The sequence below is a fragment of the Phyllobates terribilis genome, unplaced genomic scaffold (genome assembly GCF_046119375.1).
Source record: "Phyllobates terribilis strain yellow unplaced genomic scaffold, ASM4611937v1 Scaffold_11__3_contigs__length_659146591, whole genome shotgun sequence".
NCBI lineage: Eukaryota > Metazoa > Chordata > Amphibia > Anura > Dendrobatidae > Phyllobates > Phyllobates terribilis.
The window spans coordinates 84,968,607-85,112,785 of NW_027362771.1; the positions used below are offsets into that span (position 1 = coordinate 84,968,607).

The window sequence follows — 144,179 nt, forward strand, 5'->3', positions numbered from 1 at the left end:
TACATATCCGTTATAGTTTGCCAGGGCACATGGCTGATTTTCCAAGCGGACAGATAATCACTGTCGAAAAAATTGCAATATGCACTAGTTTGGTCCATTTTAGAAACAAGAGTAATGTCTGCAAGGCAACTCTTAGTTAAAAGAAGACATGGCACTTCTGGTGAGTGGTGCACAAGTAGGATCCAATCCCATCAACAGATATAAGAAAACTTTGCTCTCAATTGTGATCAATAGAGATTAAATTTTTATTTATTGTATAATCTAGACAATAAACGCTTCTTTATTGTCTGGATTGTACCATAGATAAAAATGTCATCTCTATTGATCACATTCGAGTGCTAAGTTTTCTTATATCTGCAAGGCAGCTCTGGCAACCATCCAAAATACGTTCAAGACTGGCCCGTTTTTCCTTCTGGCCGTCTGCATCAGGCCTAAACGTAAGGTTTTTTTTCTTGCCAGAACACTATAGCAAGTCACACAGTCACGCTCAGCCACTCCAACGACACACTAATAGGGATTTAGATTGTGAGCCCCAATGGGGACAGTGCCAATAATGTTTGTAAAGAGCTGTGGAATTAATGTCGCTATAGAAGTGAGTAAACTAAATAAATAAATATGCTTGCAGTTGAATCCATCTGATCTTGGACTAGATCTGCTAGAATGTCCACTCCTATAACACTGGGAATGGTTTTGAAGGGTCTCAACTTATTCTTGATGTAAAATGGTGAATTTCAAATTTTTAGGGAGAGGCCCTTATAATCCTCAACAGATTCATGAGCTCAGTATATTGTGGAAGCAGAAAAGTTCTGGTGTCTAAATGTTGGACTACTCCTTGGAAAAATTACTATATAATAAAATCTGCATTTTTATTTGTTCACATAAGTTGATTTATAAAACTGAAGAGGGACAAATGTCATCGTAGTTATATTTTCTCTCCTCCTTACTGCAGTTGAACAAGAATGATTCCAATGATCATTAGGTACCCCAGGTAAGAAAACGATCAAACATTTACAAACTATCCTGTAGGTTGATGCTTAAAGCGTCACACCATCCAAAAATTAAAAATCTAGACTCTTCTTTACAAAACGTCCAGATTTTCTACAAAACCATGTGCGAATTAGGGCTCATTCAGGTGTCCGTGCCAATTGGTCCAAGCACAGACTACTAAGGCACGGACTGGACGTGGCTCTCCCGACCCGAGCATTTCTATGAAGCTGTCACACTCAGGTCGGAAGAGCCGTGGCTAGTTCGTGCTTGGACCGACTGGCACGGACATTTGAGTGAGTCATTAGGCTAAATTCATGCATCTATGTAAGTTTTTATATCAAATGTAAACGTAACCATTTTACTTCCGTGTGTCATCCATTTAGCCTCCTTTTTTTCTCATCTTAGACCGTTTGAAATTATTTTTATCCATTGATCAGTTAAAAGTGGATAAAACATTGAAGTAAAAATGTCTTGTATTTTTTATTCATTTTTAATATATCCGCACAGACGTTAATGGCTGAGTCTGATTTACATCATGGATGAGACTAGGACATGCTCGGAGTCTCACGGATTGGAAACACGATCCATTTTTAAAACTGATTTGTGTGGATCAGTGAAACTATATGGATGTGTGCGCTGTCCGTTTAATAAAAAAAAAAAAAGAAAACCACTGTCACGGACGTGTACAATGGATGTCAATACAGCCTTAGTCTCCTACGCAAAACATTTACTTCAACTTATTATTGCTAAAGCAGCAGGAGTGTTTCTGAATGTTGAGTCACTGAAAAACATGACTACATTATTTTTGTTCATATAAGTTAGTGAAGGGCACACAGTTTTATATATATATATATATATATATATATATATATATATATATATATATATATTTATTGTTCCTTGTCTTCCACAGGTTAAAGCAAGTGTTTCATTGTTATTTTACCATTTTATTTAGTTGATGCAGCTTACATTTACATGTTTTTCATCTTATACTCGGAAGATTGACTTTTATATCAAAATAAATGAAAGACCGCAAAGGGAGCCATATGTCAAAAGAAACAGTTATTCCTTAAAATGGAATAACTTTATAGATCTATTCTATCATTAAGGAAGTTTGACAGCTTGTGAGGTTCCACATTGAAAATAAAAGAACTAATTACTTTAATGAAGGCATAGACTGTAATTACCCATTAGTATGTTAGCCTTACAAACCACCTTAATAACATTCTTAGCTTTACAATTGATTTTACAAATTTATGAGACAAAAAGCTATCAAAAACCTCTCTCTCTATATGCATGTACTGTATTATATACACTGCTCAAAAATATAAAGGGAACACTTAAACAACACAATGTAACTCCAAGTCAATAACACTTCTGTGAAATCTACCTGTCCAGTTATGAAGCAACACTGATTGTGAATCAATTTCTCCTGCTGTTGTGCAAATGGAACAGACAACTGGTAGAAATGATAGGCAATTAGTAAGATACCCCCTATAAAGGAGTGGTTCTGCAGGTGGTGATCACAGACCATTTCTCTGTTCTCATTCTTTTTGGTTGTTATTTTGGTCACTTTTGAATTTTGTCATTGCTCTCACCCTTAAAGGTACAGTAGCATGAGTCGGTGTCTATAGTACAACCCACAGAAGTTGCTCAGGTAGTGCAGCTCATCCAGGATGGCATATCAATGCGAGCTGTGACAAGAAGGGTAGCTGTGTCTGTCAGCACAGAGTCCAGAGCACAGAGCAGATACGAGGAGAGAGGCCAGTACACCAGGAGACGTGGAGAGGCCATAGGAGAGCAAGAACCCAGCAGGAGGACCGCTACCTCCTCCTTTGTGCAAGGAGGAACAGGAGGATGCTTTGGATTGGCCTTCTCATTCACCAGACCTGAATCTAATCGAGAACATCTAGTACATCATGTCTCGTTCCATCCACCAATGCACCAGACTGTCCAGGAGTTGACTGATGCTTTAATCCAGTTCTGGGAGGAGTTCCCTCAGGAGAACATCAACCACCTCATCAGGAGCATGCCCAGGCGTTGTAGGGAGGTCATAAAGGCACGTGGAGGCCACACACTACTGAGCATAAATTTCCTTGTCTTGAGGCATTTCAACTGAAGTTGGATCAACCTGTAATTTGATTTCCACTTTGGTTTCCAAATCCAGACCTCCATGGGATATTAATTTTGATTTACATTGATCATTTTTATATTTTATTGTTCTCAACACATTCCACTATGCAATGAATAAAGATTTGCAACTGGAATAATTAATTCGGTGATATCTAGGATGTGGTATTTTAATGTTCCCTTTATTTTTTTTGAGTAGTGTATATTATTAATATTTCGCCATTTATTCCATGGCGCTTTACATGTGAAAAAGCAAAAACACTTACAATAATCTTGAACAAAACGAGTCTGCAACTGGTACAGGGGGAGAGTGGACCCTGCCCACGAGGGCTCACAATCTACAAGGGATGGGTGAGGATACAGTAGGTTAGCGTAAAGCTGGTCATGCAGCAGTATGGTGTAGAGAGGGCTACTGCAGGTTGTAGGCTTGGGAGAAGAGGTGGGTCTTCAGGTTCCTTTTGAAGGTTTCCACGGTAGACGAGAGTCTGATATGTTGGGGTAGACAGTTCCAGAGTAGGGGGGATGCACGGGAGAAATATTGTATGCGATTGTGGGAAGAGGAAATAAGAAAGAGACAGAAGGAGATCTTGTGAGGATTGGAGGTTGCATGTAGGTAAGTATCAGGAGACTAGGTCACAGATATATGGATGAGACAGGTTGTGGATGGCTTTGAATGCCAAAGTTAGGGTCTTGAACTTGGGTCTCTGGGTAATGGGGAGCCAGTGAAGGGATTGACAGAGGGGAGAGGCTAGGGAGCAGCAGGGGCGATAGGTGGATTAGGTGGGCAGCAGAGTTTAGGATAGATTGGAGGGGTGCGAGTGTTAGAAGGGAGGCCACAGAGCAGAGGAGGAGGTTGCAGCAGTCGAGGCGGGAGATGATGAGGGCATGTACTAGTGTTTTTGCAGAGTCTTGGCTGAGGAATGTGCTGATCCAGGAGAAATTTTTGAGTTGGAGTCAGCAGGCAGTGGAAAGGGTTTGGATATGTTGTTTGAAGGAGAGATCAGAGTCCAGGGTTACTCGGAGGCTGCAAGCTTATGTTACTGGGGAGAGTGGGCAGCCATTAACTTTGATGGATAGGTGAGATGTAGAGGTTGAGTGAGGTGGGGGAAAGATGATGAATTCAGTTTTATCCATGTTAAGTTTTAGAAATCTAGCAGAGAAGAAGGATGAAATAGCAGACAAACGTTGTGGGATTCTGGTTAGTAAGGAGTTGATATCTGCTCCAAAGTGGTAAATCTGTGTGTCATCAGCATAGAGGTGATACTGAAAGCCGTGAGACTCTATGAGCTGTCCCAGGCTGAAGGTGTAGATGGAGAAGAGCAGGGGCCCCTAGAACTGAACCTTGGGGGACACCGACAGATAGGGGGCGAGATGAGGAGGTGGTGGTGTGAGTGGGAGATGCCATACACACACACACACACACACACACTTCTCACTAAATTAGAATATCATCAAAAAGTTAATTTATTTCAGTTCTTTAATTCTAAAAGTGAAACTCATATTATATAGTCATTACAAATAGGGTGATCTATTACAAGTCTTTATTTCTGCCAATGTTGATGATTATGGCTTACAGCCAATGAAAAACAAAAAAATCATTTTCTGTAAACTGGAATAATTAACAAAAAACACCTGCAAAGGCTTCCTAAACATTTAAAAAGGTCCCTTAGTATGTTTCAGTAGGCTCAACAATTATGGGGAAGACTGCTGAGTTCACAGATGTCCAGAAGGCAGTCATTGACACACTCCACAAGGAGGTTAAGCCAGAAAAGGTAATTGCTAATGAAGCTGGCTGTTCACACAGTGCTGTATCCAAGCATATTAATGGAAAGTTGAGTGGAAGGAAAAAGTGTGGTAGAAAAAGGTGCACAAGCAACTGGGATAACCACAGCCTTGAAAGGATTGTTAAGAAAAGGCCATTCAAAAAAATGGGAGAGATTCACAATGAGTGGACTGCTGCTGGAGTCATTGCTTCAAGAGCCACCCCACACAGACGAATCCAGGACATGGGCTACAAGTGTTGGATTCCTTGTGTCAAGCCACTCATGACCAATAGACAACGCCAGAAGCGTCTTACCTGGGCCAAGGAGAAAAAGACCTGGACTGATGCTCAGTGGTCAAAGGTGTTGTTTTCAGATAAAAGTAAATTTTGCATTTAATTTGGAAATCAAGATTCCAGAGTCTTGAGGAAGAGTGGAGAGGCCACAATCCAAGCTGCTTGAGGTCTAGTGTGAAGTTTCCACAATCAGTGATGGTTTGGGGAGCCATGCCATCTGCTGGTGTAGGTCCACTGTGTTTTATCAAGACCAAAGTCAGCGCAGCCGTCTACCAGGAAATTTTAGAGCACTTCATGCTTCCCTCAGCTGACAAGCTTTTTGGAGATGGAAATTTCATTCTCCAGCAGGACTTGGCACCTGTCCACACAGCCAAAAGTACTAATACCTGGTTTAAAAACAACAGTATCACTGTGCTTGATTGGCCAGTAAACTCGCCTGACCTTAACCCCATAGAGAATCTATTGGGTATTGTCAAGAGGAAGATGAGAGACACCAGACCCAACAATGCAGATGAGCTGAAGGCCGCTATCAAAGCAACCTGGGTTTCCATAACACCTCAGCAGTGCCACAGGCTGATCGCCTCCATGCCACGCCGCATTGATGCAGTAATTGATGCAAAAGGAGCCCCGACCAAGTATTGAGTGCATTTACTGAACATACATTTCAGTAGGCCAACATTTCGGATTTTAAAGCCATTATAAAAGTATTAATTTACTGAGATAATGACGCTTGTGTTTTCATTGGCTGTAAGCCATAATCATCAACATTAACAGAAATAAACACTTAAAATATATCACCCTGTTTGTAATGACTCTATATAATATATGAGTTTCACTTTTTGTACTGAAGAACTGAAATGAATTAACTTTTTGATGATATTCAAATTTAGTGAGAAGCACTGTACACACACACAAAATATATATATATATATATATATATATATATATACACATATACATATACACACACACATACATAAATACAGTACAGACCAAAAGTTTGGACACACCTTCTCATTTAAAGATTTTTCTGTATTTTCAAGACTATGAAAATTGTACATTCACACTGAAGGCATCAAAACTATGAATTAACACATGTGGAATTATATACTTAACAAAAAAGTGTGAAACAACTGAAAATATGTCTTATATTCTAGGTTCTTCAAAGTAGCCACCTTTTGCTTTGATGACTGCTTTGCACACTCTTGGCATTCTCTTGATGAGCTTCAAGAGGTAGTCACCGGAAATGGTCTTCCAACAATCTTGAAGGAGTTCCCAGAGATGCTTAGCACTTGTTGGCCTTTTTGCCTTCACTCTGTGGTCCAAACCATCTCGATTGGGTTCAGGTCTGGTGACTGTGGAGGCCAGGTCATCTGGCGTAGCACCCCATCACTCTCCTTCTTGGTCAAATAGCCCTTACACAGCCTGGAGGTGTGTTTGGGGTCATTGTCCTGTTGAAAAATAAATGATGGTCCAACTGAACGCAAACCGGATGGAATAGCATGCCGCTGCAAGATGCTGTGGTAGCCATGCTGATTCAGTATGCCTTCAATTTTGAATAAATCCCCAACAGTGTCACCAGCAAAGCACCCCCACACCTCCTCCTCCATGCTTCACGGTGGGAACCTGGCACGTAGAGTCCATCCGTTCACCTTTTCTGCGTCGCACATAGACACGGTGGTTGGAACCAAAGATCTCAAATTTGGACTCATCAGACCAAAGCACAGATTTCCACTGGTCTAATGTCCATTCCTTGTGTTTTTTAGCCCAAACAAGTCTCTTCTGCTTGTTGCCTGTCCTTAGCAGTGGTTTCCTAGCAGCTATTTTACCATGAAGGCCTGCTGCACAAAGTCTCCTCTTAACAGTTGTTGAAGAGATGTGCCTGCTGCTAGAACTCTGTGTGGCATTGACCTGGTCTCTAATCTGAGCTGCTGTTAACCTGCGATTTCTGAGGCTGGTAACTCAGATAAACTTATCCTCAGAAGCAGAGGTGACTCTTAGTCTTGCTTTCCTGGGGCGGTCCTCATGTGAGCCAGTTTCTTTCTAGTGCTTGATGGTTTTTGCAACTGCACTTGCAGACACATTCAAAGTTTACCCAATTTTTCGGACTGACTGACCTTCATTTCTTAAACTAATGATGGCCACTCGTTTTTCTTTACTTAGAATTTGTATTATGGCAAGAAAAAAGCAGCTAACAGTCTATTCAGTAGGACTATCAGTTGTGTATCCACCTGACTTCTGCACAACACAACTGATGGTCCCAACCTCATTTATAAGGCAAGAAATCCCACTTATTAAACCTGACAGGGCACACCTGTGAAGTGAAAACCATTTCTGGTGACTACCTCTTGAAGCTCATCAAGAGAATGCCAAGAGTGTGCAAAGCAGTCATCAAAGCAAAAGGTGGCTACTTTGAAGAACCTAGAATATAAGACATATTTTCAGTTGTTTCACACTTTTTGTTAAGTATATAATTCTACATGTGTTAATTCATAGTTTTGATGCCTTCAGTGTGAATGTACAATTTTCAAAGTCATGAAAATACAGAAAAATCTTTAAATGAGAAGATGTGTCCAAACTTTTGGTCCGTACTGTGTTTGTGTGTGTGTGTGTGTGTGTGTGTGTGTGTGTGTGTGTGTGTAAATATATATATATATATATATATATTAGTATTTCTCCTAGAAAATTATTGAAATTACATATGTTTTGTTTTACACATTTACTTCCTTTGCGTGTATTGGAACAACAAAAAAAAGAGAAAAAAATGCAAAATGGGCCTGACAAAATTGTTGGCACCCTCAATTTAATATTTGATTTCACACCCTTTGGAATAAATAACTGCAATCAATTGCTTCCTATAACCATCAACAAGCTTCTTACACCTCTCAGCTAGAATTTTGGACCACTCTTCTTTTGCAAACTGATCCAGGTCTCTCATATTTGGGGTGTGCCTTCTCTCAAAAGTAATTTTAAGATTTCTCCACAGGTGTTCAATGGGATTTAGATCTAGACTCATTGCTGGCCACTTCATAACTCTCCATGAAATAGGATGCAAACTCAGCTTTCTGACACTGGGCACTACCATGCGACCCAAAATCTTTTGGTAATCTTCAGATTTAATGATGCGTTACACACAGTCAAGATATCCCAGTGCCAGAGACAGCAAAACAACCCCAAACCACCTTTGAACCTCAACCATATTTGACTGTAGGTACTGGGTTTTCTTTGTATGCCTCATTCCATTTTCGGTAAACTGTAGAATGATGTGCTTTACCTTACTTCTCCCCTTTTTATCTGGTTTCAGGTGTGATTTTTCATAATTGACCACACCTGTTACTTGCCACAGGTGAGTTTGAACGATCATCACATGCTTGAAACTAAGTTGTTTACCAACAATTTTGGAAAGGTTAGAACAATTTTGTCCAGCCCATTTTGGGGGTTTTGTTTGAAAGTATGTCCAAACTGCCTTTTTTTCCTGTTTTTTTTGTGTTGTTACAATACACAAAAGGAAACAATCATGTGTATACAAAATAATTTTCTGGAAAATGTCAATGGTGTCAACACTTTTTGCCATGGCTGTATATATATATTTTTTACATGTTTCATGTAAGTTCCATTGTTTAAATATTTTACTATGTCATCACTAGAGATGAGCGTTGTTCTACTCGAACTGTTCGCCAATCTCAAATTCGAGCTGTTTTGGGCGGTGTTCGAGCCGGTCGGCAAACACGAACAATTTGAGAAAAATTCGGCTGTTCGAGGTTATGTTCGATAACTGTTCGTGCACCAAAATCATAACTGGATTTTTTCTCAGTAATGATGAAAATTAATGTTAATACGCAGTTTGAGTGTACAGCGGGGCGGGGGGAGGGGCAGGGGATGGATCTCTGCAGGAACAATGAAGATCTCCATTTTTTTTTCTCTTTCCCGCATTTGCAGTGGGGAGGTGCAATCTGTCAGCCTATCAGCAGCGCACACACGGAGCGAAGTGCTTTTTTTCACACAAGCAAGGGCATGTGTGATTGGCAGTGTATGTCACATGTCCTTGCCCTATAAGACCAAGCCATTTTCCCCGTCGCCACCATTTTCTCACTGCTGCAGCTGCGTGTTAGACGGCACCGCTGTTGCTGTGTGCGCTATACCTTGTTAATTTCAAGCCAATTTTCGCACAAATATACAGATAGCTTGGGAGTAGGGAATAGTTGTGATTGCAGTCCTTTTAAGGACTAGGTTACAGCATTTCCTACGACTTTTATCAGGCAGGTCTGTGCTCTTAAATAGATAGATTGTGGGAGTAAAGACTAATTGTAATTGGAGTCCTTTTCAGGACTAGGTTACATCAGTTCCTATCAGTTTTTGCCAGGCAGGTCTGTGCCAGTGCTGTGCAAGTTTTTTTCACAGCATTTGGCTGAATCTAGCAAAGCTAATCCTTTTTGGCCTATTGCAGAGTGTGTTAGTCAGTGGAGTAGCCTATCTGTGTTGCAAGATATACCACCTGTGTATAGAATACCAATTTTTTTACTGCACCTAGTGAAGTAAAATCTTTTGGGCATAGCATCATTCTATTAGTCCATCTATACTGACCTCCATCAGGTTGCAAACTGAATATAATTTTTTTCTTCATTTAGCTCTGAAAAAATATTTGGGCTTCTAGCAGTGTGTGGGACTTGTTGTATTAGTCCTTCTATACTGACCTCCAGCAGGTTGCAAATTGAATATAATTTTTTTCTGCATCTAGCTCTGAAAAAATATTTGGGCTTCTAGCGGTGTGTGGGACTTGGTCTATTAGTCCATCTATACTGACCTCCATCAGGTTGCAAATTAAAAATAATTTTTTTCTGCATCTAGCTCTGAAAAAATATTTGGGCTTCTAGCAGTGTGTGGGACTTGGTATATTAGTCCATCTATACTGACCTCCATCAGGTTGCAAATTAAAAATAATTTTTTTCTTCATTTATCTCTGAAAAAATATTTGGGCTTCTAGCAGCGTGTGGGACTTGTTCTATTAGTCCATCTATACTGACCTCCATCAGGTTGCAAATTAAAAATAATTTTTTTCTGCATCTAGCTCTGAAAAAATATTTGGGCTTCTAGCAGTGTGTGGGACTTGGTCTATTAGTCCATCTATACTGACCTCCATCAGGTTGCAAATTGAATAAAAAAATTTTCTGCATCTAGCTCTGAAAAAATATTTGGGCTTCTAGCGGTGTGTGGGACTTGGTCTATTAGTCCATCTATACTGACCTCCATCAGGTTGCAAATTAAAAATAATTTTTTTCTGCATCTAGCTCTGAAAAAATATTTGGGCTTCTAGCAGTGTGTGGGACTTGGTCTATTAGTCCATCTATACTGACCTCCATCAGGTTGCAAATTAAAAATAATTTTTTTCTGCATCTAGCTCTGAAAAAATATTTGGGCTTCTAGCAGTGTGTGGGACTTGGTCTATTAGTCCATCTATACTGACCTCCATCAGGTTGCAAATTAAAAATAATTTTTTTCTGCATCTAACCCAGCCAATAGTTTTGGCCTAATACCACAGTTTGGCCACTCAGCTCTGCTCGGTTACCATCCATTGTTTTTTTGTGCAAACAACTCCAGAGTTGTGAATTAGTTAACCACCAAAATGAGTGGAAAAAGGCCTGCTGCTGGTGGAAAGGGGAATAGGCGTGTTGGGAAGGGGAAAAAAGGTTGTGTCCGTGGGGTAGGTGCAGAAGAAAGACCATCTTCCAGCCAAACTAAAATGTCTACTTCTTTTAGCGGACAATGTGATAAGATCCCTTTCTTACGGCCACGCCAATCGCTACAAATTCCAGATGAGGCACAAAAACAGCAGGTGCTTCAACGGATATCAAGTGCTCCTTTAAGTGGGCTCTCCTCCACATCAACTTCAACATCACAAATACTCCAGTCCTCAAAGGTGTCACCCAAATCGCACTTGCTTCCTCACAGCTCCCAAATCTCCAGCTGCCCGTCTGAGTATGAGGTAGAACAGATGGTTGAGTCTGCAGAGCTGTTTACTCATACTATAGCCTGGGAATCAGAGGTCGACTCCAGCGCTTCTGTGAATCCAGACGAGGAAATGATCTGCACTGATGCCCAGAATCTTTATGAGTCGGATCCAGGACCAGACGCAGAAGGTTCTGACCATAATGTAGACCCTCATTCCCAAACTGTAACTCCTGTTGGTGGAGACAATGAGGAAGACGATGATAAGACTCAAATACCTGATTGGAGCGACAACTTTAGTTTTTTGTCAGGGCAGGAACAGGTTGGCTCTGAGGACGACGGGTGTGATAACGCACAGGGTGATGATGATGAGGTCGGAGATCCCACTTACTGTCAACCCACAGTCAGCCAAGAGATGAGGTCAGCAGAGGAGGTGGAGGAAGATGCTAGTGACGACGAGGTCAGGTTGCGCCTTCCTGGACAGAGACGTAGTACTGGAAGCACGTCAACAACTGCATCCTCAAACACAACTCTGCCTCTCACCACAAGTCGTGGTGGCTCTTCAGGTCGCATGGGTGCTAAGCCATGCATAGCCTGGGCATTTTTTCAGATCGATAAAGATGACCCAACTCGTGTTATCTGTAACATTTGTCAGCAAAAGCTAAGTAGAGGCCAAAAAATACATAGTTTGAGTACTTCATGCATGAACCGGCACATGGACATGAAGCATAAGTTGCAGTGGGAAGCTCAGTGTGCTACAATGCGGTCTAGCCGGCCGGGCCAACCACCGTCTGCCATATCTTGTGCATCCGCGGCCTCTTCATCCTCTGTGACTGGGGGGACAGCAGTCACACCTGTTTTGGGGCGCAGACCTGCCACCTCTTTACCCGCAACAGCCAGCGTGATTGGCAGGTCATCATTTTCTTTGGAGGTGGTAACACCAGCTGGTCTTGAGCGCTGTCCGACATCGATAGCACCACCTTTGGATCAAGGCAACCTAACATGTCCGCCTGCATCTTCCTCACAGACCGGCAGTTTGCCGGGGACACCCTTATCAACCCCGTCTAAGCACAATAGCCAGCCCTCGGTCCCTCAGATGTGGACAAGTAAAAGACCATTTCCTCCTAGCCATGAGAAAGCTAAGAGGTTGAATTTCACCATCTGCAAGCTCTTGGCTACAGAAATGCTGCCTTTCCGCCTGGTGGACACAGAGGATTTTCGAGACCTTATGTCCGTCGCAGTGCCCCAGTACCAGATGCCCAGTCGGCACTACTTCTCAAAGAAAGGTGTGCCTGCGCTCCACCAGCATGTCGCACACAACATCACCGCTTCTTTGAGAAACTCTGTGTGTGACAGGGTGCATTTCACCACAGACACTTGGACGAGTAGGCATGGACAGGGGCGTTACATGTCGCTGACTGGGCACTGGGTAACTATGGTGACAGCAGGACAAGGGGCTGCTGTCCAAGTCTTGCCGTCCCCACGAGTTGTGCGTCAATCCTCTTTATGTCAAAGTTCCTCCACTGCTTCTGCCTCCTCAACCTCCTCTCGGTCTTCCACCTGCACCCAAAGCCTGTCTGGTCATGCCACAAGCTTTCTAACTGCGCAGAAGGGATCCTGCACACCTCCTTACTATGCTGGCAGTAGGGCTCAACGTCATCAGGCGGTTTTTACATTGAAATGTCTGGGAAATGTGAGTCACACAGCTGAGGAGTTGTGGTCAGCTCTGGAGAACCAATTTCATGAATGGTTGTCTCCACTGGACCTGAAACCAGGGAAGGCCGTGTGCGACAATGCTGCAAACCTGGGTGCGGCCCTTCGCCGGGGCAATGTCACACACGTGCCTTGTATGGCTCACGTGTTGAACCTGGTTGTCCAGCAATTTTTAGCCCACTATCCCAGACTAGATGGCCTTCTGCAGAGGGCACGGTCGCTGTGTGCTCACTTCCGCCGTTCGCATCCCGCAGCTCAGCGACTTACATCTCTACAGAAGTCGTTGGGCCTGCCACTTCACCGGCTAAAATGCGATGTGCCTACCCGGTGGAATTCAACTCTGCACATGTTGCAGCGACTGTGGCAGCACCGACAAGCCCTGGTGCAATACGTTCTGACGTATAGCCTGGGCCAACGAGATTCAGAGATGGGGCAAATCACGCTGGAGGAGTGGTCTCAGATCAGGGACCTATGCACCCTTCTGCACAGTTTTGAAATGGCGACGAAGATGTTTAGTGCTGACGATGCCATTATCAGCATGACTATTCCGGTGATTTACATGCTGGAGCACATGTTAAACAGAATTCGGAGTCAGGTGGTGGCACAAGAGGAGGTGGAGGAAGTAGAGGAGGAGGAGTTGTATGCGGAAGGGCTAAGATCTGCAAGGTCCAGACGGTCGGCAGCACCAAGGCGGCAGGCATGTGAGGGTGGGAGAGATGATTTTACCAGGGCGCATGGTAGCAGCCAAACTAGTGAGGAAGGTGCAGGAGCCCAGGAAGAAGTGGAGGACGAACTGATGGAAGACTCATCAGATGAGGGAGACCTTGATCACATTTCTGTTGTGCGAGGTTGGGGGGAGAGGACAGAGGAAGGAAGCATGATTGTTACCTCGCCACCAACACAACAGGGACTTGGTGCTCCTGGATGCGCAACACACATGAGTGCCTTCTTGCTGCACTACCTGCAACATGACCCTCCAATTGTGAGAATTAGAAATAATCCTGACTACTGGGTTGCCACACTGTTAGATCCCCGGTACAAAAGTAAATTTGCAGAAATTATTCCTGCCATAGAAAGGGATGCACGCATGCAGGAGTATCAGCAGAGACTGTTGCAGAATCTTACATGTGCTTTTCCACAAAATACCAGTGGTGCACGTAGTGAATCTCACAGTTCCAACTTGCCAACCGTGGGACCGTCAAGTGTTCAGCACTCAAACCGTAACAGAACCACAGTATCTGCTGGTAACATCAATTTTGCGGAATCATTTCACCACTTTTTTAGCCCATCCTTTGCAAGGCCACAGGAGACAAGAAGTCTGACACATAGTCAACGCCTAGAGACGATGGTACAGGAGTATCTCCAAGTAAACATTGAAGCCACGACTGTGTCACTGGACCCTTGCTCTTTTTGGGCTTCCAATCTGGATAAATGGCCGGAGCTAGCCACTTACGCCTTGGAGATCTTGTCATGCCCCGCAGCCAGCGTTCTGTCTGAACGTGTGTTCAGCGCTGCTGGTGGTGTGCTGACAGATAAGCGCACGCGGCTCTCCACTGATAATGTAGACAGACTCACGTTCATAAAGATGAACAAATCATGGATCCGAAACGACTTTTCTACCCCTGTGTCATCCTGGGGAGAGTAAAAGCTTGATGATTGGTTAAAATCACCCTACCAACCGTTTTAAGCTTTCAAATTACTAATCATGTTTATCTGTATCTTGACTGGAAAATAATTTGGGCTTTGTAGCAGTGTGCAGCACTGATCCTATTAGGCCATCTATAATAAGCTTCACCAGATTTAAAATTAAAAATAATTTTTAGCTGCATCTAGCCCGGAAAATAATTTTGGGGCTCCGAGATGCGCAAGACACATAAGTGCCTTCTTGCTGCACTACCTGCAGCATGACCCTCATATTGTCAGAATTCGAAGTAATCATGACTACTGGGTTGCCACACTCTTAGATCCCCCAAACTTTTCGATCAACCTTTTCATTTTAATAAAGACCAAAAAAATGGTCATTTTTGAAATTATAAGCATTAGCAGGTTGTTAGAAACTGAAATCAAACAGTTTTCAACTCAAAACTTTATTCTAGGTGATGTTACATTTTCACATAGGACCCCTTGTTCGAAAGGAGCTTCTGAACTCTCTCGTCCATTGAATTTGTCAGGTTTTGGATGGTTTCTGCTTCAATTGTTTTGCATGAGGACAGAATACCCTCCCAGAGCTGTTGCTTAGATGTGAACTGCCTCCCGCCATCATAGACACTCCTTTTAATGATGCTCCAAAGGTTCTGAATGGGGTAGAGGTCAGAGGAGCATGGGGGTCACACCATAAGTTTGTCCCCTTTTATGCCCATATCAGCCAGAGATGCAGATGTTTTATGTGCAGCATGAGATGGTGCATTATCATGCAGAAAAATGATCTTGCTGTGAAATACACGGTTCTTCTTCTTGAACCATGGCAGGAAGTGCTGTTTGAGAAAATCCACATACATTATGGAGTTCATCTTTAGCGCCTTCAGGGATCCTAAAGGGGCCGACAATCTCTCTCCCCATGATTCCAGCCCAAAACATTACTCCACCTCCTCCTTGTTGGCGCTGTAGCCGTGTTTGCGTGGGGTGTCCATCAACCAGCCATCCTCCACTCCATTCATCTGGACCATCGAGCGCTGCACGGCACTCATCCGTGAACAAAACAGTTTTGAAATCAGTCTTCATGTAATGTTTGGCCCACTGGAGCCGTTTCTGCTTGTGTGAAGTGGATAGAGGAGGTCGACAGGATGGCGTATGCACAGCTGCAAACCTCTGAAGGACCCTGCATCTTGTTGTTCGGGGGACGTTGGAGGCACAAGCAGCTTCAAAAACTTGTCTGCTGCTATGACAAGGCTTTTTTGCCGCTGCTCTTTCAACCTGACGTAATTGCCTGTAGGAAAGAGTCCTCAATTTGCCCTTATCAGCACGCACACGTGTGTACTGTGAATCAGCTACATACTTCTTGATTGCCAAGACACTTCATCCTGATCATCGCACAATGTTGATTGTAGTCATGCCTTGACCTAAACACTCCACAATTTGTTGCTTCTCAGCAGCCGACACATCCTTTTTCTTTCCCATTTTGGCAGAAAATGTAGGCTGCTTAATAATGTGAGAGAGCCTTCTTAAGTAGTCTTGCCTTTCATTGGACACACCTGCCAAACTAATTAGCACAGGTGTCTGCAATTGCTTACAGTGATATAAAGAGCCCTGACACACATCACCATCAATGAGTTTAACTGACAAACAAACAAATTCTTCCCTTATCACTCCTAAACACTTTTTGCATAATAATTTGGAACGCGGTGTACATGTGCTTTTCCACAAAACACCAGTGGTTCACGTAGTGAATCTTACAGTTCTAACTTGCCAACCGTGGTCTGTATGGAATTGTTCAATAAAGGGCCCAAAATTAAGATAACATAGATGGGAGAGGTCTCTATGAATAGGAATTCCTAAGTATTTGATACCCTGTGAGGGCCAGGCAAAGGGAAAGTTGGACTGGATGGAATCCTATATGGATTTAGGGAGGGAGACATCGAGGGCCTCAGACTTCGCTGCATTGATTTTAAAATTTTACCATGTAACAAAGTGATCTATTTCAGCCATAACAGCAGGGATGGATATATGTGATTTAGTGATATATACTAGGACATCATCAGCAAATAGAGAGCACTTGTACTCGGTGCCTCCCACCTCAATCCACCTAATATTGGGGTTATGGCGAATTGATGAGAGCAGGTGCTCCGTCACTAGGATGTATAAGAGAGGGGACAGAGGACATCCCTGCCTTGTCCCATTGGTGATTGTGAAAGGTGATGAAAATGTTCTGACGCACCCCCTGGGCCTTGGGACACCCGGAGCCGGACCCTTTTTGGTGGATGCTGGTGGTTGTAGTCTTCGTGGCGGCGATCCGGTTCCGTGGCTCAGGGCGGTCAAACCAGTGGCGGAACTATTTATGTGGTTTTGATGTTTAAATGTCCGACTACGCCACCCGTGGATTGCGGTCAGAGTGAACCGCCGCTACAGGGCAGACCGCTAAGGCTGGTGTTGTGGGTGCAGCAGAGCGTAGCATAACTCCCCACGGGAGGAGTATAGCCTCAGGGCAGTGTATGCGGAGGATGGGGGTGATGGTGCAGGGCAGCAGCAGTAACGACACGGAGTCAGTGATGCAGTTCAGGGCCTTTACTCACAGTTCTTATTATCCAGACCACGTCTGCAGGTAACGGCTGCCCACGTCGTACTGTGCTCACCAGGTGATGGGCTCAGACAACTCCCAGATAACTTTGGAGCGCTTCACAGGACCCCCTTTGTGTGTCCTTTGTCTGGCCTTTCTTACCAACACTTCTGTCCGGCTGCCTCGGGCCTCCTCTTGGTAAACTTGGCGCCAGTTTCCCTGACCCTATGTGGTGCCTTCCTAGCGGGTGGAGCAAGGGGCTGCGCCACATAAAATGTCAGAGCCTCCGGTTTCTAGCTGAGGGTCGTTTCCTGCCTCCACTAGTTCGGGGACCGGTCTCCCCCTTTGGCCTGACCCCTCCACGCAGGTGGATTCGGGCGTGCGGTGGCGACTCGCCCGTCCGCACCCCTGGGATCCCTTCATTCCTCGTTCCTGGAGCCTTCTCCGCTCCTCTTCCTTCCTTCTCCCTCTTGCAGGCCTGGGCCTCTGTTACTAGGCCCGCCTCCGGAGCAGAGCTCATGCAGAGCCCCTGCTCCCTGCCACTTCTGCTCAGACTTCTCTGCACTGAACTAAGATGGTGCCCACCTTTTATACTCCCTTCTCAATGCACCCAGGAACTGCTTCCTCCCTGCTCCTGCACTGCAGGGTTCCCCTTCCTCAGTGTTCCCTCCCCCCACTCCAGCCAGGGACAGGGACTGTCGTGCCCATCTCAGGGGCATATTGGTCGCCCTGCCCCACGGCAATGTGGTGTAATGCATGCAGGTGTCGGGTCCTGATCCACACTCCATCCTTATCTGAGAGTGAGATATCACACCTCTGGGTGAGGTGCAATACGTCTGTAGCAACCGAGCCCTCGGTGCTACAGTTCCATTTATCTTCAGCCTAGGTGACGTATTGTGATACAGGGCCGTGATTTTGGCTATAAAAGGGTCCCCTAGACCCCTACCCCAAGCTTTTTAAGAGAATCATATATGGCGTGCCAGGAGACTCTATGGAATGCTTTCTCAGCATCCAACGAGAGTATCTACTTACAAATTTTTAACTGCATCTAGCCCAGGAAATACTTTGTGCCTAGTAGCAGTGTCTGCTAGTCAGCGGATTATCCCGGCTGTTAAGCAAGCTACACCACCTGTAGTTTGGACACTTAATTTTTTCAAAAGAAATGCTTCGGGACCACGGGATACTTAGTGAAGAGCATCAGGAGGCACCCCAAGGCATAGGGGCTGGGACTGGCACTAGGATGCCTTGCGGTGGACAGCCGAGCTCGATCCTTATAAAAGCTTTTTAACTGCAGCAGCTTTAGTGGACGCTACTGGAGCTGGAATTACGCGGCTGCTGGCATGAGACTTGCCCTCCAATAGATCCTTGTAAATGGATTTAAAGTGTATTCATTCAAATTAGAGGGACAATTTAAATTAAAAAGCTTAGAGCTGCCTCCACCACAGGGGGGCTCTCTCGACCCACCAGCGGACAGGCACCAGTATTGGGAGAGGGGGGCTGGCCGTCAGGGTTCACCGCGGCTCTGGCACAAACCCGGCGACACGGAGGTGGCACGGGCAGGAGCGGACTGGCCGTCTCGGCTTCTCACTTTTTGGATTTTAGAAGGGCATGACATGCCTATATCTGTGTCTCCCCCTCCTTTTACTCCTCCACCTCTTTTCTTTTCGCATGACTATATGTACTTGTCACTTTTCCATGTATTAGTTGTGTCTTCTGAGCAGTTTGTCAGCTTTTGGACACCTTTGAAGGTGTTTTCTATGTGTTTCTATGTGTTTTTGTTTGCCTGCCATTGGTTTTAACGGTGTTCGAACGTGTTCGACGAACAGTTCGGCAAACACACGGGTGTTCGACGAACCGAACCGAACTCGAACACTACGGGGGTGGCTCAACACTAGTCATCACTGACCTCTATAAAAAGGTCATGATCAATATCCTGTTACCATGTAACGGATGAAAGAGCTGGATATGCCCCGAAGCACAGTCTGAATAAAAGTTTTTGCATCTCACCCTTAGTCCTCATCCTCCCAACGGCACTCACCAAGTCCAAGGTAATATTTCTCCTCATTGCCACATCCGAGTCCTGGTTCACTTGCCTCGGGCTTTGCGGGTGTAGCAGTGTTGTTTTTGCTGCACAACACACTCAGGTGAATGTAACAACTCACAGGCCTCCACCTTGCCTCATTTGGTTGATCGCACTGGGAGCGCTTTTTTAAATTTTCTTCTCTTCCAGAATGAAGGATGGCTGTGGCAAGTGTTGAGGAGCAAGTGGTTTAACAGTAAGAGATTGAGGAAGTATTTGCATACAAGGTGAGAGGTTACGTACAGATTCGATAATCTCCAATTAGCTCACAGAAAGTTTCATAACCAGTTCAGGTAAGTCGTCCATATCTAGCGATTACAGTGTTAATGCTGCTAAACAGGTTTGGACATGTTGCCGATGCAGCTGCACAGGGTCTCGCACAACTGATGAAAGTTATAAGTCCATTGTAGAGGCGGTGGCAGCATGAGCACTGAGAGAAGAGGTTCTGCAGTCATTTGCAGATGGAGGGTGGTGGGCGCGCTCTGCAAATGATGCCAGAAAGGGCCTTCTTCTCTCATTGCTGATTAACATAACACTGCAGGGAGCCCATCAGTGTGTGATTCCCTCTGGACGCACAGTCCGAGGGTGGGAGGTGTTTAGTGCCTCAGACACCAGCCTTCACAGGGATGTGGGAGGAACGGTGGTGGTACATGTGCCGTGGACAACAACCTTCACAGAAGGGGTTGCACTCTCCTTCTGTTGATCCATGGGGTTGTGTTTTAAAGGGAAAAAGAGAAGGATACTTAGTGTGTACATTTATATATAGCCCTTATAAAAGGGTCTGTAGAGCCTCCTATAGTTATAAGGTTGTACAGATATACAGAAAAGCAGTGACACTTGTGCCTTATCCCATCAGCAAATCATAAACCCCACGTTATAAGCTCCTCTGTGATTGGCTGATACTTGACGATTAAGAAGGGTCTGAGTTGCCCCGAAGTCACAGCTTGAAGCAGGAAGCTGCAGCAGAAGTAAACTGCAGATAAGTCTGACTGAAGAACGACAATTGCAACATATATTTTGCAGAAAGTTTGTAAGAATCTGGTTACAAAATAAAAATTTAATTTGTTAGTTAAATGGGGTTGTCAGTTCCTTAAGACTTTTATAAATATCTATCTTTAACCCTAACCACTTTTGTAATTTGCTTCTTTATAAAATTCTCCAATAATCTCCCAATTCAGCTAATCCCTATATCTGTCATTTTCTCTTTAGTTCCTGTGATGTTTCATTTGAAGGAAGTCTCAAACAGGGCATCACAGGAGGAAGCCAGTCACTTCTTTGCACTTACCACAGCTTCTGTCACCTGAATACATTCAGAATAATTTGTTGTGATAAGAGGCAGAGAGACGGGATTGTGGCCACACAGCTTCTGTCACTGAAACGAGTTGTCATCTGGGAGCGGTGATAGAAGCAGGGTGAGTGACAGCAGCCACCACCCCTCTAGCCCTAATGAAAATCCATTTTGAGGCAATGACAGAAGCCCTCTATTCCAATCATCATTAGGAGAAGACAGTGACAGAAGCTGTAGTAGGTGACTGCAGCACAGCCCCCTGATGAAGTCTTGTTAATGGGTGAAGGGGGGAGGTAGGGGTCTAAGAAAATGCAGGGAAGTGACTGCAGGGCCATTCTATTGAGGACGTCCCATCTGAGACTCCTCTCAAATTAAATGCAACAGGAAGTAAACAGATAAAAAATACATAAAGGGAAGAGCTGTGTAGGGAAACATTAGGTAATTTCTTAATAAAAGGGAACAGCGAATAAGCCTCCTTACCTTGACGTGCCAGAGCCGGTATGTCACTCTACACAAGGAGAAACGTTACCCCTTAGACCTCAGTCCAGAGCCTCTCATCTAGCCAAATCAGTTCTCATACTTTGCACTGATGAGGGCCATCAGCCTGAAACACAATCTGCAAATTGAGATTCTGATTTTGCTTTTATCCTAAGTCATATTGCATGACTCGTTAAGCGGTTGATTGTGACTTGTAGGATTGCTGCTTCCAATAGGTGGAGCTATAGAGTTCAAGTCCTCTTTCTCTGAAGAGGCAATTTGCATCTTAAAAGCAAAATGACAAAAGTGTTTAGGGCTTAAAAACCATGTATAAAGGGCATTTTATGGATCAGACAACAACATTAATATGTTGGCAGCAATAGAGGTCACCTGGGGAAAGTACCAGTCATGTCCACAAATTTCATACCCGCCAGGCTCTGTGTGCCTACCAAATAAGTATGACAGTATGCACATGCATTAACGTGGTCTGGACTAGACCTCCAAGTTCCATACTTGGAGGGGGAAGCCCAAACACATTACTTGTGAAGGGCCCTGAGCAGTCTGTATTTAGTCCTACTGCTAAACCTTTGGAATCCATGGTTGAGTATTCTGCTATCAGCTCACCTGGTGCGTTGAATCCTCCAAGATGTAAGTAAGTGTGAGCAGCATTGACCATAGGCAGTGATACCGCAGGCAAAGCAGGCTTTGTCCGTCAGCATGTGGCTCAATGAGGACAATGAAAGCAGAATTTCCAGGAGGTCAGAAAGACAAGTGGACCAGTAAACCGTAGATGAAGCAAAACCAGGTGTTCAGATCACACAGGAACAGTAGATGTATAGACAGTACGAGACTTGTAGCAGACAGATGGTTGACCGCATGATAGCAGTAGTGAATAAACTAGTTACTTTCAGAAATGTGATTGGAATGGTAGAGACAAATAAACATGAATGTTCCTTACTAATGTCTTTGCATGATCATCATAAGCATTAGCAGAGAGTCAGTTACCAGGTACCTGTATCTGCAGAGTAGAGTGTGCAATTTTACCAGGATTCACCGAGTCAGCAGAGTTAGGAAGTAGGTGGAGAGAGTTGGGATAGCAGGCAGGCGTTTGCTGAAGAGATGATTAAACAGCTGAGTGAAGTGGATGAAGAGGTAGACTACTGTAATACACATGGTAACTGAACGCAATGCTTCCTGAATATCTAGACAGCACATGGCTGTCTAAACTAGCCTTAAAAGGGACTCTGTCAGCACAAAATGATTGTTCAAACCAAGTACAGGGGCTAGGTGCTTTACGGCGGGGGTCAATCATTTAAATACACCTTCCTACCTGCTTGGGTTCCATCTATCTCCGCCCTTCTCTGGCTCCATGAAGCCAGAGCAGTCAAAGAAGAGGGGGTTGGAGATGGCGGGAAAACAAGCACCGGCGGGAAAACAAGCACCGGCGGGACTTAGTTTTATCATTCTGTGCTGACGAGTCCCTTTAAAAGGCATTGTGAGTATAGCTAATGAACTTCTACTTAGTTTATATATTATATGGTGTTGTGCACTATGGCTCCAATTCATCAAGACCAGCATTGTTCACGGGGGCATGTTTTAGTCAGATGCTCTTAATTCATTAAAAGGTGTATTTATTTAACTCACTTATATAGCGCCATTAATTCCACAGCGCTTTACAGTCATTATAATCACTGTCCCCATGGGGGCTCACAACCTAGATTCCCTACTAGTCTGTCTTTGGAGTGTGGGAGGAAACAAGAATACCAAAAGGAAACCCACACAAACACGGGGAGAACATACAAACTCCTTGCAGATGTTGTCCTTGGTGGGATTTGAACCCAGAACCCCAGCGCTGCAAGGCTGAAGTGCTAACCACTGAGCCACCGTGCTGCCCATATGTCTCTTAATGAATCAGGAGCATCTAAAAAGTGGCATGCGACTTGGCATTAATCTCACCCCAGTCAGAGACTGGAGTAACATTTCTGACGTAAGGGATGAATGAATTAGATGAGCTGTGGTGTTACGCCTCTTCCCATTTTGGGAGAGCTGGGCAAATAAAGCGTGAAAATGCTAAAAGTTGCTACATTTTTGTGCAACCCAGTGTTGTGTCAAAATTTTGAGGCTTTTCAAAGCAACTTACGCCAGAATTGTGACATAATTGCTTTGATGAATCAGAGGCTACATGTCTTATTAGGTCAAATACTACACAGCACAAAGCGGCAGGATGCTGAAAATTTTGAATGGTGGGATCATACCCTTGTGCTAATTTGTTAACAATTGTTGAACCGGGATGAGAGATTTGCAGAACCCGACCTGGCTCACATTGAACGTACTCCTTATTAAATTGAGAAATGATGGTGACTGATTAGCATTACCTTCTGGACATTTAGTACACCCTTATTTTGAAGCGAGACATATTTAAATGATGTTTGTTCTGGAGGAGAGCCAACCTGTATAAAAATTACATTGGGACTAGGTTTCCTGTAATATATAATAACCTTCCCCACATCGCAAGTTCACAGTTTTCACAAAACATGACAAAACATTTGATTGTTTCAAATTTTCATTATTTTGTTTTTTAAAAGTGCAATGCTAAATACTCCACTGACAGTCCAAACCTTTATAGAACAGATAAAAAAGATAGTTTTCCTGATGTTATAAAAAGTCTTTTGTTGCATTATTAAGAAATACGACTGATTCCCCTTTCCCACCCTCCCTTAAAACTCAGAGGAAGGCCCGGCTCTTCCTTCTGTAGTCACATGTCCACTGAACCAGCTACAAAATCCTGGGATGCCAAAGAGGCCTGCAATGGGTTACATTGCTTCGACAACTCAGGACTTATCAGAAGATTAAAAAAAAATAAAGAGAAAAGTTACAGGCTGCGTACAAACATAGCAAGGAGTGATTTAAGTAAAGAGAAGGATGGTGAGCATGGTCTTTGAGATGGTCAATTCTCTACTGGTGTGGGATTTAGAACAGGCTGGCTCACTATTACTTGTACTACATAGTCCTTGGGAATCTTGAGCTCTTCTAGCTTCATTTTGTCTGTGAGCGGCCGGCCAGAAAAAAACCAGCGCTGGCTGGCAGGTTCAACACCCTCTGCAGTATGGAGGCGTCTCTTCATGTGATATACAGTGTCCGTGCTGCGCACTAAGAGCCTAAGGTCCTTGCCCGTTGAGAGGCGCAGGCGTAGCTGGCATTCATGACCAGTATTTGGAGGAGGCTCGGGGATATCTAAAGTTTCTGTGTCACTCTTCTCCTCAATCATATTAATGGGAGGGGCAAGGCAATAAACAGGTAGCTGGTAGCGGTTTCCCAGTTCGTCGTAGCACTCAGTAAGGGCACCTTAAAAGAAAAAAAAAAAAAAAAAGAAAATACATATGTAAAAAAAAATATTTATTCTGAATAATTAATTAAAAAAAACAACATTAGTAAACCAACTACATGATAATACAGGGTCCTATGCACGTGGCAAAGATCAAGCACATAGACCTTAAAAAGTGTTTGAAAAGTAGCCTGAATGCCAAGTCCTTCAATAATGTCAGCCTTAAATCTGGTCAACAAAAATATGCATTATAAAACAGTCATATGCCACAATAAAAAGCTTCACAGAGAATTTCTCATGATACCTACTTTGTCCTGCAGGTGGCGAACAAGCACTAAGCAGCCATCTCATTCGACAGGAGCCGCTCAGCACTTTCAATAGCACTTGGGCTGAAATGCTGCACGTTTCTCAGCTGGTCCTCATTAAAAATGTAGGAGTGTTTCTCAAATTTTTTTTATTTTGTATTGCAGTCAGCTGGCGCAGCTTCTTGCTGCCTGAGCATGACACGGAGGTAGGGTAGGTTATGGGTGTTTTTTTTTGTTACACTGCAATATTTGTGTCTAGTGACCTCATTCTTGACAATAGTAATTGGCTATAATGATTCTAGCAATAGTACAACACTACACTAAAGATATCCAAATACGATAATGGATAATAGAACACCAATTGTCAACATCTTGTGATCACCAGTTCTGCACTACCTGTTGGGTTATCTCTGGAGGATACGTTATCTGCCCATAGCAGAACATTTTATGGTCGGTGTGTACTGAAGAGGTAACTAGTCATTAGCGGTGGTGTGTTTAGCTAGATTGTGGAATTTATCACTAGTCAGACAGATAAAAGAGAAAGCTCTCTACATACAATTAAACTCAATCAATGCAGCAATATTTTCTTTAGTCGTTATTTAAGGTAAGCTAGTATATAAAACAAATTTCCATACCCAAGTATAGCTTCCATATTAATACCTCCTTGGAAAGATATAATAAAGTAAGGGGGTGCATTTATATATTGCAATGGATCCATTCTGTATTATTTACTCCCTTTATGAATTTTGTTAAAGAGTTGGGAAATAGATACCGGTTACAGAGTCCGAACCCATTTAATAATATTAGCTAAAACATTCTTTAAAGTCAATAATAGCTAAAGCAACCTAAATCTTACCACTTCCAATGATTTTAACAAGCTGTATCGCTGCAGAATGAATGCTACATCTTCCAGAGCAATAGCTGGAAGCGCAGCGTGCCATTTATAAGAGCCATGTGAAATCTGTGAGCGCAGAATGGCCCAATTAAGAACAGCTGGCTTCTGATGTACACTTCAGACAAAACCATGGGATGGGACCCATTGGGAAAGAATAGATTCCAGAGCAGCATCGCTGTCATGTTTCGACAGATGTAACCACAGAAATAGCTACTAGCCACAATCTCTTCTGAAGAGGACCTTGGGTAATGACTTTCTCACATAATGTCATGCATTATTCTTAGAGCATCAAAGCTACTATGCTACCAGAGATGGTAATGTCCAAACAATAGCAGGACCGATCACCATACACCCCACTACATGGCAACTGATGGGTCACAGATTTGTTTTTTCTCCTTTGGGATACTTCATAACGCCACAATTACCATGTGTCCATACTTATACTAGAAACCCAGAAGGAATTAAACACTGGATTATACCAGTGAGACATAGAATGACTGACAGTCTACTCTCATGATCTACAATGTCTCACACTGGTAACGCCCCCTTTTAATTTACAATAAGCTCTGGAGGCAGATTTTCAGGGAGATCTATGTCCGGCCCATAGATCTTAACAGCTCACTTACATATTGAGAAAAATTAGGATTTCTCATGGAATAAGACATCAGATCACAAATATAAAAGGTATCATTTTATTCAACTTTCCATGATCAGCATGCCATTATAGGCGGCTTAGGAGGGATGACCCTATTGACAAATTCCCTTTAAAAGGGGTGGTCCGAAGGCAAAGTAATTTTCATTCTAAATCCCTATCTATTTAGTGCCATAATCTACACTATTTTGCAATATACTTGCATTAAAAATTCCCTATTCCTCCTAATTACACTAATTTTCTCTCTCTCCCCCCCCCCCCCCCCTACCCACACTTCCTTTTTGATGATGCTTAGTTGAAAATCCCAGTGCAGGCTGGGATACTCAAACAAAGCGTCATCAGGGTGCAGAGGCTGCCGTCACTGCCGCAGCCCCTGACCCCCTCCCTAAAATGAAGCTTCATCAGTTAGCTGGCCTAGTCCCTGCACACAGGGCACAATGACAGTGCATTCTGTTACCGGCTCAGATCAGCAGTAACAAGCCAGCAACAGAGTGGTGTCAGAATACTCGGCATGCAGAGACCATCTCCGCTCCTGCAAGTGATGTGACTGATCTTTGCACTCTGGGTATTCTGAGACCGCTCTGTCGCTGTCTCTATACTGCTGATTTGATCCAGCAGCAGAGAGCGCACTGTCATTGTGCACATCGCACCGTATACAGCGCACAGGCACTAGCCCAGCACCTGAAACAATTATCACTGATGATGCTTCGTTTTAGGGAGGGGGCAGGGGCTGAAGCAGTGACCGCAGCCTCTGTCCCTGGATGATGCTTCCATTGACTATGCCAGCATGCACTGGAATTCTCAAACGAAGTATCATCAAAAAGGAAGTGGAAAAAATAGAAAAGCAATTAGTGTAGTTAAAGAAGGTGAATTTTTAAATGCAAGCATATTAGAAAATAGTTTAGTTTACATTATTGCACTATATAGACAGGGATTTAGAATGAAAATTACTTTGGCCTTCAGACCACCCCTTTAAGTAAAGGCTCCTGTAACATACTGGTAGGAGTCAGGACCCTTCATGGAACGCTTGCATTAAAAGGAAATCTTGTTAGTAAGAAAATGCCTGAATTTCAGCCAAGGAAAACTTGTGTGCATGTTGCAGATTTTTTTATGTGCTGTGGATATGTGCGAAGATTAGCCCCACTGAATGACTAGAGTGAATCCTCGCCTGGCCAGTATACAGTTTAACTGTATAGGAAAGCACATGCGACTGCATTTTCCTGTACAGAGGAACACTGCAAACAAATGTATATCATTTGGCATAAGTTTCTTTACAATGGGCCCCTTAGTGGACAAATGCCTCTGCATGCATTCTGTGGCCAGCGTTGGGCACATAGATCCGTAGTGTATGCACCTGACAGTGAGCACAAATGCAGCCTGGACCTACCGTAATCCACACATTCTGCTTGTAATACAAAGAAAATAAGATGCACTTGTTTTTTCTATGCTGCTGAAAGTACTTACAGAAAGTTTTTGATGTATCTGAATATGAAACCACATTAAAGCCTTAAGTACCAGGCAACTTTTAGATTTTGCGATTTTAGTTTTTCTTCACTTTTTTTTGCAAGATGATTTGTACTTTTGAGTGACACCATCCATTTTACTATGCAATGTACTGGAAAAATTAAGTGAAGTGAAATAGCAAAAAACTAAAAATAAACACGCAATTCTGTAATTATTTTAAGGTTGTTTTTTATGGAGTTCATAGTGCAGTAAAAATGACTGGGAAAGAGGATTCGCCAGGTCATTATGATTATGGTGATAAGAAACTTAATTAAAAAGTATTGAAAACTTTTTTAGAAATTCATAAAAAACAAACAAAAACTTGTGTCATTTTCCTAGATCCATAAACTTTTAATTTTTCTGTCAATGGAGCCGTGTTGGGGCTTGTTTTTTTGAGCGGCGAGTTGACATTTTTTATTGATACCATTTTAGGGTAGATACAATATTCTGATCGCTTCCAACTGCAATCTTTCGCGGAGTTGCAACACCAAAATACCGCAGTTCTGAGGTTACAATTTTTTTCCTCTTAACCTGAATGGTACAAACTATAAATTAATGTTTTATTTTGAGAGCTGGGACTTTTACAGATGCAGCAATACCAAATATGTTTATTTTTTTTACCATCTGTATTTTCAAACGAAGGCAAAGTGTGTGTGTGAGCGAGAGAGAGAGAAAAAAAAGGGGTGAAAAGTGTTAAAGGATTTAAGAAAAAAAAAATAAAAAATTTCAAAATTTTTTACGTGGCAGCCCATCGGCACCCTGCAATTGATTTACAGGGGTGTGGTATTGATGGGTGCTTAGAACAACATGCCCCTGGGCCACATGCTTTAAATGCCACAGCCAGAGATTGACAACGGTAATTAACAGCAGTGAACGAAACTTGGCTCCACCTGCGGCTTTTAGTGGCAGATGATGGTTGAGTAACACAGCCACCATCTGCTGAGAATGGATCGGGCCCATCTCCTGAGCCCGTTCCATATACTTGCTCCCAATGTTAAAGAATTAACCTGCATGGGATGCAGATTTCAAGAGGTTTTTGCTTTTGGTTATGGCCAGAAAACCGCAGCATATATTATGCACATTTGTTTATGATATTTTGATGCTTTTTTATGTCAAGCTATTTTGGTATCAATGGGGAAAAACTGCAGAAAAAAACGCTAAAAGAATTGACATGCTTAGTTTTTTAAAAACACACCACAGTTGAAGAAACAGGGAAAACACCTTGTGTGAATACTGTAGCATGGGTCACTGCAGGCATTACAATGTGGGTGTATCATATTGTGGGGTCATCAATGTACTGGAAGAGAACACTACATGTCCCTCTCACTGGGTTTAAAACTTGGGAGAAATGCTCTCCTGTGACTACGTATATGTGCCCTGACCCCTCCTTTTTTTGGTGGGGGTGGGCCAATATGAACATTTACTATCAGAAATGCCAACCCACTAGAAATTTATATATGCATATTTGCTTAAAAGGGTTGTCCACTACTGGCGACATTCCCGCAGTGTCGGCACTCGCTCTCCCCGGGGCTCTCGTGCGGTATTGTGACACAAGACGCCGACGACCAATCAGCGCTGGCATCACGGTCCTTGCCTTCGTACAACTTGAACATGAAAGGGAAGTCAGATCAGCTGCAGCCCGGACTTATTCATTTTCAACTCGACAGGAGACGGGGACAGTGACGCCAGTGCTGATTGGGCGCCTGGCTCGTGTAACACCACCACACAAGAACCCCGGGGAGAGCGAGTGCCAACAACGCGGGAACGGCGGGAAGGTGAGCATAAGCCTTTTTATTTTAATCGGGGACAAGCGTTGGGTATGAGAAGGGGTTGTCCTAGTAGTGGACAACCCCTTGAAGGCAGTTTGTTCTCATGCACATCAATTACATTGCTGTTGTATGAAAGCCACTCCAGCAGAACAAATGCTGTTACTCAAGCACAGCTAATCCCTACCTTTGTTGTACAAGGCCTTTTACCAACAATACACTATAATCTTCCACTATGGAAGTATTTAATGTACCAACAGTGATCCATCACTTTGGGGGTATACAGGCTAACCTAAAACAGGACAAAAGAACACTATTGACCTCCTTCCTGATGTACGTGTTAAGCAGAGACCATTACAATGATCAGAACTAGATCTTAGAAACGTTTAATGGACATGCTTAATGCATAAGTAACCTATAGCTAATGCCTCCATTGTCTATAGCAGAAACCTAAATATATAATAACTTTTGTATTTAGAATCTTTTCATGATAGCAATGAATATGGCAGTACTATTTTTGCTCCATGACATCTGACAGGAACGGAATGAAGCATTAGATTTACTTCAGGGAGTCTTCAGCATCTCTTAAATCTGGCACCAGCTTTTTGACACAGATTGAGTGCCAATAATGACTGAATCAAGTCCTCAAGTGTTCTTCCTTTAAGCATCAAGCTGTACTACAGCCAAGTGTATGAGAAAACAACTAGGAGTGGGTCCCTAGACAGTAGTACTTAGTGTATTGACGTGCTCAATAAATGAGCTGATGGCCAGCTGTTTGCATGTTGTGGGGCGATTGATTTTTTTCAGTTTGTCAGTCATTGAGGTTTACTTGTCGTCTAATGTTTAGAAAAGACCTTAATCAACCCAATCTTTGCATCACAGATTTTCACTTAACACAGAAGCCAGCACCATATTATACAAAAGCACAACACGACCATAAATGCAGTAACACCTCACCCAAAGATCAAATGTTTGTCCAGGCCAAAATTTTCTGTGACCATGTTCTTTGAAAAGATCACCTCTCAGAAGGCAATTTTTTGTTTTTTTAAGTTCTTTTCAAAAGATTCCCATATTTAAATAAAAAAATAATCTACAAATCCCCTACATGGACAGTGCTAAAACAACCGTCCACACAGGAGCGTGAAAATGCTACGTAGATTTATACCTGCGATCATTGATCGCCATTTGACCCTTATTTTTTTCAGCTAGTTTCATCTGTGACACCTCTGATAATCATTGGTTCAGGCTGCTGCTCTATCCCTTTTCGGCACCTCTGTGGCAGCCAATTTCAAGAACAAACTACTTTTAAAGTAGAGTCTACATACCATCAGTGAGAAACAGGGTGAATATTTGGGAACTGTCCCACATATACTAATGGAAACCAGAGTTTGTGCAAATTGATTTGTAGGATCCAATGTATCCAACATGTCAGTAATTTGTGGCTGCTGGACGGGAACCCCAAGAACACATTCTTCCCTGACAGCATCTGTGGTTCATTTTTTTTGATTAGCCAGCCTGGGGCCACTTCTTCCTTGTGTTGTGATGCACATATGATGTGACACTAGGCTTGCTAATCAAAAGACCTGTAGATGCAGTCAAGTAAGAAGCAGTTCCCCCATCCAGTGAGCATAGATTAGCAACGTAGCAGATGGACTGGGTCCTGCGAATCTAATGGAAGCCAGCCTTAGTAAAAGAAGGCCTGGGGAGGTTCACTTTAAAATGATAAAATGTTATCCGCTTGCAATATCCAGTAGTGGGAGCTCATGTTTTGGACACAGATCACAGAATTATTAACTTAGGCTGTGTTCACACGATGCGTATTTCATGCGTTTCCGCGGCGTTTTTGCAGTTGCGTAAACGCTGCGGAAACGCATGAAAAACGCATGGTAGAAGGGCAGCAATGTTCCCCAATGGAAATCCGCATGTGCTGTGCCCATGATGCGGATTTTTCCGCAGCGTTAACGCTGCGGTCAAAAATCCGCAGCATGTCAATTAATTTTGCGGAAACGCGGCGATTTCGCCGCCATTGACTTGCATTAGAACGCGCCAATTCCGCAAGACAGCATTTGTACTTGCGTAATTGGTGCGTTCTAATGTGCGGATGGTACCCGGGTGTGGAGGAGAGGAGAGTCTCATCCACACCCAGGTACCATTAAAAAAGCTGTAAAAAGAAGAATAAAATAAAAAATAAATGTATTCTTACCTTCTGTCGGCCCGCGCAGCGCTCCTGCTTGGTTCCCGGCACTTGCAGTGAGTTGTAGGACCTGCGGTGACGTCAGAGTCATGTGACGGGTCACGTGACGCTGACGTCGGCAGGTCTTTCAATTCAAAGTTGCCGGCAGCCGGGAGAACGGAGTGAGCAGGACAGCGCGGGCCATCAGAGGTATATACACTCTCTCGGTTCACACTGTATAAATCCATGCTGTTTGCATGGATTTATATAGTGTGACCTAGTTATCAAGCACTTTCCAGGTGATGCTAAAATCGCCTGGAAAGCGCTTGTCAATCTGCATGCGGAAACGCATGTGAATCTGCATGTGGATCCGCATGTATTCTGCAGGAAAAACGCATGCACAATCTGCATGCGTTTTTTCTGCCAGGGAGATGCAGAAATGATGCAGAAATTTTCTGCTTCATTTCTGCATCGTGTGCACATACCCTAAATCAGACTTAATTTGATCCATCACTAACTTCATGCACAAGTTTGATAATAAAGGCAACTAAGCCTCACAAATGCTAGATGCATTTTGCATAGTATAGATCAGGGGTGCACAACCTTTTTTAAGTGGAGGGTCACATGGTCATATTTTTCTACTTTAAAAATTGTCAATGTCGCTTCAACAAAGTTTGCATAAATCGGTACACATGAATTTAAGAAACTTTGTAATATGAATTATCAGGGAAATCAGCTGCTTTCTCAACTTATGAACCACTTATTCCCCTGCCTCCTGAACTCACCATCCATTCTGAAATTAAAAAAAGTTCAAGTCACTGTTGGTCAAAGCAAGAGGGACTGCTAGCATGGTGAAGTATTAAATTATGGCTTCTATTATACTCTGTAGAGGGGAGGGGAAAGGAGGAGGGAGAAGCACTCAGCACAGTGACGCAGAGACTTGTGCTGTAGCTTCAAACAACTGTTATGCCTCCATACAGCTGGATTCACAGTTACACAGTTCAATACTGCTGCTGCTGCTACTTGTGAACAGGTGATACACAGAAATAAGAGCAGGAATCTCTCATTTCTCTGTGTTTGGTTTTTGGGAGACAACAAATAACCTTGTATCCACCCACTAGACCAGAGGACTGAAAATCACAGCGGCTACAGAGAGGAAAACAGTTGAGAAATGCAGGAAACAATTCACACAAAGGCCAGAAAGAGTTATTTTTTCCCCATGTGCATAAACATGACAGCTTCTTCTGAAAAGTTACCTGAAACTATATGTATGCTTCAAAAGAAAAGAAATGTAAGTTGTTTTGTTTTTACTCTTAAAGGAATTAGTACTCAACTGGTGGTTATATAATATTCTCATATATACGCACTTTTAGAATTGCTCAATATTCCCTATCTATGTTAGTGTACATTAATGCATGATGATCAATCATTATGTGTGTTACGTATATGAGCTCATACAGTGAAGTGGATGATCCTCTAAGCCCAAGATCTAGGTGAGCACAGGGGCGTAAATGCAGCAGCAAGATAACGTGGAACAAGGACACGTAGAACGCAAACTAGAAGTTTATTGAAGTCCTGGAAACCACTGACAGAGTTACTGAAGAACATAGCCAAACAGGAGGCATCATTGAGATGCAGACAGGTAGCTGACAAAACTCCGGAGTGACAAGAAAGTCAAATACCATGGAAGCTGCACACAGTCAGGAAGACGTTCTGACAACCGCAGGCGGGCACATAGAAGAGGTCCTAGAATACTGGGGACAGGTAGCAGACAAAGCTCCAGTGTGATAAGACCCTCTAATACCTTGGAAGCCGCAGACCGCAAAGAAGGCATTCTGGAAACTGAAAACAGCAGAGACGTAGGTAAGGTCCTCCGCAGACAGAAAGAAAGGTTACTGGAAACCACAGACAAGCAGGAGACATCCTGATGAATGTGGACTGGAACAGTGCACAGCAAACTAAGACAGTTACTACAAGTCTTAGAGCAATACTAAGACCCAGGTGTGTTTCTTAGGGAGTCTTTATATAGGCCTTGGAAATACAACACATGGATCACGATGGGCTACTTACAAAGCCCGACGTGGAGCACCAGAAAATCAAAAGTACTGGGGCAGGTGCGTAACAAAGCGAGTGGTAATGTCAGTAGCAGGCTTGCTCACTTGAAGTCTTGTCCTTTTAGGAGAAATGTTCTAAGGCAGGAGCGCAAGCAAATGCAGAAGGGGAATGCTGAAAAAATATCTGTAGGGAATATTTTCACATTTTTTCATAGAAATATATATTTTTATAAATACCAGAAAACCTGACTTACTTTTTAAAGGGATTTTTTCAAAATTACAAGTTATCCCCTATCCACAGAATAGGGAGTAACTTGTTGATTGCTGGGAGTCTGACAGCTAGGACACCCTGCGTGCCATCATGAATGGAGTGGAGGTGCGAATGCAAAATCTTGCAGTGTAAATGAACCCTAAAAGTTTGCTTACACAAACCAACTGGTGTCCTTAAATGAGCGCTCATCAGTAAATATTTACCAATTGGCGGTTGTTTAATAGCCTGTTTACACAAGCAGATGGTGCACACTTCACTGAATAATGGATAACAAATTGTTTGCATAAGTTGCCATTGATGATTTTTTGTGCAGCACAAAAAGATCATTTTGCTTAATGCTCTCTATTGCCAGGTGCTGGTGAACTCAGCATGATTGGCAAGATTAGAACATCAGCCTGGCTGACCCACTCTGTGCTCGCTCAGATGATGCTAGCAGAGGCAGCTTTGCCTATGCAGCACTGGAGGATTACATAGGCTGTGATATCTTACGGAGCAGCACACTAGTGCTCTTCAGCAGAGATGATGTTGATTCTCGGAGGCATGCTTCAGCACTGCACAGGCTACAACTAGCAGTACCACTAGCATGTGGTCAGTGGGCTGTGCACCCCTTGTTTAGATCCATTAACGTGATAGCAAAAACAAAATCCCTACACCAGTCGGACTGCAGCATTGAGAACCAGTGTATTCCAAAAGAATTTATCTTTTGATGACTTTGCTTGTTAAGTCATCATGTATGGAAGAAAGCATAAAGTACCCTTTGTATTGGGTCTACCAATTTATCCTGGTAGATTACACCTCTATCAAAGCATACTCCTATGTCCAAATTGCTGGATGATTTCCAACTAAAATATTTTTTGCCGACTCAAAATTGAGCTTACATTGTTTAAAATCAAATATAGATAAAAAAAAAATACCAGGTACCTTCCTTAGTAGCAAGATTCAATCTCAAGCAAATCAGTTGCGTGTTGCTCCTGATGACCTTCCAGCTTCTCCCTTTTAAAAATAGCTAAAAACAAGTTCTGGTAAATAAGATCTATTTTAGTGCAATAGTAACTGGTCTCGATATAATAGAAAATACTATCATACCACTTATGGCAGTTACAACCTTAGTGCCTTTAAAAAAAAATAAAAATTTCCACAACTGAAAAAATGTAACGTATTAATGTTTTTTTAAAAAATATCACTTGCTTTTAAATAAAGTAAAATCCGAAAAATAATTTAACCCCTTAACGATCGCTGATACACGTTAAAACGGTGGACGTTAAGCAGGGCTGTGGAGTCAGAGTCGGAGTTAGTTTTGGTTGGAGTCGGTAGAAATGTACCGACTCCAGCTTTAAAAAAAATGTATTAATATTTCATAATTGAACTTTCATATGAATTTTATAAATGTTACTCAAATATATATGTTCTATCAAACTATGAACAACAATGATAAGCAGTTCTGCTGGAGATAGAGACATTTCTTACTTCTTGTGTGTCACTGTTCTCCACTGTCCTTATCTAATCTTATACTTGGTTAACCTCATGCTGCCCCAACCCCCCTACTTACAATGTATGAAACTGAAAGTGAAAATGTGTTGCAAATTCTTAGTAGTAAAGCTCCTCCTCTAGACTAGATGTTTACTAGGTGTGCGTCTTCCAAGCATCTCACAGCTGCTACTCAGAAGAGGAAGACTGTAAGAAGTATTATCCTTTCAACAAACTTTGCATCAGTTAACTGTGAGTACATGAGGAATAACACTATTACTAACCACTATATCAGTTGTACAACCAGGCAATAATTTTTTAGGAAAAACAATGGTCATTTGGATTGTGAATGCAGAATTAAAAACCTGAGAATGTCAAAGAAGCATCACATTAAATCAGCTGTATTTGAACATTTCACCATCACTCAAGATAGAAAACATTATGTCTGTCAGTGTATGACAAATGATCCAGACGAAAAATGCTGTGAAGCCAAGATCAGTGCATATTCAGGCAAAGATAAAAACGCTCCTTCCAGAGCTTCTAATCTAAAGAGACATTTACAGCGCTTTAATCCAGAAGTACTGAAAGCAGTGGATGAGAAAGACTGCATCCAAACCAATGAACCAGTGCCCAGCTCTTCCAGCCAAACAAAGGAGCAGAGAACTTTGCAGCCATCAGTTGCAAGATATTTTGTCAGTGACAAAGTTAGTGTGACAATGACAGTAGATACATTTAAAAAACAGATCATAGAGCTTGTTGTAAAGAATAGTGTGCCTATTTCATTATTTTCACGACCAGCTTTTGTGTCTAAATGGGGAAATGGCCCGCAAGCTTGGCGTTTCTCTGGAGAGAGAGAGTATTAGAAAATTAGTAATCGAAGAAGCTTTTAAACAAAAGGAAGAACTTAAAAAACTCTCAAGGGTTTATACAGCATGGATTTATACAGTGTGAACCGTAAAAATAAAATAAAATAAAGCTATACTCACCCCCGATGCCCCGGCGTGGCTGCAGCGCTCGTTCCTGTCTGGTTCCTGGCTGCCGGCATATCGCGAGACAGAGCGGTGAAGGGCCTGCGGTCACATGACTGTGACGTCACCGAAGGTCCTTCAGAAATGCCGGCATGCAGAGAAGCCTTCGGAAAGGAGAGTATAAACTTTATTTATTATTTTATTATTTTTTTTACAGGTACAATGGTACCCAGGTCTGGATGAGAGTCTCCTCTCTTCCAGAACTGGGTACCATCTGCACATTGAAACGCATATAGAATCCGCTTGTCAAATGTACAGACGCGCATTCTATGCGTCTCAATGCAAGTCAATGGCGGCCATTCCGCTGGGCTTCCGCAAAATTAAATGACATGCTGCGGATTTTTGTACGCAGCATAAACGCTGCGGAAAAATCCGCAGCATGTGCATAGAACATGCGGAATCTCCTTGGGGACCATGGGGTGCGGATTACCTAGAGTTTCACAAGCGTTTAAGCTGCGGAAATTCCGAAGCATAAACTCTTGAAAAACGCTACGTGGGCACCCAGCCTAAGGATGAAAGGGCTGCAGAACAGTCAGGAGGAACAAGAAGAATTTGGTCGTCCTGCCACATCTTCACCCTCCTCATCAACTGATGAAGAATTTAATTTCGAAAAATATTTGGATCACAAGGACCGTGCAAAGCGTTCCCGCATAGAAGAAGAGTCATCCCCATCAAAGAACACAGCCAGTACATTTCAGCAGAATTTTTCATGTGCACTAAAAGAAATTGAGAAGTTTGACCGTTCATCAAAAATAACAGTGCAACAAGCGATTCCTCTGTATCCTGACATGGTCAGAGATGTTGCCCGAGTGGTTACTGCTTTGCCACCAACCCAAGTTAGTGTAGAGAGGTTGTTCTCTGCTCTCAAAATAATTAGATCAGATTTGAGGGCATCCATGAGGGAGGATCTGACAGAGGCAATACTTTTTCTGAGGACAAATGTATAGATTTCTTCTTATTAACTGCATAACAGTGTTTATTGCATATTTACTTACAAGAGTTTAGAAAGCCTTAGTTACTTACCGGTAATGGGATTTTTCGGAGCCCATGACAGCACCACGTGAGAGAGAGGATCCGCCCATCAAGGACAGGAAACCTACAGGTTAAAAAGGGCGGCCCTCTCTTCCCGCCTCAGTTTAGTTAACAGAGCATGAGAGTACCGCCAAGGTTAGTTACAACAAAACATAATCACATTAAGTACATTACTTTTCATCAATTTCCCGCAAGGGTGCACAAAAAGAAATCAAGTCTACGGGAGTGCACAACACCAGTGAAGGGAGGGAATATACGGGTGCTGTCATGGGCTCCGAAAAGCCGGATTTTGGTAAGAACTTACCTGTAAAATCCTTTTCAGCGAAGGAAGGAAGGGAGACACAGATTCTCTACTTCGTGGGGTAGGCGGAGCCCCATAGGATAGTCACCTCAGATTGGAAAAAGACGACCGGCCCCTCCAGTATATAGGCTCCTCCTACTCCCATGTTCATCAGTCCGTACACAAGCTAAGGAAGAGCAGACCAACCAGCAGAACAACATATCCCCTTCTGAAATTTCAGAAATGAGAGAAAACAGGTTATGTAATAGAAACACACAGTCTTAGGCATACCCCATGGGACCTGACAACTGTGTAGAGCTGGCGAAACTGGAAGGAGAGCCGTAGAGCGCTAAACCCAGTCCAGAAGATCGACATCAGGAAGGAGACGCGCTGCATCTGGAAACACAAAAAAACACTTCTGCCCTGGGAGGGTGCTGTGTCTCCCTTCCTTCGCTGAAAAGGATTTTACAAGTAAGTTCTTACCAAAATCCGGCTTTCAGCAGCAGAAGGGAAGGAAGGGAGACACAGATTCTCTACTTCGTGGGACGTCCTAAAGCAGTACCTACTTAAGGGTGGGAAATAGAGGCAGAAGCTTCCATACCCCAAAACTTAGGCAAGAGCGCAAACCGCGCTAAAATAACAGAAAACTAAGTAAAGGGATAACTTAAATTACCGCCGCATGCAGGACGCTGCGTCCCAGGGCCGCATCGGCTGAAGCACTTACGTCCACCTTATAAAACTTAGTAAAGGTGTGAACGGAGCGCCAGGTGGCCGCCCGGCAGAGCTGCGCTGCCGAGGCACCCTGACGAAAAGCCCACGATGAGCCAATGGCTCTCGTGGAATGAGCTTTAACTTTAACCGGACAAGGCTCGCCCTTGAGCCGGTACGCTTCCAGGATAGCTGAACGGATCCACCGAGCTATCGTGTCTTTGGAAGCACGTTGACCACACCGACGACCTGCCGGAATTATAAAAAGAGAGTCTGACTTCCGAAAACCTTGGGTGATCGTAAGATAGAACTTCAATGCCCGCACTAAGTCCAACGAGTGCAAGGCCCGCTCCCTTGGATTCTTAGGTCCTGGACAAAGAGAAGGCAACACAATGTCCTGATTAATGTGGAATTGTGACACTACCTTAGGCAAAAAATCTTCCCGAGTACGAAGCACCACGCAATCCGGAAAAAATTCCAGAAAAGGAGGTGAGCAAGAAAGTGCTGCCAATTCCGATACCCTTCTCAAAGAGGTGACTGCCACCAAGAAGGCCACCTTCCAAGCAAGTAGTGAAAGTTTAGCAGAATCCATAGGCTCAAAAGGCCTATGCTGGACTTCCAGGACTAGATTAAGCCGCCATGGAGCCACAACTGCCCTCCGTGGCGGAAACTGACGTCGACTCCGCGAAAAAAAGAGCGCACATCCCTACGAGAGGCAATAGCCTTCCTAAAAAGTGCGGAAAGAGCAGATACCTGTCCCCACACCGTACTAACTGCCAAACCCCTGGCCAGACTAGATTGCAGAAAGGCCAAGAAGTTGGGGATGGAAAAAACCCTCGGGTTTCTTGAGGATCCAGAACACCATGAATAGAAAGACTCCCAAGTTCTGTGATAAATCCTGGACGTAGCTGGACTCCGGGCCGCCCGCAAGGTAGCAATGACCTCGGGCGAAAAACCGCGACGGGTCAAGATCTCGGTCTCAAGAGCCACGCCGTCAAACGAAGGGACCTCAGGTCCGGATGACGAATGGGCCCCTGAGTGAGCAAGTCCGGGCGAAGGGGCAGCGGAAACGGAGGTGCCGCCTGAAGAGACACCAGCGTCGAATACCATGTCCTCCGCGGCCAGTCTGGTGCTATCAGAATTATTGATACCCTTTCGAGTTTGATCCGTCGGATCACCAGAGGTAGTAAGGATATCGGCGGAAACGCATAGATCAGCTTGAACTGACCCCACGGGGCCACTAGAGCATCCACCGCCACCGCCTCCGGGTCCCTGTACCTGGACATGAACGTCGGAACCCTGGCGTTCAGCCTGGATGCCATCAAGTCCACCTGAGGAGTCCCCCAACGGGAACACAGCAGAGAAAACACTTCTGGATGGAGACTCCATTCCCCAGGGTCCACTTGCTCGCGACTGAGGAAGTCCGCCGAGATATTCAACACCCCTGGAATGTGAATTGCAGAGATTGCTGGAACTTTGGACTCGGCCCAGACCAGGATCCGAGAGACCTCCGACATGAGACTGGAACTCCTCGTCCCGCCTTGGTGGTTGATGTACGCAACAGCCATAGCGTTGTCCGACTGGATCCGGACCGGTAGACCGCTCAATAAGACCGCCCAATGTTGGAGGCAGAGAAATATTGCTCTCAACTCCAAAATGTTGATCGGGAGAGACGACTCCTTTGGCGACCAGACTCCCTGAATCCAGAGGTTGTTCCAAACTCCCCCCCCAGCCTGTCCGGCTGGCATCGGTTGTCACCACCGACCATCTCGGAGGAAGGAAGGATTTCCCCACGGATAGAGTCTCCGGACGTAACCACCATCCAAGAGATTCTCGCACCCAGCGGGAGATAATGACCGAGCGATCCAGAGAAGTTAGCGATCGATCCCAATGGGTCAGAATAAGGCTCTGGAGATCCCGGGAATGAAATTGTGCAAATGGTACTGCTTCCATAGTTGCCACCATTTGACCCAGAAGGCGCATGCATTCCCGAAGGGACATGGACAGCGCAGACCTCATAGCCTGGACCAGAAGACGAAGGTTCGTCTGTTTAACAGGAGGCAGGGACACAACTGCCCGAACAGTATCGAACTGCATCCCCAGGAAAAGAATGGACTGTGCTGGCTCCAATGACGATTTCTTCCAATTGATCAGCCACCCGAAGTCCATCAGGTACTGAAGGGAGAGATCGCGAGCCGCTATTGCCTCCTCCGCTGTGGGTGACACTATGAACAGGTCATCCAGGTAGGGGAGGATCGTAACCCCCTGTCTTCGAAGAAGCGCCATGAGAGGAGCCAGAATTTTTGTAAAAACCCTGGGAGCTGAGGCCAACCCAAAAGGCAGGGCCACAAACTGGTAATGGGTTTGACCTATAGCGAAACGCAAGAAACGCTGGTGAGCCCTGCCGATAGGGATATGCAAATAGGCGTCGCGAATGTCTATGGACACCAAGAAATCGTACTGCGACAGGGTCGCTATCACCGATCAGAGAGACTCCATGCGGAACTTCCGTGTCCGGACGTAAATATTCAAATCCCTGAGATCCAGCACCGGACGAAACTTGTCCTCCTTTTTGGGGACCACAAAAAGGTTGGAATAAAAACCCTTTCCCTGGTCTTCCGGAGGAACCTGAACCACCACACCCTGCTGTAGGAGAGAGTCGACCTCCTGAAATAGTGCGGCAGCCAGTCTTGGCACGGACGGAATGCCCGTCAGACGAAACCTGTCTGGAGGCAGCGAATGAAACTATGAAATAGCCTGCCGACATAACCCGTGTCACCGAGGCGTCTGCTATGTGGGATGCCCAGATCGACCCGAATTGTAGCAGACGACCTCCCACCCGAGAGCCCTCGGGGGGGATCCCTGGCGTCAGTCAGCCTTAGCGGACTTTTTATCAACCTCCCGTCTGTCCTGACGGGACCGTTGCTTCCAAGGAGTACAAGATTTCTGGGCGGATCTGCCGGAGGATGAGGGACGACCCAATATCCAAGAAGGCTGACTAAATCGTCCCCTGGCCCGAAAGGACCGAAGACCTCTGCTGGGCCCTGTCCTGCCGGCTGTGGATGCCACTGCCTTTTTCCCAGGCAGAGTAACATCCTTAGCTTTAGCTTTGGCAATTAGTTCCGAAAGATCTGAACCAAAGAGCTGACCGCCCTTATATGCCAGACTAAGCAATCCCTGTTTGGATACTGCATCCCCGGTCCACTGTTTAAGCCACAGAGCTCTTCTAATCGTGACTGCCGAAGCCTGAGCCCTGGACAGAATTGAAGCAGTGTCCAGTACTGCATCTCTGCCATAACACATAGCTTCTTCCATTCGCTGAAAAAGCTTTTCCACTTCTGAACGCGAAGTCCCATCCTGCCACGCCGCACGCAGCTGATCCAACCACCGCAGAGAAGCCTCACCGGCCCACATGGCCCCCAAGGCCACTCGGAAACCATGACCCGCGGCTTCATAGATGGATTTCGCCACTGACTCCGATTTTCTGTCCAAAGGATCCTGAAGATTGGCTCTCCCTTTAACAGGAAGCAGGGAAGACTTGGTCAGCTGAGACAGAGATATATCCACCTCAGGAGAGGGAACCCAATTAGTAACCATCTCCTTGGCACAGGGATATAGGGCATCAAAAAAACGCGTTCCTCGGAAGCGTTTATCCGGACACTGACGCTCCTTCTCCACCGCTTCGTTAAGTTCCTCATGCGCAGGTAATGTAGAACGAACACGGCGCGTCTTCTGATACAGACGGCCCGACCTAGACGGTCTTGTCGGCTCTTCAGACAGCTCTAATACTTCCCGCATGTCCTTAAGCCCATCTACGCGACCAGAAAGAGAAACAGAGCGATCCTGTTGATCCTCCTCTTCGGACTCAGAAATTTCATCAACCGAATCTGTTGGTGAATCCGAAGCCTCTGATGCGCTCTGCGAGGGAGACAACGCCACCATAGTCTTGCGGCGCTTTTTACCTCGTGGCATTGGGTGTGATCTAGCTGACACCCACTGTCCCAGGAGACTAGAGAGACTATCAATGGAGCGAGTGAGCGCCTCCACCTTAACATCACTGAGCGTTGAACTTGATGTAGTAGAAGGCCTGAGTGTATCAGAGGCGTGCGACTGAACCTGAAACGGATCAGGAGACCGATCCGCACTCCCAGGCCCCTGATCCGACATGCCACCCACACCAGATGCCAGGATGTACAACAAGGATGGCAAAAAAGTGTGAAAGCTGCACAGCCTGTTTTCAAAACTCACTTTTTTTTTTCTTTATATTTTTATTTATTTATTTATTTTTTTTATATATGCGACAGGCTCTGAAGGGTTAAAGCTCACCCTTAGAAAAGAGCTACCCCAGAAATGCCGAGCAAAAAATCAATAAGGGGAAACTCCCTTAAACACCATGTGTTTCCCCTAAAGTTCCACTTTTTCAGAAGGGGTTAACATCACAGCAACTATAATACTACACAGCCTAAAAGGTCAGTGAAGTAAATAGCTTTAGGAGAGAAAGCGGCAGTGCTCCTGAGGACTCCTAATAGGTAGCCTGGAGAGACAGCACTGACAAAGAACCCCTGCCAGAGGCAGAGGGGACTCACCGGTACTGCGGCGACCGCTCCTCCTAAGCGTGTGGACGGACGGGGAGCAGAGAGCAGGAGGCGCCGCTGGACGCCGGAGGGAGAAGCAGGGACCGCCAGCGCACGCTCAACCAAGCGCTTCCAGCCTAAGTAATGACGGCAGGAAGCCAGGAGATGATAAGCCATGCCCAGCTAGGCCACGCCCCCCACCTTATTCAAACAAAAAATGAGGGCAGAAAACTTCCTACCTCTATGAAGGCAGGAAGCAAGTCAATAAAAGCAAGAAAACGCGCGCCAATACAGGGAGCTTCCTGCCTCAATGAAGGCAGGAAGCAAAAACGAAAAAGCATGCGCAAATAAAAAATAAAAATTACTGGCCTCAGTCTCTGCTCCCCAGTCAAGGCAGCGTCTGAAATAGACAAGAAACACACAGGCAATACACTTGCCGTAGCCGTCAAAGATACTCTTTAGACCAAAGAGCACTTACCCGGCTGAACGCCACAGGGATCCTCAGGGATGTGTGGCGCCATGGCCCTTTGCTCCCCCCAATGGTGGAGCACGGAGGGACCCTCTCTGATGTGTGGTGTGCGCCTCCGCCAGGGAGCACCCTGTATCCCCCGGGGCTGGCAGGCATAAGTGGGAACCTCCTCAAGGGGTACACAGAGCTGCCAGGGGAGGGTCAGGGGTCTCAGCAGCGCCGAGACCCCCAGAGACCTCTAGACCACGGGGGGTCCAGGACTCGCTGGATATAAAATACAACTCTTCTGAGGAGCTGCCGAAGCAGCGACTATCCTCTGAGACCTCAGATAAAAAGACTGATGAACATGGGAGTAGGAGGAGCCTATATACTGGAGGGGCCGGTCGTCTTTTTCCAATCTGAGGTGACTATCCTATGGGGCTCCGCCTACCCCACGAAGTACAGAATCTGTGTCTCCCTTCCTTCCCTTCTGCTGCTGAAAATCCCGTTACCGTTAAGTAACTAAGGCTTTATTCGGTCTCCCATGACAGCACCACATGAGAGAATTACAGAGACGAAGGAAATTAGGGAGGGACCACAGCTTGAAGCTCCCTTCTCCCGAAAGTGAGATCTGCAGAGCCACCCAGATCCAATCTATAGTGCCTATAGAAAGTAGAGGGAGAAGACCAGGTGGCAGCCTTACAAATTTCCTCAATGGAAAGCCCTGTCTTCTCCGCCCAGGAGGTTGATACCGCTCTGGTAGAATGCGCCCTCAATCCCTCCGGTATCTCTTTATCCCCTGAGGAGTATGCGAGGGAAATGGCCTCCCTGATCCATCTAGCGATTGTAGCCTTTGAGGCCTTACAACCCTTTCTAGCCCCCTGATAGCATATAAATAAGGACTTATCCTTTCTAAAGCCACGTGATACTTCAAAGTACTTTAGTACGCACCTCCTAATGTCTAAAGTGTGAAGCCTCTCCTCCTTTTGATTTTTGGGCGGGAAGCAAAAAGTCGGGAGAACTATCTCCTGGGTTCTATGGAATCGAGTGGCCACTTTAGGAAGAAAAGCTGGATCAGGTTTTAATATAATCCTATCGTCCAGAATTTGCGTAAATGGAGGGCATATTGAAAGGGCCTGTAGGTCACTGACTCTCCTGGCTGAAGTTAGGACTACTAACAGGACTGTCTTTAGGAAAATAATTTTGGGGGAGACTAAATCTAGTGGCTCAAAAGGAGGACTGGTCAAGGCATCTAATACAAAATTCAAATCCCAGGGAGACATCCTTACTTTGGTAATGGGTCTACACCTAAAGGAAGCTTTTATAAAACGGGCTATCCAATAGTTATCTGCAATATTGGAAGAAAATAAAGCTCCCAACGCCGACACCTGTACTTTCAAGGTACTGGTAGTGAGACCCAATTCTAAGCCCCGCTGCAGAAATTCCAGAATTTTCCCAAAAGGGGGCCCCTCCTCCACCTTAACTTCTGCAAAGGACAGAAACTTCCTCCAGGTCCTGGCATAAATAAGGGTGGTAACAGGTTTTCTGCTAGCCAGGAGAGTATTCACTACATTTGCAGGGAATCCTTTGTTGGTCAATAACACCTTCTCAAATTCCACGCCGTCAAATGTAGACTCGGGGTTGGAGGATGGGAAAGTGGCCCCTGAGTGAGGAGGTCTGGAATCTCCGGAAGAACCCAGGGATCTGATATGGACATCTTCCGGAGACAAGGGAACCACGGTCTTTTGGGCCAAAAGGGGCATATGAGTATCACTCTGGCCCGGTCTGCCCTGATCTTTCTTATCACCGCTGGGAGCAGGATCATGGGAGGGAAGGCATATGCCAGAGGAAATCTCCAGGGAACCATGAAGGCGTCCACTGCCAGGGGTTCTTCTCTGGGGTCTAAGGAACAAAAATTTTCCACTTTCCGATTGGCTCTTGTTGCGAATAAGTCCACAGTCGGAAGTCTACGATTCTGGAGAATATTTGCGTATTTAGGGACCACTCTCCCTCTTTTACGGAAGTACGGCTGAGGAAATCCGCTGTGATGTTTTCCTTCCCTTTTAGATGAGTAGCCGAAAGAGAGTGACAATGATCTTCGGCTTTCAGCAGAAGTGCGTTCGCTACCCTCATCAAGTTTCTTGAGCGGGTTCCCCCTTGGTGGTTTATGTAAGCTACCGTGACTTGATTGTCTGAGAATATACGGACATGCTGGCCCTGTAAATATATAAGGAACTCGTTGAACGCATGCTGCACCGCCAGAAGCTCCTTAACATTTGATGACCACTGTCGCTCACTGCTTGACCAGGTTCCCTGCACTAATCTCCCTTCAAAGTGAGCTCCCCAACCTGTAGCACTGGCATCAGTGGACAAGACTGCAGTTGGACTACATTCCCAGGGAACCCCTTTAGCAAGATTGTCTTGTCGCAACCACCAACGAAGGGACCTTATGGCACGAGGACCTGGCGTAAACTCACGGTCTAGATGCCCCTCCCTCTAAAGCTGCGTTATTGTTCAACACATCCCACTGAAAAGCTCTTGAATGTAATTGTGACCAACGAACCGCAGGAAAAGTGGAGGTGAAGGTTCCCAATAGTGACATGGCCTTACGGAGTGACATAGAAGGTTTACGTATACATTGTGCTACCAACCCCCGGATTCTATCAATTTTTTCTTCTGGAAGAAAACATAGCTGTTTCCTGGAATCTAATATGACCCCCAGATATTGTTGTACCTTGAGTGGAGATAGTCTAGACTTTTCTAAATTTAGAAACCAACCCAAGCTCTTTAAGACCGACATGGTCTCCTGCAGGTGGGTCTTGCACTGAACCAACGAGTTCCCCACTATCAGGAGATCATCCAGGTAAGGGATAATTAGAATGTCCCTTTCTCTTACATGGGCCATAACTTCCGCCATTACTTTAGTAAAAACACGCGGGGCTATAGCTAAACCGAAGGGGAGTGCAGTGTATTGAAAGTGTTTAACCACCCCGTCAATTTCAATGGCCAGCCTCAAGTATTTCTGATAGTCACTATGAATTGGGATATGGTAATACGCATCTTTGAGATCGAGCGCTACCATATAGCAGTGGGGAAAAAGTAACTTTATTACGGATTTTAAAGACTCCATTTTAAAGGTGTGTATTTTAAGGAAATTATTCAGGGATTTCAGATTTATGATTGTCCTGAAACTTCCATCCGGTTTCGGAACCAAGAAGAGCGGGGAGTAGAAACCAAGACCCTTTTCAGCCTCCGGAACCTCAATCAGGACGTGCTTTCTTATTAGGGTTTGTACTTCCGAAACGAGGGCAGCCTGGCGTTCTGGGGAAGAACTGGAGGGAACAACCATGAATCGTTTGTGAGACAATGCTTTAAATTGAAATTTAAGACCATACTTAATCAGGCTTAAAATCCAATTACTATGAGAAATCTGTTTCCAAGCTGGGACAAAAAAATGACAATCTCCCTCCCACCTGGGCTGATTGTGTATCCCCTGGCTTCTGCTCAATTTTTGGAGACGGACCAAAGAGTAGACCTCTACCTTTTCGACCCCTTTCGTCAGACTTGTCTTGCTCCCTGAAATATCTCTTCCGGAAAAATTTCCTCTTCCGGAACGATCACTTAAAGGAGGGTAGAGGTACTGATGGAAACCCCCTCTTAGGGTCCCCAGCTTTCTCCAATAAGTCATCCATGATCTGACCAAAGAGGTATTCTCCTTTGCACGGGATTGTGCACAGTCTGGATTTAGTCCGTAAATCCCCTGGCCAGCATTTAATCCACAAGGCTCGCCGAGACGCATTTGACAGTGCTGCTGATTTTGCTGCCAACCTTACTGAGTCCACAGATGCATCCGCAAGAAAAGCTGCCGCCCCCTGAACCAGTGGAAGGGAAGAAATAATGTCTTTCCTAGAAGTCCCATCCTTCAACTGACTGTCTAGCTGTTCAAGCCACACCATCAGGGCTCTGGACGTGCAGGTAGCTGCTACTGTTGGTCGCAGCGCTCCCGTAGCTGTCTCCCATGCCCCTTTCAAGAAAGTATCAGCCCGTCTGTCTAGGGGGGGGGTCTCTCAATGCACCCATATCATCGAACGGGAGGGAAGTTCTTTTCGCTGCTTTGGTAACAGCAACATCCAGCTTGGGTGCTTTTAACCAGGAGGAACACATAGCATCCTCAAATGGATATTTCATTTTAAAGGATGGAGGAACACTACCCTTCTTGTCAGGTTTCCTCCACTCCTTATCAATGAGGTCTTTCACCTTTGAATTTACCAGAAAGACCCTTCTTTTCTTTAGCCCCAGACCACCAAACATAACATCCTCAGCTGACTTCTCTGCCCTCGTGTCCACTATCCCCATTGTAGATCGGACGGCTTTTACTAGGGCATCGACCTCCTTCAGGGGAAAGCACTGTCTATCTGGCTCACTGTCAGAGGAAGAGAAGGCAGAGGAGGAGGCGACCGACAGTTCAGAGTCTGAACCCGGCTGGGTTTCTTGAGGAATATGCCCAGACTCTGAACCCTGCAATGCTTTGCCTATTTCTTCCCTTATTAAAGTTCTTAGGCCTAGGGAAAAATCTGGGGTTTCCTCCGACATCATTTTGCTAATACAAAGCTGGCATAACCTCTTGCTATATGAATCAGGGAGTGGACAGCTGCATAAGGCACATTCTCTGCGCTTGGATTTCGAGGAACATTTCTTGCTCTAAAAGAAAGTTATAGATAGAAAGAAGGAGGAAACATTAGTAGAACTGTCACGAAGATTCCACTCACCCCACAGAGCCTTCGGTACCGTAGAAGCAGAGGAATCCAACATGCATGGTGAGGAATCACGCCGCACCGGACCGTCCTTCCTGCTCTTAGTGACATCTCTTCTAGCCGAACGACCAGACCCTAGCCGGGAATGGCTCTGCGCCACTAGTTGTGAGGGCTCCCCAGAGGGCTGCTCCTGCAGCAGATGTTGTTGCCTAGGTGACAGCTCTTGTGAATCTTCCATAACTTACAGTGTAAGAATGGGCTGGGAAGCACCTCTGTATCTTACCAGACCCTTTATATACTGGCCATACCGGTACCATGTGTGGGTGTGTGTGTTTTTTTTTTTTTACCTAGGAGGGCGTTACCTGCTCCTTGGGTCTTCCTCCCCAGGTGGGTTCCAGGTGGGCTCCTCGCCGCCACTAAATCACCCGGAGTTCAGCTGGTCGCGCGCAAAATTCAAACGAGCTCCGCCCCTTCCGGTGACGTCACAGGGACTTCCTGCCCGGCGCACCGGAAGTCACGTCAGTAGGTCGCGCCTGTCACGTGCCCCGCCGGCGCGACCTGGATCTCCTGCAAATTGTAGCAGGGGGAGGAAGCCCGCTAGCGGCCCCACACCTGGCGGACATCTACCTCCCTGTGAGGCGATGTCGCGCCCGCCGCAACGCTCACGGAGGCGCCCCACTGAGCCCTACCGTGGCGTCTCCAGAGGACCGGGACGGACCGGCTCCAACCACCTGCTGTGGCCCTCTCTGGGACATGAGTCCATCTTTTGCAGGTAAGCCTGCGAGGTCTCCCATCATGGACAGGAAACCTAAAACTGAGGCGGGAAGAGAGGGCCGCCCTTTTTAACCTGTAGGTTTCCTGTCCTTGATGGGCGGATCCTCTCTCTCACGTGGTGCTGTCATGGGAGACCGAATAAAAGTTTATAAAAGTTATTTGCTATATTCTAATTGTATTCTAATAAATATAGTTTTTGTTCTAAGTGGTCTGATTACTTATATGATGGTGAGAAACTGAATAAGCACGATGTTAATATTTTACAACAGTAAGTTTATGGTTACGAATTGGCCATTTATGAAGGAGCCGGAGCAGGAGTCGGAGCCTGATAAAATCCAAGAGTGGGAGTCGCAACTGTCGCTTACAGACTCCACAGCCCTGCCATTAAGGGGCCTTTTCCCCTCATTTCCATTTTAAAAAGGCGATTGGGGAGTGTTACAGCCTTTTTTCCCCCCCGAGTCGGAAATTCTCCGGGGTGTCAGCTAACGGGGGTAGCCGAGACCATAGAGAAGATGATCAGGGCCGTTTTTTCTGGTCCCTGATCACATGATCGCCATTATTCAGTGAATAACGGTGATCATGAAAAAAAAAAAGTGCCCGTTGTTAGAATGATTCCTCAATCCTGACATGATATACATGTCAGAGGAGACAGAAATGATGCCCCCCTCCCCCGCCCACCTGGTACCTCTGCTGTCCCCCGGCTCAGTCATTTTCCTGTAAAAAAGTTAAAAAAAAGTCTGCCAGCCAGTACCCGGCAACAATAGGGAATTTTTACTATTGGTTCCTTTTGATCACTGTGACCCTACCAAAAGCGATCAAAAGCAAAAAAAAAATAGTAAATCAAATCCCCCTTTGTCACCCCCTTAGTTAGATAAATACTGTGAGGTTGGGGTTAGGGTTGCATTAGGGATTTTTTCAAACGTAAAACAGAAAAAAAATGACGATATTAAGACTAGTGTTGAGCGCAAGTCCCTGCCCCACATGTTTTGCAGCTGTTATACAGCCAACTGAAAGCCATTCTGGGATCGCTTGCCATACACGAGCAATACCCGCATATTTTTTTTTTGGGGGGGGGGGGGTTCTAACAGCCGTGAAACATGAGTGGCAGGGACTTCAGCATTTCACCTGAGCATGCGCGATACTTGGTGCATACCTGAATACCCGATGCAAACTCAAGTAGCGAGCACTTGCACTCAACACTAATGCAACATATTCAATATGATGACCTAATGTTATCAAATTCTGTGTGGTACCTCTGGGTTCAAAATGCTCACTATACCCCTTGATTAAATCCTCTAAGGATCTAGTTTCCAAAATGGGGTCACTTGTGGGGGTTTCCACTATTTAGGCACATCAGGGACTCTCCAAAAGCAACATGGCGTCTACTCTCAATTCCAGCCAATTTTGCGTTCAAAAAGTCACACAGTGCTGCTTCCCTTCTGAACTCTGCCGTGCGCCCAAACAGTGCATTTTCCCCACATATGGGGTATTGGCGTACTCAGGAGAAATTGCACAACAAATTTTGTGGTCCATTTTCTCTTATTACCCTTGTGAAAATAAAAAAGTTTGAGTCTGAAATAAAATGTGGCTTTGAGCACCTTGAGGGGTGCAGTTTTTAGAATGTTGTGATGAGTCTTTTCTGTCATAAAGGCCCCTCAAAATCACTTCAAATGTGATGTGGTTTTTTTAAAAAAAATTGCTTTGTTGGAAAAATGAGAAAATCGCTGGTCAAAATTTTAACCCTTATAACTTCCTAACAAAATTTTTTTTAGACAAGTGGGAAACGTTATTTATTAACTATTTTATATGTAACATATCTCTCTGATTTAAGGGCATAAGGCTGTGTGCCCACGATGCGGATTTGGTGCATTTTTTCCATGCCGAAATGCAGCAGAAACGCATTGCACATCTTATCCCATGACTTCCTATGACATTTTGCAAGTTCTGTGCACATGGTCAGGATTTTTTCTGCGCGGCTTTTAGGTGCAGAAAAAAACGCAGCATGTCCATTCTGTGTGCGTTTCTGCCTATACAATGCATTTGAAAAACTTATGGCAAATCCGCAAGTAAAAACGCGTCAAAAACGCGTGTAAAATCTGCATGCGTTTTTTCTGCCAAGGACATGCAAAAATGCTCTGGAAAATTTCAGCTTCATTTCAGCATCGTGGGCACATGGTCTAAAAATTCAAAGTTTGAAAATAGCAAAAATTTAAACATTTTTTGTTTTTTTTCACCAATAAACGCATAGTCATATCGAAGAAATTTTACCACTATCAGGAAAAAACAAGCAATCTCAGAATCACTGGGATTTGTTGAAGCGTTCCAGAGTTATTACCTCAAAGTGACACTGGTCAGAATTGTAAAATTTGGCTTGGTCATTAAGGACATAATTGGCTCCGTCACTAAGGGGTTAAAAAGGTTTGATATTTCCACTTTTAAACACTAGGGGGAGCAGCTGCTTAAATTTGCCATGAAAACCTAGTGTATGACTTGCTCACATTACGACTGCAGTAAATGTGGGCGGGGTCTGGTCACATGTGTGTGACATCACTCCTCCCCTCCCCTTCTGGGTGTTTGTAAAAAGATGAGAAAGGTTCAAGTTGGATAGTTTCATACTCTGGATTCAGTTTGCCTAACTAAAGTGAATGTATCTGTAGGGGCATGTCTAAACAACCCATAATCATTGTGTGATTGCATCATGAGGAGGCTGATAGGCTGCCGCCCTATGTAAAATAACTTAGATGTTCTGGTTATGCCTGTAGAATCTAAAGGAACGAACAGTCAAAATCAGCTTCCTTCTAATTCCTGATGCTCTGTAATACAGCTAGAGCGCATAAATCATGGTGCGGACACAGCTCCTGTAATAGCATTCTGCTGCAATGTGATACAATACTGCAGGGTGGGAAAAATTTAAAAGGGAATGTGTCATTATATTTTAGGGCACTAAACCACCAGCATGATGTGTTACTTTTATCACTTTTTTTCTTCTAAAAAGTAGCCATAACACAGCATGTGTTGCATGTAAATTACATTTACAAATCAATGGCAGCCGGGCAATACACCTCACTTTACTGCACATGTGCTGAATGCAGCTTTTCTCCTCTCCTGTAAGTTACATACAGTGTGCATTGTATTGCTTCCACTTCTTAGAGAAAATTCTAAAACTGACAGTTTTGAGATACAAGGATAACACCATTGTGATATTAGTGGCCTAAAATCTTAGGATCGGTTTCTTTTTTAGGGTACCGTCTCACATAACGACGCACCAGCGATCCCGACAACGATGTGACCTGCCCAGTATCGCTGGTGCGTCGCTAAGTGATCGCTGGTGAGCTGTCAAACAGGCAGGCTCACCAGCGATCAGGGGAGCAGCGACTTCCACGATGTCCTGCTCCTGGTTACGAGCCTGCTGAAGCAGGAGCAGGCTGGTAACTATGGTAAACATCGGGTTACTAGGGGCACACGCGCACCTAGTAACCCGCTGTTTATCATGGTTACCACTCTGCTACAGTGAGCGGGAGGTTACCGCTCACTTTAGCAGGCTCGTAACCATGATAAACAGCGGGTTACTAAGTGCGCGTGCGCCCCTAGTAACCCGCTGTTTATCATGGTTACCAGCCTGATCGCTGCTCCCGCTGGTCACACACAGCGATGTGTGCTGACCAGCGGGCGGGCAACGACCAAAAAAAGGTCCAGGACATTCTGCAGCGATCAGCGACCTCACAGCAGGGGCCTGATCGCAGCAAAGTGTCACACATAGCGACATCGCTGGTGAGGTCGCTTTTGCGTCACCAAAACAGTGACACAGCAGCGATCTCGCTATGTGAGACGGGGGCTTTAGACTCAAATTGTTCCAAGGACAAACACAGCGATGTTTCAGGACAAAAAAAAGGGAACTTTTTTTAATCCATTCAATGTAGTTTTCCACAGTTGCTCACAAAAATTATTTTAAAAGAGCTGCCAATGATAAGTGTTCTTGGAAAAGAAGGTACACAAAGGTTTGATTAATGTTCAGTGCAAGGAATATGTAGACACTAGAGTCTTGGGTGGCAACACTTTCCAATACATTTCTCCTTCAAGATAAATAACACTCAATATCTATGACAGCCCATTGGAAATTTCCATCTTTGAAGATCTGTACTGAAGATGTCACTTTTTGGTCTCATGCAGACAGCTGCACAACATTATTCATATTATGAAGAACTAATATTCGAGCTCTTGTACAACATCTCTGGCTGGCAAACTGTGAACACCCACATAAATCATAACAATGACCTGCTAGGAGTACACTGGCGATATTCATGGTAACCCAAGTATGTGGTATGTGTAAGGAGGCAATCACTTAAAATGGATGGCTGTATTCCTATCCAGTATGGAGATTAAAACTTCTTACACATGTAATACCACTCTTGCTTGGTAATGTATAGTTTAGAATTGAATACTGGTGGGAAAATACATATTTGAATACCATGCACAATGTTCAATGAACATTAGAGATTAACGACTCTTGAAATTCGTATTTCAAATTTTCCTAGGGAATTAAATTTAATGCGAGTCAGAAGTACTTCCAAATATCCTGGAAAACATGTGTGTGGAAGAGCAAGTAGTGTTGTGCTGTTGTACAGTCTGAATTATTTCTTCAGTGTCTTATGGCTTTCTCTCCCTAGCTCTATGGCTAACCTGTGAGCTGTGACGTCCTCTCACTATCCAGACTCTCTACAAAATGGCTGCTGCATTTCCCGCTTCTGCTTTTATAAAGGCTATGAAAGTCACTCCTGATTAGCTGTGCTATATACAATGTAATGTGTTAGCTTCAAGGGATTATGGAGTAGCCCGCCCGAGGTCATGTGATCCTTCTGCAATATGTAATATGGTAGCAGCAGCTTTAGAAGGCTTGCACAAAGTGAAATCACTAATTGTTCAAAGTCACCAGATTCAGTGAATTCCTAAAAATGATATGACATTGATTTGCATAGAATCAATTTACTCACTTGTATTTTTTTTTTTTACATTTACAGCATGGGTTTTCAGAGGTTGACTCACGACTGTTAAAAGCATGAAACTATTTTCTTTTTATTCAAGACCTCAAAATCATGTTCAATACTCCAGCTCAGGAGATGTGGTATGATCAGACCATGTTCCTGTACGGTCAGACACAGCCATTACACAGCAGGGGCACATTTTTGCTTAATTTTAACACATCCAATTCTGGAAGTTATTATGAAGACCTATGGATTAAAATGTACTTTGTTTAAGGGGCAACCCCTTTAACTGATGTTTGCAACATAAATTTAGTAAACGTGCCGAAGATCTATTTAGTAGTGAATGCACTCTATGTGGCTGCCAAATAGTGACAGCATTGTGCACCACACGGTATTCCCAGGTGGTCACCGGTCATGTCTCGACTAGTGTCTTCCAGCTTTTCTCAATTCACTTCTAATAGAGAGAAGTTGAGTGCGGCTGGTTGGCTCTTGACCATAAGTATGTAAATCGCATACATGTGGTCACATGACCAACAGTTAGCACCAGGAATATTTGGGCATCCAGACATTGTACCAATTCAGCAATCTGCAGTCACAAAAAGTGACCGCAGACTTTTGTCTCAAGCCCAGACAACCCCTTTAAATACACTCATGCAGCAAAAGGAGCTTGCATTTCTTTCTGCACATTTTGGGGAACAGTTGCCCAGTACTGCATCCACTGCAGGTTGCTATTGTATGTGCCACCTGTGTTCTTTAAAATAATACTTTTGACCTAAATGAATAGCTATCTAAATCAGTAATATATTGTTTAGTAGCCAATTTATTTGGGTTCTATTTGTCAAAACCAAACAAGCTGCAACTTCTCTACTGAAAGCAAAAAGAAGTACAAAACCTCTGCCAATTTTTGTGAAAAATGAAGTTTACTGGAGATCACATTTATCACACTTCTTACTCTTACAATCGACAGAAATAATTTTCTCTCAAACTATTAACTTTCCACTGGATTCAATGTGTATCAGTGGAAAACAAATTGTTAGCATAAATCATAGCATAAATATTGAATAAATTAAGAGGTTTTGAAAATTTTGTTTCCATTTTAAATCCTTTGCATGTCATTGACATGGCTATTGATCCTCTCATTTCCATAATTCTACGACATTTCCTTTATGGTGTTGGGTTTTCAATGTGGAGCAGTGCACATGAAAGTTTTTTTTTTGTGTAACAAGCTGCAGTTTTTTATTGGTATCATTTTAGAATACAGAGAAGGGTTAATCACTTGTTCATTTTTTGTGAGGATGTAAAACAAACAAAAAAACTGCAATTAAGTCATATTTTCACCTTCTCAAGGCGTTCACATGAAGGATATAACAATACCAAATATATTTTTGTGGGGATTGCTTCCCCACAAAAACTATTTGATCATTATTAAAACTGGGATTCAGGTTCTTTTTTTTACGCCTAACATTTTTATTTTACAATACTTAATATAAAAAGGAGACATTAACATGTGATGCTATTTACAGTTGTGCTCAAAAGTTTACATACCCCGGCAGAATTTTTGCTTTCTTGGCCTTGTTTCAGAGAATATGAATGATAACAAAAAAAACTTTTTCTCCACTCATTGTTATTGGTAGGGTGAAGCCATTTAATGTCAAACTACTGTGTTTTCTCTTTTTAAATCTTAATGACAACCAAAAACATCCCAATGACCCTGATCAAAAGTTCACATACCCCAGTTCTTAATACCGTGTATTGCCCCCTCTAACATCAATGACAGCTTTAAGTCTTTTGTGGTAGTTGTGGATGAGGTTCTTTATTTTCTCAGATGGTAAAGCTGCCCATTCTTCTTGGCAAAAAGCCTCCAGTTCCTGTAAATTCCTGGGCTGTCTAGCATGAACTGAGCGCTTGAGATCTCCCCAGAGTGTCTCAATGACCCCGAGGTCAGGAGACTGAGATGACCACTCCAGAACAGTCTTTGTTCTTCTGTAGCCAATGACAGGTCGACTTGGCCTTGTGTTTTGGATCATTGTCATATTGGAATGTCCAGGTACGTCCCATGCGCAGCTTCCAGACAAATGACTGCAAATTTGCCTCCAGTATTTGCGGATAACATACTGCATTCATCTTTCCTTCAACTTCTACTAAGTTTCCTGTGCCTTTGTAGCTCACACATCCCCAAAACATCAGCGATTCACCTCCGTGATTTACTGTAGGAATGGTGTTCCTTTCATCATAGGCCTTGTTGACCTCTCTCCAAATGTAACGTTTATGGTTGTGGCCAAAAAGTTCAATTTTGTCTCATCACTACAAATTACCTTGTTCCGGAAGTTTTGAGGCTCGTCTCTGTGCTGTTTGGCATATTGCAGGCGAGATACTTTGTGGCATTTGTTCTGGCGACTCGAACATGCAGCCCATTTTTCTTCAAGTGCCTCCTTAGTGTGCATCTTGAAACAGCCACACCGCTAGTTTTCAGAGAGTCCTGAATTTCAGCTGATGTTATTTGTGGGTTTTTCTTTGCATCCTGAACAATTTTCCTGGCAGTTGTGGCCGAAACATTTGTTGGTCTACCTGACCGTGGTTTGGTTTTTACAGAGTCTCTGATTTTTCCATTTGTTAATCACAGTTTGAACTCTGCTGACTGGCATTATCAATTCCTTTGATATTTTTTTTGTAGCCCTTTCCTGTGCTATACAGTTCAACTACCTTTTCCCATAGATCCATTGACAATTCTTTTGCTTTCCCCATGACGCACAATCCAGAAACGTCAGTGGCTGGATGAAAGATGCAAGAGTCTGTCTGGATCCCAGAAACTCACTCAGCTTTTATGCATACACACTGATTACAAGCAAACAGGTCACAGGTGAGGATGTTACCTTCAGTAGCCATTCAAACCCATTTGTGTCAAATTCTGTGCATGTTATCAGGCCAAAACCACCAGGGTATGTGAACTTTTGATCAGGGTCATTTGGATGTTTTTGATTGTCATTAAGATTTAAAAAGAGAAAACACAGTAGTTGGACAATAAATGGCTTCTCCCAACCAATAACCATGAGTGGAGAAAAAGTTTTTTTGCTAACATTCATATTCTCTGAAACAAGGCCAAGAAAGGAAAAATTCTGCAGGGGTATGTAAACTTTTGAGCACAACTGTATGTAGTACAGGCCATTAGCTAGCCTGTCAGTGTTAGGCTACCTGTCAGTCAATTAGATCCCGCCTCTGACTGGATCTGATAGGCTAAGGTATATAGCAAATGTGGAGGCCATTGTTAGTATTCCTTGTTGCTATAGCAACCATTGGCACCCTGCGATCATGTTGTCTGTGTCCTGATCACCATCTGTCAAATTCCTCACAAGCTGCAGTCACTAATGAGAGCAGCATTTGAAGGTTTAAAGGGCAGAGGCTGGAGCTAGCTCAGGTCCCAGCACACGCAGCAGGAGGCTAGCTGTGCATTACAGCCGCCTCCTGCAGCCGATGGCACAGGTTTAACTACTGTACCCTTGCCATCGAAGGAAAATAACTACCCGGAAGCTAGACATAGTTACATTTATTTTTCCCAGGAGATAAATTGTGGGTTTTCAACAGTTTGCTGGAAAAGACAGCAATGTTAAAGTAAAAATCTTCTCCGGGCAATGCTATCACTTCCATAAATATCCTTTGCAAAATGTAACCCTCTAGTAATACACAAACCAAAAGTCTTGGAGTTTCAGAGAATTTATATTCTACTATAATGCACTGAACAAATAACTTGTGATCGCATTTGATCAGATCCACCATGTGGACAAAAGCATCGGGACACACCTCAAACATTTAATTCACTTTTTTCACTGAGCCCCATTGCCATAGCTGTATAAAATTCAGCTCTTAGCTTAGCCATGGTAGTCAGCCTTTACTAACATTAGTGAATGAATGGCTCGTTCTAAAGCACTGACTAAATTCCAGTACGGTACTGTAATGAGATGCAGTTTGCGAAATTTCTTCCCTTCTAAATATTCCATGATTAACTGTGTACAGTATTAAGTGAAAAGTGGAAGTACAATATTTAGAAGCCACAGAGAGGCAGAAAATGTGTAGTGGCCGAGTGCTTAGGTGCATAGTGGATAACAGTCGCCAACGTTGTGCTACATCAATAACCGCAGCGTTTCAAACCTCTTCAGGCATTACCATCAGCACAACTGTGTCCTAGGAGCCTGGTGGCATGGATTTCGATGGCCAACTAGTTGCATGCAAGCCTTACTTCACCAAACACAATTGCAAGTGTCTGATGAAGTGGTATAAAGCACGCTGCAACTGGACTCTGGAGCAGTGGAAAGGTTATGTGGAGTGACGATTCACACTCTTCTATCTGGAAATCTGATGGATGAGCAAGGTTAGCAAATGCCAGAATATTACCTGCCAGACATTTTGGACAATTGTATGAGTCCAGCTGTGTGAGAACAGTTTGGGGTAGGATCTTTCAGTTTCAGAATAAAGGTGCTCCAGTTTATAAAGCAAGAGCCATAAAAGGCATGGCTGGGCGAGTTTGGCATGGAAGAACTTGACTTAGCTGCACAGAACCCTGACCTGAAAGGAAAGGAGGCTGAAGAGAAAGAAAAACCAAAAAATTGTATAGTGTGCGTAGTGTGCCTCTTTCCCCTTATGAACAGAAGCCATGATGCAGTCCTGACTCCGTTAGACAATGGGCACCAAAAGGCACTCCGCAAACATTAATTTATCGGAGGGGTCATTGGTTTCCAACAAGATGTTCATCACATTGGTGGAAAGAACAGAACTGCGTGCTGCAGTATTTTCCTACATGTCTAAATGAACTGCAAACAGAGGTTCCAAACCAAACCTCTGATGGAAGTTTTAGTTTAGCAGGCAAAATACTCTTTGCTTAAAACAACATTTCCAGTAATGACTTGTGTACTTTTTCCTTTTATCCAAGAACAGTGTTATAAAAAGTTTTAACAGAACAAAAATAAAAAAACTGTGTAAAACTTCCCGTAAAAAAAAAGTGTTTTACTGTGTCAGCAAAGTGAATTCGCACACGCTGCTTATTTTTCCTTTGCAGATTTAAATCTGTTTAAAATCTGCAGCATGTCATTCTTTCATCGTTTTTGAAGATTTTTCACCCATTAAAACGTATAAAAAAACATGTCTATTTTATACAGCATTTTACATGTAGAAACTTCAGTGTTTGCGGTAGATTTTTCTGCTGCAAGTACTAAACCTGTGCACATACCTCAATACAGCACAGCTCATGTTATGTATCCAATACGTCAGTCTGTTTAACCCCTTAACAACATCTGACGTACTAATAAGCGTCTGTGCCCTGGGACTTAAGAGCCAGACCCGTATTAGTACGTCATGGCGATGACGCGCGCACACAGGCTGTGCGGGCGCGATTGCCGCCGGGTGTCAGCTGATTGTCACAGCTGACACCCGATACTATGTGCAGGGAGCGGTCCTGCACCGCTCCCAGCATATTAACCCACGCGATGCTGCGATCGAAGTCGATCGCAGCATTGCGGTGGCAAGGGGAGGTGATCGCAGATACTCACCTCCTCTTCCGGCTTCCAGCGCTGTCTGCTGCGGCTTCCAGGATGTTGCCATGACGACTCGATGTCGTCATGACAACATCCGGGTCACCAGACAGCAGGAAGATTTTTTGGACATGCGCAGTGCATCTCCAAACAATCTTCTCCCTGTCCAGCGCTGACAGCCTGCATGACACAGGGATGGTGCTGCATTCCTGTGCCATGCAGGCGATCAGAGAAAAAAAAAGAGAAAGTCCCAGAGTGGGACAAAGTAATAAACTATATAAGCTTCCAGAAAGTGAAAAAAAAAAAAAAAAAAATCCACCAAAAATAAAAATATGATGTACCCATCAATAAATATTATTATAAAAAAAAAAAAAACAATAAAAGTACACATATTTGGTATCGCCGCGTCCGGAACAACCCGACCTATAAAACAGTCCCACTAGTTAACCCCTTCAGTGAACACTGTAAAAAAAAAAAAAAAAAAAAAAAAAAAAAAAACGAAGCAAAAAACAATGCTTTATCACCATACCGCCAAACAAAAAATGGAATAACACGCAATCAAAAAGACAAATATAAATAAAAATGGTACCGCTGAAAACGTCATCTCGTCCCGCAAAAAACAAGCCGCCATACAGCTCCATCATCCGAAAAATAAAAAGTTATAGCTCTCAGAATAAAGCGATGCTAAAAAATATTTTTTTCTATAAAATTGCTTTTATTATGTAAAAGTGCAAAACATAGAAAAACTATATAAATGTGGTACCGCTGTAAACGTACTGACCCGAAGAATAAAGCTACCTTATCAATTTTACCACACGCGGAACAGAATAAAAAAAAAACAAAAAAAACAATTCCTGAATTGGTGTTTTTTGTTTATTCTGCCTCCCAAAAATCGGAACAGAAAGCGATCAAAAAATGTCACGTGCCTGAAAATGGCACCAATAACAACGTCAAGTCATCCCGCAAAAAACGAGCCGTCACATGACTGTCTGCCAAAATCTGGAAAAATTGTAGCTCTCAAAATATGGCGATGCAAAAACTAGATTTTACAAAAAATGCATCTTTTAGTGTGTGACAGCTGTCAGTCATAAAAACCCCATATGATTCTGGTATTGCTGTAATCACACCGACCCGAAGAATAAAGTCGTCTAATCACTTATACCGCACAAGGAACGGCGTCAAAAATAAACTCTTGGGCTAGGGTTAGGGCTGGGTTTGGGGCTAGGGTTGTGCTACGGTTAGGGCTGGGGTTGTGATGGGGTTGGGATTTTTTTCAAAAGTAAGAAAAAAAGATGACGATATGGCGACTAGTGTTGAGCGCAAGTGCTCGCTACTTGAGTTTTCATCGGGTGCTCTGGTATGCATTGAGTATCGTGGGTATTTGAGTGACATGCTCGAGTCTCTGCCCCATATGCTTCGCGGCCAAAAAAACTTTACGGGGATTGCCTGCCATGCACGAGCGATCCCCGCATGTTTTTTTTTGGGTGTCTAATAACCGTGAAACATGCGGAGCAGGGACTCGAGCATGTCACTTGAGCACCCGTAATACATGGTGCATACCTGAGTACCCGATGCAAACTCAAGTAGCGAGCACTTGCGCTCAAGACTAATGACAACTTATTCAATATGATGACCTAATGTAAACAAATTCTGTGTCGTACCTCTGGGTTCAAAATGTTCACTATACACCTTAATAAAATCCTTGGGGGGTATAGTTTCCAAAATGGGGTCACTTGTGGGGGAGCTCCACTGTTTAGGCACATCACGGGCTCTCCAAACGCGACATGGTGTCCGCTAACAAATTGAATGGAAAATCGTCTCAAATTGTTAGCGGACACCATGTTGCATTTGAAGAGTCCCTGTGTGCCCAAACATTGGAGCTCCCCCACAAGTGACCCCATTTTGGAAACTAGACCCCCCAAGGCACCTATCTAGATGCATAGTGAGCACTTGGAACCCCAGGTGCTTCACAAATTGATTCCTAAAAATGAAAAAGTGTTTTTTTTTTTCACTTTTTCATTTTTACGAATCAATTTGTGAAGCACCTGGGGGTTCCAAGTGCTCCCTATGCATCTAGATAGGTGCCTTGGGGGGTCTAGTTTCCAAAATGGGGTCACTTGTGGGGGAGCTCCAATGTTTGGGCACACAGGGGCTCTCCAAACACAACATGGCGTCCGCTAATTATTCAAGCAAATTTTACAATCAAAAAGTCAAATGGCGCTCCTTCCCTTCCGAGTCCTGCCGTGCGCCCAAACAGTGTTTTTTCCCCAAATATTGGGTATCTGCGTGCCATGGGGAAATTGCACAACAAATTTTGGGGTCCATTTTTTCTTGTTACCCCTGTGAAAATAAAAAAAATTGGGTCTAAAGTAACATTTTTGTGAAAAAAGTTAAATGTTCATTTTTTTCTTCCACATTCAAAAAATTCCTGTGAAGCACCTGAAGGATTAATAAAGTTCTTGAATGTGGTTTTGAGCACCTTGAGGGGTGCAGTTTTTAGAATGGTGTCACTTTTGGGTATTTTCGGTCATAAAGACCTCTCAAAGTGACTTCAAATGTGATGTGGTCCCTAAAAAAATGGTTTTGTAAATTTTGTTGGAAAAATGAGAAATCGCTTGTCAACCTTTAACCCTTATAGCTCCCTAACAAAAAAAAATTTGGTTCCAAAATTGTGCTGATGTAAAGTAAACATGTGGGAAATGTTATTTATTAACTCTTTTGTGTGACATATCTCTCTGATTTAAGGGCATAAAAATTAAAATTTTGAAAATTGCAAAATTTTCGCCAAATTTCCGTTTTTATTCACAAATAAACGCAAGTGATATCGAAGAAATTTTACCACAATCATGAAGTACAGTATGTCACGAAAAAACAATATCAGAATCAGGGCGATCCGTTGAAGCGTTCCAGAGTATTTACCTCATAAAGTGACAGTGGTCAGAATTGTAAAAATTGGCCTGGTCATTAACGTGCAAACCAGCCTCGGGGCTTAAGGGGTTAATAACTTTTTACACAGTTGTAGAGTTCAGTTAATTAAACCTACCATGTGGTAAAGTTATACTTGCACCATCAATGATTGCTTGAGCCAGTTCATGATCATTACTCTCAAAAGCGTGTGCTGCTGCTTTCAGAGCATCCCAAATTTCTTTCCGGCCTTCGAAAGCTGGTGCAGTGTCCCAAAATTCGTCCCGTTTGCTACGTAATTGTCCATCTGTCATAGGGTAATCACTTTTCCACTTGGGTTTATCCTTTTTCAAAGGTTGATTACGTCCTAAGGCCACTAAATATGAAAGATGAAAAGAGAAAAAAATATATATACATTTTACCAAAATGCATAACGGTATAAAACAAATTCCAAAAATAAAGAAACAAAATATATCGAATATAGGCTCTGTGTGTACAACATGCTGGACAGTTTTCAGGCTTATATGGGCCCTAAGTCAGTGAAATAGGCCCCAACACTGTTGTCCAAGACTCAACTCTTTATACTTGCTGCCCAATCTAAAGGCAGCATGTATCAGACACTAGTTGCATGATTCCAGCCCTAGGTTTCACTCTGAAACGCTGCAGCATTTCAGAGAAAAACAGTTTAATAGCCGCCATGGAGTGAGGCGCATAGGAGACTAGCCGGACAAGCATGTATGTATAGGGAGAGACCAGTCATTCCAGGGAAGTGGGTGCGGAGAATAATAATCTTTTTATTTATATAGTGCCAACATATTCTGCAGCGCTTTACAATTCAGACAATTCACAGACATTATGGGCACTGTTCCTATTGGGGCTCACAATCTACATTCCCTATCAGTATGTGTTTGGAGTGTGGGAGGAAACTGCAGAACCCGGAGGAAACCCACGCAAACACGGGGAGAACAGAAACTCCTTGCAGATGTTGTCCTTGGTGGGATTTGAACCCAGGACCCCAGTGCTGCAAGGCTGCAGTGCTAACCACTGAGCCACTGTGCTGCCCCAAGAAATTCTGGAGAAGCCAGAATTGCGGTTTTATGGTTGCTGCATTCTTTGAAATGGAACAAAAAGTGGACAACAACATCATATGTACCACAACATTTCAGTGAAAGACCCATGTGAATTACTGTGGGAGCGAAGTACCCCCGTAGTGTTGTGCCCCACAAGCCATTCAGGTAAGCACACACTGTCTCTCACCTGACCCTTTTTACTAATATACTACGCTTAGCGCCACATTCTCCTCTCCTTCTTTCCTAAGGGATTTCTATAATTTTTATATACTTTAAAATGGTAGAAATAAAAAAACAATTCATGAAACCGCTACCTACGACACACTCAACTGATCTCCATCAACGGAAAAATAAAGTTATGGGTCTCAGACAAGGTCTACACAATTTTTTGTTTTAATATTTGCCAGTTCTGTCCATTCTTCCCACACCATAACTATGTAACTATAATTACATTTTATGCTTAGTGATAGTTAATTAATCCAGGGATTTAATCTGACTGCCAGATTGGAGTCGGGAAGTGAATTTTTCCTCAATGATGTAAATTGGCCTATACCGCATGTTTTTTTTTGCCTTCCCCTGGATCAACGCTGCGGAATAGCAGCAGTGCACAAGAAATAGGCTGAACTGGATGGACGCTTGTCTTTTTTCGGCCTTATAAACTATAACTATGTAACCATGAACAAAACCCAGAAAAAAAACTGCAAAATTGAGTATTTTTCTCCTCAATTTCACTGCAATTGGAATATCCACCCCCCCCCCCCATTTTCCAGAAATTGTATACCAAAATCAAATGGACGTCATTTAAAACTACAACTCATCCTACGAAAATTCAGACCGAGTCTAAGATCGCACACAGCGTTTGAAACGGGTTTGTTTTTTTTCTGTCTCCTCTGCACCCCTCATCCCCAATTACACCTATGCCTAGGAGCCTCACAGTGTTGTCTTTATATATACACATTTTTAATTTTTAAATAAAGGAAGAAAAAAAATGTACTTCTATGCATCACTATTTGAAGCTGGATATTTACTTTCTGCAACAAAACACCCTCCCCCCACACCAAAAACAAAAAACAGAAAAACAAGCTGGAGGTTAAAATACATCCATTTAAATATAGCAATAGAGTACTTGGCATTTCACTGGACAACAGATTTATCAACTATAACTTGTTGGTCAATGGGGGTCCGACCCCTGGGACCTGCACTGATCGGCAGAACGGTTACTTTTATCCCCATCGGAATGGAGCATTCGTGCGTATGCTTGACCACCACTCCATTCATTCCCTGGTGGGATGCCGAGCACTGCGCTCAGCATTTTCAACCCTGATAGGGAATAAATGGAGCGGAAGTCAGTTGTCCGACCTGCAGCTCCATTGTGTATTGGGGATAAAAGTTCCCCATTCTGCTGATCAGTGTGGGTCCCAGAGATGAGATACAAATGGATTGTCCAGTGGAAACAAATTCATTGCCAGAAAATTATTTTTCAACTCAAATATTCACATTCAATGACTACTTCTTTCTATTTAATATAATAAAATGTAACAATTTTTAATAAAGTCACACTGAAAATATTCTAGACAGATTCTAAAATAAATAAAACTACTTTTATTAAATGTAAAAAAATAAATAAAAAGTTGATAAAACGCCGGTCATGTCACATAAATAGAGCACGTTAAGAATCAATAAGGACTAACAGTGTAAAGATATTTTATAAATCCTACTGCTAACAGATTGCTATGAATTTATACCAGCAGTAAGGCGTTTGAAGTGTAATTTGAGTTTGCAGGATGCCTGGCTTCACCTAGGAAAGAAGGCGAGAGTTACAGTACGTGTCTAATACCCACAAGAGAAGGTCACACGTACTTTAAATATTTTATTAGCCATAGCTCCCCTGCTGACATGCATAGCCCAGCCTTGACAGTAAATGCAGCAACATGAAAGAATCTAACAGGTGACTATCTCCACAGTTTAGAAATCTAGCAATTTTAACGGGGTTTGATCTTCTGTGGTCGAACTATTTAGGCTCAATTTCTCCCAGTCTGGGGCCAGAGATACTTTTACCATTTTATCCCTGATGCATTAAGACTGGTGTTTTGTAAGCCAGTCTTAATAAAGGGAGAGCTGGACTAAAAATTAAAAAGCACGAACCTCTTTAATCAATTTGGTGCATCTTTCAACAGTTACAGTATGGCCCATGTCCAGAAAGGTGCTGGCATAACATACTGCACTTTTGTTGCTTATACTATGATGAATTTGTTGGACGCGCGTCGCTACGTTGCTTCTGTGCTCTGCCAATGTTTGAACTGAACAAGAATTGCATAAAATTGCTAAAAGTCGCAACATTTTTGCACAACTTTGAGCAGGGAAAAAAATTGACATTTCAAGCAGTGTTACATCAGAATTCTGGAGAAAAGTGCTTAAGAAATCAGCGATTTTGCTTTTTAATTTAGGATAAACACTTTTTTACCAGCTTCAGTCACACCTCCGCAAAGAGCCCTCATACACAGTTATGAGCCAAGCCAAAGATTCATTAAAATCCAACTTCTGTGCAAACCTGATCGGTGTGCCAAATGAAAGGGGCTGCACGTAAACTATTGCAAAGGTGTAAATCGCTTTTATTTCTTGAAGGTGTATGTGCACCCACCACGCAGACTCTAAGGGCATGTGCACACAGCGGTGTACACGGAACATATTGTCTTCATTTTCTGGGCAGAAAATACACTAGATATTACAGAAGCATCAATGGGAATAAACTTTTCTAAAATCACTTTACGCTGTGAAGAAAATCCACACTGCTGGACAGATTACGCTGTGGACCCTGCGGTCACTCACAATAAGCCAGAAACCTGCAGTTAATTTTTACATGCACTCGAAAGCCTTTGCAACTTTTATGTAGCAGCTGCTTGGCAACTTATCAATCTTTAGGTGGGACACCAGCCCAAAAAAACAAAATCAGCATCTAATATTTCATGGAGTTGGACAAGCAAGGAGTAGTTCACATTGAGCAGTTTATGGTATACTTTTTTTCCCCAAGCCAAAGCCAGTAGTGAGTGGATCCTAAGAGGTGGAAACATAAAACACACTTATTCTTCCTATATCAATTCATATATATTTTATTTTATTTTTTTTAAGGATTACAAAATCAATTATATGCAAACTGCCTCTTCAAATAAAAAAAAAAAAGAGGACTTGAATTCTATAGCGCCACCTATTGGAAGCAGCAATCCTACAAGTCACAATCGACCCTTTAACGAGTCGTGCAATATGACTTAGGATAAAAGCCAAATCAGAATCTCAATTTGCAGACACGGTGTTTCAGGCTATTGGCCCTCATCAGTGCAAAGTATGAGAACTGATTTGGCTAGGTCAAGAATAAGTACCAAAAATTGAATTATGTGCATTTAGTCTAAGTAAATATTCATACAGTCACAGCTACAGTATGGAACATTTGTCCATCACAGTAAAATCTTATAAGCAGCATAAATTCATCAAAGCCTGTAAAGTGTACATTTACACTAAACTTGTGCACAGCCCAGATCGCACAGGGCAAAAAGTGGCTCATAAGTGGAGAAATAAACATATATCTTTGATAAGATATATTACCAAGTTTCAAATATTTGCCTGCATTATTGATTTATACACAATTTGTTGAAACTGACTATTTCAGGTTATAATAGAAAATTGTAAGAACAGACCGTACATCACAGCTAACTGCATATGTGGCAGCATAGTCGCAAACCAGTCAGAGTGCTCATGCTGACCCCTGTGCATGTGCCAACTATGGGTGGCTGAGCATTAAAACTGGGTCATTGAGCAATGAAAAAAAGGTGGACTGGTATTCATCCCCCTCTTGGCTTTTTACCTATTTTGTTACATTACAACCTGTGTTTAAATATTTTTGTAATCAGACATGTGTTTGATGCATCAGCACTAAATAGTCTAAGTTGGTGAAGTGAGGAAAATATGGGCAAAAATTTAATTTATGGGATCAAATAACTGAAAAATTGGCATGTGCATTCACCCAGTGGACCGCCCCCCCCCAACATACATACATACATACATATATATTATATATATATATACTAGATGGTTGTCCGATTCTAACGCATCGGGTATTCTAGAATATGCCCCATGCAGGATGTGACCCCCCCCATATAATGCGCCATGCAGGATGTCACATCCCCCCCATAGTGCCCCATGCAGGATGTCACATCCCCCCTATATAATACCCCATGCAGGATGTCACATCCCCCCCATAGTGCCCCATGGAGGATGTCACATCCCCCTTCCCTTATAATGGCCCCTCCACGATGTCACACTTCCCCACCCCACCATTTAATGCCCTATGGCCCAATAAAAAAAAAAAAAAAAAATCAAAACAAAATTCCAATACTCACCTCACTTGTCAGCTGCTCCTCTGGACTCCAGCGTAGCCCGCATGTTCCCGCTGTGACCGGTCAGGAGAGAGCGCGGTGTAAAGATGTCACCGCGCCCTCTGACCTGACACGTCACACAGCAGCAGCGGAAGACACAGGAGCTGCTGCGCAGGCATGGGGAGGGGTAAGTATGACGCCGGGTGCCGGGGTCCTGAGCGAGCGGGGGGGATTAGGAGGGGAGGGGAGAGGAAGGAAGGAGAGGGGAGGAGAGGGGTGGGGTAAGTATGGCGCCGGGAGCGAGCAGGGGGAGGGACAGGAGGAGAGGAGGGGAGGAGAGAGTAAAGGAGGGGAGGAGAGGGGAGAGGAGGGGAGGAGAGGGGAGGGGAGGAGAGGGGAGGGGCATCACTTTTACCATCCGGAGATAAGCGGCCATAGCCGCTGATCTCCCGACAGTAGCCGCATGGGGGTCAGCGGCGCCTCCGGTCGGGGGACGTATGCTGCGAGCAGCCGGCTTCATCGCCGCTCACCTCCGTGCGGCAGATCAGCCGCTAACGGCCGCCATCTTTTTGTGAAATGCCGCTCGCTGATTGGCCGCGGCCGGACCAATCAGCGACGCGGAATTTCCTGGACAGACAGACAATAATATATTATATTATATATATATAGCTATATCTACACACATATGTATATTTATTATATCTACACACATATGTATATTTTACACACATATATGTATATGTTGTTGAGACGTACAAATCAAGGTTGGGTTATAAAAAAAAAATATCCCAATCTCTGATGATCCCTTGGAGCACCATACAATCCATTATTAAATGGAAAGCACATGGTACCACACAACTGTCAAGAGAGGTCCGCCCACCAAAACTCTCAGCCTGGGCAAGGAGAACATTAATCAGAGAGGCAGCACAGAGACCAAAAAGTAACCCTGAAGAAGCTGCAGAGTTCCCAAGCAGAGACTGGGGTATCTGTCCATACAACCACAATAAGGCCGTAAACTCCATAGATTTTGCCTTTAAGGCTGGGTGCCCACGTAGCGTTTTTCAAGCGTTTATGATGCGGAATTTCCGCAGCATAAACGCTTGTTAAACGCTAGGTAATCCGCACCCCATGGTCCCCAATGGGATTCCGCATGTTCTATGCACATGCTGCGGATTTTTCCGCATCGTTTATGCTGCGTACAAAAATCCGCAGCATGTCATTTAATTTTGCGGAAGCGCAGCGGCACTCCCGCCATTGACTTGCATTGAGACGCATAGTAACCGCGACTGTACATTTCTACAAGCGGCTTCTATGCGTCTCTATGTGCGGATGGTACCCAGTTCAGGAGGAGAGGAGACTCTCCTCCAGACCTGGGTACCATTGTACCTGTAAAAAAAAGAATAAAATAACAAATAAAGTTATATTCACCTGTCCGGCGTCTTCTCTCTGAATGCCGGCATCGCTTGAGGACCTGCGGTGACGTCACAGTCATGTGACCGCAGGCCCTTCACCGCTCTGTCTCGCGATATGCCGGCAGCTGGGAACCAGACAGGAACGAGCGCTGCAGCACACGCCGGGGCATCGGGGGCGAGTATAGCTTTATTTGTTTTAATTCTTACGGTTCACACTATATAAATCCATGCTGTTTGCATGGATTTATACAGTGTGACCTAGTTGTCAAGCACTTTCCAAGTGATGCTATCGCCTGGAAAGCGCTTGTCAATCTGCATGTGGATCCGCATGTATTCTGCAGGAAAAACGCATGTACAATCTGCATGCGTTTTTTCTGCCAGGGAGATGCAGAAATGCTGCAGAAATTTTCTGCTTCATTTCTGCATCGTGGGCACATAGCCTAAAAGGCTTTTTTCTACCCATTCTTTCACACAAAAATTGTAAGCTCATTTTGAGCTTGCCAAAAGACAAGTAGAAAACTCCCCAAATGTATGGAGGAACGTGCTGTGGTCAGAGGAGACCAAAATTTAATTTTTTGGCCCAAAGGTAAACGTTAGTGCCAAACCAACACAGCTCATCACCCAAAGAACACCATCCCCACAGTGAAATATGGTGGTGGAGGCATCATGCTCTGAGATGGTTTTAGGCAGCAGGGACAGGGAAAATTGTCCGAATGGGAGGGGAAGATGAACTTTTTTTTTTTTTTACGCAGTGTAAACTGACCTGTGGTGCATGTTTGAAAATAACAAAATGTCAATTTCTATTACGGATATGCTGAGCTTTATCTCAAAAAATGTTAATATATGCTGAAAAGCTGCAGGTAAAAACAAACAAACAAAAAAAAAAAAAAGACATACTTGTTCTTAGTACATTCCCATTGCAGAAAAATACAAAAAAATCCCTAGAAATTGCACATGAATGTATCAAAGATTGGTTGAAGCCAAATACCAAGTATAAAAAACAAAAGCAAGTTTAACCATGACATCTCAGAGGGACAAATCCCCCCCCCCCCCCAAAAAAAAATGTAGTCTCAAACGCATGTAAACGCACTGAAAAAAGTAATGAAAAAATTCACAGTAACCTAATTTAGCCATGAGGGGTGGTAGGGCCTGTAGAGAAGTGAGTGCAGCTTCAGCCTCCTGTGATGTACTGTTTGAGACTCCTCTCAAATGAAATGTCACAAAAAGCGGTAAAACAAACACGTTTAGGGATTAGCTAGAAAGGGAGACATATAAGTTGTTGTATAATAAGCTAAATTAGAAGAGTGGTTAGGGTGTAAAGATAGATATTTTAGGTCTGGAGCAACCATTTAAAAAGTCTAAAAAATATATAACTAGAACTTGCCAGTGCCTCAATAATGGTGATGACTTCTAGAGATTTGGGCACAAACAAAAATTAGCAAAGGAGGCACCTATCCTAGTGATAACAAATATTTATACTCCCTGGTTTGCAGAGATGGGTTCCTGGGTTCAAATCCCACAAAGAACAGCAACGGCAAGGCTTTGCAGGTTTTCCCCATGTTTGTATGAGTTCACCACGGGTTACTCTTTCTTTTCCTCCCACACTCCAAAAACATACTGAAAGGGCTTCCGATTGGGAGCCCCAATGGGGACAGTGATGATGTCTGTAAAGAGTTGTGGAATTAATGGCGCTATATAAGAGAGTCAAATAAATATACTAAAATTATGTATACGAGAGGTAAAAAAAGTGGGACCAAAGTTCATTAATAAAATTTAACTTTATCTAATATATAAAGCTGAATGTGTGTGTGTGTGTGTGTGGTGTGTGTAGTGTAGCAATGTAACACTGATTTCAGTGATGTGTGACAAATGTCGCCATGTAGCCCTAGCCTAGAGTTCATTTCCTTCCGGTAACCACGCTTTCTGTAAGGGAAGAGTCAGACGGCCATATAACAGAAGATCACAAACCAATATTCAGACTGGTCGTCGGCTCTCCTGACCTGAGTGCTACAGCTGCATAGAAATATATGCGGTCACACTCAGGTCAGGAGAGTAGATGGCCAGTCCAAGCATTGTGTTGTGATTTTTGACCATTTGACAGAGTTATATGGCCATCTGACAATTCCCTAAAGGTGGCTGAACAGCATTGGAAGGCATGGATCCCACTAGCGTATGGCATCGGATGTGATATGCTAATGACATTCGGCTTCTGCTCTGCTGCGAGCGGGAGCTGAGTGTCAGTGCTCTATGCTCCGATCCTCTCACTCAGAGGATCTGTCGGGTCTCTCCCTTTGGTGCACTTTTCCGGGCACAGCTGTCATGATCTGTACAGCTGTCATGTGCCATTAACAGCCGTAGGTGAAATCGCAATCCACCCGGGGCTGTTAATTAGTTAAATGCCGCTGTCAATCTCTGACAGCGGCATTTAACTCGCGCTTACAGGAAGCATGTCACTGGCTCCGCCCATCAGCGACCCATCACATGATTGGGTGTATACGATGGCCTGGCATGACAATGTGGGGTTTGCAGGAGACCCCTGCGGTTGTCATTGGCAGATTGCCATGAGTGCCGCCCAGTGGACGGCGCTCATAGCAAGTGAGCAATTCTGCTACACAGTCAATCTGATCATTGCCTGTGTGTAGCACAGGCGATCAGACAATTGCAGCTTCTAGTCTCCCATGAAGACTATTGAAACATGCAAAAAGTAAAAAAAAAAAGTTTTTAAAAATATAAAAAAAATATATAAAAAGTTTAAAATCACTCCCTTTTCGCCCCATTCAAAATAAAAAAAAAAATCAAAATCAAATATACACATATTTGGTATCGCCGCATCTATCAATATATATAAAGCATTAATCTGATCGGTAAATGGCGTAAGAAAAAAATTTAAAACGCCAGAATTAAGTATTTTTGGTCGCAGCTACATTGCAATAAAATACAATAACGGGCGATCAAAACATCGGATCTACCCCAAAATGGTATCAATAAAAACGTCACCTCGGTGCGCAAAAAATAACACTACGGCTCTAAAAAAAAAAAAAAAAAAAAAAAAAAAAAGTGCCATTTTTTTTAAACAAACTTTGGATTTTTTTTCCCACCACTTAAATAAAAAACAAAACTATACATGTTTGGTATCTACGAACTTGTAATGACCTGGAGAATCATAATGGCAGGTCGGTTTTAGCATTTAGTGAACATGGTATAAAAAAAAACAAACAAAAAAAAAAACCTGTGGAATTCCATTGTTTTTGCAATTTCACGGCACTTGGAATTTTTTCCCACGTCTTCCAGTACACGATATGGTAAAACCAATGGCGTCGTTCAAAAGTACAACTCGTCCCGCAAAAAATAAGCCCTCACACGGCCATATCGACCAAAAAATAATAAAAAAAAAAAAGTTATGGCTCTGGGAAGAAAGGGAGCAAAAAACGAAAATGCAAATTGGTCCGGTCATGAAGGGATTAAAGAGGTGATATATATGTATAATGCCCCCATCGATTTACATCTTTTAACCAAGTATTTTTACAAATACCTTCTGCTGCCATATGTGCCTGTGAGCGGCGCTATCGCTGCTCACTCAGTCTGCATTACGTGACCCTGGCTGCAGCCGCCGCTGAAGTCACGTCGATTTCCGGATCTCCTGGATTCACCCTGGTGTGACTCAGTGGAATGCCCCTGCTCCCACCGACTGACTGGGGGCGGCGTTTCACAAGACGTCACAGCTCAGTATCCGGCATGCTTGCGGCCAATGAAAGAAGAGAAGAGAGGGAAAGCGGGGGAAACGCCACCCACAGCCCAATCAATCGGTGGGAGGGGGGGGCGTGCCACTGGGTCACACCAGGGTGAATCCAGGAAATCCGGAAGTCGACGTGACTTCAGCGGCGGCTGCAGCCAGGGTCACATGATGCAGATGGAGCAAGCAGCGATAACGCCGCTCACAGGCACATATGGCAGCAGAAGGTACTTACAAAAATACTTAGTTAAAAGGTGTAAATCGATGGGGGCATTATACAATGTAGTGGACCACCTCTGTAATCTTGCAATTTTTACATTGGTCACGATGCCTCTACAGGAAGAGTTTTCAGCAAGGCTCCATATTAAAATCGGAGATAGGATTACAATGACAGGTAACACCTCTATATGTAGCGGATAACACAGGATCCACCAATCACAATAGGTGATGTCACAGCTGACCCGGCTCTTCCTTCCCTTCATGACCTTTGCACGTGCTCATTAGATGCTCTGATACAAAAGATAGTATCAGAGGCTGTTCATTGTCACCATGGTATATATGTTGTTTCCTGAAACAGTCAGTGTAACATTAGCCCCAGTGACCGGTGTGAAAAATAGACAAAACATTAAATACATCTAACACAAAAACCTAAAATTGAAAAGGGAACCAGTCATGTAAAAATAACGTTATTAACCTGCAGATATGGGGTTAATCAGGAGAGAGTTCCCTTTAAATAGTTAACATTTTTACCTATTTAAATTAGGTGACTACCTTTTAGACATCTCACATTTTACAGTACTTCTATATACAGACTCCTCAACATTGAAACACCAGGAAGGAAAAAACATGAAATTATAAAAATCAAAACAACCACCATTATTTACCCCATTGATAGCATGCCAAGGTGTACGAGTCTGTATGGCGCTCAGACTAAATGCTGAACGAATCTAGAGGTTTGGAATTTTGTTTCTACTTTTTCATCATATGTAGGTCATTATCGATCCAGAGATTTCCATAATTCCACACTTCCTTCTTAGTGTTGCTTTCAATGTTGAGGAGTGATTTTTGTAATTAAATTATTCTCTTTTTCTTGTCATAATTTATATGACAGTTTGTGGAAACATATCCAACAAATACATGGCCTATCAAATAATCTATACACATTAAATATTGACAATTTTAAGACATCAGGGTTTAAGTCCGGAATTTTTCAAAACACACCCAAGCAACGCCACAGCACTGTGAGACCAATTAAAATTGTTCTTGCTCTATTAACATTATGAGAGTAAGAACTTGGCAGAATAGATGTTTCCAACCTAATTATTCCCATTCGGAGTGCAAATCTGACCATGTGCTTACTAACAGCGACAGAAGTAAAGGAGAAGCCTGGATGTTATATTCCACGTTCCTAGAAAAACAGCTGGAGGAAATTAATCTTTCATAAATCAATAATAGAAGTCTTAAGAAATAAAAAAAAAAAAAATTAGGAGGGGACGTGGTTGTGCATTATCTATGCTGTAACCTTCTCATGCTGTAGAAGGGCTGCTGCATCCAGACTCATTATGGAAGGGATTTTACATGGAATCATCCAATATATCATCCATAGAGGAGATTGTATGGAATACTTCAGCAAATAGGATGCAAGGAGGTCCTAGTATTGCGGCAATAATAGCCATGATACTATAGGTTTACAGCATGCGTGTCTGAGAGCAGCCAATTCTTGAGATGAGTACTTGGAAACAAGATTTTGATGCTGCAAATTAGTAGATGCAAGAGGGTCTAAAGCTGGGTTACACATATTTAAGGGCTATTAAACCCATATCAGTTGCAGACTGGACTCCTCTTTCACACTTGTTTTGATCTCCCCCATGTCATAAAATGCCACTTCCAGTATTAGGCTTTATTCACACATTAGTGTTTGTGATCAGTTTATCAGTATTTGTAGGCCAAAACCAGGACAAAAGAAAACAGGTGTCAGTCATTAAATTATAATAAGTTCCACTCCTGGTTTTGGTATAAAACACTGATGAAAAATACTGATCAAGTACTGATAAATAAGCCCTTAATAGTGGCTGACAAAGAACACATATGAAAGGACACACACACAAATATATACATAAATATAAATACACACTTTATATTTTTATTATTTTTTAAAGAGAATCAGTCCGTAAGATGAACCCCCAAACCACACAAGCAGGCATGTAGGCCTTTGTGATATAAATCCATTAACATCTTTATTTCCTCTTCTTCTACATTCCTAAGTAATTAACATTTTAGTTCATATGCAAAATTATGCATGAAGTGCGCTAGGTGTGATGGAGCTGTTAAGGAGTCACTCCTCTCCAGGTGGTTTACTGTCCTGCACCATTCTCCTTAGTTTGCTTGACATCTGTGTGACAGCCAAGAAGGAAATCAGCCAGTGAGCAATCTCAAGCTGAAGAGACTGGTGCTAGGTGGGGAAACCTTAGGGAGGCAGTGTTTCCTTAACTGTTTTGTCAGGGCCTGAGCACTTAATATCTCATTTGCATACAAGTTAAACCATAATCAGAAATGCAACAACAGATTGAAAAGTAAATCAATTGCTGCCTTTATATCTTCTTTGATCTATTTATGCGGTTTTCAGATGAGAAAGTGGGGGAGGGGGTAGGGAGTTAGTCTGACAGATTCCTTTTAAGTAAAAAAAGCCTTCTATATATTCTTCTCCACTGTTCTACTTGAATGAAAAGTATTTTGATGTAGTCAATGCATTGTGAACATACTGTTTGATAAGTTATTGACAAGCAGCAAAAACGCACAAACTTCTATCTAATGAGATTTCTTTTTCATTGCATGGTACATACTGGCTACATGAGAATACACGTAGCCACTACGAATCCATCCAGCATAAGTGGCGTGTATATACACCAACGTAATTAAATAATGCGATGTGAACACACCCTAATGGAAATCTAATTGGTAGCTCCTGTAAACCACTTGGTTACTGTAGATGTCCTGATAGCATCTGCCTACATCGCTCAGGAAACATTACCATGCCCGAAAGGGTGTTGTATGAACTGAACACTACACTGTTTGGAAGAAGACCAGCATTATTTCTAAAAAAAATAAAAAGATAGAGAAAGCAACAAAAGAAAAAACAAACAGCTCTCCAAAGCATATTTAGCAACACTGTCTGATTCTTAAATAGTCCAAACATAGTCAGTGTTAAAATGTGCTAGGTTTATCATAGTGGTTCATGCGGTTTAATAAAATCTTCTGCCTAATCTAAAGGCCCCCATACACATTAGATGCCTGTTACTGAATAATGCCTTGTGGCCAAGTGTTCAGTCAACAGCCATCTTGGCCATCTGTCCTATACATAGTGTGTTACCTTGTTCTTTATGAGAAAGCTGCAGACAGACATTTCTGTGGCGGATTATCTGCGGGAGAATTAAGTGATCAGTAGATTGAAATCAGTCATGCTGGAATAACATCTCCCCTGACAATCAGTTGGCCAACAACCCATACGAATTGGAGTGTCGGCTGTACCCATCAATATCAGAGGGTGCAGCCAACATTAGTCTATTGAAGTATGGGGGGGCTTGCTAAAGTTTATACCAGCTACTAGTTGGCCTACTCCTTGTACAGACAGTGTCTAATACAGTGCAAATCAAGAAAGGCAATAATACACTAAAACTTTCTCCCATTGTGTGCAAGTTTGGGTCCTTTATTACCAGAGTTTCCACCCCTACTAACAACAGAAACAATCTATATTATTTGGATGACACTTTTCCGAGCTTCCAAAAACGTTAGGCGTTTACGTTTTCTACGATTACCCCTAGTGCTGAAAACCACTAAGGTCCGTGATGAGATGCAGCAGTCAAGAGTGTAGACAGCACATCATCGCTGCAGCCAAGTAAAGAAAATCCAGCACGAATCACCGGGGCAGGGGGAATAAATGAGTAAAGGAACTTGCCATTTTATCACAATGCTTGACTTTTCTTTTTATATTAGAAAACACCTGCTCTTATTTTTTTTTATCTTCACTACTGAAGAACCAAACCACAATCAGAAATGAACCAAAGTTCTGGGATCGAAGTAATCTGCTGGAAAGAAATCAGATGCTACTGTTCAAACATATCCTTATGTGCATATTGGCCTTGGTCACACTCATTTGTCAGATACAAAATAAATCTGAGGCTCTAAGTCACAGCATCATTGCCTGAAAACTGGCTGGTCATATCAGGCAATGCAAACACATTAAAATCATCTCTTTACAATGCATGCAATTAATATAAGCCAAGTCAGAGCCTTAAAAAGGCACGGTCTGCCATTACGGAGAATCAAACATTTCTGGTATTAGAAAACAAAACCTTCATCACATTTTTTTTTTGCTATAGTTTATATCAATAGTAGAAGGGGAATAATTTGGATAATCTTGGAAGCAGACTCCAATATTATGGTAATTAACTACACAACGATGTGGTTCCTTTTCAGGAAACTATCAAAGCAATTTCTAAGCGTTAAGTGTACATTCCTAATATCAAAACCTTATCTTCTCCTTTCACATGTAGATGGATAACGAGAAAAATAAATTAAAGCAAAAACACGGAAGTTACAGCATCACTTCTCCACCAAGTAATTTTCCAGGAAAAGTTACAATAAATGATGCAAATACACTGCATTGCTTTTACAGTACCGATCATGACTTTCAACCTGTATTAACCCCTTAGTGCTTAAAGTTGGGTTATTTTTATTTATTTATTTTTTTACATGCTACTTTTACTATGTGGGTTTTTTTCTGTCCTACTATTTTTGCACAAAAAATGACTTGGAATATTGCAATCCCCCAAAAAAGGTGTTTTTATACCCATATGCATGCACATTGTACACGAAGGAAGTCTCCCTTGAAGCCCATGCACAAAAAAAGGTCACCATCTGGAGTGATAAGACCAAGATAAACGTTTTTAGAACTGATGGCATCAAATCTGTAGGGTGTTGCAAAGGTGAGGAGTGCAAAGAAATTGCATGGTGCCTAGAGTACAACATGGGGGTGGCAGTGTCCTTAGGTGGGGCAAAATGAGTGCTTCTGAGGTTGGGGAGCTACATTTCATTGATGGCATCATGAATTCACAGATGTACTGCTCTATATTGAAAAAGATGCTACCATCATTCGGTACCCTTTGCAGACGTTCATTTTTCTAACATGGCAGTAACAAACCACGCATTTCAGACCAATGTTGCATTTCTAAAAAACAGGGTGAAAGTGAGTTAGTGGCTAAGTAGGTCTCCTGATCTGAACCCAATATAACACCTATGTGGAATTCTGAAGAGACCAGCTGAGCATCACTCTCCATCCAGCATCTACAAGAGGTCGTTCTTGAAGAGTGGAAAAAGATAGATGGTGCAATATATTGCCAACTTGTTCATTCCATGCCTAGAAGCCTACAAGGAAAATAACACCGTACCTTCAAAGATGTTTTGGGGTTGTTTCGTTGCCTCGACTGTGTGCACAGCATCACGAAATCTGAAGATTTCCAAAGTATTTTGGGTCGCCAAGTAGTGCCTAGTGTTGGAAAGCAGAGTTTGCATCCTAGGTCATGGGTCTTCCAGCAGGAAAATGACCCCAAACATACTTCAAGAAGCAGCCAGAAATGGATGGAAACAAAGCACTGGAGAGTTCTGAAGTGGCTAACAATGAGTCAGGATTAGTGATGAGTGAGCGTGCTAGTTTAACCCTTTAAAATGTGCACGCTTCGGTGCTGGCCGAGTATTTTGACATGCTCGGCATTTCTTTTACGGTCGCCACGGCTGCAAGTGTCACGGCTGTTAGACAGCTGTGACATGCATGGATTGCCTGACAAACAGGCAATCCCTGCATGTGTCACAGGCATATGGCAGATGTGACACATGCAGGCTCGGCGACACTTTCATCGATGCCGAGCACGCCACAAATACTTGGCGAGCACCCGAGCGTGCTAGCTGAAGGGGTTAACAATTCATACTCGCTCAACACTAGTCAGGATCTAAATCCCATTGAACACCTGTGGAGACATCTAAAAATTGCTGTTGGGCGAAGGCACTTTCAAATGAAGACTTGAAGCAGTTTGCAAAAGAGGGGTCCAACATTCCTTTGAAATGTGCAAGAAGCTAGTTAAAGGTTATAGGAAGTGATTGACTGCATTTAGTTATTCCAAAGAGTGTGCAACCAAATATTAAGTTGAGTGTGCCAACAATTTTGTCAGGCCCATTTTTGGGGTTTTGTATGAAATTATGTCCAATTTGCCCTCCCCCCCCCCCCCCCCTCTGTTTTTATGTGTTGTTCTAATACACACAAAAAACAAACGTGTACAACAAAACATTTGCAATTGCAGTAGTTTTCAGGGAGAAATACTTCACTTTCTGGAACAATTTCAAGGGTGCCAACACTTCAGGCCATGACTATCTATACAGTTGTGTGAAAAGGGGTTTGCCCCCTTCCTGATTTCCTATTCTTTTGCATGTTTGTCATATTTAAAGCGCACCTGTCAGCGGGATTGTGCTCAGTAAACCACATACACTGTCAGTTGGGCCCCGTTATACCGAGTAAAATGATACCTTTGTTGATGAAATCAGTGCTGTGGTTCTTTTATAATCTTTATTTTCATTTCAGACAATGATATGCTCGTGTTTCGGGGTGGCCTTTCGGGAGGGGCTGTAACTGGTTCTCTGCCTTCTGATAGGTCACTGTGCTTTCAGTGACTGCCTACTATTTTACATATTGCCTGTGCAATGTGTGTGCCACACATGAAATTTGCCATATTGCTTCAGGCAAATTTCTTTTTTCCTCCAGCAAGATGGCGCCGCTAGTGGCGCTTGCGCAGTGGCATCTATCGGCAAGCGATAGATGCTACTGCGCACGTGCGGGCACCATTTTGCTGGAGGAAAAAGAAATTTGCCTGCAGCAATATGGCCCCCGTCGCCCAGGTTTAGGCAATAGCATTTCTTGATTGCCTAGATCAGTGTTTCCCAAACCCCATCCTCACGGCCCCCCACAGGTCAAGTTTTCAGGATTATGGGCAAGTAGGTCTTTGAAAAGTAAGTCAATTGACACCTTCACATCTATAATCCTTTGATACTGAGAGGATGATAGGAGTTATACTTCACCCAAGACTACGATGTAAGACACAGATGAAGTTATTCTTCCCTTATCTGGACATTTGGACTGACGCCCAGAAATTAGATTGTAACTTGTTTTTAGCTGTCTCAGCAACCTTCTATTGCTATGAATTATCACTTTTCTGTTTATGAAACTTTCTTATCAACATTCCACTGTTATGAATCATCACTTCACTGCTTGTGAAACAAAGGCATTTTACTGCGCATGTCTGACAAAAAACTATGATTATAAATAAAGGGACAGCACTTATAGGGGCAGGCGCGCTCAGGGGCTTCCCAGAACTTGATTATACACTACGTGTCTGTGTATTTCTTGTTACGGGGATACCCCGACTCCAACAAGGACCCTCCATGGCTGAATGATCCTAACAATACTTTTATATCTTCTAAGACCTGCATATCCATAGATGCAGTTTGGGTGGGTTCATCTCACTGACAGATTCCCTTTAAGTTAATGTACAAATGCAGGCTGCTGTGACTGTACTGCACTGGCATACAAACCACTACACCTGCACTTTCAGCATGCTAAAGGTATATGTGAACATTGAAAACATCCATTTTGAACTGCATTACTGCCATTTAAATTATACTGATAAATTTGATGTTCTTATCGCCCACAATTTGATCAAAATGCATAAACTTAATGTTCACATATACCTTCGCACACTTTGCGTAATATATATATAGAAATATTACATATTTTATGTTGTGTTTTTTTTTTAATATGGGAACATAAATCTTTTATACAAATGTCCAGAAAGTAAGCAGACTCTGAGACCTGTAGATAATGTCTGCAGAAATTAGAAGACACAGCATGCACTACTGTATCTATCTTTTGCAATCAGACAGCAGGTTTTGATTCATCACCACATATCTCCCAGCTAGCCCCATGACCTAGATAAAACATCCTGTTGCTATGTGGATGCATTTACAATGCTGAATTGAGAATAACAATCAATGTGTCATGTTGGCCAATGCATTGTGAATATAATCACCATCGCAGCACTGGACAAGCAGCGGTATAACTTTCTGTGCACGCTCATCTCTTCAAGAACCGTCTCATCGGCATATTTGGCTTGGCACAGCCTGTAAATTATTGGGTTCTGGTGTTGAATCAGCATAAAAATCTGCACATTTACTATTGTCTGGCGGCTTCTAACACAGATGTTTCTCAGGATCATATTTTGTTGCCTTGCAAATCGATGCATAAATTATCAATGAAAACAGACAGACGGTGGTGGTGGAGCTTTCACATTTATCGATGTCTTGTCCATTAATATGAAAGAACAACAAAGATCTTTAAATAGTAAACGGAAGCCTAAGTTTATAAGACAGTATATAGAGAAAAAGTCAGTAGCTTCACAAACTATGGTTTCTCCAGCTGCTATTACATTTTATCGAGATTTTAATGACACATCGATAGGAAAGAATTATTCATAGTCACATCCTAAATTTTTGGGCTTTAAAAGGTCTTCAAATATACAAATTGTGGGACATTTCTGGCAGATATCCAGTTGGGTAACTACCAATATTTTTCTTCAGGTTTAGCTGTTCTCTATGATTAGAAACAGCAGATCAGCTGCACTGTCTAAAGTAGAACAGTCTGAAATCTACTTGTCTTGGTACAGTCTGCTGCTCTCCTTTCCCTTATACTTTACACTGCTGGTTTTTGTTAATATTGACTGTTGATTGTTAGCACAGTCCCTATACAAGCTAGCAGAACAAGTGTAATAATGGGGAGATGAGATCTGTTATAAATTGGATACAATATATTAAAAAAGTGTTGTCTACGATTTTAAAGGATTAGCAGACGAAAAAAAAAAATAAGACAAAAGCTATACAAAAAAATAAAACAAAAGCAGAAATTTCCTAATATATTTCCACATTTTCTTTAAACCCATTTTATAGAATTTTCAGAAACAGAAATCTTCTGCATCTCAGATCATCCATGTCCCCCTTCATTCTTAATGCCCAGGTTAGCACTGTTGCTTTGCAGCGCTGGGGTCCTTGGCTTAAATCCCACCAAAAACAATATCTGCAAGGAGTTTGTATTTTCTCCCCGTTTTTACACGGGTTTCTTTTGGATACTCCGGTTTCCTCCCAAACTCCAAAAACATAACAGTAGACAATTCAGCTTGTGAGCCAATGGGAACAGTGATAATGAAGTATGTAAAACCCCTATTCAGTGTCACTATAAAAGCGAGTAAAATATATACATAGACTAATATTGTCCGAACCCGCTGATAATGACTGGTTTGTGTATGGGAGCATGTGTGATTTTGTATCTCAGAGGCGGCTTTGGGTCGCCCTGTGATAAGTCTTTGCAGTGGCTCTGTCATGGGGAACGCAGGTGTTCTCGTGTGCAGTGGAGAGACAGTGGAGATGGCTGCCGGCCATGCCATCATCATACTGGCTGCAGTAAGACAAAATATAGGTTTACCAAAGGGATGGGCGTCAGCCACCAACCACCGATGGAATTCATGGGCAGGAAATTATCCTATATGTTCACAGCAAGAGTTAGGGTATGTGCACACGATGCAGAAATGAAGCAGAAAATTTCTGCATCATTTCTGCATCTCCCTGGCAGAAAAAACGCATGCAGATTGTGCATGCGTTTTTCCTGCAGAATACATGCGGATCCACATGCAGATTCACATGCGTTTCCGCATGCAGATTGACAAGCGCTTTCCAGGCGATGTTAGCATCACCTGGAAAGTGCTTGATAACTAGGTCACACTATATAAATCCATGCAAACAGCATGGATTTATACAGTGTGAACCGAGAGAGTGTATATACTTACCTCCGATGGCCCGCGCTGTCCTGCTCACTCCGTTCTCCCGGCTGCCGGCAACTTTGAATTGAAAGACCTGCCGACGTCAGCGTCACGTGACCCGTCACATGACTCTGACGTCACCGCAGGTCCTACAACTCACTGCAAGTGCCGGGAACCAAGCGGGAGCGCTGCGCGGGCCGACAGAAGGTAAGAATACATTTATTTTTTATTTTATTCTTCTTTTTACAGCTTTTTTAATGGTACCTGGGTGTGGATGAGACTCTCCTCTCCTCCACACCCGGGTACCATCCGCACATTAGAACGCACCAATTACGCAAGTACAGATGCAGTCTTGCGGAATTGGCGCGTTCTAATGCAAGTCAATGGCGGCGAAATCGCCGCGTTTCCGCAAAATTAATTGACATGCTGCGGATTTTTGACCGCAGCGTTAACGCTGCGGAAAAATCCGCATCATGGGCACAGCACATGCGGATTTCCATTGGGGAACATTGCTGCCCTTCTACCATGCGTTTTTCATGCGTTTCCGTGGCGTTTACGCAACTGCAAAAACGCCGCGGAAACGCATGAAATACGCATCGTGTGAACACAGCCTTAGACTGACTTTAGGATTATGCAAAAAATACTGCAAGAAAAAGTTTCCAGTTTGTCAGGGAGCGCTTCCAGGTGATTCATTACTTACTCCAAATCTTTCAGGAATAATCCAGTTTATTTTTATATAAACAACGCGTTTCGGCTATACATAACATTAGCCTTCATCAGGTAAAATCCTGCAAAAAATACTGCAGAATAAAACATTTTCTAACGTGTGTTACTTTAAAGGAAGAGGTCAACGAGCAGGAAAAAATAAAACAAAACATTTCATCTGAGCAATGTTTTTTTTTTAACTTTATACATTTCCTGCTCTTTGAAATTTAAGAAAGTGTTCTAACAACCACAGAATGACTGTTCATACCAAGTACAGGTCCTCAGTACACCCTTGGTGTGGCCAAACATTTGTCTACGCCTTCCCACCTGCTTTGCTTCCATATATCTCAACCATTCTCTGGCTCTATGAAGCCTGTGCTGTCAAAGAAGAGGGGTGGGGATGGAGGGAAAACAAGCAGGTGGGAAGGTGCACGTTTGGCCCCGCCATGATGTACCGAGTGCCTGTACTTTGTTTAAACAGTCATTCAGTGCCGACAGTCTTTCTAAAGTCACTTTATGATTGATAAGGATGAGGTGGGGTACCCTAAGGGACACTTACAGATCCTGAAAATGAATGGGGGTGCGGTGTTGTTTCTACTCCGCGGCCCCATGTCAGCGGAACTGTGCAGAGAAACTGCAACAAAGCTCTATTCAAGTGAATGAATCTGGTCACAGGTGCCTGACCAGCCTGATGGCCGTCAGCACGACTGTGCAGAGAAAAATGGGAAAGGGGCTGCAGCACTGAATCAGTGATATCCTAGCAAATAGGCTATTACTTTATGGATTGGGAATAAGCCTCCAAAAATATACAGAATAGGGAATCCATTTCAATACCTTACAAGAGTGTCAATTTGCATATTAAAGAATGAATGAAAAAAAATTTTTGCACACTATCCCTAAAAATATCTATAAAAATTAAAACACATCCTTATTATATGCATTACGAAAAAAAGGGCACAAAACACTTGTTAGGGAAACAAATAAAAAATGGTTGGGAAGTTAAACTACAGAATGTGCAAGTCTTTAAAAAAACATTTGTTATATAGATCTGAAATGCACTAGTCAATCAGAGGTTTAAGCAATGGGGCTCCACAATAGTAAGGAGATACGACATGGTCACCTGCTTTTTGATAGCATCCAGCTATACAACAGCCCAAATATATTTCAGCTTCTAAATTTATTCACTTGGGAAGAACTCCCTAATCAGCTAGTCATGCTAAATTAATAATTGCCCCCAAGTCTCTACCTTGCAATTAATATTTGATGCTCGGCACCGATGAAAGACCTTTGTGTCAGCTACTTTGGCAGAGTTGTTCCTAGATTTACCGCTACTTTATAATTTTTAAATGCTCTCTACATCAATTTTCAGAATGTCTTGCAACTTCCAAGGCACAAATCCAATGACACAGATCTAAAATGTGTAAGAAGAAAATGCATGCAGTCTTCTGCGTTTCAACACACTTGGCATAAAAAACAGTAGGAGCAAACATTTTGTAATATATCTTATCAGAGATATTTTTTCTCCACTTATGTTTTTCATCTGTGACTAATTCTTTTAATTATGCTCCTTTGTTAAAGTCTATTTTTTATGTGTCTATCCATGATGGAAATCATTTAAACTTTGCATATGTTGCTTTGTTTTTTTTGAGTTTCGAGAAGTCTTCCCTTGATTGAGTGATTTTTTTTTTTTTTTTTTTTTTATATGCCCGAAAATATCAGCACATTTTTTGGACAATTTTGCGAATCGTGACTTTTTGCACTAAAAAGCTGCAAAAAGGTTGAAGACAAAAATAAAGATTGATTTTGTGTTGAAGAACTTGGCGCATAAAATGGCAATGGTGCCACCTGAGAAAGGGTGTTAGCACCCGAAACGCGTTGTTTTTAATTTTTTTTTTTTTTTTTTTTTAAACAAACATTGGAGATATTTCCTTACTGTGGGAAAACCAAATGTCTGGGTCTTTCACCGCTATCGTTTCTATATAGTTTGAGGCTATGTTCAAATACTGTTTTAGCCTATGGTCACGGCCTCCTTCAGAGCTTACGTCCGAAGCTCTTGAAAACGGGATTCGGGCCACTGACTGTAATGATGCAGACGGAGTCAATGTGTGCTTTGTCGAAGCCTGCCTCAAATAACCGAATACAGTCAAAAATTAATGTCCAAGATGTCCGACAGAGCACACAGGAAAAAGCTTTAAAAAAAAAAGTGACTTTTTTTTAGAAATGGCCACAGAGGGAGGAATACATTGAAATATTCCAACTTAGGCCTCATCCAGACATCAGTATCTTTCATGTACGCAAAGAAAAAACCCATACAAACAAATATAGTACTACATCAGTATTTTGGATCAGTGTGTCATCTGTTTTGGTGAATGGTTTTCTGGTACACTGATGCCACCCATGAGCTGTACGTATTTTTCACAGACTTACTGGCATTTTTCATCTACGCAATGGAAAAAAAACCTGACGTTTCGATTTTGCACGAACAGTGAAAAAACACAGACATGTGAACGGCTCCATAGACTATAATGGGTACATGTTGTATCCCTGAAAAACATAGCTAGATCACGTATGTGCAACATGGACGTCTAGATGAGGCCTTATACGGATTTACTAAATCCTCATCACTACTGAGGTCCTTCAGTTCTTTGTTGAAGTTCTGCACGCAGAACATCTTCTGTTCTAAAAAACTGACAGAAAATTTATCATTGGGACCGCTCTCCTTCAATTTGTAGAATTGATTCAACTGATCACTTTTACTTATGCATTCCAGTTGTCTGTTCCTAACGCCACGTTCACACGTTAAGTATTTTACATCAGTATTTGTAAGCCAAAACCAGGAGTGGGTGATAAATACAGAAGTGGTGACGTGTTTCCAGGGCTGTGGAGCTAAAAGTCTAGACCCTTAGGTCAGGAATAGAACATTTCTTAACATTCCCAAATTCTTATGGAAAAAAAAAATATTCCCCACAAACTGCGTTGACCTACTGTACCCAATTTATTATATATTTTAGGAGCCGGAGTCAGTCCATTTTATACCGACTCCACCAAAATAGACACCGACTCCACAGCCCTGCGTGTTTCTATTATACATTTCTTCTGATTGTTCCTCTCCTGACTTACACATACTGGTGTAAAATACTGAATATGGTATTAATCTGTTATTGGCACTACTCTGATTGTATTCTGCAGGTTTTGACCTGCCAGATCACTCCAGTGTTTGCTGGGTGGACCAGAAGTCACTACACAATGTAATTTTAGGAGAGCCAGAACAAAACGCTCATGGACTCGCATTGAGAGTTTGCGACTTATCTCTGACTTCCGGTCAGAGGATGGCAGATCAGGCCATGAGAAGCACTGGGAAGAGCAGAAGACGGCGGCTGGTAAGTAGAATATTAGGTTCAGGGAACTTACATTAGAGGCATCACTCCAGCACAGAAATAAAACTGGAGTGGTGGCTTTAATGCATGAATTGTATGGAATATCTATTGGAAAGAAAAAAAAAAAAAAAAGTTGGCCCTGTATAAGGCCTCATTCACACGTCAGTATTTTTATGCCAAAACCAGGAGTGTCTTGAACACAGAACAGATGTCAATGTTTCAATTATAGTTTTTCTCTGCAAGTTCCACTCCTGGTATTGGCAAGCAAAATACTGAAGAAATACTGATCAAAAATACTGACATGTGAACGAGGCCGAAGACTCAAGACTATAGCACGGCCCAGTTTGAAAATTCTTAACCCCTTTCCAACGTAGGGTGTACCATTATGTTCTAAGTTGGATACAGTGAACTGAGTGAGCTCTAGAGGAGCAGGCTTGAAAAAGTATTCATACCCCATGAACTTTTCTATATTTTTTCACGTTACACACAAACATAAAAGTATTTTATTTGGATTTTAGGTGATATACCAAATCAACAAAGTAGCAAGTATGTGAATTGTAAAGGAAATAAGTGGTTTTATAAATATTTTAAAAATATAAATCTGAAAATTGTGACGTGCATTTGTATTCAGCCCCGAGTCAATACTTTGTAGGACCACCTTTCACTGCAATTACTGTTGCAAGTCTTTTGGGATATGTCCCTACCTGCTTTTCACTTCTGGAGGCTGAAATTTTCTCCCATTCTTCTTTGCCAACTAGCTGTAGCTCAGTGATTGGATGGAGGCGTCTGATCAGATGTTCAAGTCTTCCCACAGATTCTCAATGGGATTTAGGTCTGGACTGTGACTGGGCCATACACACACAAATATGGTTTGATCTAAACCATTATATCGTAGATCTGGCAGTAATTTATTTATTCATACATGAAAAATACCAATGAGACAATGGTGACACATGTACCCATTTTCTGCACACATGAAAAACAATGATGTCTGAACAAGGCCTTAGACTAAGTTCCCAATGAGAATTTGCTGCGTTTCTGACATTGCATATTTTTGCTATGCAAAAAACGCAGCGAATTACAGTGCCAGAAAATTGTATGAGATGTATAGAAGTCTAATGCCCACTGTATTTTTTCCTTTTACACAGCGTAAACTGACTTGTGAAGCATTTTTCAAATTCGCAACATGTCAATTTCTCTTGGGGTAAATGCGTCTATTTGCGGATTTTCACCAGAGACTTGAATGGTGAAATGGAATATCCACAGGTTAAAAAAAAAAAAAAATGCCTGGTCTAATAATGCTATCCCTTTAAGCTGTGTACACACGTTTTGTTTTTTTTACCCCCACACCCCACCAATTTCGTGGCAAAAAAAGTAACATTTGAATGCAGCTTAACCCCTTAGTGACAGAGCTAATTTTGAACTTAATGACCAAGCCAAACTTTTTAAATCTGACCAGTGTCACTTTGTGAATTTATAACTCTGGAACGCTTCAACAGATCCCACTGATTCTGAGATTATTTTTTTTGTGACACATTATACTTCATGGCAGTGGTAAATTTTGGTCAATATGATTTGCGTATATTTATGAAAATTTGACAAAAGAAAATTTAAAATTTCTCAATTTTCAAACTTAAAATTTGTATGCCCTTAAATCAGAGTTAGGTCACAAAATAATTAATAAATATAATTTCCCACATTTCTACTTTCTAGTATTTCTACTAGTCTGCATTATTTTCGAAACATTTTTTTTTTGTTAGCAAGTTAGAAGGGTTCAAAGTTGATTTCTCCGACATAAATTTACAAAACTTTTTTTTTTTTTTTTAGGAACCACATCACATTTGAAGTGAAGTGACTTTGGAGGCCTAAATGACAGAAAAAAAACAAAGTGACACCATTCTAAAAACTGCATCCCTCTAAACTACATTCAAGAAGATTATTAATCTTTCAGGTACTTCACAGGAATTAATGAAATGTGGAAGGAAAAAACGGAACATTTTACTTTTCATAAAAACTTTACTCTAGCCCCAAATATTTTACTTTTACAAGGGTAACAGGAGAAAGTGGACAGCAGAATTTGTTGTGCAATTTCTCTCAAGCAAGCAGATATCCCATATTTGGGGGAAAACTACTGTTTGGGCGCATGGAAGGGCTCAGAAAGGAAAGGCGCGCCATTTGACCTTTTTGAACCCAAAATTTGCGATAATCATTAGCGGACGCCTTGTTGCATTTGGAGAGTGTCTGATATGCTTAAATAGTGGAAACCACCCACAACTGACCCTATTTTGGAAACTAGACCCTCTTAAGAAATGTAGCGAGATGTGTGGTGAACCCACAGGTGCTTCACAGAAGAAGTTTATAACGTCGAATTGTGAAAATTAAAAAAATAAATTTTTCCCGCAAAAATGTTGGTTTTCGCAAATTTTTCACAAGAGTAACGGAGCAAAATGGACCATACATTTGTTGTGCAATTTCTCCTGAGTACACAGATATCCCATATGTGGTTGAAATTACTTTGGAGGTACAATGCAAAGCTCAGAAGGGAAGAAGCACCATATTGGAGTTCAGATTTTGCTGGAATGGTTTGAGGGTACCATGTCACATTGCCCCTGAGGTGTCAGGAAAGCAGAAAACCCCTATTGACGTCATTTTACAAACTACACCTCTCAATGAATTCATCTAGGGGTGCAGTGAGCATTTTGACACCACATGTGCCTCAGAAATGTATACCATTGGGCGGTGAAGAAATAATAATGACATTTTTACTGCTAGAATGTTGTTTTAGCTCCAAATTTTTAATTTTTATAAGGGCTAGTAAGAAAAAATGGACCTTTAAGTTTGTTGTGCAATATTTCCTCAGTACACCAATATCCTACATATAATTGGGAAATACTTTTGAGGCACAATTCAAAACTCCAAAGGGATGGAGTGCCATATTATAGTGCAGATTTTATTGTTATGGTTTGGGGGTGCCATGACCCACTGGGAGAGTGGACTTTGAGGGGCCTATATATTGGAAATTCCCCAAAAGTGATACCATTGTAAAAACCGCACCCCTCAAATACTTTAAAACTGTTGTCGGGAAATTTTTTAAAACTCAAGTTGATACACAGGAATTAATGCAAAGTGGAATGAAATTTTTTTTCTCAATATTACCTCTAAAATGTTGCTTTAACCCCAAATCTCTCACTTTTGCCAGAGGTAACACAAAAAAGTGGGCCCCACACTTTGTTACCCACTTTATGAGCGCGACCACTTGTAGTCAAAAAGTTCTGTTTTGACAAATGGCAGGGTTTGGAGCGGAAGGAGCAATATTTGAATTTTGGAATACAAATTGGCTGAAATAGACTGCGTGCCATATGTCGCATTTGCAGGGCACCTAATACGCCCAAACAGCAAAAACCTCCTCACGACTGATCCTATTTTGTAAACTACATCACTCAAGGATTTTATCCAGGGGTATAGTGAGGATTTTGAACCCAAAGGTACGACACAAAATTTGATAATCAATATGACGACCTAATGAGAAGTGTTGAGTGCAAATGCTCGCTACTCAAGTTTGCATTGGGTGCTTGGGTATGCACAGAGGATTGCGCGTGCTCGAATGACATGCTCGAGTCTCCGACCCGCATGTTTTGCGGCAGTTAGACACCCAAAAAAAACATGTGGGGACTGCCTGTGTGTGGCAGGGAATCTCCACATTTTTTTTGGCTAACAGCAACGAAGCATGTGGGGCAGAGACTTGACCAGGTCACTTGAGCACCAGCGATACTCTGTGCATACCCGAGTACCCAATGCAAACTTGAGTAGCGAGCATTTGTGCTCAACACTAGTCGTCATATGGTCAGTCTCTTTTTTTTTTTTCCCCTTCAACTCTTGAAAAACCCTAACCCTTAGCCCAACCCTAATGTCAAAGGATGAAAGAAATAAAAATTATAAAATAAAAATAATTAATCTGAATAAGGGGATGACACAAGGGGGGAGGGGTGACATACTAATTATTGGTTTTAAATCACTTTGATAGACCCTATTCACAGTGATCAAAAGGAACCAATAAGAAAAATACCTGCTGTTGCCGGCCGATGCACTGCGCATGTGCCCGCCATTTTATTTTCAGGAAGAGAAAGCGGAGGGTTGGGGGGGGGGGGGGGCGGGACAGAGCAGGAGGTACGGGGGGGCTTTGATACATCATTTCTCTCTCCTCTGACATGTATATAGCGGGCACATTTTTTTCTTTACGAGACGCCGTTATTCATTTAATAACGGCGATCATGTGATCAGGGCCCTGATAGTGTTCTCCAGTGTCTACCCGTTCGGGGACACCCCGGAGATTTTCGAACTGTGGGGGCGGGGGGGGGGCGCTATACCTTTAATCCCGATCACAGTTTTAAAAGAATAAGACCCCTTAGAGATCGCCGTTTTAATGCGTATCAGTGGTCGTTAAGGTGTTAAACCTTGTGGATCACGCCTATCATTTGGGACAATAGTTAATGTTGGAATAGAAAAAAAGATAAACGAGGTTGAAGGGGTTGCCCACCATTTAAACATCCACTTAAACACAACAGTTCCCCATGTAATCTAAAACAGACGAGCGTTGTGTTTCAGGATTGCCAACTTGATTTTTTTTCTGGACAGCTTAGCAAAAAATTACAGACAATATTTTTTTACGAACAGATTGGAAAACCATAAGAAATTATAAGTGACACAGGTCTACAGCTTAAAATTCTGGATATGAAGATAATGAGCTGCATTCACTGTAAAAGGATGATAATTGTGGGGAGCAGTGAATATTCATTTTCTTTAGCAGCGGGGACAGTGTAGGCTGCAGCGGGCGGCTGCTGCCTCCTGTGCCCTGCTCCTCCACCGATACCGCTCCCCCCACACCACACATAAATATACACACCCCCTTAACATTCGGACCATAAGACGCACCCCCCCCCCCCATTTTCCTCCAAAATTTTGGAGGAAAAAAGTGCATCTTATGGTCCGAAAAATACGGTAACTGTATTACCTATACAACAATGGTGACTGGTTATAGGAACACACTGTTTACATGCCCATCTGGCGCTAGAAGCTGTGGATATCCATGTCCGTTTTAGTTATTACAGTGGACAAGTCATGCTTAAAGCCCAGTGTGAACTGCAGCTACAAACTGAAAAGGGGACATAAAACAGATGTAGGAAGTTCCACAAGGGTGGTGCGGGAGCAGCGATCAGCAGGAGGGCTACAAGCTGTCAGACAACTAGATGTCTATCCACTGGGTCCAGGCAATGCCTTACAGCAGGTTAGTGTCACCCTGCTGCCCTTTCACATTTGTGTCAAAGTAAATCAATACTTTTATTAAAAGCAACATTTTTAACCACATCCACTAGCCTCATCTAAAAACTGAGCCAAGACATGCATTATGAAGTTACCCAAATACAATTTAACTGTTTCCTAAGAGTTCCAATAAACATATTTCTCAAAATGGTTTATTATGTCATCAGCCATACAGTATAACAACCATGATTTAAAGTTTTCATCCAGAATTCAACACTATTTGTAGATATTAGTACTTTTGTTAGGTATGTTAAGATGAACAGATTTGTGGTCAGCACAGGGATTAATTAAAGATTGTGTGAGTAGTGCACATTGGGGAATCAATGTTGGGGGGGGGTGGTAAGTCGCAACAATGGCACTTTGCTCCATTACACTGATGAGAGACCAGGAGCCCATTCACATTTCACAATTTACAGAAATGACCGGCCTCTGAATACACATGTTCATCTCATTGAAGTCTTTGGTTGTGGAAACTCTAGTGCTTTGAATTCTAATGTTTTCAATTCTCTCAACATCTACACCAGAAAGTTAACTTCTTCTTCACACCATGGCCTTTTTATATTTTTTCCTTCTCTCCTCCCCTTCTTGTAAGAGACATAACTTTTTTATTTTGCCATCCACATAACCTTATGAGGGCTTGCTTTTTTTTTTTTTTTTTTGCAGGACTTTTGAATGACATTCATTTTATCATGTGATGCACTGGAAAGTGGGAAAAAAATTCTAAAACGTGCTCAAATTGAAGAAAAAAAAAAAGTATAGTTTCACAATTATTTTTTTTTTTAAATATACTTTGTTCACTATACATTACAACTGACCTGGCAATATCTCTAGGTCACTAAGATTACGCAGATACCAAACATGTATAGTTTGTTTTTCTTTTTTTATTTAAAGCAAACCGGTCACCATGTTTGACCGATAGGAGATAAACCCACCACCTTTCAGGCCTGATATGCAGCATTCTATAATGCTGTATATGACCCCAACTATTAAAACAGCTTTTATTATACTTACCTGAGGGGCAGTCCGGTCCGAGGGGTGTCGCTGGTCCTTGTCCTCTCTTCTTTCGAGGCAGTCCTCCTTCTTGCTATGTGTGGATGACAGGTCCCTAAGTCATCCACACAGTGCCCCCTGGCATCGCGGTACTGGCAGGAGTACTTCTCGGCCCTGATGAGCCACGGCGCATGTACACTGCAGTACTTTACTCTGGACTAGTCAGGGCAGAAAACTGTAGAGGTAGGTCTCATATACACCCTGGAAATATTAAGAGCCAGAGCCACCTGATAACCCTCTAAAAATAATGAGCGAGGGCCACATTCATGGTAAGGTATCGATTACCACACGGCTTTGCGCATTTTAAATTAGGCATATAATATATGCCTGCAAACTTTCCGGTATTAATAGGGAAAAGAAAATACGTAGCCCTGAAAAGGACTTTTGTTTTTAGGTTGTGGCAGCAGTATACCTATAGAAGGACTGTAAGGCTATGTGCCCACGATAAAGAAATGCTCCGGATTTTTCCTGAGTATTTCTGCATCTCCCTGGCAGAAAAAAAGCATGCAGATTGTACATGCGTTTTCCTGCCTGGGACATGTGGATGTGAAGCGGTCTTCACTTGCATTTCCGCATGCGGGTTGACAAGCGCTTTCCAAGCGATTAGCATCACTTGGAAAGTGCTTGACAACTTGGTCACACTATATAAACCCATGCAGCCGGCATGGATTTATATAGTGTGACCGTAAAGAATGGTAAAAGATAAAAAAATAAATCTATACTTACCTTCTGATGGCCTCCGGTGTGCTTGTCTCTGCTTGCCGGCAGCTCACGGTAGATTTAAGGACCTGCCGACGTCAGCGGTCGCGTGACCCGTCACATGACTAAATGATGTCAGCGCAGGTTCTTTCGTCTACCGCGAGCTGCCGGCAAGTCGAGACAAGGACACCGGGGGCCATCAGAAGGTAAGTATAATATTTTTTATTTTATTCTTTTTTTTTTTTTACAGGTACTATGGTACCCTGGTCCGGAGGAGAGTCTCCTCTTCTCCAAACCCGGGTAACATCCGCACATTGAAACGCATGGATTCCACATGTGCAGATGCAGTGATGCGGAATCCATGCGTTCCAATGAAAGTCAATGGCGGCGAAAACGCAGCGCTTCCGCAAAATTATTGATAGTGCTGCATTTTTTCCGCAATGATAATCCGCAGCGGAAATTTCCGCAGCATGTGCGCAGCACATGCGGATTATCATTTGGGAACATGGCAGGCCTTCTACCAAGCGTTTAAGCGTTTCTGCAGCGGAATTGCCGCTGCGGAATCGCTTAAAAAAAAGCATCGTGCGCACATAGCCTAAAGCAATAAACCCTGCCTATATGCCTCTAATCCAAAACTATCCCTACACTAAATGCAGGTAACAGCAGATTTACTAGAGAAAGGGCAGTAAGTAGCCCTGAAAAGGACTTTTCTTTTAATGGTGCAGAAGCGGTATACAAGTACTGTAACAGCAATTAACCACTGCTTATATGCCTGTTCTAATATAAGCTCTCCCTTCTCAAAAATCCCTGAACGGCTTCTAGAAGAGAGTGTACCGAGCATCACGTCACCAGGTCTTATATAAGACCTAATGCGGCCGGCCAATCACAAAGGTCAGTAATCAACATGGCTACGGCCTTACCGTGCACGGCAGACAATCCCCGCATGTTTATTGGCTGTCTAACAGCCGCAAAACATGCGGGGCTTGAGCATGGTACTCGGGCATGCTTGATCGAGTTTTTGTCAAAGATTGCAAAGAGCTGTATGAAGCTGACTCAGGAGTGGAGGCTGCTTCATACCATGTAGATGCGGGCTGTGTTACAAAGCCAGCATCTGCAGTAAATGCTTGTTACATAAAGTAAGGTTAGGGTGAGTACATGGGCCACGGACGTTGGTGCAGCAGGTAGGAAACAGCTAGCAGAGTTACTGGAAGCCACAGGCAGACACAGAGACAAACTGAAAGTCTTAAAGGAATCCTGGAAGCCGCAAGCAGAAAGGAGACGTCCTGGAAGCCACAGGCTGACATGTAGTGGTAAAAAGAGGGTTAAAGGGGTCCTGAACATCATTGACAGGAAGCAGGTTTACTAGAAGCCACAGACAAGCAACTTCAGGACTGGAGATCAGGAGACCGCCTAGAGCTTGTGGACAGGAAGTGTGCGCAGACAAACTAAAAAAGTGACTTGAAAGTCTTAAAGAGGTTGTCCACTACCTGATCGGTCGGGGTCCGACACCCATCACTCCCGCTGATCAGCTATGGGGGCCGCCACTGACATTGAGAACAGCTAATGGGTGGGGGTGACGGGTGTCGGACCCCCATCAAACATTGATGACCTATCCTAAGGATACAAAAAGAAAGCAAACACCAGCTCACCCTGACTCAGGTGTCCCGAAGCACGGAATAGACGAGAAAAACGAGCTTTGAAAAAACGCAGGTTGGAGCGTTCGAAACGCGTAAGCTAATCCTGTTTTTAACCATGGAATCTGTTTTTATGGAATAAAGTTTTGTCTGCTGCACTTTAGAAGCTGGAATTCCTCCCTTTTTTATCCCAAGGATAGGTCATCAATGATAAAGTAGTGGACAATCTCTTTAATTCAATATCAAGACACTGGTGTGTGTCTTGGGAGGCCTTATATTTGCCTAGGAAATACAGCACATGGAAGAACGCCGGGCTACTTGCAAAGCCAGAAGTGGACGATAAGAAAATCTAAAATGACCAGGGCAGGTGCATAACAATGCTGCTGTCAATAACTAATAATAGCATTCAAGTGACACCATTACCATTGAGCACATGCATGGGCTTCCGTCATCCCACCGCAAAATGATCGCAGGGAGCTGATGTATTACCAAGGCAGCCAGGGGCCTGCTGCAGGCCCTCATAACTGCCATCTCAGTTCTCAGCCTGTAGCGGAGCTTCACAGAGTACAGCAATTTGTACGCGATCAAACAATTGCAGGTTCAAGTCTCCTAAGGGGACTAAAAAAATAAAGTAAAAATGACTAACCTTCCCATTGCACAAGCAATCAGACGAGAATCACATGTTCACATCCCCTAAAAGGGGCTAACAAATACAGTACAAAAAATAAAGTTTTAAAAAATATGAAAAAAATAAAGACATAAAAAGTTCAAATCACTCCCCATTTCCCCCATTAAAATGAAGATAAAAGATTAAAAAAAAAAATACACAAGTGGTATCACAGGTAAACATCGGAAATAGACAAAATAGCAAAATTTCATTTTTGGTTGCTGCAATACTTAAAAATAAAAATGCTGTAACAAAATGTCATATAGATTCTTTCCCAAAATAGTATCAATAAAAAAAATGTCTCGCCCCGCAAAAAAATAAGTCATCTCACAGCTCCATCAACAGAAAAAATGGAAATGTTACAGGTCTCGGAAAATGGCCAACACCCCCTTAAATTTTTTTTGCCATTCAAGATTTTTATTTTTTTTAAATGGACGTTTGGTATTACCATAATCGATGAGGAGAATCATATTGCAAGGTCATTTTTACTACACAATATACACCGTTAGAACAGTTCCCAAAAAAGAATCACACTTGGAATTTTGTTGCCGGTTTCCAGTACATTATGTGGTAAAAATGATTGGTGCCAATCTAAAGTACAGCTTATCCCTCATACGTCTATGTGGACAGGAAGTTATGGTTCTGGGAAAAAAGGGGAGGGAAAACTAAAACGCAAAAACGGGATTTGGCCGTGTTGGGAAGAGGCTAAACCACTAAATTTTAAAAAATTGTCCTGAGTAGAACAAATACTGATGGAAAATACTGACCGTGTGAACATGGCCTAATTCAGGCAGGATACCTTGACTGTTTAAATATCCAGTAAGTTTACATAAAACAGTTCACAATGTAGCATGTTTGTGACAGATGCATGCAATTCTAAAGGCAAACAGTTGTATAACTCAAGCATTTTAAATAGGCACATCAAAAGTGAACACAAAACATGGTGTAAACTTAGCTTAACCCTTTCCTGCATAGACCAATTTTTAGGATTTGTGCTTTCGTTTTTCATTCCCTAACTTTTTTTCCCATACAGCCGACATAGCTGTATAAGGACTTGGTTTTTGTGGGATGAGCTTGTAGTTTTTAACTACATTTACTTTATCATACTGAAATAAAGTGGGGAAAATCCTAAGTGGGGAGAAATAGAAAAAAAACCCTATTCTATTCTGCCAAGTTTTTGTTTTTTATGCTGTTCAGTGTGAAAAATAGAAACCCTCCAAAAACCATGATTCTCCAGGCCAGTACGAGTATGGCGATATTAAATTTGCACAGCTTTTTATGTCTCCGTGGTGAAAACAGAAAAATAAAAATCATAACTTTTTTGTTCTTACAAGCTGAACGGTGTATTTAATGGGTATAATTTGGGTTACATTTGATGTTTTGACAGCGTTTTTATTGCTTATTTTTGAGGGGGTGAATATAAAAAAGGCAATTCTGGAGTTTTGTTTTTTTTTTACTGTCCAAGGCTAGATTTATACATCTATGTGAGTGTTACAATCCAGAGAAATGGACCAGTTCTTTTTTCAGCTGTCATCCTGGTTGCATCAGTTTTTTTTTCATTTGCCACTGAAGCAGGCAGACTGAGCTTTTTTATCCATTGATTTAATGTATAAATTAAAAATGGAAGAAACTAAGATAAACTCTGAAGTCCAAAGTTTGCCTTCCCGGTTTCATTCGTTTCTCATGGATCCCCTAGACTTTAATGTCCAAGTCTGATCCAGAAAACTGATGAGAACATGCTCAGAGTCTCCTAGACTCGAGCGACAGATTAGTTTTGAAACCTAATGCATGTATGACTCAATGAAACTGGGTCAGTGTGCTGTCAAAAGAACAAAAATGGACAGCACTAGGATGCGTCAATGTAGCCTTTTGCAATTATTTATGTACTCACCTCTTTTAAGTGTTTCCCGCTGTAATCCATGTGACTGCTGCAACCAAGGAGCCAGGGAGGAGGAGCCAGGGAGAAGGAGCCGCTTCGGAGCTGCAGCTCCGGGGCCCACTCTCCCCGACTCCTCGGCTGCATGGATTACAGCGGGGGACACCTAGGAGAGGTGAGTACATGGATTTTATTATTATTTTCACAGGAGGCGACACCGGGAGCAGACTACCACTACCCTCATCATTGTCCCTGCTGGTGCTGATCACAGCGCTGGCAGGAACCATGATGGGGGCAGTGTTCAGCACCCGGCGCTTGGGAACAGCGCTAACTGTAGCGCTGATTCCCAGCCGCAGGTGTCACATGGATGACACACGGATGTCATCCGTGTGGTACGTTTTGTGGACCATGTATCTGCAAAAAAAATGGACTTGTCTCTGTGTGGAGCACACGGACACACGGTCCGTGAAAGCACACTGAGGTGTGCACAGACCTATTCATTTGAATGGGTCTGTGTGTGTCAGTGTCTCCGGTACGTGTGGAAACTGTCACCACACATACTGGAGACACTGACGTGTGAAAGAGCCCTTAGTGTTAATGGTATACAATGCGCTCTACATTTTAGCTATTAGCAGACATCATTAGAAGGAGCACCTTAGACTAGTGATGGTGAACCTTTTAGAGACAGAGTGCCCAAACTGCAATGCAAAAACCACTTATTTATCGCAAAGTGCCAACACGGCAATTGAACCTGAATACTGAGGTTTTAGTTTAGAAAAACAACTCATTCATTAGCGCACTATAGAGTCTATAGCAAAGAGCTTGTAAGCACTGCACTCCAAGCCTAAGATACAGGTGCGTCTCATTAAATTAGAATATCATCAAAAAGTTAATTTATTTCAGTTCTTCAATACAATAAGTGAAAGTCATATATTATATAGAGTCATTACAGAGTGATCTATTTCAAATGTTTATTTCTGTTAATATTGATGATTATGGCTAACAGCCAATGAAAACACAAGCGTCATTATCTCAGTAAATTAGAATATTTTATAACAGCTTGAAAAATGTTTTTAAAATCCAAAATGTTGGCCTAATGAAATGTATGTTCAGTAAATGCACTCAATACTTGGTCGGGCTCTTTTTGCATCAATTACTGCATCAATGTGGCGTGGCATGGAGGCGATCAGCCTGTGGCACTGCGGAGGTGTTATGGAAGCCCAGGTTGCTTTGATAGCGGCCTTCAGCTCGTCTGCATTGTTGGGTCTGGTGTCTCTCATCTTCCTCTTGACAATACCCCATAGATTCTCTATGGGGTTAAGGTCAGGTGAGTTTGCTGGCCAATCAAGCACAGTGATACTGTTATTTTTAAACCAGGTTTGGTACTTTTGGCAGTGTGGACAGGTGCCAAGTCCTGCTGGAGAATGAAATTTCCATCTTCAAAAAGCTTGTTGGCAGAGGGAAGCATGAAGTGCTCTAAAATTTCCTGGTAGACGGCTGCACTGACTTTGGTCTTGATAAAACACAGTGGACCTACACCAGCAGATGACATGGCTCCCCAAACCATCACTGATTGTGGAAACTTCACACTAGACCTCAAGCAGCTTGGATTGTGGCCTCTCCACTCTTCCTCCAGACTCTGGGATCTTGATTTCTAAATGAAGATTGTAACTCTGGGACCTTGTGGAGTGTGTCAATGACTGCCTTCTGGACATCTGTCAAGTCAGAAGTCTTCCCCATGATTGTGGAGCCTACTGAAACAGACTAAGGAAGCCTTTGCAGGTGTTTTTTGTTAATTATTTTAATTTACTGAGATCATGATTTCTGTGTTTCCATTGGCTGTAAGCCATAATCATCAACATGAAAAGAAATAAACACTTAAAATAGAACACTGTTTGTAATGATTCCATATAATGTAGGAGTTTCACTTTTTGTATTGAAGAACTGAAATAAAATAACTTTTGATGATATTCTAATTTAGTGAGAAGCACCTGTACTAGCCACCGAATGCAGTGGAAGTCTGTTCTTGAGAATGGAGAGGATTTTTAATCAAAAGTGAAATTGCAAAGTTGTTTTTACAACCTCTTTGCAATTGTAACCCTTTATCATGATGAGAATAACCCTTTAAGGCTGTGTGCCCACTATGCGTTTTTTAAGAGTTTCCAAAGCGGCAATTCGGCTGCAGAAACGCTTAAAAAATGCTTGGCAGAAGGTCTGACGTGTTCCCCAATGATAATCCGCATGTGCTGTGCACATGCTGCGGAAATCTCCGCTGCGGATTATCATTGCGGAAAAATCCGCAGCACTACCAATTATTTTGCAGAATAGCAGCATTTTCGCGTGACCCGTCACATGATTAAATGACGTCATGGCAGGTCCTTTTTAGACCATCGCGAGCTGCTGGCAAGCCAAGACGCATCGGATAAGGACACCGGGGGCCATCAGAAGGTAAGTATAATGTATATTTTTTATTTTATTCTTTTTTTTACAGGTACTATGGTACCCGGATCTGGAAGAGAGTCTCCTCTTCTCCAAACCAGGGTACCATTCTTTTACTATAACTTGGTCACACTATATAAATCTATGCCGTTTGCATGGATTTATATAATGTGACCAAGTTGTCAAGCACTTTCCAACTGATGCTAAAATCGCTTGGAAAGAGCTTGACAACCTGCATGTGGAAATACAAGTGAAGAACGCTTCACATCCGCATGTCCCTGGCAGGAAAAACGCATGTACAATCCGCATGTACAATCCGCATGCGTTTTTTCTGCCAGGAAGATGCAGAAACGCTCAGGAAAAATCCGGAGCATTTCTGCATCGTGGGCACATAGCCTAAGCCAGGAATGTTAAACTCAAATACACAGAGGGCCAAAGTTAAAAGCTTGGACAAAGCTGCGACCAACCTTGATATTTGTTAAAAAAATGTCTACAATTGAGGACGTTTTTCTTTATCAAATAAAAAGATTATTATTATTTGGAATTATAGTGGAATAATATGTTATGTTAAGAGCAGTAAAAAGCATATGGCCCAATTGCCTAATTTAAATATGTATTAACAAAGGATAAAAAACATTGAATAAAACAGATAAAGTATGATGCAAACAAAAGTGCCCCCAAACACAGTATGATACCCCCACACGCACAGTATGAGGACCCTACTGTACCCTCTCCCTCAACCCCCCCCCCAACTAAGAATGGTGACCCCATCAAAACATGATTCTCCAAACTGCGCTCCCTACAGAGTAGTAACGGGCCCCACCCAGGGCTCCATACAGTGTAGTAACGGGCCCCACCCAGGGCTCCATACAGTATAGTAACGGGCCCCACCCAGGGCTCCATACAGTATAGTAACGGGCCCCACCCAGGGCTCCATACAGTATAGTAACGGGCCCCACCCAGGGCTCCATACAGTATAGTAACGGGCCCCACCCAGGGCTCCATACAGTATAGTAACGGGCCCCACCCAGGGCTCCATACAGTATAGTAACGGGCCCCACCCAGGGCTCCATACAGTATAGTAACGGGCCCCACCCAGGGCTCCATACAGTATAGTAACGGGCCCCACCCAGGGCTCCATACAGTATAGTAACGGGCCCCACCCAGGGCTCCATACAGTATAGTAACGGGCCCCACCCAGGGCTCCATACAGTATAGTAACGGGTCCCACCCAGCGCTCCATACAGTATAGTAACGGGTCCCACCCAGCGCTCCATACAGTCTAGTAAGGGGCCCCACCCAGCACTCCATACAGTATAGTAATGGGCCTGATGGGAGGGCGCGTGGCGCTAGTGATGAGGGAGATGGCGCGTGGGCTGTTGAGTGGTGGTGGTGGTGGCGGCGGCAGCAGTGCTGAGGAGATAGCGCACGTGCCCACCAGGAGGGCTCCGCGTGCCCCCTCTGGCACGAGTGCCTTTGGTTCGCCACCAACTCCCAAGACGTACCCTCCCCCACTTCCGCGTTACAGGCCAGCATGTCATCGCTCTGATTTTGGAGAATGCCTTCACTATTATTGTCTCTCGGATACCCATCCCCTGATGAACCCTTAGAAAAAGGTGGGGGGGGTTGAGACTGTACATCAAAAGATGCACGATAAGTACCTTAGACATCATCTATATCTCATTTATAGGCTATTAGCTATGAGCTTCTATTTTCAGGTTTGTTGGTATCATTGACCTCTGAATTACTGTGCTTCTAACAAACTTTTTGATATTGTTTGGGGTGTATACATATTTAGTTTATAAGGCTATTGGGCAAGTGCAATCTGTATTTACAGTTCCCCAAAGAATATTACTGGACTCCAACACTAATGAGTCTCTCTCATTCTGAATGGTACTCACTATCAGTTGTTTGGCTAGTGTATTATTTGTGAGGTATGTGTCGGATTATTTGCCACAATGGATTGTCTAAAGACATCTCATTTGTGGTCTTGGTCACATGTGTTTCTTGAATTACTATGTTTCACAGTGGTGTCACTCTTGAAGGGCACAACAGGGTCATTGGGGGTAAACCGACGGTGAGCGGGGGAGCAATATCACTTTTTAGGGTGCTAAACTCCTTGGCAACGCAAGGTAAGTAGTAGGCCTAATTCAGAGCCAGAACCCCTGCTCCATTACGTGTGGCCTATCCCTGATATACTAAGCCCCCTTTTTAATATTTAGGAGTTATAGTTTTAATATAGTAGGAGGGTCTTTTTTAGTTGTTTTATAATTCTGGGACCTGTCATGCCATTTGGTTTATGCTTGTTTGCCTAGTATAAAAGAGGGGAATAAAACTCCTGTTGGCATTTTTAATCTCTCCCAAAATGGTGAGTCGTATATGGCCACGTTCACACGTCCAGTATTTGGTCAGTATTTTACATCAGTATTTGTAAGCCAAAACGAGAAGTGGAACAATCAGAGGAAAAGTATAATAGAAACTCGTCACCACTTCTGGATTTATCACCCACTCCTGGTTTTGGCTTACAAATACTGAGGTTAAATACTGAACATGTGAATGTGGCCAACCCCTACCAATGATGTAAACAGGAAGGGGTCCTGGTGTCTCCTGTTTGAGCACATTGGTGGTCATGTATGCATGCCTCTGTGCCATTTAAGTCTATGGGACTGTCCGAGACATTAGCGTACAGCATTAACCTATCTTCTTTAGTCCCATAAACTTTATAAGGTTTGTTCTATCTTCTGAAGAAGTAAACTTCTCCCCGGCCTCCTCACTTTCTGGATGTTGAGGGGTGCTCCTGCTTGAGTGACAGTTCAGGCCAAGAGCTGGCCTGTACTATGCTCTCCTTATGCTGCTCTATGAATCAGTTTTGCCTCTGCAGTATTGAAAGAGCAGTGGGGCTGCAGAGTTGGTAGGGATTTATTGAGCCAACTGTCCTACAGAGGCCATCTTCACTGCAGAGCTCAGCAGATAATTAGGAGAGAGCTTGTAAGCACTGTTTATCAGCCACCACTCCGAGCCAGCAGAGATGGTCGGGTCCCCTTGGCAACGAGCAATATACAATAAAATTAATAAAAGTTAGCCATTTAAATTTGACCACCACTTCATTCAAAGGAGTTACATAGTACACTAGTTCTCATAATCAGTGGGGTCCCAGCAGTTAGACCCCTAGCAATCATATACTTTTCACCTATCCTTTGATTAGTCAATTTTGGGAAAACCCCTTTAATTGCAAATGCACTATTAGGGGCAGGTAAAACGGATCTCAAAAGCATACCTGGCTACGCTCCCACAATGAGTTTTTGATGTTGCAGATTTTCTGCACCCATTAAGTAAAATAGGTTACTTGCATTTTTCCGAAAATACACAGCGTAAAAACTCACCAAAATCTCATTGTGGGAACGTAGCCTAAGATTCTGGGGCCCAGTAGAAAAACATGTGACAGGGCCCACAACAAAACTTCTATTTATGATACCGATATATTTTTTGGACCCAGGTGCGCCTCTTCTGTCTACACCCCCCATTGCTACATCTCTGCCTGGCCATATAAACCAGTCAGACCCCTCCAGAACCACAGTGACTTTAGGCACATTTACCACTTGGCTCATCCATACGGTAGATAGCAGGGCATCGCTTACCTCGGGGATACATTATTTATACATTTATGGGGTTATATAAAATCGGGATCACTGATCCAGGCTGCACAGACAGAGAATTATGGACTCTGGGCGATACTCAATAGTCCAAGGCGAGTATAAGGCACCAATCTAGTATAGGCCAGAGCCAGGTGACCGCTGCGGGCACCTGGGGGACAAGGTACCCTGGTGGGGGCCAAGATTAACACCTGGGATTACCAGGAGGAGTTGTAAGAGCACCTTCTCTATTGTCCCTGGTGATAGAAGCCTCCATCCTAGAATGCCAGGAGTGTAACAGGGAGCCATCCCCATGTAAGCAGCCTGCTACCAGGAGGAGCTACCCTGTGTGTATACCGGTACCCTGAACCTGGGGGCAGCATACGATGCAGACCCCCACTCTACTCATGGGCTGGGGCAGCCTGGCAGTGCTGGTTACCCCTCAGGGGGCATTATCTGCACCGGGCCAGTAGCAGACAAAAGAGCAGCGAATCTCTTTTCATCTCTCCTCCTCCCCCTCTCTCTTTCTCTCCTCCTCTTTCCCACCATCCTTCCTTCTTTCCTCACCTCCGGTCCCGTCCGAGTTCTCGTTTAAGCTGCCCGAGGAGTCGTGGTGAGTGCCCACACACCCTCCCATGGGTGCCGGCGGGGGCAGCCTCTGCCGTTATCTCCCTCTTGCCTTCACACGGACGGGCGCGCTCACGTTGCGCGTCTCCGAAACCGGGGACGAGAAAGAGAACGTCGCGGCAGCGCGCCCGTGACGTCACTGAGCTCCACACCCCTCCCTATCGGCCTCCTTGTAACGTGCTGATGACGTCACGGCTGGTCACTGAGCGGGGTCCATACAGTCGCTCTTATTGGCTGTGTGCGGGGAGGACTTGAGCCGGCATGAGCCTATATAACGGCGCACTTCGCCCCGCAATCCCCTGAGCCCTGCTGAGTTGACAGGGGTTTCCGGCCTGCAGAGAACTTGTCTCCCGCTTCCCTCAGTTCCCGCCGCTGTGAGCCGCAGACGTAGCATGCAGCTTCCTCCAGGGGACTGACTAGTCAGGACTAGCTTACATTACAGACCCTTTCTATAATGCACTCAGGCTGCGTGCACACTATGCGTTTTTCAAGCGGTTTTGCCGCGGAATTTCCGCAGCAAAAACGCTTGGTGAGGCTATGTGCCCACGATGCAGAAATGAAGCAGAAAATTTCTGCAGCATTTCTGCATCTCCCTGGCAGAAAAAAGGCATGCAGATTGTACATGCAGATTGTACATGCATTTTTCCTGCAGAATACATGGGAATACATGCGGATTCAGGCTGAGTGCCCACGTAGCGTTTTTCAAGCGTTTATGATGCGGAATTTCCGCAGCGTAAACGCTTGTTAAACGCTAGGTAATCCGCACCCCATGGTCCCCAAGGGGATTCCGCATGTTCTATGCACATGCTGCGGATTTTTCCGCAGCGTTTATGCTGCGTACAAAAATCCGCAGCATGTCATTTAATTTTGCGGAAGCGCAGCGGAACTCCCGCCATTGACTTGCATTGAGACGCATAGAAACCGCGACTGTACATTTCTACAAGCGGCTTCTATGTGTCTCTATGTGCGGATGGTACCCAGTTCTGGAAGAGAGGAGACTCTCATCCAGACCTGGGTACCATTGTACCTGTAAAAAAAGAATAAAATAACAAATAAAGTTTATATTCACCTGTCCGGCGGCTTGTCTCTGAATGCCAGCATCGCTTGAGGACCTGCGGTGACGTCACAGTCATGTGACCGCAGGCCCTTCACCGCTCTGTCTCGCGAGATGCCGGCATCCAGGAACCAGCCAGGAAGCAGCGCTGCAGCCACGCCGGGCATCGGGGGTGAGTATAGCTTTATTTGTTTTAATTTTTACGGTTCACACTATATAAATCCATGCTGTTTGCATGGATTTATACAGTGTGACCTAGTTGTCAAGCACTTTCCAAGTGATGCTATCGCCTGGAAAGCGCTTGTCAATCTGCATGCAGAAACGCATGTGAATCTGCATGTAGATCCGCATATATTCTGCAGGAAAAACGCATGCACAATCTGCATGTACAATCTGCATGCGTTTTTTTCTGCCAGGGAGATGCAGAAATGCTGCAGAAATTTTCTGCTTCATTTCTGCATCGTGGGCACATAGCCTCACATGCGGATTCACATGCGTTTCCGCATGCAGATTGACAAGCGCTTTCCAGGCGATAGCATCACTTGGAAAGTGCTTGACAACTAGGTCACACTGTATAAATCCATGCAAACAGCATGGATTTATATAGTGTGACCGTAAAAATTAAAACAAATAAAGCTATACTCACCCCCGATGCCCCGGCGTGTGCTGCAGCGCTCGTTCCTGTCTGGTTCCCGGCTGCCGGCATATCGCGAGACAGAGCGGTGAAGGGCCTGCGGTCACATGACTGTGACGTCACCGCAGGTCCTCAAGCGATGCCGGCATTCAGAGAGAAGCCGCCGGACAGGTGAATATAACTTTATTTGTTATTTTATTCTTTTTTTACAGGTACAATGGTACCCAGGTCTGGAGGAGAGTCTCCTCTCCTCCAGAACTGGGTACCATCCGCAAATAGAGACGCATAGAAGCCGCTTGTACAAATGTACAGTCGCGGTTTCAATGCAAGTCAATGGCGGGAGTTCCGCTACGCTACCGCAAAATTAATTGACATGCTGCGGATTTTTGTACGCAGCATAAACGCTGCGGAAAAATCCGCAGCATGTGCATAGAACATGCGGAATCCCCTTGGGGACCATGGGGTGCGGATTACCTAGCGTTTCACAAGCGTTTATGCTGCGGAAATTCCGCAGCATAAACGCTTGAAAAACGCTACATGGGCACACAGCCTAATACGTGCCCCATGGTCTCCAATGATAATCCGCATGTGCTGTGCACATGCTGCGGAAATTTCCGCTGCGGATTATCATTGCGGAAATATATGCAGCATGTCCATTATTGTTGCAGACACGCAGCGTAATCGCTGCCATTGACTTGCATTGGACCGCGTGACATCCGCATCACTGCATCTGCACATGCGGATATCACACGGTTCAATGTGCGGATGGTACCCAGGTCTGGAGAAGAGGAGGCTCTCATCCAGACCCGGGTACCATAGAACCTGTAAAAAAAGAATTTAAAATAAAAAAATAAAGATTATACTTACCTTCCGATGTGCTCCTGGTGTTTTCTCCGCTCCGTCTGGTCTGCTGTATGGGTCGCGTTGTTGTGAAGGACCTGCCATGACGTCATTGAGTCAGCTGATGGTCACGCAACCGCCGACGTCAGCGGTCAGGTGATGGTCGCGTGACAATCAGCTGACTAAATGACGTCACCGCAGGTCCTGCCAGTACACCACGGGACGCCGATGAGAGAGGACGAGGCTGGGAGCAGACCGGAGAGGTGAGTATACAGGTTTTTTTTATTTTTAACTTTTTTATTTCTTTTTTTTACCGTGTGGTAGCCGGGATGAAGAGGAGTTGTAGTCTCCTCTCCATCGTGGGTACCATACGCACTGCGATCACGCTGCAAATTCTCGGCCATTGAATTTAATTGAAACGCAGCAAATCCACATATACCTGCGGGTTTGCTGAGTTTCAATGTTCCTCAATGGCCGCAAATTTGCAGCGTAATCGGGGCAGAAATGGTCATGCTGCGTTTTGCAGCGCAATGCGAATTCATCCGAATTCACATTGCTTTGCGCGGCAGACGGTTTTACAAGCGTTTTCATGGCCGCAAAAACGCTACGTGGGCACATGGCCTTAGGCTGCATGCCCACTATGCGTTTTTCAAGCGTTTTTGCCTCGGAAAACGCTTGGTAATACGTGCCCCATGGTCCCCAATGATAATCCGCATGTGCTGTGCACATGCTGCGGAAATTTCCGCTGCGGATTATCATTGCGGAAAAATATGCAGCATGTCCATTAATTTTGCGGACATGCAGCGTAATCGCCGCCATTGACTTGCATTGGACCGCGTGACATCCGCATCACTGCATCTGCACATGCGGATATCACGCGGTTCAATGTGTGGATGGTACCCGGGTTTGGAGAAGAGGAGACTCTCATCTAGACTTGGGTACCATAGAACCTGTTAAAAAAATAAAAATAAAAAATAAAGATTATATTTACCTTCCGATGGTCCCCGGCCTCGTCAGCTATGCGTCCGGTCTGTTGTATGGGTCGCGGTGGTGTGAAAGACCTGCCTTGACGTCACTTAGTCATGTGACAGGTCACACGACCGCTGACGTCGGCGGTCGCGTGACCTGTCACATGACTAAATGACGTCACCGCAGGTCCTTATACACCACCGCGACCGATACAACAGACCAGATGGAGCGGAGAAAATACCGGGGGCCATTGGAAGGTAAGTATAATCTTTATTTTTTACCATTCTTATTCTTTTGTTTTAACTATTACTTGGTCACACTATATAAATCCATGCCGGTTGCATGGATTTATATAGTGTGACCAAGTTGTCAAGCACTTTTCCAAGTGATGCTAAAATCGCCTGGAAAGCGCTTGATAACCCGCATGCAGAAATTCATGCAAAAACGCTTGACAAACGCTTCTACCTGGCAGGAAAAACGCATGTAAAATCTGCATGCGTTTTTCCTGCCAGGGAGAAGCGAAAAATATATGCAGCATTTCTGCATCGTGGGCACTTAGCCTTAGGCTGCGTGCTCACTATGTGTTTTTTAAGCGTTTCTGCAGCGGCAATTCCGCCGCGGAAACGCTTAAAAAATGCTTGGTAGAAGGTCTGCAATGTTCCCCAATGATAATCCACATGTGCTGTGCACATGCTGCGGAAATTTCCGCTGCGGATTATCATTGCGGAAAAATCCGCAGCACTACCAATTATTTTGCGTAATCGTGGCGTTTTCGCCACCATTGACTTGCATTGAATCGCTTAATATCCGCATGACTACATGTCCACATGCGGATATTAAGCGATTCAATGTGCGGATGGTACCGGGGTCTGGAGAAGAGGAGACTCTCCTCCAGACCCGGGTACCATAGTACCTGTAGTTAAGAAAGAATTAAAATAAAAAAATAAAAAACATTATACTCACCTTCTGATTGCCTGCGGTCTTCTCTCCGGTGCGTCCTGGCTCCCAGGCAGCTCGCAGTGGTGTAAAAGGACCTGCCATGACGTCATTCAGTCATGTGACAGGTCACGGGACCGTTGACGTCGGCGGTCGCGTGACTTGTCACGTCTAAATGATGTCATGGAAGGTCCTTTTAGACCACCGCGAGCCGCCCAACACACCGGACGCATCGGATAAGGAAACCGGGGGGCCATCAGAAGGTAAGTATAATATTTATTTTTTACCATTCTTTTATGGTCACACTATATAAATCCATGAATCCATGCCGGTTGCATGGATTTATATAGTGTGACCAAGTTGTCAAGCACTTTTCCAAGTGATACTAAAATCTCTTGGAAAAGCGCTTTACAACCCGCATGCGGAAATGCATGCAAAAACGCTTGACAAACGCTTCTACCTGGCAGGAAAAAACGCATGAAAAATCCACATGTGTTTTTCCTTCCAGGGAGATGCAGAAAAAATCCGGAGCATTTCTGCTTCGTGAGCACTTAGCCTTACTGCAGAGCACCAGAATGAAGCGCCCCTCTAAGGGCTCATTCACACGACTGTATTTTTGGCCCAAGTACTGTCAGTAAAAACACCTCACCCAGGCCAGTGTTAATGAATGGGGCAGTGCAGAAGAGCATTTTTTTTTTTCACTGACCAGCTATGCGTGTGAAAAAAATCGCAGCACGCAGTATTTCCTTCAGATGAGACACCCATTCAAGGCTATAGCTATGTAAAAAAAAATGAGGCGTCTTACGGAGCCACAGTATGGCATCTGGGTTTTACAGATACATTGCAATTATGGAGCATGTAAAATTAATTCATCAAGCAGAAGATTGACACCATCAGACAAAGCTTTTGCCTAAAGTCCCCACAGCCCCTCCTCATAATTACTCAACTCTTCTCCAAAACCAGCTTCTCCACCATTACGGAAGATCAAGTTTCCTCTTTACTGTGCAAATCACACCTCACTACCTGTGAACTTGACCCAATCCCATCCCACCTCATCCCAAACCATATCACAGTCTTCATCCCAACCGTATCCCACCTCTTCAACCTATTGTAGAACGAGCTAAAAAGCTTGTAACAGAACTTCAACATGACGTTTCAAGGATGGAGCGAGACTGCCATCTACTGGCCAGAGACAGTCAAGCGGAACCAAAATACACAAAGGAAGTTGCAGGCAGGGGAGATTCAGAGGCTGGACCCGATCAGGTGACTTCCAGGAAGGAGTTCAGAGAGATAAGAGGCCAGCGCGCCAAACCTGAGGAGTCTTTGGCGCCAAGCAGCAGAGAGGAGCAGACGTGCTCCCTGCGTCCTGAGAAACCCCGTGTGACAGGCCAAATCCAGAGGCCTGAGAGGTGCTCCAGCCGGGCACCGGTAAAAGAGCTCCGGATCCCTCACAGTTGTGACTCGAGTGCTGTGCCTGCTGAGGATACTAGGAACCTGATCGCTGTGCTGAGTGAGTTCGCGGAACCCGACGTCGGCCGCCGACAGACGAGGCCTGGACCCCCCTATCCAAGGCTCGAGAGACTGCCCCCAACAGCCAAGCAGAGAGGAGCTGCATACGTGAGCAGGGCCGTCACTTCCACTGCTCACCCACGGTACCGGGGACAATTGGGTTTAAGTACTCAGGTTGGGAGGGGGACGGTTGGGGCTAAAGTAGCACAACATGATTTAATTGAATTCATCCGGAAAGAGACTCACGGCCTAGCGGGAATAACCGGTGACCCCCGCTAGGGCCAAATTCACGGTTAAAGAACTTGTGTGGTGCTTCTCATGCTTGAGGGCATCACCTTGCTTTAAGAGACTGCGCCTTATTTTAAGAGACTGCGTCTTACTTTAAGAGACTGCGCCTTACTTTAAGAGACTGCGCCTTATTTTAAGAGACTGCGCCTTATTTTGAGAAATTTTGTATTTTTCTGATATTTCAAACCACTGTTCATTACCCTTGTTGCTAATCCCTTGTTTCAGTATACCTGTTGTATAAAACTGTTTACAAACATTTCTGACTGTTCTCGCCTTGTGTCTCTGTGCGTTGCATTCCGGCACCTGCATTACATTTGGCGTACTCGGCAGGATGCAACATTCAGACGCAGAGATGGCGGATCAGTCTATGGCTGGGTCCGGCCGGAGCCATATACCCCTGGGGGCTATGCTCAGCCATCTTCCCAAGTTTACAGGGGATGGCATGTCACTTTGGGACTGGGCAGAAAGACTGAGAAGTATGCTACGTATGTATCCCCTTGACCCTCTAGCCCAGGCGGAGTTGGCCCTCCTAACCCTTGATGGAGAGGCCCGACAGACTGTGATGTACCGCCCACCTGGGGACCGTGACACCGTGGAGAAAGTGATAAAAATTCTAGAGGACATGCACGGTGACACTACAGATTTGGGACACTTGCGCTTACAGTTGTTTCAGCGGGTCCAAGGGGAAAATGAGACAGTAAATCAGAATGTTAATGCATTACAGGAAGTGACGGCCCATATCACTAAGAAAACTCGAGATGGGAACCGAGGACTGGGACCATTGGATGAGGTGTTGCGTGACCAACTGATTGCTGGCTTGAAAGACCCTTCCCTGAGGCAGATCCTGAAGGAGCGGCTGCGACTGAGCCCTGATATGGGCTTCCTGGAGGTAGGGGCTGAAGCTAGAGTCCTGGAGAGAGAAGTTCCTGTTCTCAAAGCCACAGTTAGAAGTCATGAGGCAATTGCTCCTGGATTCACCAACCAAGAGCCTGATTGGGTACGGGAAATACGTCAGGAAATTCGAGACATTCGGGGTGAGCTGAATTCTATTAGGAAGACTCCTACTGCCCCCTTGCCGACGGACCGTACTGCTCAACGCGGACGGAGACCAGAACGAGAAAGACGTTCCTATCCGGCCCCAGCACGACATGTACCCGACCTATCGGCAGAACGAGGACCGGAGTGCTGGACCTGCGGAGGTAGGGGGCATATCTCCAAAGACTGTCCCAACCGAGAAAGGAGGAGGAGGGGACAGCCGTTAAACTAAAATGCCCCACGGTTGTGGAGCATACCGTGGGGTCTCGAGCTTCAGAGAGTAGAAGAGGGAGCTCTGAAGACATTGTCTCCGAGAGGCCCATTATCTGGGCTGAATTCAATGGGCAGCGGATCCGTTGTTTGATGGACACCGGGTCTCAAGTGACCACTATGCCTGAGACGTACTTCCATAGTCACTTTCCTGAAGTCGCTCGTTCCTGCCGGGAACCCACTGTCAAACTGGTGGCGGCTAATCAACTACCTATCCCAGTAGCGGGAGTAGTATGGATGTCTGTGCGGGCATGTGGAAAGGACCTCGGTCGAAAAGGGATTGTACTGACCACCGGGCCCGGAGGCGATGGGCCCATTGTAACCCTGGGCATGAATGTGCTGAAAGAAGTTGGACAGTTCCTGGCTGAGGGCTGTAGCAAAAACAACTGGACCCGCGCCACTCGAGACCCAGCTAACAAGAGAGTGTTCCAGCACCTCGTGCGGGTCAGTCAGATTCAAAAGTTGCCCACTACCTCCCAGTACCTTGGTAAGGTATCGATACCGCCCGAAGCCACAATAACACTGCCGGTGGGACAGACTGTACTCACTTTGCCGGTGCTGGCACATGTGTCCTTAGAGGGCGTGGACATTCAAGTTGAACCAATGGAGGGAGAAGAAGCGCCCTCTGGACTCCTGATTGCTCGAACTCTGGCCACCGTGCGGCACGGTCGAGTACCCGTGCGCTGCATCAATTTAAGTGGCACCAGTTTACAGTTGTTGCCCCGACAAGAGGTGGCGCGAGTGTGCGTAATGCCGGAGGCCCTTACTAGAGCTGACGCTATAGGGCTGGCACCTGTGGAAGGAAAACCATGGACCCTAGAGGTGTCCCTCAATAGCCAGGAACATGGAAGAGAACCGTTGGCTGGACGCCACCTCCTGGAAGAAATGGAAGCTAACCTGACTGAGTTTTCTGCTGGACAAGTGAGGCAGATCGAACAACTTCTACAGCGATATCAGGGAGTGTTTGCACAGCATGAAGATGATTTCGGGTGCACTCGGGACATTCAGCACGAAATACCCACCGGAAATACTGCTCCCATCCGAGAGAGATATCGGCAGATCCCGCCTCAAATGTACCAGGAGGTGAAAGAGCTATTGGCCCACATGTTGCGGAACGGTGTGATCCGTGAAAGCCAGAGCCCCTGGGCGGCTCCGATCGTGCTGGTCCGAAAGAAGGACGGTACCCTGAGATTCTGCGTAGACTATCGGAAGCTGAATGCCTGTACAGTACGGGACTCCTATCCACTCCCCCGAATCGAAGAGTCTCTATCTGCACTAGGGAGCGCCAAATTCTTCTCCTCCCTCGACCTGGCCAGTGGCTATTGGCAGGTCCCAGTAGCTGAGAAGGATCGTCCGAAGACAGCTTTTGTTCTCCCTATGGGCCTGTTTGAGTTCAATCGAATGCCGTTCGGACTAACAAATGCGCCAGGAACCTTCCAACGGCTGATGGAGAGATGCTTGGGGGACCTCAACTTTGAAGCCACTTTAATATATCTGGACGATATAATTATCTATTCCGCAACGTTTGAGGATCATCTCCGCCGATTGGAACAAGTGTTAGAACGGCTACAAAGGCACGGCCTGAAAATTAAGCCTCGTAAGTGTCGTCTCTTCAAACGAGAAATTGAATATCTGGGGCACACTGTGTCCAGTGCAGGGGTGCACCCCACTGCGGAGAAAGTAGCTGCCGTGCAGAAGTGGCCCACGCCCGCCAATCTAAGGGAACTAAGGGCATTCCTGGGGCTCGCTGGATACTACCGCAGATTCATTAAAGACTTCGCTAAGATTGCGAACCCGCTCAATGAATTGCTGAGAGGAACAGCCGGGGGAGCCAAGCGGCAGCCCATTCAGTGGGGCCCACGACAAGAAGAGGCATTCCGAGCATTGAAAATGGCGCTAACAGATGCCCCGATTCTGGCCTATGCTGACTTTTCGCAGCCGTTCATGTTGTACACTGATGGAAGCTTGCATGGGCTGGGAGCAGTGCTGGCTCAAGTACAAGGAGGGAAAGAGCGAGTGATCGCGTATGCCAGCAGGTCACTCCGAGATACGGAGAAGAATCCGGACAACTACAGTTCGTTTAAGCTGGAGCTACTAGCACTGGTGTGGGCCATGACCGAGAAGTTTGCTGAGTACCTGTCAGGGTCAGAAGTGCAAGTGCGGACAGATAACAACCCTTTGGCCCACTTGGAGAACGCCAAACTGGGCGCGTTAGAACAGCGGTGGGTCGCAAGGATGTCCAAATTCCAGTATAAAATCGCCTATCGGTCCAAGGCCCTGAACACACATGCAGATGCCCTGTCCCGGGTCACTCAGGCGGGGCCGAAGAAGGACAGAGATGAGGAGCTCGAAGGCGACGAGATCCCGGATTTCAGCCAGTTCGCCGCTGCTGTGGTCGACGCCCAAGAGACCAGAGGGGAGCCAAGGCCCACTCAGATTCTGGGACGTTCAAGAGACGAATGGATACATCTGCAGCAATCCGACCCGGAGCTAGCAAAGTTGAGAGAATGGGTCGCCCTTAATCAGAGACCCGACCAGGAAACCAGAGCCGCTTCACTTCCAACTACCCTACAAATCCTAGGCCAGTGGGAGAGGCTCCTCCTGAAGGATGGCTTGCTATGCCGAAGAATCCAGCTGCCTCGAGAGTTTGATGTTACCTGGCAAGTGGTAGTTCCAGGAGCACTAGTAACACAGCTAGCCCAAGAAGCTCATAGAAGAGGTGCTCACTTCGGAGTAGAAAAGACCTTCCGGTGGTTGCAACGGCTGGTGTATTGGCCTCAACTGCGACAAGAAGTCGAGGGGGTCTGCCGAACATGTCGCCAGTGTGAGTTGAACAAGCCCCCGGAGCAAAGAGCTCCCATTCAGACCATCCGAACTTCTGCCCCCTTGGAAGTCTTGATGATTGACTACTTGATGGTAGGAACTTCATACAACGGTTATGGACACTGTTTAGTCATGACTGATCACTTCACCAAGTTTGCAGTAGTGACGCCCACTAAAGATCAGATGGCAGAAGCCGCAGCCAAGGCCATCTGTCAAGATTTCATCCGGATTTATGGGTGCCCGAAGCGAATACATTCTGACCAGGGGGCCTGCTTCCAAGGACGAGTGATGGATGAGCTATACCGCATCTATGGGATCGACCGTTCCCGGACAACGCCCTACCACCCGCAAGGGAACGGGGCTTGCGAGCGCTTTAACCGAACCCTGTTGCAAATGTTGCGAACACTGGAAGCGGACAAAAAGATGAAGTGGCCTGAATTCGTGTCCGAGCTGGTGTGGGTGTATAATAATCGAGTTCATGCAACCACCTGCTACACCCCCTACATGTTGCTGTTTGGAAGAAGTGGCCGAAAAATCACCGAACTGGAGCTAGACTCAGAAGACCCCGGTCCGGGCAGTAGCCCAAGTACCTGGATTCGAGAACACCAGCGTCGACTCCATACCGTGAGAAGACTGGTTGCTCAGAAGTTTCAGGAAGTAGAGCATGCAGTTCGGCCCCCGACCACAGGTGGATCGCTTCAGCCAGGAGACCGAGTGCTGGTGAGGGCTAAACGATTTGGGAGTAAGCTGGACCATCGTTGGGAGGCAATACCATATCGGGTGGTGAAGAAGGTTCACCCAGACAACCCCGTCTACGAGGTTAGGCCCGAAGGGGATGACACCGCGACATCCAGGGTGTTGCACCGTAATATGTTGCGACCTTGCTCCTCTGAAGCAGAAGTCTGTAACAGGGCTGGGCCCTCAGACGTGTTGGCTGAAGTGCCACATACAGGAACCTTGGGGGATGAAGAAGGGTGGGCCACAATGCAGTTGGGCCCGTCAGAACCGTTGGTGCCACTCCCGAGTGGAAGTCAGAATGAGTCAGGAAATGATTTGCAATCCCCAGTAGTTGATTCCTCGGATCTCCCGGAGTCTCCTCCGCAAGAAGAGCCCCGCAGAACTGAGCGGGCTAATGCCGGAATTCCTCCTAACCGGTATGCTCAGGAAGAGTTTATCTGGTCTCGAATCCAACAGAAAACGCAGGAGTGTGCCCAACTCCTGTCTGAGCTTGCACTGCCTGGAAGGAGACATCAATTCTGCGAGGAGTCCACTCGCCCGAGGACTGGCGAGCAAAAAGGAGGGAGGAATGTAGAACGAGCTAAAAAGCTTGTAACAGAACTTCAACATGACGTTTCAAGGATGGAGCGAGACTGCCATCTACTGGCCAGAGACAGTCAAGCGGAACCAAAATACACAAAGGGAGTTGCAGGCAGGGGAGATTCAGAGGCTGGACCCGATCAGGTGACTTCCAGGAAGGAGTTCAGAGAGATAAGAGGCCAGCGCGCCAAACCTGAGGGGTCTTTGGCGCCAAGCAGCAGAGAGGAGCAGACGTGCTCCCTGCGTCCTGAGAAACCCCGTGTGACAGGCCAAATCCAGAGGCCTGAGAGGTGCTCCAGCCGGGCACCGGTAAAAGAGCTCCGGATCCCTCACAGTTGTGACTCGAGTGCTGTGCCTGCTGAGGATACTAGGAACCTGATCGCTGTGCTGAGTGAGTTCGCGGAACCCGACGTCGGCCGCCGACAGACGAGGCCTGGACCCCCCTATCCAAGGCTCGAGAGACTGCCCCCAACAGCCAAGCAGAGAGGAGCTGCATACGTGAGCAGGGCCGTCACTTCCACTGCTCACCCACGGTACCGGGGACAATTGGGTTTAAGTACTCAGGTTGGGAGGGGGACGGTTGGGGCTAAAGTAGCACAACGTGATTTAATTGAATTCATCCGGAAAGAGACTCACGGCCTAGCGGGAATAACCGGTGACCCCCGCTAGGGCCAAATTCACGGTTAAAGAACTTGTGTGGTGCTTCTCATGCTTGAGGGCATCACCTTACTTTAAGAGACTGCGCCTTATTTTAAGAGACTGCGCCTTACTTTAAGAGACTGCGCCTTACTTTAAGAGACTGCGCCTTATTTTAAGAGACTGCGCCTTATTTTGAGAAATTTCGTATTTTTCTGATATTTCAAACCACTGTTCATTACCCTTGTTGCTAATCCCTTGTTTCAGTATACCTGTTGTATAAAACTGTTTACAAACATTTCTGACTGTTCTCGCCTTGTGTCTCTGTGCGTTGCATTCCGGCACCTGCATTACACTATCACTAACAACTGGTGTCTTCCCCTCATGCTTCAAACATGCCTGGGTCACACCCATCCTCAAAAAGCCCTCCCTTGACCCATCCTCTGTATCTAGCTATCGCCCCATATCACTTCTCCCCATGCCTCAAAACTACTGGAACAACACGTCCATTTTGAACTGTCCTGACACCTATCCTGCTTCCTTTTTGACCACTTACAATCTGGCTTCCGACTGCATCACTAACTGCGACCTACTAACTGCCAAATGCATACAACACAGACTCTCTCATCTCTTGGCATCACAGACTTGGCCCTATCTTGGATCTCCTCATACCTAACTCATACCTCATACATTCAGCGTCTCTCACTCACACACCACCTCCTCATTTTGCCCCCTATCTGTCGGTATTCCTCAAGGTTCAGTCCTAGGACCCCTGCTCTTCTCCATCTACACCTTCGGCGTCGGACAGCTCATAGTCACAAGGCTATCAATATCACCTCTATGCTTACGACACACAGATCTACCTCTCTGGACCTGATATCACCTCCTTACTAACCAGAATCCCGCAATGTTTGTCCGCTATTTCATCTTTCTTCTCTGCTAAATTCCTAAAACTTAATATGGATGAAACTGAATTCATCATCTTTCCACTGTCTCACTCAGCTCCCTCATCTGACCTATCTATCAAAGTCAATGGCTTTCCGCTCTCGCCAGTCCCGCAAGCTCTCTGCCTCGGGGTAACCCTTGACTCTGATCTCTCCTTCAAACCTCATATCCAAGCCCTTTCCACTTCATGCCGACTCCAACTCAAAAATTTCTCCCGGATCCCCACATTTCTTCAACCATGAATATGCAAAAAAAACTAGTGCATGCCCTCATTAACTCCCGCAACCTCCTGCTCTGTGGCCTCCCTTCTAACACTCTCGCACCCCTGCAATCTATCCTAAACTCTGCTGCCTGACTAATCCACCTGTTCCCCCTCTATTCGCCGGCCTCTCCTTTCTGTCAATCCCTTCACTGGCTCCCATTACCCAGAGACTTCAGTTCAAAACCCTAACCATGGCATATAAAGCCATCCACAACCTGTCTCCGCCATATATCTGCAACCTAGTCTCCCGGTACGTACCTGCACGCAACCTCCGATCTTCACAAGATCTCCTGCTTTACTACCCTCTTATCTCCTCTCCACAATTGCATACAAGATTTTTCCCGTGCATCCCCCCCTACTCTGTAACTCTCTACCACAACATATCTGACTCTCGCTTACCGTGGAAATCTTCAAAAGGAACCTAAAGACCCACCTCTTCCGACAAGCCTACAACCTGCAGTAACCACCGCTCCACCATAACGCTGCACGACCAGCTCTACCCTCACCTACTGTATCCTCACCCATCCCTTGTAGATTGTGAGCCCTTGCGGGCAGGGTACTCTCTCCTCATCTACGAGTCGCTGACTCGTTTTTGTTAAAATTATTGTACTTGTTATTTGCTATGTATACCCCGTTTAAACATGTAAATCGCCATGGAATTAATGGCGCTATAATAATAACCTCTGTACCTGCACATAGTAATGGTACACCTTTGTGCCTCCTTATAGTAATAATACGCTCCTGTGCCTGCTTATAGTAATAATTCCTCCGTGCTGCCTTCTTATTATAATGAGTCACAAGGTCATTATAATATGTGGGGTTTTTTTAGTTGGCGTCAGGGTACATTATTATTATTGTAAGGAGTCATAAGGGGCATTATCATTAAAAGGAGGCGTTACTATAAACATGCTTGGGGGCATTATTAATAATGCCTCCTGTGTCTCATAATACTAACAATAATATCTCCTCATAATATAATGTTGTGGCTTCTTTTAATAATTCCATCCCGTTTAGCCTCTTTTTTATAATAACCTGCCCCTCTCTATAGAAATGACAATGCTGCCCACTGTTCCTGTCAAGAATGAAAAACTAATAGCTTTACCCACGTCAAGTGGTGATGAGTTGCTCCTCTGGGTTGGCTAAGTCAGCACAAGGTAGTGATGTTATCACGCCACCTAACGTCCCCTATGTGGCTCTGACTACATACAGTAGGTGGAGCAAGGAACCGATGATTCTTTGGTCCTTTACAGTTGTCAACAGCAGCGGCATAATGACCGCGGTTGCTGCGGTCGCCACTGTGATCGAATCCAGCAAATACTTCAGCTGGAGGTGCGTCCTTGGATTCCAATCACAGGCCAGCAGCTCATGTCGGTGCACACAAGACCGGGGGTGCATGGCAGTGACGTCATGTGCTCTCGTCGCTTGCACGCTGAAATCAGCTGCCGGCTTCAGCAGAGGACACTGCACGGTGGCGGAGTGGATGGGAGGTCAGTATGATTGTTGTTGTTTTTTTAAATCAGTGACCATACTACTACATGTATGACTATGGGATGTGCATTTTACTACATTTATGACTATGGGCTGTGTATTTTACTACATATATGACTATAGGCTGTGTATTATACTACGTGTATGACTATGGGCTGTGTATTATACTACATGTATGACTGTGGGCTGTGTATTATACTACATGTATGACTGTGGGCTGTGTATTATACTACATGTATGACTGTGGGCTGTGTATTGTACTATATGGAGGACTATGGGCTGTGCATTATACTACATGGAGGACTATGGGGGCACATTATACTACATGGAAGACTATGGGGGGCGCATTATACTATCTGGAGGACTATGGGGGGAGCAGTATACTATATGGAGGACTATGGGGGTGCATTATACTATATGGAGGACTATGGGGGTGCATTATACTATAGGGATGACTGGGATGTGCATTATACTACATGGAGCACTGGGGGTGAATTATACTATATGGAGAACTATGGGGGTGCATTATACTATATGGAGGACTATGGGGGCACATTCTACTACATGGAGGACTATGGGAGCACATAATACTACATGGATGACTATGGGGGAGCATTATACTATATGTAGGAATATGGGGGGTGCATTATACTATATGGAGGACTATGGGGGTGCATTATACTATAGGGATGACTAGGGGCTGTGCATTATACTACATGGAGGACTATGGGCTGTGCATTAAACTGTATGGAAGACTATGGGGTTGCATTATAGTATATGGAGGACTATGGGCTGTGCATTATTCTATATGGAGGACTATGGGGAGTGCATTATACTTTAGGGGTGACTAAGGGCTGTGCATTATACTGTATGGAGGGATATGGGGAGGGCATTATGCTGCATGGAGGACTATGGGGGTGCATTATACTATAGGGAGGACTATGGGCTGTGTATTATACTATAGGGAGGACTATGGGCTGTGTATTATACTATAGGGAGGACTATGGGGGTGCATTATACTATAGGGAGGACTATGGGGGTGCATTATACTATAGGAAGGACTATAGGCTGTGCATTATACTATAAGGAGGACAATAGGCTGTGCATTATACTATATGGAGGACTATGGTGGTGTATTATACTATAGGGATGACTATGGGCTATGCATTATACTACATGGAGGACTATGGGCTGTACATTAAACTGTATGGAGGACTATGGGGTTGCACTATAGCATATGGAGGACTATGGGCTGTGCATTATTCTATATGGAGGACTATGGGGAGTGCATTATACTTTAGGGGTGACTATGGGCTGTGCATTATACTGTATGGAGGAATATGGGGAGTGCATTATACTATATGGAATACTATGGGGGTGCATTATTATAGGGATAACTATGAGCTGTGCATTACACTATATGGAGGACTATGGGGGTGCATTATACTATATGGAGGACTATGGGGTATAGGGATGACTATGGGCTGTGCATTATACTAATTAAAGGACTATGGGGTGCATTATACTATAGGGAGGACTATGGGCTGTGTATTATACTATAGGGAGGACTATGGGGGTGCATTATACTATAGGGAGGACTATGGGGGTGCATTATACTACATGGAGGACTATGGGGGCACATTATACTACATGGAAGACTATGGGGGGAGCATTATACTATATGGAGGACTATGGGGGGAGCATTATACTATATGGAGGACTATAGGGGTGCATTATACTGTATGGAGGACTATGGGTGTGCATTATACTATAGAAATGACTATGGGCTGTGCATTATACTACATGGAGGACTATGGGGGTGCATTATACTATATGGAGAACTATGGGGTGCATTATACTATATGGAGGACTATGGGGGCACAGTCTACTACATGGAGAACTATGGGAGCACATAATACTACATGGATGACTATGGGGGAGCATTATACTATATGGAGGACTATGGGGGTGCATTATACTATATGGAGGACTATGGGGGTGCATTATACTATAGGGATGACTAGGGGCTGTGCATTATACTACATGGAGGACTATGGGCTGTGCATTAAACTGTATGGAGGACTATGGGGTTGCATTATAGTATATGGAGGACTATGGGCTGTGCATTATTCTATATGGAGGACTATGGGGAGTGCATTATACTTTAGGGGTGACTATGGGCTGTGCATTATACTGTATGGAGGAATATGGGGAGTGCATAATACTATATGGAAGACTATGGGGGTGCATTATACTATAGGGATGACTATGAGCTGTGCATTATACTATATGGAGGACTATGGGGGTGCATTATACTCTATGGAGGACTATGGGGGTGCATTATATTATAGGGAGGACTATGGGGTATAGGGATGACTATGGGCTGTTCATTATACTAATTAAAGGACTATGATGGGTGCATTATACTGTATGGAGGACTATGGAGGTGTACTAAACTATAGGGAGGACTATGGGCTGTGTATTGTACTATAGGGAGGACTATGGGGGTGCATTATACTATAGGGAGGACTATGGGGGTGCATTATACTATAGGGATTACTATGGGCTGTGTATTATATTATAGGGAGGACTATGGGGGTGCATTATACTATAGGGAGGACTATGGGGGTGCATTATACTACATGGAGGACTATGGGGCACATTATACTACATGGAAGACTATGGGGGGAGCATTATACTATATGGAGGACTATGGGGGGAGCATTATACTATATGGAGGACTATGGGGGTGCATTATACTATATGGAGGACTATGGGTGTGCATTATACTATAGGGATGACTATTGGCTGTGCATTATACTACATGGAGGACTATGGGGGTGCATTATACTATATGGAGAACTATGGGGTGCATTATACTATATGGAGGACTATGGGGGCACAGTCTACTACATGGAGGACTATGGGAGCACATAATACTACATGGATGACTATGGGGGAGCATTATACTATATGGAGGACTATGGGGGGTGCATTATACTATATGGAGGACTATGGGGGTGCATTATACTATAGGGATGACTAGGGGCTGTGCATTATACTACATGGAGGACTATGGGCTGTGCATTAAACTGTATGGAGGACTATGGGGTTGCATTATAGTATATGGAGGACTATGGGCTGTGCATTATTCTATATGGAGGACTATGGGGAGTGCATTATACTTTAGGTGTGACTATGGGCTGTGCATTATACTGTATGGAGGAATATGGGGAGTGCATAATACTATATGGAAGACTATGGGGGTGCATTATACTATAGGGATGACTATGAGCTGTGCATTATACTATATGGAGGACTATGGGGGTACATTATACTATAGGGAGGACTATGGGGTATAGGGATGACTATGGGCTGTTCATTATACTAATTAAAGGACTATAGGGGGTGCATTATACTGTATGGAGGACTATGGGGGTGTATTATACTATAGGGAGGACTATGGGCTGTATATTGTACTATAGGGAGGACTATGGGGTGCATTATACTATAGGGAGGACTATGGGGGTGCATTATACTATAGGGAGGACTATGGGGGTGCATTATACTATAGGGTGACTATGGGGGTGCATTATACTGTAGGGAGGACTATAGGCTGTGCATTATACTATATGGAGGACAATAGGCCGTGCATTATACTATATGGAGAACTATGGTGGTACATTATACTATAGGGATGACTCTGGGCTATGCATTATACTACATGGAGGACTATGGGCTGTGCATTAAACTGTATGGAGGACTATGGGGTTGCATTATAGTATATGGAGGACTATGGGCTGTGCATTATTCTATATGGAGGACTATGGGGTGCATTATACTATAGGGATAACTATGAGCTGTGCATTATACTATAGGGAGGACTATGGGGGTGCATTATACTATAGGGAGGACTATGGGGGTGCATTATACTATAGGGAGGACTATAGGCTGTGCATTATACTATATGGAGTACAATAGGCTGTGCATTATACTATATGGAGGACTATGGTGGTGCATTATACTATAGGGATGACTCTGGGCTATGCATTATGTAACGGGTCTGGGAGGCGGAACCTCTGAGCTACTATACAAGGGGGCGGTCCTTGTAAGGGAGCGGGTGGCGACCAGGGAAGACGGGCAGGCAGTCACAGCAGGTGACCGGGACAGTCTCTGAGTGAACGGGCTGGATGTCACGGCAAGTGACCGGGGCAGTCTCTGGATGAACGGGCAGGAGGTCACGGCAAGTGACCGGGGCAGTCTCTGGATGAACGGGCAGGAGGTCACGGCAAGTGACCGGGGCAGTCTCTGGATGAACGGGCAGGAGGTCACGGCAAGTGACCGGGGCAGTCTCTGGATGAACGGGCAGGAGGTCACGGCAAGTGACCGGGGCAGTCTCTGGATGAACGGGCAGGAGGTCACGGCAAGTGACCGGGGCAGTCTCTGGATGAACGGGCAGGAGGTCACGGCAAGTGACCGGGGCAGTCTCTGGGTAAAGGGTAGGTACGACCTGTGATGGCAGAGCCTCCAGGTAGGCTAGCAGGCAGATGGTAGATGTGTGCTCCCAGGTGAGCAAGCGAGAGTCTCTGGAATGGCAGGTGGTCACAGCACGTGACGGCGGAGCCTCCAGGTAGGCTAGCAGGCAGGTAGCAGATGTGCGCTCCCAGGTGAGCGGGCAAGCTGGTCCATAGACAGACTGACAGGAGTTGGAGTGCAGACCGTCGGACCTCAGGCTAGCAGGCAGGTAGCAGAAGAGCGCTCCCAGGTGAGCGAGCAAGCTGGTCCTTAGACAGACTGACAGGAGTCGGTAGGCAGACCGTCGGACCTCAGGCTAGCAGGCAGGTAAGCGGAATATCAGGCAGGAATCAGACAGCAAACTGGCAGGAATCTGGCAGGTAACTGGCAACGGGACCTGAGGGCTGAAGCAGAGTAGAACAGTGCAACAACATTGCTCGGGCACCTCCATTTTAGAGGAGGTGCCTTATATATGGTGAAGTCCTCCGGCCATTGGCCGGGGACTCCTTAGGACGGCGCGCGCGGCCCCTTTAAGAGGGAGGGAGCGCGCGCGCCCTAAGCACAGTGGCCGGGAAGGAGCGCGCGCTGCCAGCAGAGCGGGAGGAGGACGCCGGGCTCGGAGCAGAGGGGTGAGGGGAACAGCGTCCCTGCCTAGCAGAGGGCAGGGACGCCGGCGCTACAGTACCCCCCCCTTTAGGCCCCCCCTTTTTTAGGCCAGAGAGAAATTTAGCTAGGATGAGAGGGGCATGGATGTTCTCCCGGGGCTCCCACGTTCTCTCATCAGGACCAAACCCCTTCCAATCTACTAGAAAAAAGGTCTTCCCTCTTACCCTTTTGGTGGCCAGAATGTTCTCTACCTCAAATTCGTTTTCAGCGGAAACCGGAGCAGGAGGCGTACCTGTAGACTTGGAAAAAGAGTTAAGTACCACAGGTTTGAGGAGAGATACATGGAAGGAGTTAGGGATCCGCAAGTTGGCCGGGAGTTTCAATTTATAGGCCACCGGGTTGATCTGACTGATGACCTCCAGAGGACCGATGAACCGAGGCCCTAACTTATAGGAAGGAATCTTGAGCCGGACATACTTGGACGAGAGCCAGACCTTATCCCCAGGACGGAATTGAGGAGGATCCAGACGTTTTTTGTCAGCATGTCTTTTCATACGCTCGGATGACAGAAGGAGTGCGGATCGGGTACTCTCCCATATGGAGGAAAATTTGTTAACAAGAGATTCCGCAGCCGGATTGTCCACCGAGGTGGAGACGGGAAATGGGATCCGAGGATGCTGACCGAAGACAACAAAAAACGGGGATTTGGAGGAAGATTCGCTCTCGTGATTGTTGTAAGAAAATTCGGCCCATGGCAGGAGATCCACCCAGTCTGAATGGTGGGCATTAACGAAGTGCCGGAGGTAACTGGTCAGGTTCTGATTGATCCGCTCCACTTGACCATTAGACTGTGGGTGGTAAGCGGAGGAGAAGTCCAGGGTGACGTCTAGCAGTTTACAAGTGGCTCTCCAGAAGCGTGAGGTGAACTGTACCCCACGATCCGACACGATGTGGAGGGGCAGGCCATGAAGACGGAAGATCTGGCGGATAAAGTCTTTAGCCAGCTCGGGTGCAGACGGGAGGCCTGGCAGGGGAACGAAATGAGCCATCTTGGAAAAGCGGTCAGCGACCACCCAAATGACCGTACAACCGGCAGAGACGGGGAGATCAGTTATAAAGTCCATTGCTATATGCTGCCAGGGGGCAGCAGGTACTGGGAGCGGAAGGAGGCGACCGGCTGGCAGATGTCTCGGAACCTTGTTGCGGGCGCAGGACACACAGGCAGAAACAAAGTCTATTACGTCCTTGTGCAGGGTAGGCCACCAGTAGTGCCGGGTAATAAGCTGGAGGGTCTTTTTCTGACCGGCGTGGCCAGCTAGTTTAGACGAGTGACCCCAGTGTAGGATCTTCTCCCGATCAGGTACTGATACGAACGTCTTACCGGGAGGGAGACGATTTACACTCACGGGAGCCACCTGCATTACTCTGGCGGGATCGATGATGTGTTTCGGTTCTTCCTCGAGATCAGACACCAGAAAGGATCGGGACAAGGCGTCCGCCTTGATGTTTTTGTCAGCCGGGCGAAAATGAAGAATAAAATCAAAGCGAGCAAAAAACAAGGACCACCGAGCTTGGCGCGGGTTAAGTCTCTGGGCATGCTGGAGGTAAGCCAAGTTCTTGTGGTCAGTGTAAATTATTACCGGGTGAAGAGCCCCTTCGAGCAGGTAACGCCACTCCTCCAATGCCAGCTTGATGGCCAATAACTCTCGATCTCCAATGGAATAGTTGCGCTCAGAAGAGGAGAAGAGTTTGGAGAAGAAGCCACAAGTTACCATTCTCCCGGAAGATGATTTTTGGGTAAGTACCGCTCCGGCTCCAGAGGAGGAGGCGTCAACCTCCAGGAAGAACTGCTTGTTGCCATCTGGGCGATGCAGCAGCGGGGCGGAAGAGAAGGCCTGTTTTAAGGAAAGAAAGGCCTCCTCTGCTTCGGGCGGCCACTCTCTGGGATTAGTGCCCTTACGGGTGAGCGCGGAAATTGGGGCAGTCCGGGAAGAGAAGTGCGGTATGAAGAGGCGGTAGTAGTTGGCGAAGCCCAGGAACCGCTGAATGGCCTTCAACCCCTCCGGTCGGGGCCATTTCTCGATGGCAGACAGTTTCTCTGTATCCATTCGTAGGCCGGTCTGAGAAATAATGTAGCCCAAAAACGGAAGCGAGGTCTGCTCAAAGAGGCACTTCTCATATTTAGCGAAGAGGTGATTCTGCCTGAGCCTGAGCAGGACCTGACGAACGTCTCTCCGGTGAGTCTGGAGATCCGGAGAGAAGACCAAGATGTCGTCCAGGTACACCACTACGCAGGAGTAGAGAAGGTCCCGGAAGATGTCATTGACCAACTCTTGAAAGACGGCAGGAGCGTTACAGAGACCAAAGGGCATTACCAGATATTCATAGTGGCCGTCCCGGGTGTTGAATGCAGTCTTCCATTCATCCCCTTGACGGATACGGACCAGGTTGTACGCCCCACGGAGGTCCAGTTTGGTGAAGATTCTAGCCCCCCTCAGACGATCAAATAATTCTGGAATGAGCAGAAGGGGGTACTTATTCTTCACCGTGATCTGGTTAAGGCCTCTATAGTCTATACAGGGACGGAGAGAGCCGTCCTTCTTTTTTACGAAAAAGAAGCCTGCTCCCGCCGGGGAGGTAGATTTCCGGATGAATCCCCTGGCCAAATTCTCCTCAATATATTCGGACATCGACCGGGTCTCAGCAGCGGACAATGGGTAAATACGCCCACGGGGAGGCGTAGCACCGGGTAACAGGTCGATAGGACAGTCGTATGGTCTATGAGGGGGTAATGTCTCTGCCTCCTTTTTATTAAAGACATCAGCAAATGACCAATAGGGAATCGGAAGTCCAGGTAGATTAGTTGGGGTAGGAGAAGGACGGGCGGGATGAACAGGAACCAAACAAGTCTTATGACAGTCCTGTCCCCAGCGAAGGACTTCTCCGGTCTGCCAGTCAAGCACGGGTGCATGTCTCTGGAGCCAAGGTAGACCTAGTAAGAGGGCGTGAGAGAGTCCAGGCAGAACATGAAAAGAGATGCTCTCAGAATGCAGCATTCCCACCTGCAGAGTTACGGATTCGGTGATGAGTTGGATGGGACGTGGTAAGAGGCCCCCATCCACAGCAGCGACAGATAATGGTATAGCCAGAGGTTTGGTGGGAATGCGATATTTTTCTACCAGGGCCTGTGAAATAAGATTCCCGGCCACTCCAGAGTCAAGTTGGGCTAGTTCGAAAAAACGATTCTCCCCGCAGATAATTGAGACTGACAGCAGCAGAGATGGAGAGGATTTATTCTTGTCTAGGTCGACCTCTCTGAGCGAACCTAGACACAGGCGTTTCCCGACCTCTCCGGGCAGGTACGGATCCGGTGCTCCTTACTGCCACTGTAGAAGCAGCTCCCCTCGGCACGGCGTAAGTCCTGACGGGTTTTGACCATCTTGGTCTGGTCGACCTGCATAGGCTCAGGAGAGTGTACCTGGGGAGAAACGGAGGGAGTGACGGATTTCTGAAAAGTAGGAGCTAGACGTGGAAACCTCCTCTCACGGGTGACTTCTTTGGCACGCTCCTGGAACCGTAGGTCAATCCGGGTGGCAAGAGTTATTAGGTCATCGAGAGTGGTAGGAATGTCTCGACCGGCAAGTTCATCTTTAATACGGCCGGACAGACCCTCCCAGAAGACAGATACCAGAGCGTCGTTATCCCAGGCCAGCTCCGAGGCAAGGGTACGGAACCGTATGGCATATTGGCCCACGGTGAGACTTCCCTGACGGAGGCGTAGCAGAGATGATGCGGATGAGGTCTTCCGTCCAGGTTCGTCGAAGACTTTCCGGAAAGCCGTGAGAAAGGCAGGCAAGTCGGACACCAGGGGGTCTCCTCTCTCCCATAGAGGATTTAGCCAGGCCAGGGCCTCCCCGGTGAGATGGGACATGATGAAGGCAATTTTGGCCCTGTCGGAGTTAAACTGGTGGGACAGGAGTTCAAAGTGCAGGGTGCACTGATTTATAAAGCCCCGAGCCTGAGCGGAGTCGCCTCCGAAGCGAGGAGGTGCAGAAAGCCGGGGTCCGGGGTAGGATACCATAGTATTGGTGGGCAGCGGAGCTGCCGGATTGCGAGTCATGGCACTGGCGGTGGTTGCTGGTGGAGCAGTCAGAGTGTCCAGGCGAGAATTTACATTCCGCAGGTGTCCCAGGATGGACTCCTGTTGGGACCTCTGACGGGACAGTTCATGACACAGGTCCGAGAGTGAGGGAGCTTGGGTGCCACCGGGTTCCATGGCCCGAGCAAACTGTAACGGGTCTAGAAGGCGGAACCTCTGAGCTACTATACAAGGGGGCGGTCCTTCTAAGGGAGCGGGTGGCGACCAGGGAAGACGGGCAGGCAGTCACAGCAGGTGACCGGGACAGTCTCTGAGTGAACGGGCTGGAGGTCACGGCAAGTGACCGGGGCAGTCTCTGGATGAACGGGCAGGAGGTCACGGCAAGTGACCGGGGAAGTCTCTGGATGAACGGGCAGGAGGTCACTGCAAGTGACCGGGGCAGTCTCTGGATGAACGGGCAGGAGGTCACGGCAAGTGACCGGGGCAGTCTCTGGATGAACGGGCAGGAGGTCACGGCAAGTGACCGGGTCAGTCTCTGGATGAACGGGCAGGAGGTCACGGCAAGTGACCGGGGCAGTCTCTGGATGAACGGGCAGGAGGTCACGGCAAGTGACCGGGGCAGTCTCTGGGTAAAGGGTAGGTACGACCTGTGATGGCAGAGCCTCCAGGTAGGCTAGCAGGCAGATGGTAGATGTGTGCTCCCAGGTGAGCAAGCGAGAGTCTCTGGAATGGCAGGTGGTCACAGCACGTGACGGCGGAGCCTCCAGGTAGGCTAGCAGGCAGGTAGCAGATGTGCGCTCCCAGGTGAGCGGGCAAGCTGGTCCATAGACAGACTGACAGGAGTTGGAGGGCAGACCGTCGGACCTCAGGCTAGCAGGCAGGTAGCAGAAGAGCGCTCCCAGGTGAGCGAGCAAGCTGGTCCTTAGACAGACTGACAGGAGTCGGTAGGCAGACCGTCGGACCTCAGGCTAGCAGGCAGGTAAGCGGAATATCAGGCAGGAATCAGACAGCAAACTGGCAGGAATCTGGCAAGTAACTGGCAACGGGACCTGAGGGCTGAAGCAGAGTAGAACAGTGCAACAACATTGCTCGGGCACCTCCATTTTGGAGGAGGTGCCTTATATATGGTGAAGTCCTCCGGCCATTGGCCGGGGACTCCTTAGGACGGCGCGTGCGGCCCCTTTAAGAGGGAGGGAGCGCGCGCGCCATAAGCACAGTGGCCGGGAAGGAGCGCGCGCTGCCAGCAGAGCGGGAGGAGGACGCCGGGCTCGGAGCAGAGGGGTGAGGGGAACAGCGTCCCTGCCTAGCAGAGGGCAGGGACGCCGGCGCTACACATTATACTGCATGGAGGACTATGGGCTGTGCATTAAACTGTATGGAGGACTATGGGGTTGCACTATAGTATATGGAGGACTATGGGCTGTGCATTATTCTATATGGAGGACTATGGGGAGTGCATTATACTTTAGGGGTGACTATGGGCTGTGCATTATACTGTATGGAGGAATATGGGGGGAGCATTATACCATATGGAAGACTATGGGGGTGCATTATACTATAGGGATAACTATGAGCTGTGCATTATACTATATGGAGGACTATGGGGTTGCATTATACTATATGGATGACTATGGGGTATAGGGATGACTATGGGCTGTGCATTATACTAATTAAAGGACTATGATGGGTGCATTATACTGTATGGAGGACTATGGGGGTCCGTTATACTATAGGGAGGACTATGGGCTGTGTATTATACTATAGGGAGGACTATGGGGGTGCATTATACTATAGGGAGGACTATGGGGGTGCATTATACTATAGGGAGGACTATGGGGGTGCATTATACTACAGGGAGGATTATGGGGGTGCATTGTACTATAGGGAGGACTATGGGGGTGCATTATACTATAGGGAGGATTATGGGGTGCATTATACTATAGGGAGGACTATGGGGGTGCATTATAGTATAGGGAGGACTATGGGGGTGCATTATATTATAGGGAGGACTATGGGGTGCATTATACTATAAGGAGGACAATAGGCTGTGCATTATGCTATATGGAGGACTATGGTGGTGCATTATACTACAGGGATAACTATGGGCTCTGCATTATACTACATGGAGGACTATGGGAGTGCATTATAGTATATGGAGGTCTATGGGCTGTGCATTATACTATATGGAGGGGAGTGCATTAATGTCACGCAAGGTGTGTGAAAGAGTAAGTGCAACACTAAGGGAAGGGGAAAGGGAGCCCTGACTCTAGGTAAAGAGGGAAGTGGAGACCTCCTAGGCTGATCTGATATCACCCTGTCTCCACTAACGTCCCTGTATTGGTTCCTCATCAATCGCCACATGCGAACCTAAACCCTGTATTTCCCTAGTGCTTGGCCCGGGATAGGGAAGGGGGGATGAGCACTAGTCGATCCTCACTGACAACTAAAGACAACAAGGTAGAAAGACATGGGGGAAAGTAGCTTAGCTTTAGCCGACTTTAGAGAGATAATGCCAAGCATCCTCCTAGCATCACATAGGAAAATAGCAGTCTGAGAGCTCCAAGCATTTACAAGGAAACATGTGAGTATCACCGGCCCCTCCCTGCTGAAAAGTGAAACTATTTAAACACCCAGGCCAGGGTGTCAATTAAGAAAAGTCCTATCAAAGAAGGAAATACCAAATATTTTAGACAATCCTATGCCCTAGAATATCAAAGAAGACAGAAAACCTACAAAGAAGTATCCATAACAAGCCTAATATCACAATATAATCTTTATGAAACCAAAAAAATTATTTAAAATACAAAAAATACAAAGACACATGGACATTTACAAATACACAATATACAGATTAAAAATTGATGTAAATGGGGGATGGGTATGTCCCAAATAAATACACTTAATTAATTATCACATACGAAGAAAATCAATGCACTGGGTCTATAATTAATATAATCAAATTCATTCATTAGATTTCAATGCATTATTAAAGAACAACAATGTGTTCAATATGTATCATAAAATAACCAAGACAAAATAAATTTACACTGAGCACTGTTTTTTCACATTGTCATGAAATTAATAGCAATATTAGCAGGTGATCCTCTCATGAGGTTACTCCATGGGTCCAAAATACAGTACTTTAAAAATAAAATGCAATGCAAAATATAGAAATAAATGCTATGAAGGATCTACAGCACCCGGGGTCACTATTCTCAATGTAAATAAGATGAATTTGTTCATATAAAATCCTCAAGTGAGGTTGCTCAGTGCTAAGGGAACAGAGTGCATTTAGATGACATATAAAGATGAAAGTATATGGCAAGACTGTGCAATCATAAGCAATATATTAATAAAGGGGACCTACCACAACCCCCTCACAACACTCCAATGCCGTTTCGCTCCTGCTTCATCAGGGTGTCAATTAGCAGGTGGGAGGTAGCAGCTGGGTCCTAGAGTGAAACAGCAAAGAAGGTGTCTGTAATGCCAAATGAAGATATCTGCAACCAACTGCAGGACGACTGTCACATCTGACACACTTGTGACAATTATACTGTATGGAGGACTATGGGGAGTGCATTATGCTATATGGAAGACTACGGGGGGTGCATTATACTATATGGAGGTCTATGGATAGTGCATTATACTATATGGAAGACTATGGGGGGTGCATTATACTATATGGAGGACTATGGGTAGTGCATTATACTATATGGAAGACTATGGGGGATGCATTATACTATATGGAGGACTATGGGTAGTGCATTATACTATATGGAAGACTATGGGGGATGCATTATACTATATGGAGGACTATGGGTAGTGCATTATACTATATGGAAGACTATGGGGGGTGCATTATACTATATGGAGGACTATGGATAGTGCATTATACTATATGGAAGACTATGTGGGGGTGCATTATACTATATGGAAGACTATGGCCTGTGATACCCATGTGTGAACAGCACCCTATACAAACCTTTTTTGTGTGCAATTCTAATACTAAGCAATCACCCCCTCCATGAACTGGTAGGTTGTGAGTGGTTGTCTCATCGTTTTTTTGCATCTGTGTTGCCGCCATTTTATTATATGGGTTTGCTACATCCTGGTAGTGCATTAGTTCTGAAATCCTGGTCAGGTATACACTGTTGCCCTTTTTTTTTCCATCTGTGTTGCCGCCATTTTATTATATGGGTTTGCTACATCCTGGTAGTGCATTAGTTCTGAAATCCTGGGCAGGTAAACACTGTTGCACTTTTTTGCTGTGTTTTTTCTAGTTACGCCACTAGTCAACAGTATCGGAGTTATGAGTCCCTGCTACAATACTGTGACTTGATAACATCACCACACTGTCACCGAATAACACCACCAACATACCACACAGATCCCAACAGTCCCGGATTCAGCATGACTGTTCTGATTTGAGGGTTCAGTCCTGTTATCCTTGCACGTCAGGGCTTTGTCCCGGCTAATACTCATGTCCCTCTGATGTCTTCATTGCTCCATAGCTCCTCCTTCCTAAAAATTTCCCTTCTTGTTTTGTGATCTGCTCTCCCCAAGGCTCAAACTGATGACTCTATGTTCACCAGTAACAGCTCTAGCAATGAGCCACAGCCCACAATGATGCAGATAGGAGAATTTCGCACTATTGAGCTGTATTCCAGTTAATGAACCCAGAAGCAGATTATACATGTACATAGAGATATATTGTATACAGCAGTGTATTTCTATGTATTTGTATTCTATTCCACCATGTAGGGTGGCGGTGTAACTGAGGCAGTGACCCAAGCAAGTCCAACATAAGCAGCTTTTATTCAGCAAAACTTACAGGTAAACAGAAAAGTCCACCGGTTCGCAGCCAGGTTAACACAAGTCAAAAACAACGGTTCCCGGGGGCAGCGGCTGCGCCGGGCCGCTCAGAGCCTGACGGGTGCAGAGCCTTCCCAGGCGTGGGTTCAGCTGCTCACAGATCCGCCGAGCTTTTGATGTGAATTTCAAAGCAGAATCTATTTCTAAATCCTTGTCCATGTTTAAATGTAACAGAGCGCTGATTTTTGGCGGTAAGAGTCCTATAAGTAGAATTTGTACCTATTAGACATTTATGTATATACTTTCTTTTTGCCATAAATATCACAGGAGGTAACACCCCTTTAATTTTTATTGCGGCCATTGGGATTGGTTCAGTATGACTATGTGGCCCTTGGACCAAAAAAGCTGTGTTCACCGCACACTTTACAGAAACTTCTACCCAATGTGACATTTCATTAAAAGTATATGGTCAGTAGTTATCCTAAAGTGCTGCAGTGCAAGAGAAAAACAATACCAAATGGATGGCTTTGTGCATTGTAAAGTGAAGCCTAGACTGTGGCTACTTTAGTTAGCGGTGTAGTGAAAGTGGCTGGAGTTGGGACCACCAATCAGATATTAAGATTCTGAAAGATGATAAATATATATTTTTTAATAATTCAGGAGTCCAGCTCTCATAAGTCTCAAGTATGGGACACTCCATTGCAGATAGGTACAATGGTGTGGCGATTGATTAATTTCCTTTTGTAACTGAATCGAGACATTCTTCCACAGATCATCCCAACTCTACTGGAGAGCTAATCTATTTTCTATTGAACTGTCATATTCATCCTGTTCTCATTCACCTATCATTATTTTTCATGTATGAATGAAATGTTATTAATTTGTTGATGTCTGTCTCATCCAAATGTCTCTTCTTCACACTGCAGGTGTGCCGCTGGCTTTCTGTATACTAGTGCTGTAGTGAATGCTCTCTCTCAGATGATTCATTGCAAAATGAGAGAGGACTTGATGATTATAGGCAGAATAAACACCAAAGCACCAATCTCTTCAAGACAACGAGTACTGCAGATTTCAGCTGGCATCATGCTGAGGTCTCATTCACTTTAGCAAAAATCAACCTCAGATACATCTCTACAGCACACACTATGAAGGACCTAGATGATGGAACGACTATGCACTAAATTAGATGTGTGTATCAGTAATTTAAAGCTAAAACATGACTGTGTTTGCTTATACTGTATTGTGTTAAAGGGGTGGTCAAAGATTACATTTATTTTTGTCCATAGGATTGAAGCTGTAGAAATAACAAACACAGTAATACTCACAGGGCCACCATCAGGGCATTACTACCCTTACTGGTGTATGGGGCCCAATGAGCAGAAGCAAAGAGGGGAGCCGTACTGGGTGAGACACCCTGGCTCCTACTCACCGGGCCCTAGGTGCAGGAGTGGGTTGGGCCGGTTCAGTATTCAACTGAATGTGCATCCTCGGACTCACCTTCAGTTAAAATATATTGCCACCACAATAATGAACAGCTGCCAGCCAATCAGAGGCCGGCAGCTGACAACGACATGCACGTCGCCGGCATATGACTTCACTACCATGCATTGGCACGTATGTGCCGCATATGAAGAAGGAAGAGGACGCCGCTGGATCGTGAAAAGTCGCAATATGGGTTACAGGGAGACATGATGGATGTAGGGCCTGGAATGAGAAGGCATGTGTCACGCAAGGTGTGGGAAAGGCTTAGTGTAACACAAAGGGTAGAGGAAAAGGGAGCCCAGACTCTAGGGAAAAGGGGGAAAGTGGAGACCTCCTAGGTTGATCTAGCATCACCCTGTCTCCCCTAACGTCCCTGTATTGGCTCTTAATCGCCGCATGAGTGCCTCGCCCTGTCTTTCCCTGGTGTTTGGCTCAAGCTAGAGAAGGGTGGAGATGAGCTATACACTATAGACAACAAGGAAGGACAAACAGGGGAAAAGTGCTTAGCTTTAGATGACTCCAGACAAATGCACAAACACTCTTGCTAAGTTTTCACAAGGAATACAATATCACCTCCCTCTAGAACACACCAGGTATTTATACAATCAGGTCAGGGAGCTAATTAGCCAGAGGGAGGTAGCTGCTGGGTCCTAGAGACAGCCTCTAAGAAGATGTCTGTAATGTCAAACATAGTGATCTCTTGCAACCAACTGCAGGGCGACTGTCTGTCACCTCTGACACACCCGTGACAGTACCCCCCCCCCCCCCCATACAAGTGGCCTCAGCACTGGGTTTCTCAGGATAAGAGGCGTGGAATGAGAGAACCAATCTGGGAGCATTCACCTCTGACGCTGAAACCCACATCCTCTTCTCTGGACCATAGCCTTTCCAGCGCACCAAGTATTGTAGAGAATGGCGTTGGAGACGAGATTCTACAATCCTCGAAATCTGGAACTCCAGATTACCATCAAACATTACTGGGGGCGGTGGTAGAGGCAAGGGCTCAAGAGGTTCCACATAATTTTTGAGTAAGGACCTATGGAACATGTTGTGGTCCTTAAGGGCCAGAGGAAATTCAAGACGAAACGCTGCTGGGTTAATGACAGCGGTTATTTTATAGGGACCAATAAACCTAGGTCCCAGCTTCCAAGAAGGATCTTTCAATCTTATATTCCTGGTAGACAACCACACAAAGTCATTCACATTCAGGTCCAGACCTGGCAAGCGTTTGCAGTCAGCCATGTCTCCCATGATCTTCAAATTACTCAGAACAACCTGCCATACCGAGGAGAGCGACGAAGCTAACAGTTCCTCCTCAGGAACTCCTGAAGCTCCTCCCTCACTAAAGGTACCTAACTGTGGGTGATAACCGTATGCACCGAAGAACGGTGACCTGCCAGTGGATTCTTGACGATGATTATTAATGTCAAATTTTGCCAGCGGTAGGTAGAAGTCCCAATCTTCCTGATTTTCGGAAACAAAACACCTGAGGTAGGTCTCCAAATTCTGATTGACACGCTCGGTCTGTCCATTCGACTGAGGGTGGAAGGCAGAGGAAAAGGACAGCTGCACCCCCAGTCGAGAACAGAATGCCTTCCAGAACTTGGAAACAAACTGGGTCCCCCGATCTGACACCACATCGGAGGGAACCCTGTGAAGCTTCACGATCTCATTTATGAACACCTGAGCAAGTGTCTTGGCATTTGGAAGTGCAGGCAATGCAACAAAATGAACCATTTTACTGAACCTATCTACTACCACCAAAACCACCGTTTTGCCTGCAGAAACCGGTAGGTCAGTAATAAAATCCATGGACAAGTGTGTCCATGGCCTACTAGGGATAGGTAGCGGAAGAAGAGTACCAGACGGATGGGTATGTTCAATCACATCCCGATGCAACCCCGGCCACCAAAAACGACGTGAGAGGAGGTCCACGGTTGCCTTACCACCTGGATGCCCAGAAAGCACAGAGTTATGATGTTCCTTAATTACTTTGCGGCGCAGAACAGATGGTACAAATAACCTTCCTGAAGGGCAGGAGGGAGGGGCGTCCCCCTGAGCCTCCAACACCTCACCCTCCAGTTCAGAAAACAGTCCCGAAATGACTACCCCTTTTGTAATATTGGGGCAGGGTTCTCATGGTCACCACCACCAGGGAAGCTCCAGGACAAAGCATCAGCCTTGACATTTTTGATCCCTGGACGAAAAGTGACAACAAAATTGAACCTAGTAAAAAACAGGGATCATCTGGCTTGCCTAGGGTTGAGACATTTAGATGACTGGAGGTATGACAGGTTCTTATGGTCAGTAATAGGATAAACAGCCCCCTCCAACCAATGTCACCATTCCTCGAATGCCAATTTGATTGCCAAAAGTTCCCTATTACCCACGTCATCATTTCTCCCAGCCTAAGACAATTTTTTAGAAAAGTAGGCGCACGGACACCATTTACCAGGGGACGGACCCTGAAACAACACAGCCCCAACCCTGACATCCGATGCATCAACCTCCACAATAAAGGGTTGGGAAACATCGGGTTGACTGAGTATAGGTGCAGTGGCAAAATGATTCTTTAAGGAAGAAAAAGCCTGGAGGGAAGCATCCGACCATTTGGAAAAATCAGACCCCTTCTTAGTCATGTCAGTAAGGGGTTTCACAATAACAGAGTAATTTTGAATGAATTTCCAGTAAAAATTAGTAAAGCCCTGAAAACGTTGTAGAGCCTTCAGGTTCTTGGGATGTTCCCAATCAAGGACTGCACGGATCTTCTCCGGATCCATCCGAAAACCTGAAGATGACAAGTACCCCAAAAACTGCACCTCCTGAACAGCGAAAACACATTTTTCCAGTTTGGCATAAAGTTTGTTATCCCTTAATATCTGGAGCACCTGCTTAACATGCCCCCAATGTGTCTTAAAATCAGGTGAGTAAACCAAAATATTGTCCAGATAGACCACCACAAACCTCCCCACCAAATGATGGAAAATATAATTTATGGAATGCTGGAATACCGCAGGTGCATTGGTCAAACCAAAAGGCATAACCAGACTCTCGAAATGTCCTTTCGGGGTATTGAACAATGATTTCCATTCGCCCCCCTCTCTGGTCTAACCAGATTATAGGCTCCTCTTAAATCCAACTTGGAGAATACCATAGCTCCTACAACCTAGCTGAACAAATCAGGCATCAGAGGAAGAGGGTATGGATCACAGATGGTTATTTGATTTCATTCCCAGGGACGGAGACCGCCATCTTTTTTCTTCACAAAGAAGAACCCTGCCGCCACAGGCGAAGATGAGGGTCTGATATGTCCCTTCTCCAGACCTTCCGCAATGAAATCCTTCATGGCTTGTCTCTCAGGGCCAGAAAGATTATACAGTCTGGACTTTGTTAGTTTAGCTCCGGAGGTCAGGTTAATAGGACAGTCATAAGCACGATGAGGAGGCAAATCCTGACACCCCCTCTCAGAAAAAACATTCTCAAAGCCAGACAGAAAAGCAGGTTATATTTCTGTAGAGACAGTAGCAAGGGAAATATTTAAAAAGTTCTCATGGCAGTAATCTCCCCATTCAATAATCTCCCCGATTTGCCAATCCACCAACGGATTATGTTTAACAAGCCAAGGAATACCCAAAACAATAGGTGGGGGAAGATTGTCCAGGACATAGCAAAGGATTATTTCACAATGAACTGACCCCACCCTCAGTTTTACATTATGTACAATCTGAGTAAATGCTTTCTGTTCAAGTGGCGTTGAGTCGATGGCAAAGATGGAAATAGGTTCAGCTAAAGCCCAGCAAGCAAGACCATGAGTTTTCAAAAACTCAGCATCAACCATGCTGACTCCGGCTCCACTATCAACAAACACAGAAATTTTCTCAGTTTTGCTCTCTAGCACCACCTCTGCTGACAGGACAAAGCGGGAACTGCAGGTTGGTAACAACTGAACCCCTTGTTTATCCAACTCCAGACTACCAAGAGTTAATCGAGTCTCCTTTTGTTTAGGAATTGAAGGACAGGTCCCAACAAAATGTCCCTTTTTCCCACAAAAAAATACGCCTTTTTTCCTGCAAATCTCAGGGGAGATGTATGATGTAGAGACACCCCCTAACTGCATGGGTTCCTCCACCTCCCCGAGTACTGGTTCACCTCCAGACCACTCCCCAGGCAGAGGTGCACAACCCTGACAAGAAGGCCCCGGAGAAGGTGGCCTCACCCGTCTATCCTGTAGGTGTCTATCAAGACGTATGGCCAACGACATGGCAGTTTCCAAGGACTGAGGGGTTTCATATACTGCCAAGGCATCTTTCAACCTTTCAGTAAGTCCCTCACAAAATTGACTTTTAAGGGCTGAGTTATTCCATTTGGAATCCGTTGCCCATCTATGGAATTCTAAACTGTACATCTCCACTGACAGATTCTCCTGCTGAAGGTGACGTAGCCTAGACTCAGCCAAGGCGACTCGGTCAGGGTCATCATAGATGAGGGCTAGAGCCCCGAAAAACTCCTCCACAGACTGGAGACAAACTGAGTCCTGCAGTAAGGAAAACACCCACGACTGAGGATCTCCCTGCAATAGAGAGATCACAATACCAACCCGTTGCTGCTCATTTCCGGAGGAGTAAGGATGAAGTTTAAAATACAATTTGCATGCCTCCTTAAATACAAAAAACTTGTCCCTACCTCCTGAAAACCTGTCCGGGAGGGCAACCTTGGGTTCAGGCTAGACAGGCCTACCTGCAGAGACCCCCCACATTGGTGAACTGTAACCACTGATGCTGCTGCTGAACCTCACAGCAGAGGTCATTCACCTCCAGAGACAGACAGCGGAATTGCTCTGCGAGCTCCGCAACTGAACTCATACCAAGGGAGAAAGGAAAAAAAAAAGGTCCACGCCCAAAAACACACAGAGGAAAAAAAACCTAAAGTGTCAGTTTTTTTTTCCTTTTCAAAATGTGCTCGGCCAGCGATAATATCACGCAAGGTGTGGGAAAGACTTAGTGCAACACAAAGGGAAGAGGGAAAGGGAGCCCTGACTCAAGAGAAAGGTGGGAAGTGGAGACCTCCTAGGTTGATTTAGCGTCACCCTGTCTCCCCTAACGTCCCTGTATTGGCTCTTAACCAATCGCTGCACGCGCACCTCGCCCTGTCTTTCCCTGGCATTTGGCTCAAGCTAGGGAAGGGAGGAGATAAGCACTAGTCGATCTCCACTAAACACTATGGACAACAAGCAAGGACAAACAGGGGAAAAGTGCTTAGCTTTAGATGACTCCAGACAAATGCACAAACACGTCCTCAAGCTCCAGAGAGGAAAAGGTATTGCTCTTGCTAAGCCTTCACAAGGAATAATGAATATCGCCGGCACCTTCCTCTAGAACACACCAGGCCAGGGAGTTAATTATCCAGAGGGAAGTAGCCGCTGGGTCCTAGAGACAGCCTCTAAGAATATGTCTGTAATGCCAAACGTAGAGATTTCCTGCAACCAACTGTCTGTCACCTCTGACACACCCGTGACAGCATGATGGATGTGGGGCCAGGAATGAAAACATATGATGGATGTGGGTCCAGGAATGAAAACAATTGATGGATGTGGGACCAGGAATGAGAAGACATAAGGAATTTGGGGCCAGGAATTAAAAGACACGATGAATGTGGGGTCAGGAATGAGAAGACATGATGGATGTGGGACCAGGAATGAGAGCACATGATGGACGTTGGGCCAGGAATAAGTACACATGGGTGCCAGAAATAAGACACGTAGGGGCCAGAAATGAGACATATGAGGGCCAGGAATGAGACACATTGGGGCAAGGAATGAGATGCATGGGGACCAGGATGTGGGACATTATTACCGGAAAAAGCCAGGATGTGGGACATTATTACAGGAAGGAACCAGAATTTTCAACATTATTACTGTAGGGACTAATTAAGGGTTATTATTACTGCTGTGATGTATTTTATTTCTGAGGATACTGTTTTCAATGGGGGGTACTGTTACTGTGCAGTGCAGCACTATGTCGCTTTTTTCTTCATCTGCCATAGTGTAAAAGTGGGGGAAAAAGTGAGGAATGTTCTCTGGAAGAGGTGCTCTAGATAACTGTTATTTTCTGCAGAGACGAGTTCTGGCTGGAAGAAGGGATAGCGGTCTATGTTGGATGAAGAAGAAAAGCGAAGAAGAAGAACTTCAACTAGAGATGTCACTGGTGAGTCAGTGTGTTAACGGTACACAGACACTATACATTGTATACTATGTACAGACCTCATGTGTATAAGGGCTCTGGTGAGTGGTGAGTCCCTGTATTACCCATACATTTACACTATACACTGTATACTATGTACAGAGCTCCTGTATATAATGGTACTTATGGTAATATTAGTATTGTATTTTTTTATGAATGATCAGTATTGTAGTATTCAGTCACTATGTGGTGGTAATATGTGATCTGGTCATGGTGTGGCAGTATTTGTTCCTTGTATGTGGTATTATTCGGTCACTGTGTGGTGGTAATATGTGATCTGGTCATGGTGTGGCAGTATTTGTTCCTTGTATGTGGTAGTATTCGGTCACTATGTGGTGGTAATATGTGGTCTGCCCATGGTGTGACTGTATTTACCCCTTGTATGTGGTATTATTCGGTTACTATGGGGTGGTAATATGTGGTCTGGTCAATGTGTGACGGTATTTGTCCCTTGTATGTGGTATTATTCGTCATTTTAAAAAATGTATGTGACACATTCTCTTAAAGAAAAATAAATAAAAATATACCTAAAAAGAGTATTGGATATTTCAATTTTTTTTTAATATGTTAGAGTAGAGTTGGGCCCGGCCAAAAGAGTCTACCTTGTCGTGGTCATAGGCTTAAAAAATCTTTTGGCAAAAACAAAAGCTGATGGCTGTGCATGTGATATGGTGTTCGATGGGAACTGTTAATATGTAAATGGTGAGGATGTGGTGCAGAAGTGGGGTTTTTCCAAGAGTAGGCGATGGGACTGTGCAAGGTTCGAGGGTTGCAAGCGGATCTGGGGTGGAGCCTGGGCGGAGTCTAAAGGTGGCCTGAAAATTTTGCCAGTATAGTGCCCTGAAATTCCTGGTGGCAGCCCTGAATACTCACCCTCCCCTGCTCCACTGAAGCCTCAATGATGCTGCTCTGTTATTTTTTGGCAGGCTGCAGCAGTGACATCAAGATGGCAGTGTTAGAAAAAACCTAACAGGAGAGTTCTATCTTGCTGGTCACATGACCTTTTTTGCCTATTTAATCCTGCTCCACCCTCCTGGCCTTGCTGGACTTCATTGTAATTACTACTCTTAAGCAAGCCTGGTGCTTAGTTACCTTTCTCAGTCAGTTTAGCTAGGTCTTCGGACCTTTATGTTCTATGTTGTGTGTTTGTCTTTTACTGCTACAATCTCTGCTAGGAGGTGTCCTACTTTATCCCAGTCCCTAGTTCTTGTAGGGATCCCTTCCTTGCATCTATAGGTCTTCGTACAGACTAGCCGAGGACTTTAGCGGGTCTGATCGCAGGATCAGGTTCCCCGTTACATCGTAGGGATCTAGCTTAGTTCTATTGTAGGGACAGATCTCCTTTCTTTCCTTAGTGCTTGTAGCAGATCATAACAGTAAGTCCAGCACAAAAATATCTCTAAGGAAAGACCTCCAGTTTCCATCATGGTGTCGGTTCAGGATTTGGCTCAACGCCTGCAGGGACTCTCTCTGGAGGTGGCCGAGCTCCAACAACACGTGAGTAGCTGTTCTGGAGCACATTTTGTGGAGCCAAAGGTACGTTTGCCTGATTTATTTTTTGGTGATCAACAAGAATTTTTTTCCTTTAAAAATGCTTGTTTGTTGAATTTTCGTTTGAGACCCAGATCCTCTGGTGATGAATCCCAGCGCATAGGGTTCATAATGTCACTTTTGCGCAAAGAACCTCAGGGATGGGCCTTTTCTCTCCAACCTAGTGATCCATGCTTTAGATCAGTGGATAGTTTTTTTTTCTGCTTTGGGTTTGTTGTATGATGATCCTGATCGTGTCTCATCAGCTGAGACTGAATTGAGACGTTTGAGGCAGGGATCAGGTAATGTGGAAAAATATTGTTCTCACTTCCGTCGGTGGTCTGCCCAGGTGAGGTGGAACGATTCAGCTTTGAAAAGTTTGTTTCTTGCGGGGCTAGGTGAAAGGGTTAAGGATTTGCTGATTGCTTATCCCACACCTGGAAACTTGCAGGAGGCAATGCAATTAGCTATACGGGTGGACAGGAGACTGCGTGCAAGGGTTAATGAGAGTAAATCCTCTGCCATGTCAGCTCCGAGTCTTGAGAGGGTCTGTACTGACATTGGAGAGCCGATGGAGATTGGGGCGATGGCACCCCGCTCTCAGGAAAAAGACCGCAGATCTTCTGAAGGTTTGTACTTTTATTGCGTGAAATCTGACCATTTTATTAAGAACTGTGTGCTTCGTATGAACAAAGAAAAAAAAAAGGTCAGTTACGCCCGTATAGCCTGTTTAAATACTAAGGGGGTATTTCTTTCTGCTACTACTGCTGCTCAGGAAGAATTAATTGAATTTCGGATATTTGTGGATTGTGGTTCTACTCTGAATGTGATTGATGGGGGATTCTTGGAAAAACATAAATTAAAACCCAAACCTTTATCATCCCCTATTGCTGTGGTTTCTGTCGATGGCTCCCCCTTGAAGAGTGTTACTCACAAGGTCTGTGAATTTCCCCTCACTATTAATGGTATTCACCAAGAAAATTTGGATTTGGTAGTATTAAATAATTTGCCTTCTCCAGTAGTTTTGGGGTTACCCTGGTTAAAATTGCACAATCCTGTACT

At 44.5% G+C, this 144,179-nt stretch overlaps 1 protein-coding gene across 1 annotated transcript; it reads right to left on the reverse strand.

Annotated features, from left to right (window-relative positions):
- Positions 1-22,476: 22,476 nt before the first annotated feature.
- On the reverse strand, positions 22,477-104,994 carry UBTD2 (ubiquitin domain containing 2). Its single transcript, XM_073651316.1, has 3 exons — positions 104,769-104,994; positions 62,447-62,683; positions 22,477-24,235 (listed from the first exon to the last, which is right to left on the reverse strand). The coding sequence occupies exons 1-3, from the start codon at positions 104,836-104,838 to the stop codon at positions 23,838-23,840; spliced, it is 705 nt and encodes a 234-aa protein (XP_073507417.1). The 5' UTR covers positions 104,839-104,994; the 3' UTR covers positions 22,477-23,837.
- Positions 104,995-144,179: the final 39,185 nt, after the last annotated feature.

What these genes read in the sequence shown, in the direction of transcription:
- UBTD2 (XM_073651316.1), bottom strand. Translation starts at nt 104,838, where the DNA reads ATGGGAGGGTGTGTGGGCACTCACCACGACTCCTCGGGCAGCTTAAAC. An exon ending in GAACTCGGACGGGACCGGAG is followed by an intron (nt 62,684 to 104,768) that starts GTGAGGAAAGAA and finishes TTTCATATTTAG; the next exon opens with TGGCCTTAGGACGTAATCAA. An exon ending in AAGTATAACTTTACCACATG is followed by an intron (nt 24,236 to 62,446) that starts GTAGGTTTAATT and finishes TTTTCTTTTAAG; the next exon opens with GTGCCCTTACTGAGTGCTAC.